A 144,179-nucleotide genomic window follows, 5' to 3' on the forward strand; every position below is an offset into this window, starting at 1 on the left:
GGGAAATGAGTAGGTGGGGTTTGAATAATGGTTTGATTTTGTGGGTTTTTAATACTCTTCCATTCTGTCTGTGGTGCCCTTGATGTATGGGAGGAGTACTGTTTTTTCAAAATATTCTTCTTTTTCTTGTTGATTCCCTTTTTTAAGTGGAGACAGATTTTTCTATTGATTTTTGAATGATTGTAGTTGGGTAGCCATTGGATTTGAGAATGTTAGTCACTGTCTTTATTTCTTCTTCTCTCCTTTTTTCATTGGTGAGATGAAGAGATCTGAAGATTAAGCTGTTTATAACTGAGGAGGATTGAGCCGGGTGGTGATGTGATTGGAAATGTACCTGTTAGTGTGGGTGGGCTTTCTGTATACTGAATAGTTCAAACTTCCATCGGTTTGTCTCATCAATAGAACGTCTAAAAAGGGTAAAATGACTTCACTGAGCTTGGTGAAACCGAACACAACACTACATAGTATTTTCACTGTAATACAGAAAAGTAATTATATCAGATACGGTAATAGAATAATCATAACAAAGCCTGATTGTAAAATATTCTTATAAATTTACCATAGCTTGAGGGATACATATTGGTTTGAAATAAAATTAAGTTATACTACTTCAATGTTCAATGGCTCTTTCAATGCTTTTCCGCCATTGCTAGGTAACCATTGAGTTTCATTGCATCAACTTGCAATCTTGAAATGTTTCAAAGCTACATGACTTGTCAAATGATTTTTCTTCCTGGATTTATGAGGACAGTAGGGACACTGCAATGAAGGCTCCTTGCCGCATTCATGCTTCTGATGAGCATACAAACTGCTCTTGTAGTTATAAACTCTTCCACACTTTTCGCACTTGAAAATAGCCTTTGAGCTGTGCTGTAGCTCTTCGAATACATCCTCCAAAAAACCTAGAATACAGAGAATATAGTATTGTAGGGGAAATAACAAGATATGTGTAACTCAGTATAAGGTAACAAGAAATACTAACATGATCAATAAAAAAATAGGTTGATGGATGGAACATAAAAAAATGGTTTTCAAAACCACTACTAAACGGTGTTTTACTGATAAATGGTCTTTCAATTTGTATTAACTATATAGCTCACATTATACAGAAGTGGAGTGGGGACGACTCACTCCTTGAATTTTGTTTCGTGGTTTCAAAAATATTAAAAGAAGAAATTTCATGATTTTAGTAAATCAGAAATACTGTCAATACACTGTGGGACCGTCTCTATAAAAGATTTTTCAAGACGTTATTAGTCAAGCTCACTATGGTTGCTCTAAAGCAGCGCTACAAGAACCCTTTTGATTTGTAAAAGTTGAACAAATTTAGAAAGTTACATCGAAGTTTTGAGAACAACTGCTAGAATAGTTATGATTTTTTTCTCTATAGTTAATGGTTTGGCAACCAAAGCCTCTTTGAAATAAAGAATGTTTTTCAGAATAGAAACAAATGATGTACACATAGCATAATACAGTATAGTCCTATAAAAGTGAATACCACGGTGAGTTTTGTAATGAATTTACATGTCTAATGAGGGGTAGGACTATGCAAATCTATGAAAATCTGTGGATTTTCTTAAAAATAATAAATATTTGGAATGACTACCTACTTTTTACATATGGTGATCGGTAATCCAATAGTTATTATACCAGTATAGTATTACAAGTTCATTTTATTATTTAACCACAGCTTTGAAATATATACAAAAGAGTGTAAAAATCATGAATTGTTTCTTCATTGTTTCAATGCATGTTGATTCAATTCAATAGTCTGGCTCATTATTGCTACTCACTTAGTTTCATTGTAAATTTAGAACTAGTTGAAGTTACTAATTGTAATTGGAAGAGTAGGTATGTTTCAAAGCTACATGTCGCCTCAAATTATTTTTCTTTGTAGATTTGTAAGGACAGTGTGGACACTGCAGCGAAGGTGCTTTGCCGCATTCATGTTTCAAATGAGCGTACAAGTTGCACTTATGACGATACAATTTTCCACACTTTAGACACTCGAAATTCATCGGGTTTTGGCCTTCGAAGACATTATCTTCAAATAAACCTAGAAGCAGAAAATTCATTTCTGAAGATAAATTTTGGTGCAGATTCATACCAAATACTCAAACTCAATATTATAGATTACGCATATTTAGGCTATTTGGAAAAGAAATGAAAATTAATTTAAAAAAAATACCCTACTAACTTGTCAATTATTCCTTTTATTGAACAATTCAATTATCGAGGGTTAGGGTAGAGGGAGGGGGATCAGCACAAAACCGTTCATCTCCAGAGTTTAATAGAATAATACATTGGCCAATATAAGGTAATGTTACATCAGCAAATTATCATTGAAATTTCGAATCGAAAAATGTTTACAATGCACAGATAATTCTAAATTTTATTTTAAATAAAAACAAATTATTCATTTAACAATAAATCACAACTTTCAAAATATTTTATTAATTATTGAAGTTCCTGGAAAGTTTGAGCCTGTGAAATAGCACACAATCACTCACTAAGAAAGCACAGCAGCTGAATATGGGCAAGACGAGTCGTCAGAAATTAACTTAGGCTATGTCACTTAGGGCCGTTTGCACAGTGACAGATTCAACTAAATTTTATTTTCAACTGGATTAAATTCGTATCAAGTATCATTTCGTTATAATGTGGTTCATTCTGAGTTTAAGACAACAGCTGATTAAGTTCAGTTCAAGCTTTGACTGTGCAAAAAACGGCCCTTAGAACCGTTTGCACAGTCACAGTTTAAACTATAAATTTCATTTTAAACTGGAATAAATCCGTATCAAGTCTCGTTTGTTATGTGTCTCATTTTGAGTTTAAGCCACCAGCTGATTTAATTTCGTTTTAGCTTTGACTGTGCAAACGACCCTAATAATTGATAAAATATTACAACTTCTTCTGAATTTCAATCTCACACTTAAAATCATATAATATAGCTAGATAAGAGTACAATCGTACACTTGGATGATACGTATTGGTTCATCATGTATTGTACACTTTGCATGAACCTTATGCTTTTCATGTAATTTTTTCAAATTTAGAATGGCATTCTCAAGTTGGTGTGTCTCAAAGCGATATGGGCTTTCAAATTACTCTTCTTCTTAGTTCTGTGAGGGCAGTGAGGACACTGCATTAAAGGATTTTTGCCACATTCGTATTTATGATGTGCATAGAGGGTGCACTTGTGGCGATAGATTTTTCCACATTTTTGGCACCTGAAATTCTCAGGTGGTTTGCTGGATTTATCTTCAAGGAACATTTCTTGTCCAAAGTTGTATCCTAGAAACGACAGATATAAAATTTAGAAAATGTAGATTGTCTAAAAAAAAAATTATTTATTATTACTTCATCATTGGATATTAAGATAGAATTTCAATCTCACACTTAAAACCATATAACTAGATAAAAGTTCACTCGAACACTTGGAGAATACGTATTGTTTCATCCTGTCTTGTACACTTTGCAAGAACCTCTTAATATGCTTTTCATGTAATTTTTTCAAATTTAGAATGGCATTCTCAAGTTGGTGTGTCTCAAAGCGATATGGGCTTTCAAGTTGCTCTTCTTCTTAGTTTTGTGAGGGCAGTGAGGACACTCAAATGTAATATATATATATATATATATATATATATATATATATATATATATATATATATATATATATATATATATATATATATATATATATATATATATATATATATATATATATATATATATATATATATATATATATATATATATATATATATATATATATATATATATATATATATATATATATATATATATATATATATATATATATATATATATATATATATATATATATATATATATATATATATATATATATATATATATATATATATATATATATATATATATATATATATATATATATATATATATATATATATATATATATATATATATATATATATATATATATATATATATATATATATATATATATATATATATATATATATATATATATATATATATATATATATATATATATATATATATATATATATATATATATATATATATATATATATATATATATATATATATATATATATATATATATATATATATATATATATATATATATATATATATATATATATATATATATATATATATATATATATATATATATATATATATATATATATATATATATATATATATATATATATATATATATATATATATATATATATATATATATATATATATATATATATATATATATATATATATATATATATATATATATATATATATATATATATATATATATATATATATATATATATATATATATATATATATATATATATATATATATATATATATATATATATATATATATATATATATATATATATATATATATATATATATATATATATATATATATATATATATATATATATATATATATATATATATATATATATATATATATATATATATATATATATATATATATATATATATATATATATATATATATATATATATATATATATATATATATATATATATATATATATATATATATATATATATATATATATATATATATATATATATATATATATATATATATATATATATATATATATATATATATATATATATATATATATATATATATATATATATATATATATATATATATATATATATATATATATATATATATATATATATATATATATATATATATATATATATATATATATATATATATATATATATATATATATATATATATATATATATATATATATATATATATATATATATATATATATATATATATATATATATATATATATATATATATATATATATATATATATATATATATATATATATATATATATATATATATATATATATATATATATATATATATATATATATATATATATATATATATATATATATATATATATATATATATATATATATATATATATATATATATATATATATATATATATATATATATATATATATATATATATATATATATATATATATATATATATATATATATATATATATATATATATATATATATATATATATATATATATATATTTGACAACCTGCAACTTTATGGAGTCTGGCCTATACCTATAAACAAGGGCTGTTTTTCTGAGCACATCACCCAGAACTATCCCAGCTCATAAATAACAAGTTCAGTAGGAAGATGATGGATTATGTTGAGAATTTGCATAGATGAAGGATATTATTTATATTAAATATTATTTATATTATTTATATTATTATTTATATTAAAAAAAATTTGCCAACCTTTTATGGAAACATTTTTACTTCATATTCATGACCATTGAAGTGAAAGTATATTATATTAACATGAATTAGTCGGCTATTGAAATCTTTTCGTTCCACTGAAAGACTCTGTATTTCAAATTCATACAAAATGACCGTTCAAACAAGGCACACCACGGACAGAGGTGCATAGAGGAGGCAACAAAGGATAATGAAACAGTAGAAAATATAGAAGATGGATGCACTAGATGAATATTGATAACAGAAGAGGGAGAATAGAGCACTGTAGCAAAGGAATACAATGAACTATCTAATGAAACAGGAAAATCGAATTACATCAGATTGATATCAAATGGAGTATGTTTTATTGTCATTAACAATTACATGTATTGACAACGAATATAAGTTCAAAAAATAGATATTGGTCAATAATACTGACAGTTGAACAAAATTACAATACGAAAATGCACAGCTTGGTAAATTGAAAACTGTATGCATGCTCGAAAAGTTCTTAAATAATTTTCAAGTGGCCACGTATAAATAAAATTTTTAACTCTTCACATAGAAATCATACATTCCACTGCACTCCTTGTAAATCGTACCTAATTTAACCATGTTCAAATGACTTCACTGAGCTTGGTGAAACCGAACACAATAACACTACATAGTATTTTCACTGTAATACAGAAAAGTAATTATATCAGATACGGTAATAGAATAATCATAACAAAGCCTGATTGTTAAATATTCTTATGAATTTACCATAGCTTGAGGGATACATATTGGTTTGAAATAAAATTAAGTTATACTACTTCAATGTTCAATGGCTCTTTTAATGCTTTTCCCCCATTGCTAGGTAACCATTGAGTTTCATTGCATCAACTTGCAATCTTGAAATGTTTCAAAGCTACATGACTTGTCAAATGATTTTTCTTCCTGGATTTATGAGGACAGTAGGGACACTGCAATGAAGGCTCCTTGCCGCATTCATGCTTCTGATGAGCATACAAACTGCTCTTGTAGTTATAAACTCTTCCACACTTTTCGCACTTGAAAATAGCCTTTGAGCTGTGCTGTAGCTCTTCGAATACATCCTCCAAAAAACCTAGAATACAGAGAATATAGTATTGTAGGGGAAATAACAAGATATGTGTAACTCAGTATAAGGTAACAAGAAATACTAACATGATCAATAAAAAAATAGGTTGATGGATGGAACATAAAAAAAATGGTTTTCAAAACCACTACTAAATGGTGTTTTACTGATAAATGGTCTTTCAATTTGTATTAACTATATAGCTCACATTATACAGAAGTGGAGTGGGGACGACTCACTCCTTAAATTTTGTTTCGTGGTTTCAAAAATATTAAAAGAAGAAATTTCATGATTTTAGTAAATCAGAAATACTGTCAATACACTGTGGGACCGTCTCTATAAACGATTTTTCAAGACGTTATTAGTCAAGCTCACTATGGTTGCTCTAAAGCAGCGCTACAAGAACCGTTTTGATTTGTAAAAGTTGAACAAATTTAGAAAGTTACATTGAAGTTTTGAGAACAACTGCTAGAATAGTTATGATTGTTTTCTCTAGTTAATGGTTTGGCAACCAAAGCCTCTTTGAAATAAAGAATGTTTTTCAGAATAGAAAGAAATGATGTACACATAGCATAATACAGTATAGTCCTATAAAAGTGAATACCACGGTGAGTTTTGTAATGAATTTACATGTCTAATGAGGGGTAGGACTATGCAAATCAATGAAAATCTGTCGATTTTCATAAAAATAATATATATTTGGAATGACTACTTTTTACATATGATGATCGGTAATCCAATAGTTATTATACCAGTATAGTATTACAAGTTCATTTTATTGTTCAATCACAGCTTTGAAATATATACGAGTGTAAAAATCATGAATTGTTTCTTCATTGTTTCAATGCATGTTAATTCAATTTAATACTCTGGCTCATTATTGCTACTCAATTAGTTTCATTGTAAATTTAGAACTAGTTGAAGTTACTAATTGTAATTGGAAGAGTAGGTATGTTTCAAAGCTACATGTCGCCTCAAATTATTTTTCTTTGTAGATTTGTAAGGACAGTGTGGACACTGCAGCGAAGGTGCTTTGCCGCATTCATGTTTCAAATGAGCGTACAAGTTGCACTTATGACGATACAATTTTCCACATTTTAGACACTCGAAATTCATCGGGTTTTGGCCTTCGAAGACATTATCTTCAAAAAAACCTAGAAGCAGAAAATTCATTTCTGAAGATAAATTTTGGTGCAGATTCATACCAAATACTCAAACTCAATTATAGATTACGCATATTTAGGCTATTTGGAAAAAAATGAAAATTAATTACAAAATACCCTACTAACTTGTCAATTATTCATTTTATTGAACAATTCAATTATCGAGGGTTAGGGTAGAGGGTGTGGGATCAGCACAAAACCGTTCATCTCCAGAGTTTAATAGAATAATACATTGGCCAATATGAGGTAATGTTACATCAGCAAATTATCATTGAAATTTCGAATCGAAAAATGTTTACAATGCACAGATAATTCTAAATAAAAACAAATTATTAATTTAACAATAAATCACAACTTTCAAAATATTTTATTAATTATTGAAGTTCCTGGAAAGTTTGAGCCTGTGAAATAGCACACAATCACTCACTAAGAAAGCACAGCAGCTGAATATGGGCAAGACGAGTCGTCAGAAATTAACTTAGGCTATATGTCACTTAGGGCCGTTTGCACAGTGACAGATTCAACTAAATTTTATTTTAAACTGGATTAAATTCGTATCAAGTATCATTTCGTTATAATGTGGTTCATTCTGAGTTTAAGACAACAGCTGATTAAGTTCAGTTTAAGCTTTGACTGTGCAAACGGCCCTTAGTACCGTTTGCACAGTCACAGTCACTAAATTTTATTTTAAACTGGAATAAATCCGTATCAAGTCTCGTTTGTTATGTGTCTCATTTTGAGTTTAAGCCACCAGCTGATTTAATTTCATTTAGCTTTGACTGTGCAAACGACCCTAATAATGGATAAAATATTACAATTTCTTCTGAATTTCAATCTAACACTTAAAACCATATAATATAACTATAGATAAGAGTACAATCGTACACTTGGATGATACGTATTGGTTCATCATGTATTGTACACTTTGCATGAACCTTATGCTTTTCATGTAAATGTTTCAAATTTAGACTGGAATTCTCAAGTTGGTGTGTCTCAAAGCGATATGGGCTTTCAAATTACTCTTCTTCTTAGTTCTGTGAGGGCAGTGAGGACACTGCATTAAAGGATTTTTGCCACATTCGTATTTATGATGTGCATAGAGGGTGCACTTGTGGCGATAGATTTTTCCACATTTTTGGCACCTGAAATGCTCAGGTGGTTTGCTGGATTTATCTTCAAGGAACATTTCTTGTCCAAAGTTGTATCCTAGAAACGACAGATATAAAATTTAGAAAATGTAGATTGTCTAAATAAATAATTATTTATTATTACTTCATCATTGGATATTAAGATAGAATTTCAATCTCACACTTAAAACCATATAACTAGATAAAAGTTCACTCGAACACTTGGAGAATACGTATTGTTTCATCCTGTCTTGTACACTTTGCAAGAACCTTAATATGATTTTCATGTAATTTTTTCAAATTTAGAATGGCATTCTCAAGTTGGTGTGTCTCAAAGCGATATGGGCTTTCAAGTTGCTCTTCTTCTTAGTTTTGTGAGGGCAGTGAGGACACTGCATTAAAGGATTTTTGCCACATTCGTATTTATGATGTGCATAGAGGTTGCACTTGTGGCGATAAATTTTTCCACATTTTTGGCACCTGAAATTCTCAGGTGGTTTGCTGGATTTATCTTCAGGGAACATTTCTTGTCCGAAGTAGTATCCTAAAAACGACAGATATAGAAAAATTAGAAAATGTAGATTGTTTACATTTTTAACACTGTACTGTAACGAGATGAGAAAAGTTCAAAGTTTATTAACGTAATTAGAATGTTACTTTTTCCACAAGGTGAAAAGGAAAGAAAACACAAAAATTTCATTATTTTTATTTATTTAGGCTATTTATAATTTTTACAAAGTAGCACTGATTGGGAGAGAAAAATTAAGGATATTCCTTGTACCATTTTTCTCCCAAATTTATATAATATTTTAAAAGTCCGACATAGGGTTATGGTTTCACTTTTCTAAAATTTAGTCCATTCTCGCTAAAAAAAAAAAAAAACAACGAAAACTAAGAATTATTTTAAATTTTGATGTTTAAAATCTATCTGAAGAAGCCTAGAATGGAATAGAATAGAATGACTGCCTTCATTTTAAACCTGGGAGGGCGAAGCCTAGCATAGAATAGAACTTCAAAAATTCAGGTGAAAACTTCAAACTTGTCAAACTGGACAAGCACATTATGCCCTCTGTCCTACGATTGTCTTGTGTGTTCAGTCTCAACTGTTAGCTGTTCTCATTTTACAAAATTTCCCATGAATTTGTACCGAATTTCAATGAAATGAATGTAAGAATTTCAATGAGACAGGCTTCAATAGAAATTTGTGAGAAATTAAAATACCGGTACAAATGAAAAGTGTACAGTGGACGTGGGTTAAGGATGAGAAGATGATAAATAACCTATTCAATTATGTCTAAAGAAGGAAAGCGGATGAATTTATTATAAGAGAATATGTACAGAATAAATTTATTCTATTACAGAGAATAATGGCAACTATTAGAGTGATATTTACTACTTTCTACATTTGAAAGTCTCCATGATCGATAAAAATGTTATTATTCTCCAAGTGGCTTGATAATCTTCAAGCAAATTCAAGATGACAAAAATTGATCTAGAAAATGAAAATATTCTCTATTATAACCATTAAACTCTAAATCGGTGGTGTGAGATAAGAAATTCAAGTGAAAGGTTTGTGTTCTGTGAGCTCCGTGTTCAACAGCAGACTACGGAAGTTTCAAGTGTAGTGAGATATTATTACTGTGTACATATAACGGAGCCTTACTAGACACTGTGTTTCATGAGTCTATATACTGTTTATATATAACAAAACTTTTTATAAATTTTTCGATTCGAATAGAATAGTTAATAAGTAGGGGCAGAGCGGAGGAAGTTAAAGACTTGGACTTTGAACGTCCTACCTAGCCAGGATAATTCATTCAGTCAGCAACTGTCTTTATAGTCAGAAATAAATTTTTATCTTTTGATATCTATTGCCGAAAAATTCTTCTCTACTGTGTCTTATCTGAGAATGATGCAGATTCGTAGTTAAAATATCTTTCTGTTTAAGGGTGCGTACAGATTTACGCGCCGCGAACATGAGCAATTCACTTTTAATCAGCTGACTATATCTGTATTTTTACAGAAACGGTAAGTAGTCCAGTCACTATATACATTGGTGAATGCAATTTATATTGTAGTTCTGATTTTTGAATATATTATTTGAGTACATAGGAGGAGTGCAGAACCAATTTCTTCATGCAAAATTTCCTTGTGCTAGATACAGAGTGGCCCAAAAACGTCGTATTTTCAGCTCATTTTCCAGTTTTCAGCTATTTTTGCCAAATATCGTAATCGGACAGAAAAATTTGCTCTCGCTTTGTTTCTAGATTATAAAATTCTGAATAGAACGAGATCATTCGGAGCTCTCTATCTCCAATAAGTACAGAGTTATGATTTTTCAAAAATGAGTGAAATTTGAAGAAAAAATCAATTTTGATGAATTTTTGTTTTTGATCAACAATATCTTCCGATTATTATCATTTAGATGTATAATTCAAAATACGTCTGAGCGTATTTTTGTGCTTTACAATCTAAGATCAGGTAGAGCGCTCTATCTTATGTAGATTTCCAGGTACACCTAACAACAATGCTCCTTGTATTGTGGAAAACACCTAATTTTCAGCTTCAACCATAATCACCAACTACATTGTCCTCACATTGATATTTCGCACAATGACATAAGTCCATGAGATCATGTTCTATGAGAATCACCCGTTAGATTCCCTTCATTTCAGTATTTCCTAGTGGAGAGGCGCGCTTAAGGACACCTCAAGGATCAAAATTTTCAACACTTATAACTTTTGACACAATGCTCAGATTCCATCGTACTACACTTCATTCTTCTCGGCTCGTCAAGGCAATCCAAAATCATGCATCACAAGTCAAATTCGGTCGAAAAATTGAAAATTTATTGTTGAGTGTACTCAAACCTATATTCCAATATACAAAAAAATGGCCAATTTCTATATTCAAAGCTATGTATCTCGGTAACCTCTCATTATAAAAATCATTAATTGATCTTGAAATGTACAATAGAATTTTCTCTTTCATCTGCTGTAAATGATTCATGCAAAAATATGTTTGTAAATTGAGATTTGATTGTTGAAAAAAATCCGGAAATTGTAGATATTTTTCTCATATTAACGGTATTGGCAGTTGTATGATAGGGAAAAGTGATTTAAGATGGATTTTAGGCAACTGAGCTCGTAGAGGATGAATTTTTCTACAATATAGAATCAATTGTGAGTTTCTATGATGTATCAGACTCGTTTTAGAAACTCTTGATCAACAGTGAAATCACGAAAAAATGTAAACACTGAAATCGCCATTTTTAAAATCTTGTATTGAAACCGAAAATATTATTTATTGGAGTGTGTAGAGGGGGAACGATTTTCACATCCTCACTAGATTTGGAAATTTTATCAGAAGTATTTCACAAAACATGTAGCTTTGAATGTGAAAATTGGCCATTTTCTGTATATTGGAATATGGGCTTAAGTACACTCACAATAAATTTTCCATTTTTCGACCGAATTTGACTTATAATGCATGTTTTTGGACCGCCTTGACGAGCCGAGAAGAATGAAGTGTTTGGCAGCTATGTGAGCCTTCAAGTTGCCCTTGAATGTAGTCCTATGAGGACAGTGTGGGCACTGCAGTGAAGGTGTTTTACCGCATCCATGCTTCTGATGAGCATAGAGGTTGCACTTGTGGCGGTAAATTTTTCCACATTTTTGACACGTGAAATTCTCAAGTGGTCTGCTGGATTTGTTTTCAAGGAACCTTTCTTCATGTCTGAAGTTGAATCCTAAAAAGAACAGACAGATACTTTAGTTTGTTTACCACAACTACTGTAATGAGATGAAAAATATTTATAGCTCACTCAACCTAATCTAAATGTTAATTTTTCCAAAAATAAGAGAGAACAAGAAATAATGGAATATCGCTAAACATGTGTACGGTATATGATATTAATTTGGGCCATGACATAATATATTTTCACATAGAAGAACACAAAGAATTCATTTTAATTTCAAGAACATTTTATAATGTTTGTCTAAAACAGTGTACCATTCTATTACATATGCTCTCAACTCTCTTGCCTTTTGTTTGTACACACACTGTTTATAATGTCAGCTATTACTGTTTTAAAAGATTTATAATAGAAGAAAAAATAATTTTCATTAATATACCGTCTCCTACACGGTTCTGACTATAGGAACACTCAAATTTTCCTGTCAAAACTAAAAATACAGTACAATGTATTTTTTCACAAAACCTATTTATCAACTTGAATGCTATGACTTATTGTCATAAATTGAAACTAAATAAAATGATACAGTGTTGCAATTATTGAACAAATGCTCTATTGCACAATAGTTACTATCGAAGAATTGTTTGTCCGAACGATAATCGGAAAATGAATTAATAAAATCATATTTAGACCTATTTGTAATTTATATATTTTAATCTTAAACCATTTAGTATGGAATGAGCGCTGCTACCCGGAGATTGTCCGTTGGTTTTGTCCGTTTGGGTAGCTTACCGGCCTCTCCGGCAAACAGAATTATTAGATTCTTGCACCGGAAGATAATTTTTCATAGTGGCTCGCAATTCTCAACGAATTCCTCTTCAGCTGTCTTCTCTGCTGTCGACATTTGAAGTCACAGAAAACTTCAGGGTGCGGTTATGGCCTTGGATTAGAATGGAGTTTTGTGCAATAACAGATCAGAGTGTTGTGAGATAATATGAGTCTTCAAATTGCTTCTCTGCTTAGTTTTGTGATGACAGTGTGGACACTGCAGCGAAGGTGCTTTGCCGCATTCATGTTTCAAATGAGCGTACAAGTTGCACTTGTAACGGTACTTTTTTCCACACTTTGGACATTTGAAATTCATCGGGCTTTGGTCTTTGAAGACAACATTATTTCCGAAAAAACCTGGAAGTAGAGAATTCATATCTGAAGATAGTTTGTCACAAATCTATTATCCATGTAAAATATTGAAATTAAATGTGAATTTAGATATACCACTTTTATTCATTTATTTATTAGGTTAGCATAAACAATATAATCCGAAAAGAAAAAACAGGCTATTGCCCAAAACTTCTTTAATTTCCCAATAATTTAGTTTCAAATTTTCCAAATATTATACATATGTTATGTCCATTTCAATTTCTACTACACCAATTCATCAATCTGAAATTATAAATTAGAATAAAACAAACAATTTTAAATTTGGATAGATTGATAGTAAAACTTTCGTAAAATATGAAACAAACTTTAAATTCAAAAAAAAAGAATAAAACCACTTAAATTTTGAGTATTTTAAAATTTTTATGTCTTAAATATATGAAATAAAATACGTTCTCTATAACAAACATCATGTATTGAACTCAATTATAAACTATACTTTTCATTATAGTTCCTACAAATCCATGTCAAATATAATTCAGTTCAAACCTAGACGAAGATAATCCAATTTCAAAGGTAGTTTGCTCTAAATTGATGTTAGAAATGGTAAAATTCAATATATAACTTAGTGAACAATATTTTTGAAATGTTTTCTCAATTCCTGTGGAATATTCAAATGGCTTCCCTCCTTAATTTGCGTCTTTTCACACTTACATGGGTAATTTTTGTTGAATCTCTACCAATCCTATTGTTGATTCATAGATGCTGACTTATTCATTTTTCTGCAGATCGAATATCAACAAAATCAATTATGATCGTATATAATTGATGTTACATGATGAGAATTTAATTATATTAGCAAAGTTTCAGATCTCCAGCAACATCGTCAATGATACCATTGGCAATGATAGCACAGCGGAACGACAGATATTCAGAACTTGGGAATTGGACAAGTTGAATTTCACAGGAATCTTTATAAAATTAGACATATCATAAATAGATTGTTATTCAAGCTTATAATTTATTATATAGGGAGAGTGATGGAAGTACAAAACTGTCAAATCTTCCAAATTTTAATACGATATTGTCTAAAATAGCTATAACTTAATTCAATAAAAATGAAGATGAACGAATTCCAAAATAGAATCAAGTTACAACAAATTATTACTGAAATTTTAAATGCAAAAATTTTCTCCTCGAAATACACTGCTCTGATCATTTTATCATACAATATTTTTCAAAGAATCTAATAAAACTATAAATTGAGACAATTTGAAAAAGAATGACGCATGATTTGCATAACAACTTGCTATTTCTAGTTATAGATGAAATTTTTATAACGTGTAATCACTGTAAGAGAATATCGTAACAGATCAACAGTTGAATAATCCTATTATAACAGTCCAGAGTGTTTTGAAATCATGTGAGACTTCAAATTGCTTCTCTGCTTAGTTCTGTGAGGACAGTGCGGACACTGTAGCGAAGGCGCTTTGCCGCACTCGTTCTTGAAGTGAAAGATCATGCCGCTTTTGTAACGATACTTCTTGCCACACTTTGGACAGATGTGACTCGGATTGTTGGTTGTATCAGGAAAATATATTGCATCTTTAATGAACTCTGAAGGACAAACAATTGAAAAGTTTAGAAACACAAAAAAATATAAACCAATACAGACGAGGAAGGAAATACAGATGAACAAGGAACCTTGTACAAACGAGCTAAATAGTTAAATTGAAGCGTTCATCTAACTGAATGCATATAAGCACGGAATAAGCATACAGTAGTGTTTCTTTCCTCTGTGATATAAGCATTTCATTTTGATTTCATAACCTACTTGAAACATGGTGAACATAATTACTAAAAATGTGATATATTTTTTTTATCAAATATCTGAACAAAGCAGAAGGGCTAGAACACTAGTCATTCAGTAACGTTGACAAATTGATTTTTGAGAAACTGTCGAAAGCCACTAACACAGAACAGAATTATTATAGAGGAACATTCAAACCATGAACAAATGTATGGGTACCTCTAAAATTTGAAGAGAATAATGAAGATAAAAAATACAAAGAATTGATTATTATTATTTATTTATTTTATTATAATTTTTACAAGAACTTAATTATTATAAATGAAGAACTTATCAGAGTAATGTATAATATTATATTCTATTATATGTTTGAGAAAAAAATAAAGTATTTCTTTCACAACTTATGACTTATAGTTTACAGTAAATTGAAAATCTACTCACTTTTTGTTTTGCAAGATGGGATGAATCTCACTTATGATGAGGAGCTTCGTCAGCCTCATTTCGGAAACCAGCATTGACAAAACATTTATAATTCTTTTCAAGGACAGTTTTTTCATAGGAAGGACAACTGTATAAGAAAATGACAAGAATCTTCAAATAGATTATTATCAGTTTATTCTTTTGATAGTGCTAGAACTAGTACCGTACATAGAATCCTAGTTGGATTTCATAGCAACCAAAATTAAATTTTAGTTTTTTACAATAAAAATATGGGATCTTCGAGCTTGAAAAATTTACTGACAAGTAGGCTACATACATCTTCCCAACTACTTTGAGATGAGCTAAATCGTTCATAAGCGGTCTTGCCAAAACAAATTATGTGCCACAGAAGGAGAGAGTGACCCCATTATAAAAATGAAATGAAATTAAATGAAAAATGATGTGAAATTAAATTTTTAATTCTATCATTGAAAATGCACAAAGACTACATGATACAAAATACTGGGAAATTTACTCAAACACTCACAACTATTTTTTCAGAATTGATTCAGAGTAGTTTACTAGGAGTACTAGCTCTATTTATGAAAACAAAACATAATAATTTGGATCGAGACTACAAAATAAAATTAAACTTACCTTACTGTAAACTAATCTACTGTGAAATTCTACAATCATTTCCTAATTATTTATCTTACATATTTTTTATAATCAGTTCTTGCAATGTGATAGGCTATCGTTTAATGAGTAATCTATCTACCATTATAGAACTCTTAAAGTTGCTCTTCGAGAAATTTCAAGTTGAGAATGAAAATAATTCTCTGGCAAATAAATTGAAACTTTTCTTTACTGTAGACAGGGTTGGTCATTCTGAGGTAGAGTCTTCTATACCACTCAACCTCAAATCTTCGACATTTCGATACTGGAGTCTGTTTGATTAGTTACAATTTGAACATATCGAAGTGCCTGGTAGCAATGTGAGCCTTCAAGTTGCTCTTGACCTTTGTCCTGTGAGGACAATGAGGACACTGCAGTGAAGGCTCCTTTCCACACTCGTTCTTCAGATGAGAGGTCAAGTTGTACTTGTAACGATACTTTTTGCCACATTTTGGACAAGTGAATTGCCCATTTCTGTCACCAATTTCGGCAGAAGTAATTATATCCTCCAAGAATCCTGTAGAAAAAGATTTATCATAATTATTCAACACTTTTTACCATCATCATAATTACTCTTTCCTCAATTTATAAATGAATTAACAGAGTAACCTTAATAAATGCATAACAATCAATTAGTAAATGCTGGATAATACTGAGAAATAAGTCTAATAAATTCATTGGAAGTTAATTTAATTCAGATCTGAATGTATATTTATAAATGTAATTTATCTGTACCTACATTACAATATAAATTTAAACTATAGAATACTTTGAAATTGCTTAGTGTCTGGTAGTGTGAATTATCCTTGGGAGTTTCATTGCCTTATTAACTTTCTATAATTATACTCAAACTTTTAAAAAATATAATTCATAATTGAAACATAGTTGTGAGCCTAAATTGCTAGAAGGGTAGGTCTACAGTAACTACATACCCATATTTATATACTTATATAATATTATATAGTTATCATATTTACATAACCTCTAGTCTGTGTATTCCAAATTAAGGCTTAAAGCAGTTTTGGGCGAACGCCTGTTGTTTTTACCAGCATTGTATCAGATCTATTGTCTATGAATAAATAAAATGAAATAAATAAATTATGGTTATATAGTTACTGTAGGTAGGGGTCCAACCAAAGAAAAAAGATAACATGAGAATACATCCTATTGTATACAGAGCGTTTATGTAAAAATGTGCATTGTTTGTTCAAGCCGATAGTTCACGTTGTTCTTTTTCGTGAAGCCATGTGGCGCTAGTAGTCTATCATATAATACCAAGGTACCTGGAATACAAGGTACCTGTATTCTAGGTACATTGATATATACAGGATAAATATTATAAGTATAGCGAGAACACAATCAATTTTTTATCCAAGAATCATTGTCAATAAACTCATTACAATATCAATGGCAAGCATAACAGTAGTCAATTAAAACGAAAACATCAGCAAAACATATAATTTTGGACTCAAACTAAACAGGTTATTTTATATTTGGATGATGATTAGAGAGGGAATTCTGGGTTAAGGATTAGTGTTTGAATGAATCACTGAAACAAACTTCAACAAATGTTTATTCATTTTATTCAACTAATCATCTAATTCGGAATTCTAGGAGCTCTAGCGATAAAAACCTATCTATTATTAGAAAGAGTAGAAGCATACTCTGAATATATAGGGACATTTTTCAACATTCTCCTCTTATTCTAATTTTGCTATGGGGTGGCAAGGGAAAGTTTCCAATTATAATTGCTAGGAACTTTTATACTGAACTATGAAACTCTATAGTAGAAATATTGTTTGAATGTAATAGTGTAAATGACTCATTATTCGCATAGAAAAAATGAACTAGACACGAAATTAATATAAATACTTACATCTATTAAAATAATCTGTGGGTCAAGTCTAGATGATCATTTTTTAATTAATCATTAAAGTTCAGAAACATGCCACTAGAACTAATGTGATGGATTTTAAAATTTGTAACAAAATTCTTTATCTGACACAAATAGATAAGAGCCGTCGATAAGCAGGCCTAAGCTTACGATTTCTCATCTAATCAAAATACTTAAATGAATCTTTTCAAACAAATTTTTTATTCACCAGTACAATAAAAACTATTTACAATAATAAGGCCTATAAACATTAATTAAAATTTAATAGAATCAAATATAGAATTCACTTCAAATGCCATTAAATTATTCAATATTTTACATACTTTTCAGCATTGTTTAGCATTTCCAAATTATTCTATTCAATTAATAAGATTATTGTAGTGTCTGGTAGCAATGTGAGCCTTCAAGTTGCTCTTGACTTTGGTTCTATGAGGACAGTGGGGACACTGCAGTGAAGGCTCCTTGCCACATTCATTCTTCAGATGAGACTGTAGGTTACCCTTGTAGCGATACGTTTTGCCACAATTTTGACACTTGAAATCCTCAGATGGCGTGTTATATTTGTCATCGAACAATACAGCATTTTTCAAAAAATCTAAAAGAGAAAATATTGTACTTGAGGTAATTTATATAACAAAACGCCAATACATTTTAGAATATAATTATAAACCTGTTCCGCACATATATTGGAATACAAAGATACATTTTCCATAATATGATTCTACTCATTTCCACTGGTTGGATTTTGATAAAATCTTAATAAAAACCGATGTTGATAGTTGATTACATTACTGTGCAACATAGCTATTCCGACATACTTCTACACAGTAATATTGATTGACTTACAAAGTAATGATGAGGAAATTGTATGCAAGATAGAGTAATAGGGATGAATAAAAGTCATGATATCAATGAGAGTAAATTTATTCAATTTATACTGGAAACTACTTACATCAACTCAAGTCTGATGGAGAAAAATTTTCCAAGAGAAAATAGCATGCATGGAACCAGGAGACCAGGAAAAATTTTGCGACAGAAAGACATACGGTACCGTACGACTGCATTTTGGATTGAAAATGTTATACAGACACACGAATTCATATACAGAAAAATTATAAATTAATAAAAACAATATAAAAATCTTGTAGTACCCTTTATTTTTTAAAACTTTAAAATAGTTAAACTAGTTTCGATCTTAACTTAGGTCATTTTCAAGTTGAAAATCATGTTTTAATCAAGTAGAAAAATTATGTTTTTTAGATACCAGGTACCTACTCAATTTATCGCAGTTCTCTATTTTGACAGGTTTGTCTGTTTTTCTGAAAACTGGTTACTGTAGCCTAATGAAAAATCCTTCAATAAATACATTAAATTGTAGCGAAACTCATGAATCAGTTTGTTGTTTAAACTGTTTCTAGCAATGGATTATGGATACAATGTCGATTGAAGCATATCTTCCTATGATATGAAAGCTACAATAATATAATGTATTTCAATGACAGTACTTCTAAATAATGAAATCTTTTGATGATTATAATACTAGCAGGCTGCTCAATATTTAATATTTATTCTACAATAATTATTATTTCATATAGTTGTATCTTAGAAAGGAAAAAATAAATTGCTCTGTTATTTTTCAACGCGGATCGAGTGCGGAGCGTGCGTGGATCGATTGCGGAGCGAGTGCGGAGAGATTGCGGAGCGAGTGCGGAGAGATTGCGGAGCGAGTGCGGAGAGATTGCGGAGCGATTGCGGAGCGATTGCGGAGAGATTTCGGAGCGATTGCGGAGCGTGTAGGAGGCGCGTGTATCTGTACGCACGTTAAGACTACTAGTATAATGAGAAACGCGAAGATGACATCAGAAAATGACCACCGATTGCCTCTCTTAGTTCATTTGCGCCCGGATTAAACAGTGAACATTTCATCTGCGTTTTCCATTCGGAATACCTATATATGCTGATCAGGGAAAATGTTATCAGAATACGGAATTGATGGCAATCTTGTTGTGCTTGAGAGCGATATGTGATCTCAAGTTGCCCATCTGCTTGGTCTTGTGAGGACAGTGTGGACATTGCAGCGAAGGCTCTTTGCCACACTCGTTCTTGAAATGGAAGAGCATGCCGTGTTTAAACCTGTACTGCTTGCCACACTTAGGACAGCTGTGCTTCTTGCGTTCAACCCAGTAAGTAGAAGGAGGCATCTTGTACGGTTCTGCAAAACCAAATAGAAATAGAGTTAGTTCTATGAAAATGCTGAATAAAAATATACCACGATTGAACGAGCGTTAACGAGTTCTCACTTTTGACTTACTCAAGGCCGAAGTCGTCCGTCTGTTCGTATGTTCGTCAATAACTCAAGAAATCATTGATTAAACAGCTTCAAATTGTCAACACATATTCTTCTAACCTTTTTACAGATAAAGTTCGATGGACAACAAAATCTATCCACTCCTTCGTCCTTTTTCAGACAAGAAAAGGATAAACTCTCAATACAGAATAACTATGTATTTTGTGTGTTATTATTATTATTAAACAAAAATCCAAATTAAGTATTGTAATTCACCCCAAAGACTTCTGCTACTGCAAATATTGACAACAGGGTAAACAGCTAGATGGAAATTCGATAAGCGCTACTATATTCAAAAATTATTTGTCAGCCGGGAATCGAACCCAGTACCTCCTGATTGCCGGTCAGTAATGCTTACCCTTACACCAAACTGACAATCTCTGGACAAAAGCACTCATTCTATAACATATTTTTATGAAATTCACTTACACCGGCGTGTGCCGCTCCACATTTTCGACTTTGTAGATCGGCATAGTCCGGACACGGCTTACCTAAAATGGTCGGCGTGAAGATCAATCCAGTCGGTTATTTGATCCGTCCAGCCAGGCTCAGCCAAGCAGCCGAGACAATAGAACAATGGAGTGGCGGTCTTATTGGCGTTCATCAGCAGTTTTCTTTCTCACGATTATTTTGATTTTTGTGTTACCTATAATCAATAATAACTCCAGTCACTAGTAAAAAGTTTCCAGAAACGTGGTGTTCTACCATATTAATGACTTTTCATGATAATTTTTAATTATTTAAAAACATTGTTCACATTCTGAGCCTTCAGGCTAAACTTGGGGTCACTGAGAACGAATCTGCAATCAGAACTTCTCTATCACGAAAAATAACAGAAAAAATCCAGCTGTTGATCTTCCGGCAACCGTTAACAGTCATCCTGCAATGCGGCCGAAACACTTCCAAGCCAGACACCCATCTCAAATGACAACAACGCCAAGCTGTGAGAAACCATCCTGCACTGCGGCGCTAGGTTTCATAGATCTAAAGCTTGCTGCTTCTACTGATGAGCCTGTTCTTTAGACCTAGCGCCGCAGTGCAGGATGGTTTCTCACAGCTTGGCGTTGTTGTCATTTGAGATGGGTGTCTGGCTTGGAAGTGTTTCGGCCGCATTGCAGGATAATGAGATCAACAGCTGGGTTTTTTCGTTATTTTTCGTGATAGAGAATTCTGACTGCAGATTCGTTCTCAGCGACCCCAAGTTTAGCCTGAAGGCTCATCATGTCAAAAATGTTTTTAAATAATTAAAAATCAAGATGAAAAGTCATTAATATGGTAGTAAACCACGTTTCTGGAAACGTTTTACTGGTGACTGGAGTTTTTATTGACACACAAAAATCAAAATAATCGTGAGAAAGAAAACTGCTGATGAACGCGAATAAGACCGCCACTCCATTGTTCTATTGTCTCGGCTGCTTGGCTGAGCCTGGCTGGACGGATCAAATAACCATGTGCATGTCGCTGGCCCGGCCACATTCGAATTTCACCATACAAACTATGCCAAGATTTACTACCTATTTTCTACTATTTTCTACCTCCAATAACCGATTTTCTACCTCAAAGATAGCAGAGATATTGAATAAACTAAAGTGCCGGGCCAGGGACATGTTAGCCCGGCCATCTCTGAATTTCACCAAACAAACTATGCCAAGATTTACTACCTATTTTCTACTATTTTCTACCTCCAATAACAGATTTTCTACCTCAAGGATAACAGAGATATGAGCAAAAATATAGAAAGGTCAATGACCTCTCAGCCCGGCCATCTTTGAATTTGACCAAACCAAATATGCCAAGATTTACTACCTATTTTCTACTATTTTCTACCTCAAACCAAACTGAAATCTAACCATTCATAACTGAGATATTGGCGAAAATATGTGTAGGTCACGTGCATGTCGCTGGCCCGGCCACATTCGAATTTAACCAAACAAACTATGCCAAGATTTACTACCTATTTTCTACTATTTTCTACCTCCAATAACCGATTTTCTACATCAACCCAAACGGAGTTATAGGGGATTGTAAGTTTTCACCCACCCCCCTCGCCAATCACCACACACGAAAACTCGTTTCTAGTCTTGCCATGATAGAATTTCTGAAAAACTAAATGAGCCAATATGTAGTACACAAGCTCTGCTATCATATTCCACAAAGAACGGAATCGATAGCTCATCACTAGACAAAGTTATTGAGTGTTTAAAGATTACCCCCCCCCCACCACGTAACAGCATGTCTCTGGCCCGGCCACATTCGAATTTAAACAAACCAACTATGCCAAGATTTTCTACCTATTTTCTACTATTTTCTACCTCCAATAAAAGATTTTCTACCTCAACCCAAAGGGAATTATAGAGGATTGTAAGTTTTCACCCACCCCCCTCGCCTATCACCACACACGAAAAAACGTTTCTAGCCTTGTCATGATTGAATTTCTGAAAAACTAAATGAGCCAATATGTAGTACACAAGCTCTGCTATCATATTCCACAAAGAACGGAATCGATAGCTCATCACTAGACAAAGTTATTGAGTGTTTAAAGATTACCCCCCCCCCTCATCAAAGCATGTCTCTGGCCCGGCCACATTCGAATTTAAACAAACCAACTATGCCAAGATTTTCTACCTATTTTCTACTATTTTCTACCTCCAATAAAAGATTATCTACCTCAGCCCAAAGGGAATTATAGGGGATTGTAAGTTTTCACCCACCCCCCTCGCCAATCACCACACACGAAAACACGTTTCTAGTAATATTTTCAAACTGTCCAAAAATCCACTGTTTCTTACTCAGCCGCCAATTTGTTACTCACACTACTATCTCAACCAAGGAATCTCAGACAGTTTCAAAATTATTTGTAGATTAATTTCGTACCCTGGAACAGTGCCTTGAATATTGGTAGGGAAACTTGGATAATTGGTAGTGGTTGATTTTAAAAATAAGCATGTATTGAACTATGTTTTGAATTGTTTCTGATGAAATACCATATAACAAATAATAATGTTGGGAAATAAACATAAAACATCTTATTACATAAAAAATGCATTGCAAGACGTACCTTTATTTCATCAATAACTATAATTGAACATATGATACACTAATTAATATTGAACTACCTTTATGCAATCAAAACTAATCGTTCACATTTTGCAAACAGAAAGAATAGAAAAAACATCTTTATTTGCAATGGAGGAAAATCGCAAACTATGTGAACATATAAGATACACAAATTAATATTTGATTACCTTTATACAATCGAAACTAATCGTTCACATTTTGCAAACAGAAAGATAAGAAAAATCATCCTAATTTGCAATGGATGAAAATTGCAAACTATTCGTTCATAAGATGCACAAATTAATATTTAAAATACCTTCATACAATCGAAACTAATCGTTCACATTTTGCAAACAGAAAGAATAGAAAAATCATCCTAATTTGCAATGGATGAAAATTGCAAACTATTCGTGCATAAGATGCACAAATTAATATTTAAAATACCTTCATACAATCGAAAATAATCGTTCACATTTTGCAAACTGAAAGAATAGAAAAAACATCCTTATTTGCAATGGATGAAAATCGCAAACTATATGAACATATGATACACTAATTAATATTGAACTACCTTTATGCAATCAAAACTAATCGTTCACATTTTGCAAACTGAAAGAATAGAGAAATCATCCTAATTTGCAATTGATGTAAATTGCAAACTATATGAACATATGATACACAAATTAATATTGAACTACCTTTATGCAATCAAAACTAATCGTTCACATTTTGCAAACTGAAAGAATACTAGAGAAATCATCCTAATTTGCAATTGATGGTAATCGCAAACTATATGAACATATGATACACAAATTAATATTTGAACTACTCTTATGCAATCAAAACTAATCGTTCACATTTTGAAAACAGAAAGAATACTAGAGAAATCATCCTAATTTGCAATTGATGGAAATCGTAAACTATTTGAACATAATGGTACACAAATTAATATCTGAACTACCTTTATACAATCGAAACTAATCGACACACATTTGAGAGAAGTGGAGAATAGGATTAGAGTTTCCAGGAATATGGTTGAATATGGTTCGGCTAGGTATAGAAGAGATTGTTTGCGAGGGTGCATTTAATTTATTGTCTGCGAAGTTTTTCAACGTCAGTGATTCATTGTTGAAGTTTTGAGAAAATATCCTCTGTTTGTAAACCTTTTTAAATAGAAGAAGGTATGTTTCGACAAACGTCTGCAGAGCTTTGTCTGTGCATGGAGAGACAATAATCATCACCTATAGACGGCGACATCATCTTTATTGTCGGATTGATTGTCGGATTTCCGACATTGTCGGAAATGATAACAAGTTCTGCATAAAAAGAGCGTTCAATATCATATCTCCTATCCTGATTCCCCCCTCCCAAAATATCGCAAATATCATAAATAAATGAGGTGAACAAAAGTGGAGACATGAGACAGCCCTGCTGCCTTAATCCGATTTCAATACTTATGTCTTCAGTTTGACGCTCCTCCTTGCACCATATCGATGATTTTGCATTTGGACCGTATAGCGCTCTTATTAAATTAACAAATTCACTTGAAACTCCTATCTCGGCCAGTCTATAAAAGAGTGCTTCTCTCTATACTGAATCGAACGCAGCCTTATAATCGACGAAGAAACAGTATAATCTTTTACACATGGATAGAGAATGTTTAATTACGTTGAAAAAAATATAAATGTTATCAATTATTGCGGAGTATCCTTTTCGAAAACCTGCTCGATTCTCACTAATGACTTCTCGACCATAAATCCACTTCTCCAATCTTGTCAACAAGATACTTACAAATATTTATTACTGTAAATTGCATTTGTAAATGAAATCGCTCTGTAGTTCTAAGGATTATTGGGATCATTTTTCTTATTGAACATTGCATTCACTCTAAAACAACTATAGAAATGTGATGCACTTAACTTTTGTGGGTGATTCTCCAAGATATTTCCTATCTATCTCTACTATCACTAATACTGAACATTGAAAACTGTGCTTGTATAAAATTCATTCTTGTTTTGAAATTTAATTGAATAGTAGTGATATATCAGTATTTGAAGAATATCTTGTGTTATGCGAATGGGACATTTCCTGGAAATTCTTGTAAATATGGAGAGAGAGAGAGTTGTTCATATTGCATCATTAATTACTGAAGAATGGCAGAATAGTTTATATTTTCTTTTACTTTCCTTGCCCTATTGCCATAGGTAAGGGAAGTATTGCTTTCCGAGAAAATTAAGGTACCCCAATTTCTAAATTTCTATACGTTTCAAGGTCCCCTGAGTCCAAAAAAGTGGGTTTTGGGTATTGGTCTGTATGTGTGTGTGTATTAGTGTATGACCTCCTCTTCCTAGAACTATGATTTCCACCTCTCAAATATTTGAATTCTGTGTTCTTCTGGTGAAAACGTGAATTATCTCGTTTTTACTTTCCTTGCCCTACTACCATAGGTAAGGAAAGTATTGCTTTCCAAAAAAATCTGGTGTGGTACACTCACACAACTTTCCTTGCACATATTTGAAACTACGATCAAACTTCTGTATATGTGTATATATAATTATTGTTTTCAGAGTACTTTATCCTTAGAGTAAATTGTGAAATACGATTATTTTTTTAGTCGTAATTTTTTTAAAGTTGTCAAAACAGCTGTTCTACAGATGAAATATCTCGACTATGTGTTATTTTTATGAACTGCGCTACCTACCTACCTCATGCACGAGAAGGAGGTTACTAAGTCCATTTCTCAAGGATGGGGTGGACCCCCCATTAGTTTCCCAGAGAGGAGAATCATGCCAGTTGATAGAGCTGATAAAAAGCTATCCATTTGATAAATTTGAAGAAAATCGTTACAGCCGTTTTCGAGAAAACCGTGAAAAACATGGTTTTTTAGTGATTATCCGCCATTTTTCTCAAAAATATTACGGAGCTCCTGCAATTTTCCCAGAAATGAGACTCATGTCAGTTGATAGGGCTTATAAATAGCTATCCATGGTATAAATTTGAAGGAAATCGTTAGAGCCGTTTTCGAGAAAACCGTGAAAAACATGGTTTTTTAGTAATTATCCGCCATTTTTCTCGAGAATATTACGCAGCTCCTGCAATTTTCCCAGAAATGAGACTTATGTCAGTTGATAGGGCTCATGAATAGCCCTATCCATGGTATAAATTTAAAGAAAATCGTTAGAGCCGTTTTTGAGAAAATCGTGAAAAACATGGTTTTTTAGTAATTATCCGCCATTTTTTCCGCCATCTTGAATTGAATTTTATTGAATTTCTTATTGTCGGGTCCTCATGGTATAAGGACCTTAAGTTTAAAATTTCAAGTCAATCGGTTAATTAGGAATGGAGTTATCGTGTTCACAGACATACACACATACACACACACACACACAGACCAACACCCAAAAATCATGATTTTGGACTCAGGGGACCTTGAAACGTATAGAAAACTTGAAATTGGGGTACCTTAATTTTTTTTGGAAAGCAATACTTTCCTTACCTATGGTAGTAGGGCAAGGAAAGTAAAAAATTAAGGTACCCCAATTTCAAGTTTTCTATACGTTTCAAGGTCCCCTGAGTCCAAAAACATGATTTTTGGGTATTGGTCTGTGTGTGTGTATGTGTGTATGTGTATGTGTGTGTGTGTGTGTGTGTGTGTGTGTGTGTGTGTATGTGTGTGTGTGTGTGTGTATGTCTGTGAACACGATAACTCCATTCCTAATTAACCGATCGACTTGAAATTTTAAACTTAAGGTCCTATACCATGAGGACCCGACAATAAGAAATTCAATAAAATTCAATTCAAGATGGCGGAAAAATGGCGGATAATTACTAAAAAACCATGTTTTTCACGTTTTTCTCGAAAATGGCTCTAACGATTTTCTTCAAATTTATATCATGGATAGCTATTTATAAGCCCTATCAGCTAGCATAAGTCTCATTTCTGGGAAAATTTCAGGAGCTCCGTAATATTCTTGAGAAAAATGGCGGAAAATGACTAAAAAACCATGTTTTTCACGGTTTTCTCGAAAACGGCTCCAACGATTTTCTTCAAATTTATACCATGGATAGCCATTTTCAAGCCCTATCAACTGGCATAAGTTTCATTTCTGGGAAAATTTCAGGAGCTCCGTAAAATTCTTGAGAAAAATGGCGGATAATGACTAAAAATCCATGTTTTTCACCGTTTTCTCGAAAACTGCTCTAACGATTTACTTCAAATTCATACCATGGATAGATAGGTATTCATAAGCACTATCAACTGGCATGAGTCTCATTTCTGGGAAAATTCCATGAGCTCCGTAATATTCTTGAGAAAAATGGCGGATAATGACCAAAAACCAGGTTTTTCACGGTTTTCTCGAAAACGGCTCTAACGATTTTCTTCAAATTCAAGCCATGGGTAGCTATTCATAAGTCCTATCAAATGACATGAGTTTTTTCCTTGGAAAATTGCAGGAGCTCCGTAATATTCTTGAGAAAAATGGCGGATAATTACTAAAAAACCATGTTTTCACGATTTTTTAAAAATAAATTGACCGATTTTTTTCAAATTCATACTCTGTATAGTTATTTATCAGCTCTATTAACTGGCATGAGTCTCCTTTCTGGGAAACTAATGGGGGGTCCACCCCATCCTTGAGAAATGGACTTTGTAACCTCCTTCTCGTGCATGAGGTAGGTAGGTAGAGCAGTTCATGAAAAGAACACATAGTCGAGATATTTCATCTGTAGAACAGCTGTTTTTAAGACTTTAAAAAAATGACGACTAAAAAAATCATTGATTTCACAATTTACACAAAGGAAAAAGTACTCTGAAAACAATTATATATACACATATACAAAAATCTGATCGTAGTTTCGAATATGAGAAAGGAAAGTTGTGTGAGTGTACCACACCAGATTTTTTGAATTTCAAATAGCCATAAAAATTTATCAATTGAATTTATCAATTGGAACTCATCTGTTCTATATTCAGGTTGACCTCCTCTGCCTAGAACTCTCATATTCGAGGATCTTAAAGCATTTCTCTGTGTTCTGCTGACAAAAATACATTTTTCTAGTGGAACTTGGAAGAGCATTTTTTCAAATCCATTTATTTCGACTATTTCAATGGAACTATCGTTATTAATCTCCAGGAACTGTAGAACTATCGATTCTGCATCCAGAACTGTCAATTTTGGATGTACTTCTAGGAAATGCTCTTCCAAGTTCACACTGGCGAGAAGCACAGCTTTATTTTCTGAAGCGTTTACTCCTCTTGAATAGAAGCACTCCCAGCTGGTCATTGAGATTGGAGACTCAATGAGACACTAATTGTGATTAAGACACTTAAGTGATAAAAGTGATTGAGACACTAATTCCCTTTGGGCTGAGGTAGATAATCTTTTATTGGAGGTAGAAAATAGTAGAAAATAGGTAGAAAATCTTGGCATAGTTGGTTTGTTTAAATTCGAATGTGGCCGGGCCAGAGACATGCTGTTATGAGGGGGTGGGGGTAATCTTTAAACACTCAATTACTTTGTCTAGTGATGAGCTATCGATTCCGTTCTTTGTGGAATATGATAGCAGAGCTTGTGTACTACATATTGGCTCATTTAGTTTTTCAGAGATTCAATCATGACAAGGCTAGAAACGTTTTTTCGTGTGTGGTGATAGGCGAGGGGGGTGGGTGAAAACTTACAATCCTCTATAATTCCCTTTGGGTTGAGGTAGAAAATCTTTTATTGGAGGTAGAAAATAGTAGAAAATAGGTAGAAAATCTTGGCATAGTTTGTTTGGTTAAATTCGAATGTGGCCGGGCCAGCGACATGCACGTGACCTACACATATTTTCGCCAATATCTCCGTTATCTCTGTTATCCTTGAGGTAGAAAATCTGTTATTGGAGGTAGAAAATAGTAGAAAATAGGTAGTAAATCTTGGCATAGTTTGTTTGGTGAAATTCAGAGATGGCCGGGCTAACATGTCCCTGGCCCGGCACTTTAGTTTATTCAATATCTCTGCTATCTTTGAGGTAGAAAATCGGTTATTGGAGGTAGAAAATAGTAGAAAATAGGTAGTAAATCTTGGCATAGTTTGTTTGGTGAAATTCGAATGTGGCCGGGCCAGCGACATGCACGTCAAATAACCGACTGGATTGATCTTTCGTCTGTCCGCTAGGCGGAACTACGCCGACCATTGCTGGGTGGAACATGTTACTGCGGCCGCTCGCATTCCCATCAACGGTGCTATTATTTGCTGTCTCAGCGCCTAGTCCGAGTCAGACAAGCATTCAGCCTGCACTGCGGAGCTAGGTTAAGAGCTTTATGTTGCTGTAGTATGCTCTATTCCCCAATAATATTATTTGTTTGATACTGGTGCTCATCATATTCTGATTATTCAATTCAACACCCAGATAACTCATTGGCATTTCGGCAAGCTTGATCAACTTCTTCGGTAATCATAGAGAAAGGATAGCGTAAGTAGATATCTCATGGTATGGAGCGTTTGTCGCAACTTTTACTGTTAACTCAAGCCGATTACTGTCGATTATAGTCGATTTCTACTGTTTTGGCCGGGTGAGAGTGTATGAACGGACAATATGAGAGACTACCAGCGTCACACAGCTTCACGGGAAAGGACTATCGGCTTGAGATAACAGTAAAAGTTGCTACAAAAACGCCCTATACCATGGGATATCTACTTATGCTATTGTTTATCTATGCCATAATGCTCTAGTACTTTCCATAACTCACCCCTTATTATACTATCGAAGGCTTGTTTGAAATCGTTGAATAAAATGTGTAGGTCAAGGTCATGCTCATAGAACTTTACATACAAATTACAACATTATTTGAATACATCAAATTGAAGAGAATTAAATGCTCTACTACCCAACGTTCAGTAGGCTACTCATTTTTACGATGCTTTGTTGTTGAGTAATAAGCCCTCAAAATTCAAAAAGTTGGAAGAAAAACTGTCGTTTCAAACATTTTACACTTTTCAAAGTGAATATCTCGAAAACTAAAAAAGATAACACAAAACTTGTAGGAAATTTATCTATCTTCATTTTTGTTCAGTCAGTCATGTCGCTGAAATGCATTGTTTCCAAAGTACATGGCGTGTAAGCCGGAAATGGAAAAACGAAACTTTCAAACAACGCTCATCCCTTAAGCAAAAGGGGTAGGGATGAGGACTTTTGATATGTTCACCTTCTAAGTAGTCCAAACAAAGCTGCGAAGTCAAATATTGTGTCCCAAACATTCCCTCTAAATTTCAATGTCAATTGATTGTTGTTGAACTGAAGATTTTACACTCAACACTACAATGACTGCAAGTAGGGAGATGCGTAAAATAATGGAATAATACATGAAATTGAAAGAATACGATGCTCCATAAGCTCAAGATTAGCACAGTTTTTTCAATCAATCTTTGAAAAGTTATAAGGCCAAAAAGATGAAAAAATCGGAGCCGGAAGGGTTTTCTTCAAAATGTGACACATTCGAGAGCTCATATCTAGAATACTATGAGAGATATGGTAAAATGTTATAGATGAAACTTGTAGGCTAATTTATAAGCTTTAATTTTGTATTTTAATAAAATTTTTGAAAGACGCATATTGTTCGAGATATTTGCAAAAATCCAAATCATGGTACTTTCAATTCACCCCCTTCCCCTTAGAACAGGGGGTGGTAGGAGTGAGGACTTTTGATATGTTAACCCCCTTACTATCCCTAAAAGAGCTGCGGGGTCAAAAATTGTGTTCCAAACTTTTCCCTCTATACCTTTTTTTGAGCATTGCCTGGACTATTTCTTGATGACAAGAATGTGTACTTTCATTTAGTAAAACTCATACAAAAGAGAAAGCCGGGTTGTAGGTCTTCTTATAATACACAACTAAAAGTTTTTATTTATCGATGAAAATTAATCAAAAACTAATGCATTATTCATAAAGCAACTAATGAAATCGGTAGGAAATCCATACTAGAATCATTTATTTATTATTTCATACTGTTTTTCAAGAGATTAGTTTAAGTCGAATCTGAATAATCCTGTAAATTGTGGTTAATTTGTCAGGTAGAAGACTAAAGCTGCGTTTACACCAAAGTTATTAACAAAATGTTAATAACTTAATCCTTATAGATTCTATAAGATTGAATTTAACTAACTTATCATATACACACGACTATCATATGTGTTTGTCTGTCAAGTTACGTTCAATCTAATATAATTTATAAGGATTACGTTAACTTTTTGTTAATAACTTTGGTGTAAACGCGGCTTAACTAACTAAAAATAACTAACAATAATCATACAGGCTAAAGTACCTGTCCGTTTGTGTGTTCTACAATAACTTTAGAAAGAATTGAAAGATTCAATTAGCGCTTCAAATTTTGAACTTATATTCTTCGAACCTTTTTACAGGTAGCCTAAAGTTCAATGGAAAACAAAATTGACTCACTGCTTCGTCCTTTTTCAGGATATGAAAATAACATTGACCATTTATGCATGATAAAAAATGTGTTGTGATTTATCATTTAGTCAGCTGCAATTAATTGCATGCTATTCCTATAATACATTCAGTTGAAAAAGCTGATGCTATTTGGGAGTCATCACACAGACTGCCCTTTATGGGCCGACATGATTTCAGATGGATAATACACAACATATTTAATTCATAAGTTCTATATTAACTCGCTTCCGTTAACGTCTGACTGCCTGTAACATACGCGTAATCTATATATATATAAAAGCGAAATGGCACTGACTGACTGACTGACTGACTCACTCACTCACTCACTCGCAGAGCTAAAAATCTACCGGACCAAAAACGTTCAAATTTGGTAGGTATGTTCAGTTGGCCCTTTAGAGGCGCACTAAGAAATCTTTTGGCAATATTTTAACTCTAAGGGTGGTTTTTAAGGGTTTAAAGTTCGTCTTTTAGCATGTATATTCTTCTTATTCTCTTAATTATAATTGAAAAATGTCCATACCATATGTTAATATAGAACTATAATCTAGAGAGAGTACCTCTTCGAAACAGTTGTTAACTGGCAACTAAATTAATAATTTTGTCAGGTTGGCATTAAGTTGAGTTGACTTTGTTAGGTTGGCACCAAGTTGAAGATTCAAATGCATTTATCGCGGAAAAATTGATTGGGCACTGCTACTTCAATCCTGGGAATATTATATTACTAGCCGTCAGGCTCGCTTCGCTCGCCATATCCGTTTAGCCAGACGTTTAGTCTGGACCCCCGACTGGATTGTCCTAACATATGATAAAAATGCTCAAATGAAAAATGCTGATCTCATTCTTAGACGATCCAGTCGGGGGTCCAGGGGGCGGAGCCCCCTTGCTAGACGGATATGGCGAGCGAAGCGAGCCTGACGGCTAGTATATATTACTTGTAAAATAAATATTCAGCTGTTCCCATAATAACTCTCACCAACTCTGTATAATTACATGATGTGGATTTCAGAGATGAATACAACAGTTCACGTGCGAGTTCTTCAACCCAGGAGGTCACTAGTTAATTGTAAAATAAATTACCTTTTCATCAAAACAGAAAGTTGTTTTTATTGGAGTATGTTACAGTAACTTGAAACAATCAATACTGAATAATGAGATCCTTAAAGTAATAAATGTTTTTATCACAATGTTTGATAAGTTTCACACAAAAATTAGCTCACAACACTAGACTAGTTATAGGAACTGTCGGGGAGTATAAATCTGTAAGAATTGCGGTAAAAATGTTTATAGGCTACTTTGAAACGACATCAATTATAATCCTTCATACTCTAATCATAGAAAACAAAAGTAAGATCGAATAAGTCGAAAAGTATGATTTTTTATCATTAATTTTCTTTAAATATTTAGGCTACTTACGAGTAGGCCTACACCAATACCAGGGAAATAATATTATTCGAACAACATTTCTTGTATACATCGACATCAAGAGCATTAGAAAACGACTTTCAGGAAAAAAATTGCATAAAGTCACTTACGGAAAACAAGTCACAAAATCAGCAATATTTTTAGAAGATCTCTAGAAAATTAATAGGAATGCGTGTGTTACCAAAATTTCTTTCTTCAAATAATAATTTGTTGAAGTTAGATAAGTTACTTCGTTAACGTAATTTGTGAATTATTGTCTTATCATTTCTATTTCGCAAGTGCTGGGTGGCAATGTGTGATCTCAGGTTTCCCATCTGTTTTGTTTTGTGAGGACAGTGAGGACATTGCAATGAGGCTGCTTTGCCACATTCGTTTCTCAGGTGAAATCGCATGGTGCCGGGGTATCGATATACTTTGGGGCACTGCGGACACTTGTACACAGGCTGCATCTCCACGTCCGTCAATCCTGAAAGAAAAACAGAGAAAAAGGATAAACCACAACCAATAAAACTGTAATACACCAACATGCAAAATATGAAGTAACGAACAAAACATGTTGTGAACCCATAGAGCACGTAGGGCCTATTAGAAAATTTTAATCATCTTGAAAATTGTATTAAAAATCATTCTACATGTCCATAATACTAAGGATGAATTTATTTTCAAATTGATTACTATGGATGAATCTTGTTGTATAGTACCATTAATTATTGTTGACTGAATGTCGAATTATACGAGTAGGTACCTCGTACCATTTTGATACACTTTTGCCCGGTTCCACCAAGCTTGGTCAAGACATTCGAGCATATCCAAGTCGGGTAGGCTACACTTTACGCAGTGGCGTAGCCAGAAAAAAATTCCGGGGGGGGGGATCATAACATTGGAGCAAAAAGCACTTTGCACTTTGCTTCTTGGGCAAACTTTGAGGGTGACACCGGGGGGCGTGGGGGTATGGAATACGCCCTAAGAAAGGGGGGTCCGAGGGTCCTCCCCCGGAAAATTTTGAAAATATCCCTCCAATTTGGTGCGATTTTATGCAATTTCCACTTGAAAACAAACATTACATTCAAGTTTTTTTGTGATCAGTAGGCCACTTATTACGATTTTCCCTTTAAATGTCATAGGCCTATTGATTTTTGATCAAATAACAAATGGAATGGAATGGAGTAGAAGTTTATTTGTCATTCAATTGTTTGAAAAAAATATTGATTTTGTAGAAGCCTTTTATAAAATATTATAGGGATGAGCCCTTTCTGTCTACGGTAGAAACTAAGCCCGTTCATCATAACTGTGAGATTTTCGTGGGTATTCTCTAAAAGAAGCTGCTGGAGCTTTGTTTAAAGATATGCATGAAACTGAACTAAACTATAATCAACTAGAGCAATATAAGCTATTTTAAATTTCTTTATAATAACAATAGAAGGTGAAAGTTATGTAACTTTGAAGTGCTATCTGTAGTTCTTCTATCCCCTGCTATCTGGCCCTACGTACTAGACCAGTGGTGAAAAAATAATAATTATTATTCCTATTGCAGTGGAAAAATATTTCTCGACTTATTTAGTACAATATAACGAAAATATTGTATTGGATGCTAATTTTTGTGGCTGATTCATCCCCACATCCCCCCCCCTGGATACGCCACTGGTGCACTGCAATTATCAATAGTATTGCCACGGAAACCATTAGTTCCAGTACACTCGCTCTAAACTGTACCTGATTTGACCATGATCAAATTCCTTGATCGAGCTTGGTGAAACCGGGAAATTATCAATTCAAAGTGTAAGTTTAATATTGTTTGTAATAATAGTAGGTACACTTATTTGAATTTGTGTAACTGTGAATCGATCATTAGTTATAATAAAAATTGTTATACTAGGCCTAAGGGAGTTAACTCCCTTGAAATCTATACTATAGAAAGAAAAATGATAAAATAAGGAAAGAACTTACTGGCTCATACACGTACGGGATAGGAAAATTAAGTTTGACGCATCATCACGTCTGAACTACTGGACTGATCAACTTGAAATTTTGCATTTATAGATTCTTAAATTAACCGAGGATGTATTTTCAATTCTTCAAGATTTCATTACGTCAAGTTTTCAGTTTGTCAAGTTTGGAAATAGACCCTTGCGGAGCACGGTTATCTGCTAGTCTATAATGAATGGATGAGTAATTGATCTTGGTATAAAAAGTGGATAACATGAGTGTAGTCTACATAAATAGTTAAAAGTAGATGAAGTAGAAGTAATTGAATAATAGAAAATAAGAATACCTTTTCAATAGTTGCTGAATTTTTTTTCTGAAGTTGCCAAGTTACTTCTGATTGGTCCAATTTCACAAAAGAATCCTCTGAAGTTGGTCGTACTTCTCATATTACATTGAATGTTGGAAAATGAAATTAACATTATAATTATTTACCGCAATTAACTTTTATAAAAGTGCTTGAGATTCAAAATATAGAGTGGAAGGATTACTCAATGTCTTCTGTTATGAAAATATTTCAAATTTTGTAATCAAGTTCTTCACCCCAAAGAAGTAAAGAAGGGAGAAAGAAGAGATAAGAGGAGAGCAGAAGAAGAAGGAAGCAGGAATCAGAAGAAGAGGCATAAGAAGGAAATGAAAAGAAGGGACAAGAGGAGGAGAGAAGTGGAAACTGATAAAGAAGAGAGAAAAAGCAAGGGAAAAAAGGGACAATAATCAGAAGAAGAATGGATCTTGTAGAAGGAGTATAAACAATAGAATTGATTTGATTTGAAGTGTAAGAAGGAAAGGAGAAGAAACTGAAGCGAAAAAAAATGAAAATGAGAAATCCTCATACGGCTATTACTCATGCCATACATGTATTAGAAAATGTTTTAATAATAATAATACTGAGGGTAATACCAACATAAGATCTTAGACTTGTGCGTGGGTAATGAGTGAGAGGGATGGTGATGAGAGATGACGTCTAATTTTTAGGTAGTCGGGACCGACGGCTTATAGCCTCCTCCAAAAGACAGGGTGGCCTAATCTATGTGATTGTTTACGTGAAAACTGTACTAGTAGAAAATTCATTTGTGATCAATTCCAATAATTATCAAAAATAGACTGAGCACTAAAAAATCAAGGGAAATTCAATGCATTCAGAAATTTCAGGTGTTTTTTCGTAGAATCTGCGAAATAGAATCTATGTAGCATAAATTCTATGGAAAACTTATAGAAACTCCTAGTGCATTTATTTGCCTGATGAGCAGAAGAGAGTTCAATCAACTGACATTACAGAATATCAATGCAATGAAAAAATTATTGCGTTTTGAAATGCTCTTGGATGGTTTGAAATTTATTTATTAGGTTGGTAGTATAAATAACAGTTGATGGCATTGAAACTCAAGAATAACTCAAACTTCTGTTCCTCTACCTCAATTTATTTGATTAAAGGTGCAAAAAAAACATTTTTAACAAATAAGACACAAAGACATTCATGAGGATTCCAACTCAATAGTAGAATTAGTAGAATTATGAATACTATAGCTACCATTCCATCAGTTAATTTTATTAAAATATTGCACTAATAATATAGAAATACATAGAAGTATAGGCCCAATACGGTGGGCCTAATAGTGATTCTGGAAAGTGAAATTATTTGATAACAATCAGTCTGAATGGAATTAATATTTTTGGATAATATTGGTACATTATCCAACTAATCTGTGAAATATGTATATTATTACGAAAAGTGAAAGCAGCACAGCAATAGAACAAAAGTCTTTCACCACATTTATTATAATAGAATAAAACATGTATGATGCAATTATTTTATTATAAAAGTTACTTGATAATAGTTTCCAATAACTATAGTTCTCATAACTACGGTAATGAATACGAGAAATAACACTATAATCCTGTACAACTAAAGAAACATCTCATTATGGGGAAACAAAGAGCAATCTTTTATTCTCATAAGCATGTGTCAATGATTTTCTGAATTGAAATTTATTAGAGTAATTAGAATTTTTATTATTTGTAGATGAAACTGCGGTTATACTCCTAGCTCATGGGAGAATGTTTCATATTAACATAGCCGGACAACACACGTCATATCAACAATAGAAGATTTACATTGATTAAATCTAGTTAGACGTAATTATAACAATATAATTGATTATTGAATTATTTGTAGCACAGATAATTATAAAAGACACTATTACAAGGCATTCTAAATTGGACTTTCTCTTCAACCTGTTATGAAAATTTATATGTAATACATATAACTATTATAGAAACACAATTACAAAACCATTCTTAATTGATAGACTTCCACTTTACCCCTTAAGCAGGTTTTATTTGGTAATATAAATAAAGGCTAGAGATATTTTCATGAATGTACATAAAACACGTTGGTGAGTATTAATCTTTTCCTGAATAAAGGTTTTGTGTATATACGCTTTCATCTTCAACCAATCCTTATTATGAAACATTTGAGAATATTATGAAGCATCTATCAGCTCCTCACACTCCTGCCTCTTAGCGGCCTGTTTTTAGGCAATATGTTTTTTGAAGAACACTTACGTGCGCGGATTTTATTTTGCTCCACACTCCAAGGAACAAGAGTTCTCTTTTTACCTGCATTTGACTTTGAATTATTGGGAGCAATGAAGGAAGGTCTCGGAACCTTCATTGGTGTATCATTTCCATGTGTTTTAGAGGCTGTGGATCTTCAACAAACTCATCTTCACTATTATCGTCAACATTTTCCATGGGTGACAAATTCTCTTCCATTATTTCATTGATGTTTTTGCCCTTAAACTTAGCTGCTGACCCCTCCTCCATCATCAGCAGCAGCTTGCAAATGTTTGCTGATGGTTAGACATCATCTGGTGATTCTCCTCGATTAACTCTATCTGTGTGCCCCATGAAGGTGGCCAGCTGTTCGATGCCTCCCTCATTCAAGTTGCAGATTTGGGTAATTGTAGCCAAATGCTTTCTCAGTAGAGTTGCTGTGAGAGCTATCGAATTTTTCACACCACTCAGCTTCACGTATTTCTCCAGTACTTTGTACCCCGCAATTGGAGTATTGCATTTTGGTCTACCAAACAGATAAGGATACAAGTAATCACTAAAAATATTATATCCAACTTGTAATAATATTGAAAGATGCTCTTGTTCATCATTACAGAATAAAACAGGTTATCCCCTACCCCTTTTCCCTCTAATAAAGATGCGTTTGAATTTTTACATACGATTTTTTCCTGATGGCGTTACATATTGAAATTCTTCATAATTCGTTTGTATGTCTGCAGAAATATAAGTATTTGTATCTCTAATCTATTATTTTATAATTTCGGAAAATTCTATTTTAAATAAATAGATTTCTATAATTCTATTTTATGCATAAAAATAAGTAGCCCTGAATTCATACATTTTTAAAAAGTATTGACAGATACTCTTTAGAGCTCCCCGGGCCGTCTCCTAATCAACAACAGTACTCGACAACAAACTCCAGTAATTTGAATACTTAAGAATGGACGTTTTTTCAGTGAGCACTTCATTAGCAGCAGAATTACTTACACTCTTTTATGAGGGAATGTTTGAATATTTTTAGGTCGCTTGCCAGCGGAGTAATTGTCACCTAGCTTATTCCTCTTCTTGGAATTCAAATCGTTCGCTGCTTGCCAACTTGAATCAGATTGCCAATTTGAGATAATCAAGTGTATCATAGTTTCTAAGTCCACCTCGGCTTCAGCCGACGGTAGCGACCCAAAACTATATTTTCTTTTCAAACACAGGTTATTGCTATTGTGCAGCAATCTTTCAAACTTTTAGGGATGTTGATTGCGTATGTGGGCGCTTGGGAAGTTTCGTTGCTTTCATTATATTTTGCAACAGACTTTGCTGCTTCAACAAGCAAATCTAATATTGGGGCTTTAGATCAACAAACTTAGTTTTGATGGTGTATCATTCCCATGTGTTATCAGTGGCTGTGGATCTTCCACAAACTCATGTTCACTACTATCGTCAACTCTCGCTTCCCTCTCCATGGGTGAAACATTTTCTGCCCTTAAACTTATAAGCTGCTGACCCCTACTCCATCATTAGCAGCAGCTTGCAAATATTTTATGTTTTCATTTTTTTAAATTCAATTAACAACATTTTTCTGAAAGTCACATTTTATAGAATGCTTTACCTTGTGTGTTTTCAGATAACACGCTCCAAAACTACAAACAATATTCGCGTTTAGCAACTAATGAACTTCATCCGCACGCATATGATTGAAGACTTGAGATTTCAATTCTACCATCTATTATATACTCTTACAAAGTAGATTTTGTGATCATGCTTGACTTGATTTTTTTGATTTGGTATTTTTTGAACAGATTTTTTTATGCCGCCATAAATGTTTTCGAATATAAAACCCTAAACAATGTTCGCACGGCAAATAGGTGTCTCTTGACCCAGGAAACGCCCCTTTCTTCACTGGTTTAATTCCCTCCTCATACAAGTTCCGTTGAAAGTTCCCTTTTTTTCTTATACTGGAAATCAGATCTTTCCGCTCCTGACTATTCGCAGGTTTCGACATGAATTTTTGAACATCCAATTCGAGAGCATGCATTCTTTGCAAGTGTCGAGCAAAATTTCCAACCGAGGATTCACAATAGCAGAAAAAATTCTTTTCTCTAACTCTTTTAGTCGAAGAAGATTTTTGTTTAGCAATGTTTGAAGGAAGAGAATCACTATTTTCCAACTGAATGTCGTCATCGAATCCACCCGAACATCCGGATTCGCTGAGATAATCTGGATTTCGTCCGTGTTGTCTGAGAACCCCCCGAGTAGGGTATGCTCATCGGACTTGATGATCGAGATTCGGTTTTCGGATAATCGGAATAATCGTGTCAGTAGTCTCCATTTTTGGTGATTCAAAAAACATTCCTGTAACAGTTACACACAATAGTTTCAGTTTTTGATCATAATTACAACTGAAGAAGAGCTTCTTAGTTCAAATTTCAGAAGTATGAAGTGGAATTGATGATGGAGATGATGATGACATGTTCTAAGCACTCAGCAAGCTCTCAAGTCCCAATATTTGCTTGTTAAAGCAGCAAAGTATGTTAAGAAATAAAATAAAATTGGATGAATTTCCCAAGCGTCAACATACGGTAAGCGATAAAAATATATAAAAGTTCAAAAATATTTTACCCTATAGCAATCACCTGTGTTTTGAAAGGATATGATTATTGTTGTGGATCAATACTGTCTGCTGAAGCCTAGGGGGACTTGAAAACTTTATTACATTTACTGACAATTGACAATATTATTGGCAATTCAACATCCCAATCCTATATAGCCCAGGAAAATTGGACTTTTGCCTCCAAAAAAGAAGGTAATACTGGTAATCGTCTTAATCAATTTTGGGCATCCCAAAAAGTCTATTGGGCTCTCAATCATTCAATTAATAAGGTAACTATGAATAACAGGACAACAGCCATCGCTTCCGTGTCTTTTTGCTTTCTCTGATGGTGACGCAAAATTTTATGCTTTTCACCATAGATAATCTTATTCTACAAATAATCATACCATTTTCATGCATTATCATAGCGGAATCGTGATAAAATTCATTTAGTATGTTGATACTCCTCCGTAGCTATCAATCTTCTATTCTAATCTACTCCTCCGTAGCTATCTAAAATAAAATTCAAGCGCAGTGTTGCCGCGCTTTGTGACATTTTTTTCTCACTGACGATTACGCAATCATTCATAAACTTGAAGTTTCGGGAGGCAAGAGATTGATAGATCGAAAGAAGATTGAAGAAACTTAAAGCTAAAGATTTCATCAAAAACATAGAATCATTGTATACTTATGTATTATAACGGATTGAAACTTTATGCGTTTTATATATGAGACATCAAGATAATTATTTGAAAAAAACGTTGAATAGAACATCTTAAAATTTGAGTTGTTTACTACCAAGCCAGTTAGAATCTGAAAGCTCTTGAAACAATGGAATTTACACCTTGAGCCTATCACCACCGATATTATTTTCTCCAGGTGGAAACTAAGAATGAATAATGAATAACAATAATTGGTCAAAGTTTCAATTTTTGCCACATCTAAATTTTTTGGATTAAAGTTTGTGGAAAGTGAATGATTTTTATTTGTGATAATATGAATTTGCAGCCTAATAATAATAATTTACTATATTCCCCAAAACAAAATTGAAACCCTCAAGTTTTTTGACAACTTGTAAAGTCACCCTTTTAAATAAAGTTTGCAAATTTAAAAAAATGTATGAATAAATCTGAAGCATCCCACTTTTGTTAAATGCATCACATCATGCATGATGTGAGTCTTAACATACAGTGGGTCCCAATTATTATCTATTAGTACATTTCCTGTTAAAAAGGGCTATATTTTTCCTGCAGTCCGAGAAACGTCCTTATAGCTTTTAATATTGCTATAGTACACAGCGATTTAGTACAGACCTGGTAATAGTATATTTTTTGTGCGGTTCCTTGAGATGCTCTATATCAAGGTTGCAACTGTATTCAATAATCATAAAAAAGATGATGTGGCAGAGCTATGCCTTTATTCACAAACATACAATAAAGTACTGGGAACGATATCGCTTTGTTAAATGTTAATTTTTGAATTAACTGCAGAGGGTGATGTTGACATGAGCTCTAGGTTTGTGCGTGATGGGGAGGAGATGGGGAGAGGACGATGATGAGAGATTCACTTCAATGCACTCAAAAACCAATCAATTTCTTATACTCACTCTGAAAGCATTTGATTGTATAATCCCGAATTTACACAAATTTCTAGAAGAAAATGTTAACCAACAAAATGGAGATTTTTACATTCTCAAGGGAATTTGCAGGCTCTTCCCAATAACAAAAATCTTAGTTGAACGTGCCGCAGCCTTCAATAAACTGTTCCCTCATGTGTTGTGGGTTCGGATCCCATCAACTGCATAAATGTTCATGTGATCATTCAATATTATTACCCACAATGCAAAAATGGAAGCAAAAAACTTATGTGGGAAAATCCAGAAAAATATATATAAAATACTCGTAATACCTAATAGACAATGAGAGGGTGATATATTGATTTAAAATAGTGATTTTTTATTGATTTGAACTCCTGTATATTTCAGATTAGTAAAATGAGACATTAATCAGGAATATATTCGACAAATTATTAGGCCTACTCAAATTTTTAATGAATGGATAATTCAAGTGGATGATGTACTCATGTACTGAATTTATCACATAGAGTCTATTGCAACATAAATATTATTTGTCATTTGGTATTAATAAAAATGACATTCAACAATAATTCTTGAACTTGATGTACACGAATACAGAAAATGATAAATTTATGAAAAACATCATCAATTTATTATAATTTTAACAGATCTAAGTGTTTGGCAGCTATGTGGGCCCTCAAGTTGCCCTTTACTTTGGTCTTATGGGGACAGTATGGACACTGATGTGTAGGCTCCTTTCCGCACTCATTTTTCAAGTGATTCTTCAAGGTACATTTGTGACGATAGATTCTCCCACATCTGGGGCACTTGAAATTTTCCTGCTGTTCGTTGTATTTGTCGAGATCCAGGAATCCTGGGGAAAAGACACATAATAACATAATACATTTTTATCTCTAGGTTTCTTCTCAACGGATAATCAACCCAATTGTTAAGACTTTTTCCCAGTTCCATCGAGATTGGTCGAGACAATTGAACACGCCGGGTACGCTTTTCAAGTGTGCACTGTAATAATTATTGATGATAACTATTGCCATAAATTCCAGTGCACTCGCTGTAAACGGTAACTGATTTGAACATGTTTAAGTGCCTTGACCAAGCTTGGTGAAACCAGGCATTCAAGTATTAGTACATTTGCATAGTTAAGGCTCTTAGAAGTATTTTAATATAGCGAAATGATCCAATGCGATGATGTGTGTGTGCGATAATATAATTATATGGAATACAAATTTCATTTAAAAGTATTGTAGAATGTAGACCACTTTCAATAATTATTCCAATATGGCGAAATGTTTCAATGCCATGTGTGACCTCATGTTGCTTTTCTGTTTGGTTCTATGAGGACAGTGTGGACACTGCTGTGAAGGTTCCTTTCCGCACTCATTTTTCAAGTGATAAATCAAGGTGCGCTTGTGGCGATAGTTTCTCTCACATTTGAGACACTTGAAATTCCCCATTTCGTTGAATTCGTTATACTCCACATATCCTGAGAATAGGAAATATCATATCAATTTCATGCATTTTACAATTGCTCAGTGAAATAGTGAGATAAATATATTCATATTGGTATTAAGAGAAAGAAAACATGTTATTTCATGAAACGCATAAATAATGTTCCAATATCAAGTGAATAGCTTGCATATGAAAAGGGTACAAATATTCTAATGTTGGTACAAAAAACCTAAAAGATATGGCAACAAACCAAACAGGTGAAGTGAAAAGTTGGGCAAAATTATACATTAATGTAACACTAAATCGAATCGGAATAAAAGAAACAAATGAAAAAGAGGGGAAAAACGCATCATAAGGGAAAAAGACAAGTAGGTAGGCCTATAGTCCAGTCAACGAAAGATTATAGAAGGAAAAGTTTGAAACACAATTTTTGGCCCCGCAGCTCATCTAAGGATAATAGCTAGGTAAACATATCAAAAGTCCTCACTCCTACCCCCTGTGCTAAGGGGGTGGGGGTGGTTTGAAAGTACCATATTTTGTTTTGTTTTTTTTGCACATATCTCGAACAATATGCGTCTTTCGAAAATTTTATTAAATTACAAAATTTAATCTTTTAAATTAACCTACAAGTTTCATTTGTAACATTTTTCCATATCTCTCATAGGTTTCTAGATATGAGCTCTCGAAGGTGTCACATTTTTAAGAAAACCCTTCCAACTCCGATTTTTTCATCTTCTTGGCCTTATAACTTTTCAAAGATTGTTTGAACGAATCCGTGCTAATCATGAGCTCATAGAGCATCATATTCTCTTCAATTCCATGTATTATTTCATCATTTTACGCATCTCCCTACGATTGTTGCAGCCGTCATAGTGTTGAGTGTAAAATCTTCAGTTTAAAAACAATACATCAATTGACAAAGAAATTTGGAGGGAATGTTTGGAACACAATTTTTGACTACTCAGCTTTGTTTGGACTACTTAGAAGGTAAGCATATCAAAAGTCCTCATCCCTACACCTTGTGCTTAAGGGATGAGGGTGGTTTGAAAGTTGCGTTTTTTCATTTCTGACTTACACGCATTTATCTTGAGATTAATGCATTTCAGCGACATGACTAGTTGAACAAAAATGAAGCTAGATAAATTTCCTACAAGTTTTGTTCAGTAGAGTTTTGTGATATCTCCTTTAGTTTTCGAGATATTCGCTTTTAAAAGTGTGAAATGTTTGAAAAGACAGTTTTTCTTCCAACATTTTGCACTTTCAGGGCTTATTTACTCAACAACAATGCATCGAGAAAATAAGTACTGAACGTTGGAACTTAGGCTTAATAGCCTAGTAATTTGTTATATATTTTGTGCCATTCATGAACTCATAAGGTGCGTACAGATATACGCGCCGTGAACATGAGCAATTCACTTTTAGTCAGCTATAAAAAGCTTGGCATCATCTGATTAAAAGTGAATTGCTCATGTTCGTGGCGCTTAAATCTGTACGCACCTATAGGGTAAGGATGATATACTTCTTAAGTTGAAAATGATTTAGAATCAAAAATAATTGACAAATCGAGAATAGATTTATTTTTTACTTAAATGAAGCATATAAAATAATTATGTAAATTTACTTAAATGATAATAATCATAATAATAGTCAAGTACCGGTACAGTAGTCTATCTATAATGTTCAAGTGAATCACAACACAACACAGAATTTCTCATTGAATGAGGATGAAATTTCATCCAACTCTTCTATGATATCTTCAATGATTCTCAACTTGCTGTTCTCAATTCCTTCTCTAATAACAAACAATTTATCATCAAGAACAAAGTTGGATTTGAATTTAGATTTCAAATCATCCATAATATGTTGCTTTATTATTTTTAAGGAGTCCATATTTTTACTGCACAGATTTAATAAACACATGAATAACATTAACATGTTTAGAACAGCATTGACACTAAGACCATGAGTTGGAATTTTACTAAAGATTGAAAAACTTGAATTGATTGACATTGGAGATGCTATCCTTGTCTATTATTCAACACAGTTATTTTATTAAACTAGAGCTAGACTATCATGAAAATATATAAACATTGAAATGATTATTTGAATTTCAGTTTTCCATCATGGAATGAGATAAAAAATTGTTTTATGATCTGATCAAAAACTTTTGAAACAATATTTTGCATCCTATTTAACTATAATGTAACGAATCAAAGTGTTTCAAAGCAATGTGCGACTTCAAGTTACTCTTCTGTTTTGTCCTATGAGGACAGTGCGGACACTGCAGCGAAGGTTCCTTGCCACACTCATTCTTCAGATGAAACTTCAAGTTACCCTTGTAGCGATATTCTTTACCACAATTTTGGCACTTGAAATTCTCTGAAGGTTTGCTGTATTTCTCATCAAACAACACAACATTCTCCAAAAACCCTAAAAAAGAAAAAATGTGTTTCAGGTATTGCACAAAAAATCGGAAATATTCATTAGAATATAAACGCATATGTTATCTAATGTGAGTAAGATAAAAGTAGCTTCTAAAGTAGTTTCTTTTCATTGCTTGAATACATTTATATCAAGGGTAAACATTGGCAACAGACAGAATGATTGACACTATAGACAAAAAACTTCAAGACAACTTATTCCATTTTTGAGCTAAATAGTTATTAGCTATCATGAATACCGTGAATGAATGGTATTAGTTTTAATACTCTGAACAAGACAATAAAGTTTGTTTATCTTGAAACAGAATTTTAGAACAGGAATTTTTATTTTTAATCAGGCCTAATCCAATAAACAGTTATAGGAGTATGAAATAACGCATTTCATTCAAATAGTTCTCTTAATATTTTATACAAACGTTTCTGATGTGTCAACGTGTTGTATACTCCATCACTATAGCTTTAATTTTATCAGATCTAAGTGTTTTGAAGCAATGTGTTTCTTCAGGTTGCTCCTCTGTTTGGTTCTGTGGTGACAGTGTGGACATTGCAACGAAGGAGCTTTTCCGCACTCATGTCTCAGATGGAACACCATGCCTTGCTTATAACGATACATTTTGCCACATTGTGGACATGAGTGGAATCCAGGATCGATGAGAGATGTGCCAACTTCTTGAAATCCTAGAAAACATTGGAAATATGCTTTTTACAGAGAGTTTCAACAAGGAAACGAATACTTATGTAATTTGTAAATTGAGGAGGAAATAAATTAATTTATTCAATAATATGATTCTATGTAGTTATCATTATAAAGAAAGATATATTAAAAGTAGGAAAAGGAAAGTGGGAAACTGTGAGTTGAGACAATAGTGAATATTTTTTGAATACCATTTCTGGTTCGCAAATGAATATCACGCATATTACATTTCCAAGTGTATAATTTAGATGAAAATACTACACGGATAATTAATTCATCAAGAATTATACAGCAGGCTACTGTTATATAAGCTACTTTTAGTAAATTATGTTCGTACTTTGACGATATAAAAGTATGTGCATTGCTGATAAGGACTGGAACACAACTAAATTAAATGTAACAATTCTATATCATTTACTACAAAGTACCTAAGTCATAGACATCTGCTACTTAATGATAACTAGACCAGGTTCCTCCATTTCACTTGTAGAAATTCAGAGGTGAAACAAGTTAATTCCGGAAATAATAAAGAAGAAATTAAATTTTTAGGTCTATATCTTGAAAACACATTTAGTTTGTCCGTTCACATACAAAAAATATGTAAAAAATAAGGCTCAGGAATTTTCGCGCTGAGATGACTAGCAAAAATTTCCAACTTTAAAAGCAGTGTACTTTGCAATGATCCATTCCCACATTTCATATGGGATTGAAATATATGAAGGAACAAGCATCTCAAACTTGAATAAAATACTCCTATTACAAAAAGAAGCAATAAGAATAATTCTAAATCTTAATAGAGAGCATTATGCAAGCCATTTTTCAGTGAATTGAAGTTCATGATGGTGTACAGCCTCTACATTTATAGGACAAAATTATATTTAAAAACTAAATATAAACAAATCTAAATTCCCACGGCAAGTAGGTAGGCTACATAATTACAACACAAGAAATAAAAATACTCCAAATTTCACTCCAAAAGTGTTTTTTAAAATGCAAGTTTAATTTTAACAGTGGAGAAGTATGGATATGCAAAAGAGTGAATAAAAATAATTTTACAATAAAAACAAATAAGAAAAAATATAAACAAAGCAGTCTACCGTAGGCTACATGGGGATAAAATTTATTGGTTGTCTCCCAGGTTGCAAAGGGAATGAACGTGATAGTTTAAAATTCAAGGAATATTGTTGAGAGGATATATTTAATAGAGTTAGTATGCTACAGTATAAGCGAGTTTACTGTGAAAAATGAATTTTAAATAGTCACTTTCTCTCTTTAGCTTCAAGTTACTTTTAGTTTTGACGTATTCATGTATGTTTTGAAAATGAATTAATGATTGATTGATTGATTAGCCAGCTTGCTGGGTACGGAATCCCACCAGAGGTGAATTTAATTACAAAATCAAATGTTTCATTGAAACCTTTTCAAAATAATTCAGAAGCTGATTCGTGTTGTGTTGGGTTGAAGGTAAATAAGCAATGAGTTTTCCATTGTCATCGTGACGACATTTATAACATATAGGCCTATAGTTTACATTTATAACATATAAGCCTATAGTTATTACAGTGATTTCTTTACATCTGTATCTTTTTCAAAAAAAATCATGACATTATGTTTGAGTTCTGTAGGCTTCTATTTTTTGACCATAATACTGTTGCACTACATTAAATGTCATACATTGAATTCTGAATACATTGGGCGTAATAGTTGAAAATTTACTATTGCAAATTAACGGAATGAGGCATCAATAGCAGGGCTGAAAACTTAATTTATTTGAAAAATAATAATAGGCCTGATATTCATTGAAATTTTCAAAACACATATTTTGGAGCACTGATTACTGTGTAAGAAAAGAACCCTTTAAACCTACTTAAACTAATTGAGCGTAACTGGGAACACGATAAAGACCCATAAACTAATTATTGTTCTGTTATAAGGGTGGACATATTGATATAATAGAGAACATAAAACTAGAATCAACATCTTATAAAAATATAATAATATAGACTGACCTCCAAGCAGGCTATGATATTGTGTGAATAACCTAATATAAAACATTTATAGATAGATAGATAGATATAGATATAGATATAATAGTGCTTTTTTTTAAAAAGCAATATTTTACAAGAAGTATTACTCAAAATATTGCATACACATACGGCTTGGTCTGAGACCGTCAGCCGGAAATTCGGAATGACTAAAATAAATGTACACACATTCTTCAAATCAAAATAAAATAAATAAATGAGTCTCTTTGAATAAAAGAGAAGCATTCTAAAATTTTATATTGTAGCATTACAGTTTATACTGGAAATTTCTAGATTTTTGATAGTCTTTGGTTGAGTATTCACCGAGTATTATCAAGTATTCACATTCACTGTAAGTAATAAAATTCAAGTATTCACTTATTCAAATGAAAATTTCTACCAAAATGATTTATTCGTTAAAAAGAACAAAATAATAACAATAAAATATAAAACCAGATACCTCTATGCATGTAAAACTATTTCTATTCCGATCCAATTTCTTTCTTTATATTTTAAAATAAAAAATAGTCTAAATAATACAAATGATAAAATTTCTTGATAATAAAATAAAACAACTTGAGTAACAAAAAGGCGGAACTAAAGAGTACCTAATGACTAAATTATAAAATATACAACCTACTAAGGCCCTAACTAAATATGCATGAGAAGGAAATATCCATGTTACGCTATTTAAATTCTTAAATTTAAAAAAATTTAAAAACATTACATATAATAATGTTATTATTATTATTATTGTTTTCCCGGGAAACACTGTTGGTGGTAGTATTACTCAAATGAGCATCTAGCGCGAAAAAACGTTAACTGGACAATTATATTTAATAAATAATCAATATTTTAGAGTTGGCTGTCGATGTGCAATGCCCGATCGAAATTACTGAACTCCGATGGGTTGCAGTACTCCGTGAAAATTTACTTCAGATTTGGAGTAATTTGCGGCTCAGAGAAATGGAGGGAGATCAGCCAATTGCAGTGATGGATAGAGTCATAGGTGGAAGCGCAGTTGACAATTTGACCATTTGAGTCAGTCGAGTCTGTGATTGCAGAGCGGAAACTTCCAAGTTTAACATGAGCCTCACTGGGAATTAGAGAACGCTGGCCAGTACACAACGACAACATAGCAGCCGTTGCATCCCTGCCGGTGTATGCCTTCTCTGCTGCGCATGTCTATCCCAAGTCTGAAGTTAATTTGTACGGAGTATAATTCTGTGATGAAAAATAAACCATCATTAAGTTTGTACTCCGGAAAATGTAGACCGAGTCAGAACAGCACTTGTTACTAGCCTAGACGATCGACTCGACGACATGGTCTCAGGACTAGACGACACTGATTCGGTCTACATTTTCAGGAGTACGGACTGAACCAGGTGGTTTCTTTTTCATCACCGAACTAGTACTCCTAAACGCTGCAACCCATCGGAGTACAGTATTTCGATCGGGCATTGCACATCGACGCCCAACTCTAAAATATTGACGGAGAAGCGATGCACTGTGACTACAGATTCATTGTTTCTAAAATACTGCTCGACAGCGAACACACGATGCTGCACGTTCCAACGCTCATATCAACTGAAATTGCATAGTATGGGCCGTCTACCTACATTCGTTCCAGGGCAATACCCCCTCCCGACGCCGAGTACTAGCGGTTCGAAAAACATGTGTTTCCTCTGCACCACTACTGCTACATATGTTGCATTGAAGGCACCAATGTATATAGTGACTGAACTATTTTCTGTGTCTCATGATATTATGTGATCGGGGGTTGAAAAAGATATGACCCTCGTATTAACACAAATGGCACGAACAAAAAACACAAAATAAACATATAAATAATGAAATTTCATTATTAACTTAATCAAGAATTTAATAAAAAATAGACAAAGAATATGAATATTTTTGAAATAAATCAATAATTTCTTCAATAATATCCAGCACTGTGTTATATCATATAATGGAGTAGATTACTAGCCAAATTTAGCCAAATATTCATCCGCATTTTTTGTTTGAATCAGTAGAAGAAAGATAATCAAGCAGTTTCTCATTGTGTTTTTTAAGAATGTGTGTTTTCAAGTTGAACTTTAGTTTAGTGATGTGAGGACAGTAGGGACACTGCTGCGATGCCACTTTACCACATATGTACCTCAAATGATGCAGCAAAGAATTCTTGTTGCTAAACACATTGTCACATTTCGGACAAATATATTCGGCTGCAGGGACAGACTTCACATAATTCTCGTTCATTATTCCACAATTGTGTGAGCCTGTGGAAAACAAACAATCATGTTTCATTCCAGAACCAAAACCAGATAGACTAATCATAAATCATTATTCATGTGAAATTATTATTATAAATTATGGTTATTATTGATAATAGTTTCTTCGGATTTTTTACTGTTACGTATCTTTGGAGATTGAATGGCAATTAGTTGTTTTGGAGATCTAAGTTAGTGATTATATGTGAATTTTTATTGTTAGAGATGTTTTGGATTAATGTGAGTGTTTTGAAAAATGTAACTTAATGTTAAAAGCAGAGAAAAGCGAGTGGAAAGTGCAAGATGGTTGCGTTATGCATTGCATGCATTATTGCATGCCGCAGCTGACAGCTGATTTCAAACCTACTTTACAGTGTTGTCAAGTTGTTGGATGTCATTTAGAAGATGTGGTGCAGTGGTCTCATCTATATGCATTCATTCGTGCTTGAATGTACAATTTTAACAACAATTGTCATGACAATGTATAATTCGCAATAGCAACAAACAATAATTTCATCACAAAGTAAAATGAATTCTACGTGTTCTTAGCTGACTCATATTATGTTTAGAAAGAAAAAGAAATATTTCCGTGTTCGAGGTATAGTACACGGTACAGAGAATTGCAACTGTTTGAACTATACCTTCAAAATAAGTGTGTGTACCTTCTTTCAACTGCTTACATTATCTTTATTCGAGATTTAAATTTAGATCAGAAGAAAAATGTGATTATCTTTTTGAAAGCCTGCCTGCTTAATTCATTCGACTTCTATTTGTCTGAGCAGAATCAGGATACTATTAGGCCTTATATGTGAGTGTCCACTCATTGACATGGCGAACACTCACATAATAAGTAGCAATAGTACCGGCATTATCATTCTGCTCCGTGGGACAGAGATTCATGGAAGAGTATTTTTCAACGATTACTTCAATAGTTTAATAAACAAATACTAATTTTTAAGCTATAAGATCCGAAATATGTAGCTATAAATGAGTATTCGAAACAAATGAGTAGTTAAAAAATCCAAACTTGATTTTAAGCTGAAAAATCCGGGCTCATATTTGTCATGCAGCATTCCGATCATACAGGAGGACGACTTGCTGCTGTATGAAAGCGAAATAGACAAAGAACTTGAATGCGGCAAGCATTGCCTGCCCGTCATTATGTCCTGTATTACCACGATCCCTACCAGTAAGGATAGAATGTAATTAAATTCTATACTCTCTGATCCCTACACCCCACCATCGAACTTTCAGATGTGGGTCGGATCGGAACGCAGCATGTCAAGAATGCCCCGGCCTTTAGGAAACATTTTCCCCCTCATATCTGTGTTCTACAATCAGATTAACACAGGTAGAATTGAATCTTTATTTGAATTGATACTTGCTTAAAGGCGGCAATTATAGGTACCTAGGCAATTATAGGTGCCTATAATCTGAAAATCCAATTTTGATAAATAAGTTTAATTTTAATTGAGTACTTGTGTATGGAAGCGATGTGTCTCTTGATGTTGGCCATTCGTTTCGCTCTATGGGGACAGTGTGGACACTGAAACGAAGGTTCTTTTCCACACTCATTCTTCAGATGGAAGTCCATACCTTGCTTGTAACGATATTTCTTATCACATTGTGGGCTGACATGGCTTTCAGGCTCACTGAAAGGTGTGTCAACCCCTTGCAATCCTGGAAAACACAATTATCACAATTCATTTATACAGAGATCGAGTAGCCTATAGAAATTGTATACTATATTATAGCATAGGATCAGACAGAGAAACTTTCTTTTATGAAAGGACAATGAAAACTCAAGTGTAGGTAGGCCTACTACAAATATTGTCCCAATTATTTTTCTACTTGAGGATAATTTATCCCATTTTTGTTTCACTCAGTATTCAAAATTAAATGAAAAGAATCTTTTGAGCCAATTTTGGCGTTTTTTCCACTCTTTGCAGCATAGTGATAGAAACCTCAGCAATGACATTGCAAATATTGTCTTGTGGTGAGCTGTTCTGTATGTGGGCGATTAGAAACTAAGGACTCAAAGGACCCCTTAAAATAAATATTGAATGGAGGTAGGTTGAACGGATAGTGTGCTGACTCAATGAGATTGCCTTTGAAAGATTGAATGTTGTTAAGATAAATTCATTGAGTCATGACTCATGAGCTGTGCTTGTGGCTGTTAAATAAAACTCACTGAAATATCAGTGAAAATAAATATCACTGAAAACCTTAAAATGATCCTGGATCTCAAAATTATACGGTAATATAATACAATTAATATTTTCTTACACGTGTAAGAAAACAATTAATGACATAACATGTGTAAATGAATTAATAACGTACCATTCCTGGCGCATATGGCGAACTTCATATGATTCATCAAGCTACTTCTGTGAGCAAGCTACAATTTGGACAAATATATTCGGGTCGGAGGACGGACTTGAAATCATTTTGGTCCATTATTCCATAGAAATTGTCATTGCCTGTACAAAAAAAAACATTTCTTTTATTTCAAAACGAAATCAAAAGATGATGATTTCTCCTGATTGTTCACAGTTGTCTTTTTGAAGATTAATTGAAAAATTTCGTTTTGAAGATTTAATGTACTCTTCAATGTTTCTTTCCATTGCGAACTGCTTGTTCATCATCATTTTTGAATACTTAAATTACGACATAGCAGTCTTATTCTTATAAATAAAAGCTATTAGCTTTTACTTACGTTTTTGGTGCGCTTTCGGACACTAGACCCTTTCTCAACACTCAGTGTTCTCAATCTCATTCAGTGTTGAGAAAGGGCCTAGTGTTGTCCTAGAGCGCTCCACAAACGTAAGTAGGAGCTAATAGTTTTCATTTATAAAAACCAGATTGCCATGTCGTAATTTAAGTATTCAAAAGTGATTTAACCTACGGTAAGTTGGTGCTTTAAAAGATCTAATGTAAGTTTGACGTTTGGTCTTCTTGAAAGAAACTCTTAAACTCTTACTAGTTCTATCATTGCAAGAATATCAGTTTCTATACCATATACTGTAAATATATGCTTCAATCTTACTTAGCAATAATGTATGTTCAGACCTGAATTGCATCAGTTGACTAATTCCAAGTTCTAGGTATTGTACTCCTTTGGGTTTAACAATTTTGAGAAAAGAATTGTAGGCTATTCTATTCAATTGATTATTTTTATTTATAAACTGGGAATTGAAGTTTTCATATAGGCATATGATAAAATAAGCAGAATGGATGTAGGAAGCCCTTTCTTGGCTGTGACATGTGATATTATTAAGAAAATTGCAACTATGTTTAATTAATGAACACTGCATGCTTGTATTGTTCTAATGCAGTGAACAAGCTCCTTCAGTGAGATTCACTCCAAACTGTAAGCAGTCTTCACAAATAGACGACTATTGTATTGTTATTTAAATGGCATCAATGATTTCCTAATGCTGACAGCTTACAGTGAATCTCAATATTGATAGACTGCCAAAACAAGAACTACTATGAATCCTGCTATAATTCATTTAAATAACTATTTCATTTCTCATAATAATAAAGCATCAAGAAATTATTAGAATGAATAAATGAGCATTGTGATAGCATTAGAATGATTAGGATAGCACAGCGTTGACAAAGAATGTTCGATTTTATTAAAAGATATTTATACAATATTGACAAAGAAAATTATTGATATTATTAAAAAAATGTATACGAGTAAAACAAAAAGAAAACATAAACACTCTAATACTAAGAGTTTTTGTATAAAATATTCGATTTATTTGAAATAAACTTCACTACACTTATAGGAAATTTACCATTCAAGATTTGGATGCAGTTTTTCAACCAAATAATAATAATTATCGACAAGGCAATACCGCACTGGGATGATGCCATTGATGTGATACTGGATAAATAAAATTATTTTAAAAAATCAATTTTGGTCAACATTTTCTATAAATTTTGGCAATAATGCTTTCAACAATTAGGTTGATACCATAATAGAATAATTGAATTCAAATAAGAATAAAGGTTTTTCTATGGTGATTTTCAAGCAGTACCTAGGTAAATGGAATGACTGGAATCGAGGAGAGTATAGCCATCCTTGGTTGTATATAGCCTAATATATACCATCCTTGGACTGAAATAGGCTTGGATGGAAAATATATTTTTCAAAATTAACTTAAATCGTCACCACATTTTTATATGTTGCTTTTCAAACGCTTTTTCCAAATATACGACAATGAAACACCTGAATTAGGCATAAGCTTGGATGAAAAAATACAATTCCAAATTACTTTGAGACTCAATTTTCCCATCAAGATTTTTTCAATCGATAGTGGATATAATAATCTAGTTGGAAGTTCAATCTAATCTTAAGTTTGATTGAATAATGATTAAGCCTGTAGGAACGGAGTACCTCAAGTATACTTGAAAGCAAAAAGATTGAGAATCTAACAAGAGTCCCAATTTTTCTCATGATTCTACAATGTCTACTCGGATCAAAATGAAATGCTCGAACTATGCTTGGAGACCGTGTGACTCTTCAAATCGGATATTCGCTTTGTCCGGTAGTCGCACAGTTTGCACTTGAATTTCGGTTCGAGACCGCAGAAGTTTTTCACGTGATAGTCGCGAGAGTATCTGTGCTTGTAGGTGGTGCCACATCTGGGACAGGGGTAGCGTTGCTCATGGTCCTCTGCTATTGAAATCAACTCGTTTAGGGTATTTGTATCTGGAAAATGATGCAATTAGAAGGTTAGTATCCAAAGTTACCATCGTTGAAACATTATAATTTGTAATTGATATAATGCGAATCTGTTATTAAAGTATATATGATATTCATTTTTACAAGTCTATAGTAATTAAGTAGCCAGTGGATTCTTCTATAAATCTATAGATTGAACAGTTAATTCAAGTTTCATTTCTCTCTCATTTCATTTCAGCTATTCATCTCTCCATTCCTAATCCTAACTCCTCTTAAATTAATCCTAACTTCGCCCTTAATAAAGGCGATCAATCAATAAATCATTGGCCCATTCAAAAATCATCATAAATAAATATATATTTTTTACTGTATTATCAGTATTCATCCCCTCATCATCGAAATAATTATAGGCCTATAATAATGATTAATTATAATGATAGAAAGTGGAACATGCATATATTTCACCGTCTCAACTATATACTGAAGTCTTATTGGTGATAAGGGAAAAGTAGTGGGTATGTTTCTGTTTGAAAAATAAAACCAACCACCCCATCAGCATCATTTATAGTCATTTTAATTTCATTCCAAAACTCCAAAGCTCAAAACTAATATTGCATTTTTACAAGTAGGCTATATTTGGAATTCTACGCAACAACAATAATTTAAATATTTACTTTCACAAAAAAACTAAATAAGATTGAGATTTGATCCACCATGCTTGAAAACGACATGGTTCTTGAGATCAGACGACCACTTGGATTTATAATTGCACAACTTGCAGCAATACTTGGGCTCTTTGCCACAATAATTTTTCACGTGATAATCGCGCGAGTATTTGTGTTTGTAAGTAGTGCCGCATTTTGGACATGGAAAACGTCCGTCTTGAGTTACAACGTCTCCTCGAGTGAAACCTACAAACAGAACAGTTTTTTGTAAATACAATTACAGATCATTTACCTAAATAAGATTGGGATAGAACAACAATATTTTGTTGAATTTATGCTATGTGGAAATTGTAAAAAAGATTGATGGATTTCAAGAAAAGTATTCGATAAGAAATCTGAAAGAACTCGTAGCAAGGAGCAAGGACTAGAATCTGTTAGTCTTAGTTGTAAAAGAAATTGGGAAATATAGCTTATATATTAATCAATGCACACACCAATAAAAATATTTTCAACTGATTAAATTTGAAAGAAACATCTAGAAATATCTAGAATCCATCAAAAGTCCATTACTGTGTAGTTATAAATTATTATAATCTATCAAAATAATATTCTATGATAGATCCTGGAAAGTCCCTATCACACTTCATTATTTTTATTACTGGGGAATACATTTTCTAACTAAGGAGTCAAGATCAAACGGGATATCATATTTATAAACTCTAGCTTGAAAGAATAAAGTCCAGAAACTTGAAGATCGATATTATTGTTATTTTGGAAAGAACTATTTTGAAGGATTCTCCAGCACAGGAACAGCCCACATCTCATTCTATAAACTAACCTAAGACCCATCGAGAAATCCAAAAGCTTTAAAATCTAGCAGATTCAAATAAAATGGATGGAAATGAGTATTATTGATGGCTGAGAAAATTATTCAACTCAGAAACTCATTGAAAAAATACTTAGAATTCTTGGAAGATGTGATTTACAAGAATTAGTATATCCTACAATTCAGAAGATAAATCAGTAATTGGTATCTATATTGAAAATGAGTGTTTCTACTGTGAGAACTCCACAAGGAATAATTCAACTGAACAATATAAAATAGGAATAAAAAAATCTAAACTTTTTCAACAGCCAAATAATTATGTCCCATCAATTTTAACTTTCCCGTATATAAGAGTAATTTCTACAATGAGAAAAATTACAATTTATAGCAAGGTACCTAGAATACAATATTTCAAGTACATTGATTTATAGCACATGCTCAAACTTCAAGGAATATACCCCATATAGGGCACATGATACTGTGAAGAAACTGTCAATAAATAAGACTGTGTATCGTGATTTTCAAACTAAATTTATTGTGACAGACTAAGATGTATTTGAAATAAAAACAAAAAAATAAGGAGATAAATTTTTAATGACAACTGCCAAAGTGGTACTTTGTCAGTACTAAATCATCATTGAAGACTTAATCCTATTTCGGACAATGTGTAACTTTATCTGAATTTGGAAATAGTACAAGGTTACCTTATTTTTCCTCTCCCTATCAATTCGATGATGTACTTATTGTAAGAATGAAAAAATGAGTGAATAGTATTTATGATGTCATAACATGTCATGATGAAAATTGATAACATAAACGACATTTATCAAAAACAAAATATAAGACTACAGAGTACAGCAGATGTTTGCAATAAACCTGAGTTATCATTCTCTAAACAATTTTCTTAAATTTTACTGAACAATATTAAACAACTGCAGAATATTTCCTTTCTCTTACATCCTTTTAATTTCAAAATGTATCTTCTTATAAGTAAACTACAGCAATTCTTTTTTATTTATAAAGTTTTCATTCTTTTAAATATAAATCAATACTTACTGGTAGAACAGATACATTGAGATTAATTTATTTTCCAAGTGCAGTAAAAGTTTATTTTCAAGGTCAAGGTACAAGTTTTATGAAAAATAGGAGTAGTTTCAGTAGTATATTAATTACCGTATAAAATTTCGAAATTAATGTTCTCTTAAGGTCCATATGCATCATCTTTGTTAAACGGTAATTAACTATTATAAGTGGGCATGGTCGCATTTATTGGAATGTATTTTATACCGGGTTTAAATCAATAGTTGATCTATCTCCGTTTAAAAGCGACATGATACATAGATGAAGTCATATTTTTCTCATTATCATATTTGTCTTCTCCATCTTGTTTTCTTTATTTCAAAAGGTCTCAATAATTGGTCTAATTATTTGCTAACTGTCCCAAATGCCTGAGAGCGTAGTGTGTCTTGAGGTGAGAAATGACCCAGCATTTGTAGGGACACTGACGACAATGGAACTTGGGCTCTTTGCCGCACTGGGTGTTCATGTGCTTGTTTCGGTCGTACTTGTTCTTGTACGTTCTATTGCATTTCACACACTGATATCTGATTCCATCGGATCCAGAAAATGAAATGTCTCCTTCACCTGCAATCATTTACAACTTATCATCATCATAATATTCACAATTATAATCATTCCTTGAAAATTTGAGACAATATTTTAACCATTTGAATGGAAGGATTCCTCCTAGACACCTAGAGGCTCTCAATATTATAAACCTGAGGAGAAAAGAGATGTGGGAAGAGATTGGTACTAGTACAGGTTATTTACTGATCATAATATATCTACTTGACAATTTATTTGGAGAATCATATAACCATGACCTCCCATAAGATATCCTTATATGAGTGTGTATTCATATAAAATTTGCATATTCCATATATTTTATTCTAATTTTATGATGTACAGAATGTTTCTAAAATAGACAGAAAAACTTTGTGAATAGTTTAAAATAAAATTTGGGGAATGGTGTTTATTTAAAGACAGTAAGTTGTAAATTTTATTTGATTTATTGAGAATTTCAATTATTTCGAATAAAGAGAGCCATTGTTGGATGGACCTTGCACAAAAAAGTAGACGGTAAAAATTAAAGGAGTGCAGTAGCAATAAATAAATAACTGTCCTAATAAATATAAATAATAAATAATGACATTATTATAGTAAAAGCCTGCCTTCTGAGTGTGCAAGATTGCTGCTAGCTAGGAGTAACAAATTTGAAGCAATTTATTCTACTAATTCTCCAATAATAAAGCAGGGTTAATAATAAGGAAACCCTATTACTAATGATTGAGTTTTCTCATCTAATGAAATGAACTCAGGAATAATTCCAGAAAACACAATAAATGATTGCAAATTCATTATTTAAAGGAAGGAATTTGTCACTTCACAAAATATTACATTCAACCAAAATTTATTTTTAAAATAATTAATTGAATGGTAGAATAAATTTCACTTATATCACAAAAACGAAAAATGTCATTTTTTCAACCCTAAAATAAAGAAGAATCGAGAAATTCTAATGCAAATTTAACCCGCTCTACGTCCACTAAAAGAATTAGAAGAAAAAATCGAATACTTTTATCTGGACCTCTGGGTGTGTTAGTTGTAAATTGATGCTCTTTAAAATAGCTACTGTGGAAAGACTTTCTAATCATTCTGTAGCTATAAGTAGGCTATAATACGTTCATCGGTCTATTTATTAATACATAATCAGATTTCATTTCAGCATGCTATGGAGTACAATTACATATAAGTACTACTTCTATAAATAGGGTGATTCACTCCAAAACGGTCATTATGAAGCCCATTCAACCAATGCTGACAGTCTTAATTGAATCCACGCCGACTCAAAAAAATTATTTAGGGGATGGTTGATTTTAGGGGTTATGGAATACCCCTCCGAGGAAAGGGGGCCTGGAGATCCCCCCCACAGGAAATTCTAAATATCTCCATTGCAGCAACCTGCATACTTGAAAAATTTCACACTGAAATTATCTTACATCTTCATACTACTTTTAATATTAAAGTTTGTTAGTTGATATGAAGCCATTTGTAACTTGTTCATCCCATCCATTCCTTACACTCAGGGATGTCATTTTCTCTAAATTCAAGCATATGCTAGTTGCTGGAAGTTGGAATTATCTCTTCTCATGTCCTCGGATACCTAAACCTTGGCGGCTTAAGAATTTTAACGAAGTAAAAATGGCCATAAGAATTTAAAAGAAGTAAAAATTGCCATAAGAATTTCAACAAAGTGGAAATGGCCATAAGACATGTACGTGCCTTACTCATTTTGGTAGTTATTTGGCCATTCAACTGACCCACTGCATTGGGACTGGAGAAGGAGTTTAGAGATGAAGTACCTTCGTTGCGAGTTTCTGAATTTTCATTGGCTTTAAACTTTTCAAGCGCTTTTTTCCAGTGACAAAATTCAACATGATAAATGTATCCTCCTTTTACTTACTAAAAATTAAAAATTAATAAGCTTAGCCTCAGTTAAGTATAAATAATGGATATTGATTGTGAGGACTGAGCCCCTACTTCGAAAACTATTGCGGTTAGGGGGGAGGGGCTGAAGCCACGCCAGCCATAATTAATTGGGGGCCTATGATCTCTCACTATAAAAGAGGTTGAGATTTTTCGGATTTTGAGAAGATTTTCATCTATCATTATTATTCATTTTCACAGTACTTGGATGCATATTAATTAAATGCATTTTAAAATGGGTTTTATTCCAGCTCTTATAGGAGCAGAATGAGCACTGTAACTTTGGTAACTTTCCACATCGATTATTCATATGTGTATTTCTATCTGCTTTGTGTTTATAAGTTTTGGAGCACTTGAAACAAGGGTATCGAACTTCTCCATCCAAAGAAACAGTGACGTCGTTTTTATCTGAAAAATAAAGGATAATAATCATTATCGAAGTCAAGAGAATAGAATTTTTGGATTTTATTCCTAATAAATTTTAAAAATGGAAAACATTGTTTATTTGACAGAGTTCGATCTTCAATTCCAAACCTATTGGATAACTCAATAATCAGTACCTTAAATGGATGTTGGAGAAACTATAGGTTGGAGATTTCATGAGGAAAGAGAACAAGCGTAAAACAGAAACATAATCAATCATCAACGCCATACTGGAATTAAAAGCAGACAAGAAAGACATTTTTATTGGATCATCTTCATTGGACTCAAATATTGAAGCTGCTATTGAATACCTGTATAATTGTGTACCCCTATAATTTATTGTGAAGTACCTTTATAATTTTAACAAATAGAACGTGCAAGGTGAGCATCACGAGAAAGAGGAAGAGAAGCAAGGTTTTTCATAGAAAGCATACGTCTTTATTGTAAAATTACCAAAGAAGTGTATTAAAATTAAGTAGAAAATATTTTTTCAAGAGTTACTCACTACGTTTTGAATGAATTAACTAGAATAAATGAATCACCCTGAAAAGGAAACTAAAACGTGTATACCGTACTTGTTAATTCATTCAAAATAATATTCAATTTGATATAAAATAAATTTCTGCTCATACATTATCTGGAGAAAAAAGGTAATACACATACATATTCAAAGAATACTGGGATACAACAATCGTTATAATACAATATTCATCAATCTTCAATTTAGAGTAAAGTGTTAAGTGAATTAATAATATTGATTATTGGGCTGAAGCTCCCCAATCTCTAATCATCATCATCTGTCTTCATCACCCAAGAATTAGCCTAGAATTCATGTGGACATCATTCTCAGCAAACATAGATTATGAAAATGTCAGGTACTTTACAATACCAGTATATAGAGATCCTTTGTGATTTCTATATAATTTTTCAATTTGTATAAATTCATCACTTTAAATTTGTACTTATAACTTTCGATGTTTAGTGAACACATGGAGTTTGATAGCGGGGGCATTCCAGCTCCGGTAAGCACAATAATTGCACTGGTACTGGGGTTCGTTGCCCGAGCACTGCTTTCTCAAATGTGCCGCTCTGTACGATTTCCATTTGAAGGTTTTGTGGCACTTGAAGCACGGATACCGAACTTGGTTGTCGACAATGATCGAGTCAGCTTCGCCTGCAAAGTTTATTGGTTTAGTAAGAGGTGGTAATAGTTATTTGTGTAACTAGTGCGCAAAGTGACAGTTTGCTGCACTGAAAGAAACGTTTACGCACGAGCCGTAGGCGAGGGCGGAATGGTTTCTTGAGTGCAGCAGAGGATCTTTGCGCACGTATTTCACATTGAATTTTTCCTACAGTTACTATTGAATATGAAAAGTGGTTGATTATGGGTAAAATGATGGCTGAAATCCATCAAATGTTTGTCTGTATAATTTTGTTATTAATAACAACTTTAATTTATTTCAAACTTGATAATCCATTAGAAAATTAATAATTGATAACTTATTCGAATTAAAAATTAAATTAATCCAATTAATTTGAAAATTTGTATAATTTTGAGTAAATCTTAATTTCTAAATAATTTTTCAACCAATCAATTTATGTACCGTATGAAAAAAATATTTGAAATAATGAATAATTAATAATATTATTCAAAATGTATAAATTTATGAGTTCTTATTTTTATTTATTTGAAAATCAGAAAAAATATAGATAGAAAAAATTCGCATTCAAAATACACGCCAACAATGTCAACAGCTGATTGGGATGACGGCAAGATAATACGCAAAGTAATACTTTGCGCACTAGTGCAGGAAGTGATTCTTTGCGTTCTGTAATCAGTGCAGGAATGGTCACTTTTGAAGGTAACTGTAGGAAAAGTAACTTTTTGTGGCACTCAAAGCACGGACAAAGTACATAAATAGTACAATACTTATTAACAACAACAATGGCTTCTTTTTGATGAAAGATCATTAGTTTCAAGTAAAAGGGGAAGAGGAAACTCTTCAAAGTAGACTGGAACAGAAACAAATATGGAGAGGGTTGAGAAATAAACTTTGAGGACCTTGTAGAGATTTCGAGGAATTGAGAAAGTATTTTCGTTGAAGCTTTTATTTATTCAAAGATCTTCACAAGATAAGATAATTTCTAATTTCTCCATAGTTGATACATTTTCTACTTGAAATGAGTAGACACCATTCAACTGTAAAAAATATAATAGCTCATTATTACAATATGAAAATTGTATATCAACGTACCTACAGCGGCATGATAATTTTCCAAAATGAACATGACTAAATTACGAAACAGTAAAAAATATAATAACTCATCATTACAATATAAAAATTGTGTATTAAAGTACCTAGAGCGGCATGATAATTTTCCAAAATGAACATGATTAAATTACAAAAAGCCTACATTAATATTTTTCAACACATGACACATCTTGTAAAAATAATCATTCTATTATAATACTGTCACCCATTAATCAAGAATTAATCAATATCTTTGAATAGACTGCTATTCGTTGAAGAAGTAATTCATGTTTGGAAAATTAGGGTCTTTGACATTAGTTTGTATTTGTGAACTTCATTCGTTAAAAAAACGTTATTCATGTCTGGAAAATAAATATCTTTGAGATTAGATTGATGAGTGTTTTGTGTATTTGTGAAGTTTGAGATTCGTCATATTCCAACATCTATAATTACAGGAATCGCATTGAATCATCGGTTCTTTGCCACACAGCTTGCTCATATGCGTATACCTGTCTCTCTTGTTTTTATAGGTTCTATTGCACTTGAAACAAGGATAACGCACTTGACCATCCAAGAAAATAGGACCATCCTCTTCTCCCCCTGAAATATTGAGAGGATAGCGTTATTTCTGAATGCTACTTGGAAATTTATGATCACTGAATGGTATTATTATTTAGCGTATGGCAGATACACAACACATATGAGGCTCATAAGATACACAATATATATCACCAATTTCTTTGAGATGTTGTTGAGAGTTTGGTCAGGAGAAGATATGTTTGTCTGACCGCCAACTGAATGGTATTGCATCATAATAATGAGTTATTGTTTCTATTTGCTGAAGGATTATGTACACAGTGAGTTAGTGGAACACAAATAGTACAAATAGGCTACCATATACACAATCAGGATAAACTTTAAAAAATCTTGTTTTTACACCAACAAATAAACAAGAATAAGTATGTCGTGATCATGATATTTTTAGCAATTGAGACCAATTTTATATTATCTGAAAATAAGACTACATCTATTACACCTGAGAGGAGAAGTTTAACAATATTTCAGTTTCAAGTGTGAAATGGATTTATTCTATGGGGGAATTAGTGCATGTTTAAGTGCACAGTGCTGTTTGATGTGAAAGCGGCGCTTAGCCTTGTATTGGCAATAGGGGCACTTGTAGGAAGGCTCGACTCCGCACTCATTACGCAGGTGGTTGTCGCGCGAATATTTCCACTGATACGTTTTGCCACACTTGGGGCAAGGGAAGCGCAGTTTGTCGCCCACTAGGACTGGCAGTTGCTCGGCTGACAGAGTGTCGTCTTCTTTCATTCCAAAGTCTGCAATTTAAGCTCACATTGAAACTAGAAATGTACAATGGAAGAGAGTAGCAAAGGACAGATTTAGATGGAAGATCAACCAATCAAACGATTGAGCTGAAAGAAGAAGAAAACAAGAAGATGTCAAGAGTTTCACTACAGTATTTTCCCTTAGATGCTTAGATGGAACGCATCTCTGTGTTCATGGATTTTTTTGTTTCTGATGATGCTCACATGAGCTTTCTGCTTCGGTAATGAAGAGTGGCTTAGTGAATTGATGACACGTCCATGTCATCGGTGGGAATCGAACCCACCAACAAGGCGGTGCTAGCAGACCGAATTTATTACACTCATTTTCCACTAGACCAACCCGGCCGGCTGGGTTGTTATCACAGATTATAACAAAATATGAATTGGTTTATTCCAATATCTGCAAGATAATCTTACATTGGAACAAGAATGTTGACTTAATTGCTACCTTATAATAAGAAACTGGAGGTATTTTTCGTGAAAACTTTTTTTCGTGGAGGCCTTTCTCGTGTTTGGTGAATCAAGAGATTCATGTGACTAGTGTCTGTAGCTTCTTATGTCTACCTTCTACTTCCAAAATTTCTATGAAACAGGCTCCATTTGATAAATTCAAATTTCTAAGAATATTATTATATTTTATAACGTTATTTTTTAATGAATAACGATTTGCCTCGGCTTGGCTGCAATCGGTAAAGCATGAGAGTTAAATTATATAAGTCTGGTCGTGGTTTTCTAGAAAACAATTTCGATAAAATCCCTATAGGCTCGCTCAGGAGCTCCTGCAATTCATTATTCTTGGACAATTTATAGAAATCTTTGGAATGTATTGTTTCCAAAGAATTTAATTAACAATGCAATATACTGTTGTGTAAACCAGCTTATTCTATTACTGATAAAATTGGATGGTAACTCCCTTAATAATTTAATACTGATAATTAATAAATAGATATGAGATTTGTCTTGCGAGGTATTAGGGAATAAAATAAATGGTACACCATAAAAAATTTGATACATATATTGTACGAATAAATATTAAAGTCAGATCAATATGGAAATATATAGAGCAACAAAACATACACAACAAATACAAGAATAAATACTGTATATCAAAATAAAATATCACAGACTGGTACACTATTCTTTAGCTCTTTAGCACGAAACATTACCATGTGCTTTTTTAAATTCATTGATAATATGCATTCATTTGTATGCAGCTTAGGTATCGACTTGCTGTTGCTTGTCGATTTAGGCAATCTCACTTTGTATCTTATTCCAAAAATCATAGAAAAATAAATTGATAAATCAAAGATTATAATATATTAATTTCTGTAGTTTTCAGTATATTTCTTAATAATATATATATATATATATATATATATATATATATATTATATATATATATATATATATATCTTAGGGCATAAGGTTCGGCCTCTGATGGAAATAGATAAATCAATTTATCCAGTGAACAAGAGCTACATTATATCATTACAAATTATTAAATAGAATCAATGATTGAATGAGCGTTCGTATTACAAAATTAAAATTTAATATTCCTTTAATTTGTGTACCTTTGGATATGTAAATTGACTTATTCTTATTTAATAAAATATTTCTTATACCTTCTTAAGACTTGCACAAGTTTTATATTAATTTTTAATATTTATAACCTTTCTGACGAGCTAGCTTTTATATTTGTTTCACTCGAAGCACTGAGGGCGCCCTACTTTATATATTTCGACTATTTCATGTGCTGAATTTTTATAAGCTGTTGGCGACGATCCGAATTTCCTGGTAGTCCTAGATTTTTGGTGGCCGAAGTCGTCTTCTCCAAGGGATTAGATAAATATTTAAATGACTTTCGCTTTAATGCAGCATCACTAAGTCTTATACAAAATTAATAAATGGATTTAAACTTTAAGTCTTTAAAAAGTACAATGTAATAAAGGGTTTTGAGCTCTACAAAATTTTAGTATCCTTCCATAGTGGTGTCTCCCAGGCAAGTGGGCAGGTTCTACTTTTATTTCTACAATTTTCATTTCTGACTTGCAAATTTACATAAATTTAAATAATTCGTTACTACGCCATTTAAAGGTTCAAATAGTCCATGCCAATCTACCAAATTATTACCTACATCATATATATGATATTTTTATATGTCCTCAGGCCATATCCAATACATAAACTGAATAGTAAAAATTTACAAAATCTTATCATTTATAGAAATATTTATAAATACATTTGAATCGGCTCTCTATTGCCGCCCATCGATTACTACAATTTGATTGGTTCATGCAAATTCACTATGGTATACATGCGCCTATGAACCTCCTACTTCCTTAATACTCTAATTTATTTTTATTTGGTAGTTTAAGTACATTTATTACATATAGTATATTTTTATAAGGTTTATAAGTTGTTTCTCCCTCTACAACAATTAGCCATGTGCTTTTTTAAAGTCCTCTAGTTGCATACCATTTGGTTACAATGAATTTCTGCCAAGGTGTCTGGCTAGATTCTACGTTATGCGACTTGATCGATCATTAGGTCGCCGATCAGTAGGTATTTTAAGCCTAACCTCAAATTTTCCAATACTTTATATAATATAATATAAGTAGCAAATAACTTTCTATTTCTATTCGGCTGTTCTAATTTTAGCCATGATACCTGATATTATCTAATCTTTTAATAATCGTTATTGCATTTGGCGATACTAGACTAGTATCCTTCAGACCTATAAAATTCTTCCAAATAGGGATTTTGCTTGCCCATCATATTTTAATATGTTACAATTTAAATCGTAATTCATTATTTTCAAAGGATATTCTACAGTTCAATTCTAACTGAAATTCAAAACACATTACCGGTAAATTGAAACAATAACTCCAGCATTACTAATGTCATTACTCAAAACACAAATAATCAAACTTGAATCACAAATAAAATATCTAACTCAAAACTCAAAAATAATCTCAACTAAAAAATTGTTACTTTAACATCACTTTACTTGAATTAGTATGGAGTATGAAGTCATAGTATTAGTATGAAGTCAATTAGTCTTTACTTACAGTTCAACAATTTAGTCCAAAAAATAATTCAATTTACGAGCTTTTGCACACTCTAGATTCAACACTGTTAGTGGCTTGATCAAATCAAGAGTTGGAAAAAATAAATGGGTTGATAATAGGGTGAATAAAAAAATCTATTTTACACACTAATTTGTGTTATCAATGTTATCTGATTAGAATTTTCACATAGCACAAACATCCCTGAACATTTAGAAAAATTTATTACATAGCAAAAGAGTGTCATCATATACTTGACAGACATAAACTTGATATCATATACAGTACTTGTCATGACGTACTTGAAATACCATAAACTGAAAAAATTGTTTCTCCCAGTAGAAAGATAATATCTGTCAGATTTGTAAAAGCGAACATCAGTGTTTAAACCAAACAAATATGATTTGAATTATTTTTTTCATTTCAATGAATAAATTTTATTTACCACAGAGAAGAAGAAGGAGCAGCAGCAATTTATATATAGATTGCTCTCGCAAATAGTGATTAAAAATGTCAGGATCTAATGAAAGTAGAAGAGGAGTTTTATGAAATAATCAATTTATTCAAGAAATATCAATATGGTTATGTTTAAGAGCCACATGTCTTTTAAGATTGGTGAGTAAAGAGCATTTGTAAGTACAGAGTAGACAATGAAATCTGGGTTCTTTGCCGCACTGGTGCTTCATGTGATGATTCCTGTTGTACTTATTGTTGTATGTCTTCCCGCATCTGGGGCATGGGTATCGCATTTCATCTCCCAAGAACATTATCTGTGATGTATCACCTGCAATCAATCAGTTATTGTCAACGATATAAATTACGAGTTCATACCTTACTTAATGAATGCTAGCATTTTATCTTGAAAGTCAAAGCTTCTTTTAATTCATCAAGAACACAAGTTACAGTGACAATTTAAGTAATGTGTAAAGCACTTTTTATCAGTATGATGCTTGATGTAGTTATCATTACCTACAATGAATAAGTTATTGATAAGAGATTAAAAAGCGAATTCATACCTTCCTTAACAAATGCATGCTAACAAAGTCGAAGTTTCTTCTCAATCATCCACAACATTCAGGAACTGAAATGTAAAAAACTATTTTCTCCTCAAACCAGTATCATGTAGAATTGAAGATTATTATTAATACAATGAGTCACCTATAATGGATCAAATTGTGATAGTCATGTAAATGAAAAGGAAGCTGTTTCTATTTTCTTAAAAAATATCATGAATAACTTCTACCAGTATATTTTGATTTGTATTCTTATTTGTATTTAAGAATTATTGAATATAAAAATGTAAAATTAGTAAATGAGAAATATAAATGACAGAAATTATTGGTAATGTCGATATCAGAAACTGCTAATGACTACATTGTTAGGCTACTTAACTTGAAAAACTAGATTATTTTTATTATTTATTATGATAAAAAATACCACACCCATACCCATTCTTCTCTACAGGGCTACTGAAATATTATTCAAAATTATCAATTACGCTCTCTATTTTATTAATCAAAACTAGCTCCAACTCATTAGAGCAATTTTCGAGTGTATATTTTGAAAATGACTCTCCAATGTATTGAAACTAGTTGCTATTCAATAAAAAAAAGGGATAGCCTACTTGATAACTTTTATTTTGTTTCAAAAACTAATACCTTCTAAATTCTAGACCACTACCACTACAATATTACACCATAACCATTGAATATAATAAGATACATAATCGAAACTGGCAAACTATCTGTTACCTCTTTATCCTTTTCTCATAGAGCATGGCAGAATTCTTTTACGCACATATATGAGCCTAGCAAGCTATATGACTTGAAGCTCAACTTATGTGGGACTGTCTATCTCTGAGTTGAGAGCGCAGCCGCATGTGTTTGACATTGCGTTCCTGGCATAGCCACAGTCACTCTCAAGACTGCATACCCACTAAACTACCTAGTATTCCCCAAAACTAACAGTAGATATTATGTATAATATCTATTTTATCACTGCTATAGTGAGGTCCACGTTATGATGACAGTATTTGATCAACTTTGGTTTTGCTATCCTTGTCAATCATTAGACAAAGCCGGTGGTACTATCCTTTTCTAGGTCCACAACGATGCCAATTATGTTTTTGACAGTGTAGAAATATAATTTATTAATGCAGAGAATCGGCATTCCTATTCTTCTATCTTTATCCACTGCCATTATAACGTGGACCTCACTATAAGAAAGAGTAAGACTAGCATACTAACAGACTCACAGAGAGAAATACAATGAGCTTTCTCGGTGTGAAATTCGGTGTTCCTTTCTTCTTTTGCTTTTTGTGGGAATCTATCATAGATTGTAGAACCTAAATTAATAATATTCTATTAATCACTGTCCAAATGCTGTGCTCATTCAAGGAATTATTTGGAAAGTCAGTTTTGAATATTCATTCTAGTGCTATGACTTTGAGAAATTCAATCAGTAATATAATCTCTTTTCTGAATAGGGCTACTTTTTATAGAAATAGGAAGAAAATTAAAAATCAATATTTATAGTTCTAGTTCATAAAATCATATGAATACACTAACATATATGATCAAAATAAGAAATAAATCTAAGAAATAAATAATAAGAATAAATCTTCCAGCAGTATTTATTTATTTACTTCATATTATCACTTGAAAATTGCATCAATGTCCGAAACATGTAGTGATTAAATAATTCATAAAGGGTACTGAGATTTTTATTTTTATTTATATTTCGGTAATATAATGTATGTTTCTTAGGTTTAACTACTAAACCTAATAGACTACGTCTGACGCTACTGTATCACACCAGCTCACATGGATCGAGTGAGAAACTTAGAGATGAGGGAGAGAATAGGGAAAAGTGATAAGACTGTAGAGCAGATTGAGAGGAGGTCTTCTACGATTGGAACATACTCCAAGAATGACTGAAGGTGGCCCAAGGGAAAAGTGAATTGGAATCCACCACCAAGAAGAAGAAGAAGAAGAAGAAGAAGAAAGAAGAGAAGAAGAAAGAAGAGAGAAGAAGAAGAAGAAGAAGAAAGAAGAAGAAGAAGAAGAAGAAGAAGAGAGAAGAAGAAGAAGAAAGAAGAAAGAAGAAGAAGAAGAAGAAGAAGAAGAGAAGAAGAAGAAGAAGAAGAGAAGAGAGAAGAAGAAGAAGAAGAAGAAGAAGAAGAAGAAGAAGAGAGAAGAAGAAGAAGAGAAGAAGAAGAAGAAGAAGAAGAAGAAGAAGAAGAATAAGAAGAAGAAGAAGAGAAGAAGAAGAAAGAAGAAGAAGAAGAAGAAGAGAAGAGAGAAGAAGAAGAAGAAGAGAGAAGAAGAAGAAGAAGAAGAAGAGAAAGAAGAAGAAGAAGAAGAATAAGAAGAAGAAGAAAGAAGAAGAAAGAAGAAGAAGAAGAAGAAAAGAAGAAGAAGAAGAAGAAAGAGAAGAAGAAGAAGAAGAAGAAGAAGAAGAAGAAGAAGAAGAAGAAGAAGAAGAAGAAGAAGAAGAAGAAGAAGAAGAAGAAGAAGAAGAGAAGAAGAAGAAAGAGAAGAAGAAGAAAAAGAAGAAGAAGAAGAAGAAGAAGAAGAAGAAGAAGAAGAAGAAGAAGAAGAAGAAGAAGAAGAAGAAGAAGAAGAAGAAGAAGAAGAAGAAGAGAAGAAGAGAAGAAGAAGAAGAAGAAGAAGAAGAAGAAATTTAATAAACAAGTGTATATAGTGGGTGAAAAAAAGAATGAAAATCTTGAGGATGAAGAATGGATTAACGGAAGGAGATGGTAGATGAGAAGAATAAATCAACAACACACACATAACGCATAGGAAAAATATTTTATCATGAAAATACATTGACGGGATACATAATCACATCCGAAATTAAAATTTTTCGAATTTTTAATGAATAATCCACGGACATTGTTAGAAAAAGATCGAGTTAAGGTAATTCAAATTAATTATAGAAGTATAAGCACTTCAAACTATCAAAAATTCATTACTTTGAATATGAAAATATTCAATTATTATAAAATCGGCAAAAATGATCAAATAACGAAATAATGATTATAACTAATTTAAAGGGTAGACTACATCTAAGATATTTTTCAGATCAAATTGATAACATTTTCTCGGTATTTAAAATATTTAATACAGGCAGCACATACTTTGGACACATTTCACACCAGATTGATAACATTTCCAAAACAATTTCAAATTAAATTTTGCTAGTTGCATTTATTGTTTATTGAAAACATAATACTCATATTTGTTATTTTATTTAGATTAATTCAATCTATCTTCCATCTATCTATATACAGAGTGATTCATAATTATGGTAAAATATTTTAATACGTGATAGTAGAGGTAAAAATAAGAAAAAAAGTTCATATAAACATATATCCATAAACGCTTCATTAGCGAGCTATACAGGGTGAAAGATTTCGCCCGGAATTCAGTTCCTCTGGTGAAATACACCAATGCTGAATTGTTTGAGGACTAGTTTTTGGAAAACTTATGCTGGATTCATATGGGAAAATAACTGAAAAATTGAATTAAACTAGTCAGGAAGCTGTAGTGTGAGTAGTTTTTGAGAAAAAAGTTGAAATATGCAAAAAATCTAAGTAGAAAAACACAGACTTCTACGTTTGATGCCCAATAACTTTCTTTAATGACCAGTAAACAAATAATTTTTTGCAATAAAAATTGTAGAGAATTTTATTCTGAAAAGAATTATGTAAGCTGTGTAAACTAAATTCAAATAAAAGTTGAATAAAATGTATTCTTATGTAGTACATTACACCATAAAAATTTGCTGTTCTATGAGGAGAGAACTAATAACTCATAAGTTGTAGCTGATTGCAAATAAAATTTCCGGTTTTCTTATAAAAAGTTTTTTCTTACATGAAAGTAGAATATCTAAATGACATTAAACTTATACCAAAGACTAGTAGATTATGCCATTAAGCCTGGGAGGAAGCTCGAACAGAAGTAGATGATCTCCTATGATTCCTGCCCAAATGTTTACTGAAAACTGATGTACGTATACATATTAAACATATTATGTACGGGATAGGAAAATTATGTTTCACACATCATCACGTCTGAACTACTGGACTGATTAACTTGAAATTTTGCATATAGATTCTTAGTTAACCGATGATGGTTATAGGCCTATTTTCAATTCTTCACGATTTCATACGTCAAGTTTTCAGTTTGTCAAGTTTCAAAATAGACCCCTACAGAATATTCATATTGAGAATGTTAATACTGTATTAAGAATATTCAGAATGTTCCTATTTAGAAGTATTTTTTCAATTCAAAAATGATTTTTGTGTGTTTTGTATTGTGAATTGAGTGTGTAATTGAATAATTTTGAAGTGACACATAACCTAGCTACATTTGGACAGTTGTTATAAATTAGGATTGGAACCGTTTTGGGCGTAAGCCAGTGGTACTTTTCTGTAAGTTGTATAATTCTGAATGATTAAATAAATGAATAAATTAGAGCATGATCAAATGTTTGTTGACTTGTGCTTGAAAGTCATGTGTGTTCGTAGATGTGTGATGACCCAACACTTATAAGGGCACTGTGGACAATGGAATTTCGGTTCTTTCCCACACTGGTGCTTCATATGATGGTTGCGATTGTACTTGTTGTTGTAAGTTCTCTTGCATTTCAAGCACTCATATCTCAGCTGATCTCCTTGTAGGAAGTCTCCTTCTTCACCTAGAATAATCAATGAATGAGTAAACATTTGAAAGTTTCCTGCACTATTTTACAAACAAATTTATAACTTATAACCGATTTACGAGTTCTCGAGGAGTATGAAAAAATATGCACGGATAAGGTTTTATTCATAGTTTCATGAGTATCTAATATTAAAGCATTAAGTTTATCATGTCATGGGAAGAGAGAGAATATTTGATCCATTATAAAAAGAAATGTGTATTATTTTGAGAGAGTAAAACTTCACAGTATCTAGAACAACGTACATGCCTCTACCGTGGGTATACAGAGCTAGACTCTTATAATAATGAATATGAAGTGGGAAATCTACCTTCACAGACTTGAACCTTGAAAATTGGTAATAATCAGTTCGGTATACAAATGAATACAAGTAAATAATATAATTCTACTTAGTATTTGTCCTTACATAGAGAGAAGACATTGAAAACTATCAATTCTCAAAATCTCTCTATTCAATAGGGTAGGCTACTATTATGACATAAAATATTCAAGTTATCATTATTTTCTGATTTTGTTGTATTGATTCCTCTGACAGTTTTTATTTCATTCATTTCTTTATCTGACGTTTGAACAACACTTTGTTCTTTTTGGCAATAGATTGATTGATAGAGTAAAACTGATTAACTGAAAATTAGCTGATTCGATGACGATTATGATCATATTAATCGAATCGAATTTGATTTTTTTTATGAGTTTACGTTTTTAATATTTGTGTTCACTCTTTATTCTCGAGAGTTTAAGACAGGTTTCATAATGAAAAAATTGTATTTGATGAACTATTGGATTGAGCTCAATCAGATATTCAAACTCCATGAGATGTATTGTTACTTTGCAAAATAAAAAACAGATATTCCAAGACAACATCAATTTTATCTACTATATAATTTTACAAGAGCCGACTGTAACTTTCAAATACGGTAATGTTTTCTTATTGTAACAAATAAAAATTATCAGATTTTCTTAATAAACATCCAATTATAATTACCCTAATTATAAAGTATTGTATTTTTACAATAAACTAATCAGTTCATATTTTAGTAATACTCATAGGTTACTCAGTACACTGCTTTCAAAAACTATACAAAGACTATTAGATATCTAATTATATTGTATTATATACTTAATATCATAGAATTGGAAAAAAGTATTGTAATTCTAGCAATTATTGACTTCAAAGCATTACTTGATAGAAACCACTACTTAATAGAAATTTAATAAGACCTAGTTGATACATGTACTTTGTGAATGTATTAAGAATGTTCTAGATAAGTCTGAATTTCATTGAAACCAGTTGACTTATGCCTGTTGGCTAGGTGACATTTGACATGCGAGATAATCCAACTGCTGTAGGAGCAAAAAGGACAGTGATATTTGGGATCCTTGCCGCACTGGTGTTTACTGTGATAGTTCCTGAACACCTTACTCTTATAAGACTTGGTGCATTTGGGGCACTTGTATCTTATATCGTTTCCTTCAATTACGACACCCTGGTCATCACCTACAAACATAAGAAAAGTATTAAATAGTGTTGAATTGAGTGTAAAATAAGATGGTTATAAAGTACAAAATTATCAGAAGGATATCTAAATATTCAAATATTCCTTATTAAATAAGTCCCTCCCATAACCAGAATTATTCTATAAATATTCATAAACACACTAACTTCCTTGATTGAAAACTTGACATTTTTCCCCTGAGTCTGATTACGAGAATAATATAGCCTATGGTTAGGTAGCCTGTACTCGTTCAATTAAAAAAATATTCTCTATAATTAGATTGTACTCTCCCATAAACAGGTGTATTTCATTAATATATTGATGTTCTGTAACTGAAGTTCTGTAATTTACATTACTTTTTAAGAGGTGCTGCGAATTCAACAATATTACTAGAATGCAGCAAATTATTTCATTAATTAATATAATTATGTAATACCCAGATTCAATAATATTTATGGTAAAAGATGTAATCCCCTACTTATTAAACAGACTTCCTCCAAATATTCGTGACTACTCTAAGAAGGATGTAATCTTGTATCTCAATAATAACAGCACAATCAATTTATAAAACTAATAATATTACAAACGTACACATAATTTGAGAAACGTCAAGTTAAAAAAATGACAGCATATGCTTACATCATTAGAATTTTTCAATTTTTGCTGGCTTAAGTTCTAAAATTTTCCTTTTATTGTCACTGCCGCCTGCCTCAACAATAAAAATGTATTATAACTTGTGTAAAACAATTTTTTTCCTTTTCCTTTTTATTTCATTCATTTCTAATAAATTTTCGTTATTTTCCCTTTTTTTATTAATTCTCTATCAAAGTCTGATGTATATTTTTCTTATTTCCTTTTGCAATTTGTATTTGTTTTCTTTCATCTTATACTTAAAATTTTTGGAGTGTAATATTTATTTTGTCCAAGTTTACTTTTGTGACTCATTTCTTTTTGTAACTGTGCACCCGCTGAAAAACCTTCAGGTTTGGCAGGACCCTAAATTGTTTGTATTGCAAATAAAAGTTTTGATTTGATTTGAATTGAAGCTTCACAATGAGATACTATCACATACCAATTTTAGCACATTAGATGCTGGCTTTATGATTCAGAGGTTCTGGCACAAATCCAGTTCCCGGCCAGATTTATTTCCCGGGCCACTCCCGTGATTCGGATGGACATGTTTTTTGTCGGTACCGGCTGTCAACAACAGTCGTTGGGTCATGTCAGAGGCCCTGAAATTAATCTGAGGCCTGGAAAGTCTGACACCAGACCTGAGCCAACGAGGTCACTCGATATTATTATTAGACTACTTTGTCACATTAAAAAACTGAACAATTTCCTCTTTCGATTTTATGACAATTTCATTTTTAATACTGTAATCAAGTGTATACTTGAACAAAATGGTTCAAGTGAATACTGTACACTGTACCTAAATTTTGAAGGTAGTGAAATTACCAGTAAACGTATAGATAGATATGTTAACTTCTCAAGCATAAATTTAAAAGGTGTATAACAACAACAGACATTCGATGACCTTCAAGAATATCAATTTATTCTTCAAACATTTTATACCTGAAATTATGCATCTTAATAATATAATCCACAATATATTACAATGATTGTGGGAGCAACTACGTTCCCAACTCAAAACTGGGTTTTATAACTATCGCCACAATATTATGATTTCTCATCACAACATAAAAATGATGATATATTACATTTTTCCATATAGAACAAAGATCACCTTTATAGGTAGGCCTACTGTACGTGAAAATCAATGGACAATCGAGATTACTTGGAAATATCAGTTTGATCTAAAATAGCTGTCTAAGATTTTATATACATTCTAAAGTTCATTCATTCATTCTACGATGAATTCAAAAGAAATATTCAGAATGCATTGTAAAAAATTATTGGGAAATTGAAAAGATTCACAAAATACTAGACCCTATGTACAAAATCGTATACATCTTGAGGAATGTTGAGAATGAACTCTACGAAAAACTCACAAATTCCCTACTATTCCAATGCTTTTGTCACTTCACATCCCTTCAATTTTTATGACGGAGCAGACCCGCATGTTTCATAATCATATGGTACTTCAAGTTACTGCTAGTCCAGCATCGATAAGCACAATAGGGACACTGGCATTTAGGCTCGAGACCACACTGATGCTTGATATGGTAGTTCCTGGAGCGTTCATTCTTGTAGGTGCGGCTGCATTTCATGCACTCATACCTCTTGCTTCCATCAGCTGCATAAATTGGCTCTGAAAAATTAATATTATGAGTAAAAAACGAATTTGGGAATGTCTGAGATTTTTGAAAAGATGAGGTTGGTGAAAATGTTTTAATAAGGTGGAATGACAAGCGAAGATGAATTGGAGAATTGATTTGAATTGAGGAAATTGGAATAAGGGCACATGTTCAAAGTTATCAATTATAATGAAAGAGGTTGAACGATGAAACATTATATAAGAACAAAAACTATGATTAGAAAATGACTGAAATTGAGAAGATCATCTACTGACGAGAATGCATGAGAGAGAATATCTTACTATGGGTACTTGGGTAGATATGCCTGTGCTCCTGAAGTTTGAATTACAACTGAGGTTGAATTAGTTGAAGGAAAAAGTCATGCTGAATAACATATATTTCTCACTGAATTGGAGATGAATGTCAGATGCAATAATGGTATGACAAATGTAAGAAATGGAGGAGAATATTATTAAATTTTTCAACAAGATTTGAAAATAGTATCTCCATTTAATCTTTTACAATCTCCTAATGGCAAATTTTACAGTTCTAGTAATATTTTATTTTAGTGCTTTTCAGACTCTATTAGTCTTCATTAATATTATACGCGATTTTTCGAGGCTTTGTAGTGGAGAGATTTTGTTATACTCGTAGATTTCGGAAGTAAATGACATCATTCTCAGCAATAATGATGGAGCACAATAGAGAGTGATGATTCAGAAAATATTCAGTTCTGAAAGTTTCACACCGATTCAAAAAAACAAAAATGTATTACTGTATGACTGTATTCAATCACAAATCATAGAATTAGTATACTTGAATGGTGAAGTTGAATACTTGAATGGTTAACTTAACCCAATACTAGGAAAAACTTAGAACATTAAAATACTGCACTGTAATGTACAAAGAAATAATGAAGGTCAATAAATAGTCGTTTCATTCTAGTATTATCGGTAGCTCCTACGCATTAGCTACCCAGCAGCACATATGTACTTGTTCATACACGGTACCACCGGTAATTGAAGAGAAAGTAAAAATATTTTGTTTTCTCAACATTCAGTTCTTGTAATTAGAATGTCTATTGAGGACATGGCATTTCAAATCAGATTTCCATTTGGATTTGTAGTCGCACAGGGGGCATTTGAACTTGGGCTCCAGACCACAGTGGTTTTTCAAATGATGGTTGCGGAAGTATTTGCTCTTATACGTATTGTTGCATTTGGGACAGCGATATCTTCCTTCTTTGTCGTCATCAAGCAACCCTGCAAAATAATTTCAATTTTTATGCTTAAAGTCCTATTCCGGAAATAAACACAAACTATATATAGAAATCCAATTTTCAATACAAAAGTATTTTGGACTATCCATAAATACTATACATGATAATTTCAAGATACTACTGATACTAATATGAAATAAGTAGGCTACTTTGCTGAATGATATAAAGTTGTTGAAAATCAATTACCTATTTGGCTCGAAAATGGTAGAATTAAAAGCTGGGCCAATAACAAAATTGATTCAAAATTATAACAATCAACATTATATACAGGCTTTATTGAATAATAGCATAGAAAAAACTGTGAGAATAACATAATAAAACCTCTTACCTACAGTATTTTGCAGTATTTTGTCGATAAACATACAACGTAGCCTTATCAAATGAAAATATAATACGGTTCAGTATTTTGTCGTATTCTACACAATAATTTCGTGTGGAAATTAGGGCAATTTTGTGTTGCTATTTGATTATGAAAATGTCTACATTCTGATAACAGGGTTGAATTTAATAATGAAATAAATTGGCTTGAACAAAAATATTTATATTTTCATATCTTTCATATTTGAATAATAATGTCACTACTTTACATTCATTATTCTTAGCACTTTATATAAAACAACAACTCATTAAAATAAATTCAGTAGAGAATTCTACTTTTGTCAACAACAAAATCTTCAAAGAAATAAACAAATATTTTCAACTTTCCAACAGCACAAATTCTACTTGAATTATTTTTGCACTCGTCACTTCAATCATGAATTGTTCGATTTGTTTGATTTCATTATCGTAGGTGCCAGCTTCTCATAAACATATCGATATTTTATTTTGAACTATCATTAACGAATGATGAGGTTACACTAATTGTAATTCCGAATGTGTGTGTTTTCGAAAAACATGGTTCAAAAGAGGTCCCTTTCGCTTTGACTTGTATGGACAATAAGAGCAGAAGAACTGAGGCTCCACTCCGCACTCATATTTGTGATGAACATACAAATTGCATCTTTGTTTGTACGACTTGCCGCACCGTTCACAACGAAATTTTCTATTTTCCTCCCTCCCACTTGTGTCAACTTCTCCAAATTCTCCCTGATGAGAATCAGTTTTGCTGGAATTGGCTGCAATGAAAAATGACGATTTTGTAAGTGATAATATTCAATACTGTAGTTAATTATGATATTGTATGGAGATACTTTGATACATTTGATCAAGTATTTAATTGCAATGGAGTATAGATTATTGACTACAATGTATCTATTATGATGGGCACAATAATTATTACAACAAGTTATCGATTTCGTGTGACTCTTCAATTTGGCAACTCAGCAATTGATTCTCGCAACAAGTCAAGAAATGTGAGTGGCTTCAGACTTCGACAATAGTGACTCTTAAGAATTCGAAAATATTTATACTTCAAAAATCAGCAATTGACTCTTCAGCCACTACTAAAAAATAAGTCTTGGTATTATTATAAGTCAATAATATTCGGCTGGTTAGAGCCATGACAGAGACTCTTTACTCAGCCCTATATTCTATCATAGCAATAGAAAGAATCAGCATACTATCACAAAAAATATCCATTCACAAAGGAACCCTTCAACCAGAACGGCTGCATGGTATGAATTTGTGTGTAGTTTACTGAATTGTAGCCTATATGATAGAGTCTAGAGAAGTAAATAATATATGATTCTGTAGTTGAATTAGAAGATTACACACAATGTAACATCAGCATGTAGAAGGCTTTTAGTTCAAAACTCAAGTTATTTTACTCAGAGTAATGAACTGCTAGGACAATGAACTAAAAATATTGGTAGAGCTTTCAAACAATAAAAAATTCTTGGTTTCATAAATAATGTAGTTTATATTGTTTCACTAAATTACAATAATGTATTTAAATAATGTATAAAAGCTTACATTAAATTGAATGATGCTGAAATTATAACGATAATTAAAATTCGGAATGTCTGAGAAAAATATGTTGGACAAGACTCCCCTTCCGTTTCGTCCTGTAAGAACAATGTGGACAAAGAAACTTCGGTTCCACTCCACACTCGTGCTTCTGATGAACTGTCAAGTTATACTTTTTACTGTACGATTTTCCACACCGTTCACAGGGAAACCTGCCACTTTTTTTATTGGAAACGAAGTCATTCTGTTCAAGTTCTTCTCCCAACAAAATGTTTCGGTTAAAATAAGCTGGAATCAAAAGATAGATAATACATTATTTAAAGATTATTATTGATTATTTTTGGCTAAGTCAGTAAAATTTAGCAATAGAGCATTTGAATGTGACTTGAAAAATATGGACTCCAAATTATAAGATATATTTTATGACTTAAAATATTGGATAAAACGGTACTTGTTATTAGTGAGTGATTGTCACAACATGTGAAACATAACAAGGGAAAATAAAAATACCATAGAGGCGAATACGAGATATGACACTTTTATTGGTGATAGGAGAAGATAATCACAAATCAAGACCTAAAATAAATGAAATTTCATTGATTTTTCATCAAACCCATTTTTTTATTATTGAAGCTAATTAAGTGCTCAGTTGTTGAGATATCGATTGAAAGAATAGTTGGTGAACAGATTCGAGTGCTTGTTTGCCATATGCGTTTTTAAGTCGCTTTTTCGCTTGGACCTGTGAGGACACTCAGGACATGCAAATTGCGGCTCCACTCCACATTCGTATTTCTGATGAGACGACAAATGATGCTTCCGACCGTACGACTTTCCACATCTTCCACACGAAAACCTGACAGCTTCCTCAATGACCTTGGCCACGTCACACTGGTCGATTTCCTCTCTTATAACGTCATAGTCTCTGTCAAAATCAGCTGTAATTGAAAGAAGATTTGTTGGCTAAATTTGGTTTTCCAATTTCAAAGCGTGTGTAAGATGTATTGTAACTTATATTAACACTAACAAAGAAGAATATGATAGAAAAATGATGACATATTGGAAATTTATTTGACTATTACAAATGTATACCAGTATATAAATAGAGGCCTATGTTACTTCTATATGGTCACAAAGAACAATGTAAATTTTTTGTAATAAAATAAGAAATTGATTTTATAAATGAAAATACTATAATTTAATATAAACGGCACTATTCAAGAATTCGGATTTTTTAGAATTTATATATTAGAATAAAATATTTTCGAGTCATATATTCCCACAAATCGTTAGAACACATATGGAAATTTTGTTTTTATGAAGAAAAATTGTAACTGTATGAATAATAGGCCTACTCCAGTAAGGTGGCTACCATCACTTTTGCACACATTGCTCAAGTCTCACACTGAAAATCTCACTAACACGCAGTAATTCCCCTGGTGTTATTGCATGAATTTCTTGTGTTATCCGCATTTTTAAGTCCTGTATTGTTGCTGAACGAATTTCAAAAACGTTTGACTTGAGGCATTTCCATAACAAGAAATCACCCGAGCTTAGATAGAGTGATCGAAGAGGTCACTGAATATGTGGCCGCTGAGGACACAAAAAATATTTTTTAAGAGGTCAATTATTGATACTCTGACCGTATGGATAGTTGCTCCATCTTGAAAATAATTGTTCTCATTCTCATGAAATTGTTGAAGGTCAGGAATTAGGAAGTTAGTTGTTCTGCATCTTGACATAGCGAGCTGATATTAATGTAACTACATGGCCGTTGTCATCGTTAGAAAAATATTGACCAATTATTCTATTCGGAGACATTGTACACCAGACAGTCACTTTGGACGAATGCAGTGACCTTTCATGAAGTTTTTGAACAACCAAATACAATAAATTTTGTCTACTATTCGGAGACATTGTACACCAGACAGTCACTTTGGACGAATGCAGTGACCTTTCATGAAGTTTTTGAACAACCCAATACCGAAAATTTTGTCTATTTACGTGTTGGTGAGAATTTCAGTCAGAGGCTTGAACAATGTGTGCAAAATGATGATCTCCACCATTGAAGAATAATTATAAAAACGTTACAATTTTTAAGAATGAAAAGGAAATTTCCATTTGTGTTCTTAGAATTTGTTGGATTATACTAGTAGTTCTGTGAACAGTGGACCTCACGCAGTTTTCTCATCCACCACAAGTATTTGGTGTCACCTGTTCTAGTTGCAGCGGTACCAGTCTCAGTTGGTCTCTCACTCTGTGGCAACGACTTCATAACTCATTCACTGTTTTAATGAGTAGAAACCTCTCATTGCACAATAAGCATGGACTCCAATCTATTGTCATTTGAAATTGCTCGGAAAGAATCTTTCAAGTTCTTTGCTAAAACAAATTCATAGATTCATTTACTTTTATAATAATTTTTGTTGGATGTTGATAAAGAGGCTCAATTTCGTATCACTATCGAGTAGCTCAAACATGATTGTGGTGAGATTACATTATAGATGGGTACAGTAGTGACTATAGGTTAAAATCTTTTGGAATCTAAAATGGAGCATGCTTATAAATTGGGCTATTGAAAATAGCATGTAGGCAAAGACTACAGACATTCTTAATAACTTGGACATTCTTGTAGGAATCAGGAGCCATATAGAATAATAAACTATGTAAAAGTCTGTAAGATTCCAAATTATTTTTTATTTTGTAATAAATTCGTTAATTTAATATTGTAGTGTCTTGTCCCCATATGTAACTTGAGGTGACTATTCCTTTTAGCTTTGTAAGGACAGAAGGAGCAGTGAAATTTCGGTTCCACTCCACAATAGTTTTTCATGTGCCTCCGCATTTCAGCTTTCACTTTGTAGGGTTTTCCGCACTTTTCACATGGGTACTTTATCTCCCCTCCAATCATAATGCAGTATTGTCCAGCAGCAACTGTAAAATCGTTCATTTATTTTTAAAAATAAGTCATAAATTGAAATGATATATTAAGAATGTTATAGTTAATTACAATTTTATGTCATTTAAAATGTTGAACTTGCTACTTCCACTTCATTTACTGTATTATTTACAGTCTATCTACTTACTGTCTTCATAATATACCTATTCACTTTAAACTTTACTAAATTGAATTAGCGGGCCACATAAAAATTCCTACAACATATTATACTAGTAGTCTATTTAATGAGCTATAATTGATACATAATTTGCTTTCTTCTCCTGAAATAATATTCCGGTTATATTTAAGAGAGAAAGAAAATGTTTTGGTCTACTTTAAATCCAGTAATTTTTCTGTGTGTGTGAGTGAAATGCATGAAAAGACATATTCCAATTAATAGAATTTTCAAATTTATTCGAGAACATCAAATTAATGCTAGGCCTACTCTTAATAATTCATGAATTTGAGGAGTAGAGGAAAATAAAAAAACTGAAAACAGCTTCATACCATAGAAGAAACATGCTATAGGTTCATTGATATTTTAGAATGAGTTGAAAATCCAATGAGTAGTAACAGATTTATTGGTCAGCAAGATTCAATTTTTGCTTATTAATAATATCAAAGGAGATCCATAGCCTAGGTGTCAAAATTAAAAAATGCTTACCATATAAACTATGAAGTATAAACTGATGGATTAAATTGTACCTTTCAAAGCATATCGACTGAATTGCCACACCAATTCACAGAAAACGGATTTGAAAAAAAAATATTTGATTATATATTTGAAAGAAATCCTCATCATATAAAAATGTAAATTTCATTGAGTCTTACTCATGATTATTACAATTTTCAAACTATAGTTTCATAATTACATCCATTTTCAGCCATCAGTTGAAGTCAATAAGCGTATTATTAGACTTTTCAAAATTGATGAAAATAATTACAAAATATAAGAGGAAAGACATGATTTCTATTTTCCAAAAAGCAACATGAGGAAGTAATTCACATGAGATGAGAAAATCTTGACATGATAATCATTCACAATATTATTATATAATTTTGAGGAAGACACCACAGGTTACAACCCATCACGTTTTTTATTATAATTTAAAAAACAATAATGAGATGAAACGAATTCAAATGAATTTCTGATTTAATGAGTTGATCGATCCTGGGGGAAGAGTAAAATTCAAGTGTTTGACAGCCACATGAGCTTTGAGGTCGCCCTTTCGCCGTGATCTATAAGGACAGTGGGGACAAGCGAATCTCGGTTCCAATCCACAATCATTCTTCATATGGCTCTTCATATCGCCTTTCAGTTTGTAGGTTTTGCCGCATTTTTCACATGGATACCTCATCTCCTCTCCAGTCACCATGGAGAATTGTTCATCAAAAACTGTAAAACAAGCATTTATTCATATCAATTACAAGAACTTTATATTTAATTTCGTTTGTATATATTGAAAGAATTTTATTCTAAAAACCTATCACCCAAAAAATATCACATTCTTGTGTTCATTACAGAGAAGCATAACAACTGAATTATACATTAACATATCAACTAAATAGAGTAGCCCATATCAACTAAATCATCACACCAAGTTGCAGAAGACAAAAGAAGTTGAATTAGAATTTGGAATTATGCAAGAAAGAAATACACTGCATCTAAAATGTTAAATTTTATTAGCAATAGATACAGTGGTGACAAAAACAATATTGTTCATCCGTCTGGCTAAACATCATATTATGACTATTATCAATACCAGAAAAATAATGATTTTATCCATCATGAATTAATGAGTGTAAATCTGTTGTAGTTTCGACACTGTGTTCAGCAGAAAATATTTGAAAAGACTCAAATTATGATTGAGATAATGGCCCATATGAATAAAACCAGAGCAAATGCTCATGAGCAAGAGCATGGAGCATAAGGTTTTGCTCATGAGCAAAAGGTAGAAGCAAAAGCATTTCGTCATTTTTATATGAATAAGCTTTACCTTATACTCTTACCTTATGCTCCTGAACTCTGGAGCAAATGCTCACGTATTTTAAAGATTTTTCATCAGCTGATTCGCTTTTGTCGCCTTACTTTGTTTTTATAGCTAACGGAAGCGCTAAATATGCAAGTAGGGTGCACCGCTTGTGTTTGCGTCGTCTGCTCTGTTTTCTATTTATGAATAGAGTTTTAGGTTAGTTGAGTTTAGAATTTTGATGTAATAGCGTGAAAAAATGTCATCTCTATAATAATCTTCAGCATATTCTTATAATATCAATAGCTTCTTATAATCGTCTACACTCTCATCTTCTTAAATGCCTATTTCCTATTTTGTGATGGCTATCTTTATAACAGGTATCTTTTGTATTTATTCTTTTGTAGGGATAATGGTGATATATATCATGGTTGAATCTAAAAAAAGTTTTATAGTTCTCAACTATTGGTTGTGATCGTATCTGATATAGTTTCCTCTTCCTCATACGGATTAGTTGAACCATTTTACTATGAGCAAAAGGTGATAAGCTGCTCTAGACTAGACTCACCTTTTCCTGAAGCATTTGCTTCAAAAGTTGAGCAAATGCTCTAGTTTAATCATATAATTTTGAGCAAAAGCTTTTACTTTTGAGCAAATGCTCAAACTATTTTTTTGATGAGCATGAGCAAAAGGTTTTGCTCACGTTTATTCATAGAAAATGAAGCAAATGCTCCATATTTTAGAAGTATAAGTAAATGCTCAACTTTATTCATATGGCCCATTTATGTGGAATGCATTCCACTTCATAGGAGGAGCTTCATCAACAAATACTCAATATTCCTACTGAATCGAAAGACCAGATATTGTACAACCACATCTTCAAATATTGTTATGACAAAGTGTTTCGTTATGGAAAATAGCATCAATCCTATTGAAAAGAATTTTCATTGTTGAAAATAATGGACAAAGTTGAAAGTGAAGAAATCATTACTCAAATTTCAAGTGAGGTAAGAATAATTCAAGCATAGATTGATTTATAGATAAATGCATATCGAACTTGAAATAGTGACACTAATCTTATTACATTTTTTACGAAATTTAACTTTTCAGTATAGGAACATCAAAATTTTATATAGGCTGAGCTGGAACATGCTGGAAGACATGCAATAGAAATTATTAACTTGATGATAAGACAAAATTGGTTCAAGTGGAGCAAGCATTTTTCGAATTAATAAAACAATTGGAGAATTTTAAATTGAAATGTTTGGAAGCTACATGTGATTTGGGGTCACTACTTCGCCACGACATATGACAGTGGGGGCAAGCAAAACTTGCCTGTGATCTATGACAGTGGGGGCAAGAGAATCTTGCCTGTGATCTATGACAGTGGGGGCAAGCGAATTTTGCCTGTGATCTATGACAGTGGAATCTTGCCTGTGATCTATGACAGTGGGGGCAAGCGAATTTTGCCTGTGATCTATGACAGTGGAATCTTGCCTGTGATCTATGACAGTGGGGGCAAGCGAATCTTGCCTGTGATCTATGACAGTGGGGGGAAGCGAATCTTGCCTGTGATCTATGACAGTGGGGGCAAGCGAATCTTGGCCGTGATCTATGACAGTGGGGGCAAGCGAATCTTGCCTGTGATCTATGACAGTGGGGGCAAGCGAATCTTGCCGTGATCTATGACAGTGGGGGCAAGTGAATCTTGGCCATGATCTATGACAGTGGGGGCAAGTGAATCTTGGCCGTGATCTATGACAGTGGGGGCAAGCAAATCTTGCCCGTGATCTATGACAGTGGGGGCAAGCGAATCTTGATTCCAATCCACAATTTTTCAAGTGTTTCTGTTTGTAGGTTTTGCCACATTTTTCACATGGATACCTGATCTCCCTTCCATTTATTACCATCATGTGGAATTCTTCAGCACTATCTGTGGAATCGTTAATTTGCTCATTTATTATTATAAATATATGAATTATAAAATGAAATAAATGTAATAATTTTTCATAACTTGTATCAAAACTCAAAGATATGAGAGGTATATTTCTGTTAGAAGTAGTTGAAGAATTTTTGGCAAAATTGGAAATTTTCAGTTTTCATGTGTGTGTAATATATAATATATACTACATAACTAAATGGAAATAAAAAATAAAGTCTACAAATAAAGCCCATAGGTTACATGATAAAATATCAAATTTATTTATAATCTTATAACAAATTGAATATTGATAGTGGTAGGCTATAATTTAGTCATTTTGCCTGGTAAAAATTCACGTCTCAACCATAGGTTGGAAAGAATCAGTAGGATCATGAGGGAAAGGAGAAATTTGAATGTCTGACTGCAATATGTAATTTGAGGTGACTTTTCCGTTTTGCTCTGTAAGTACAGTTAGGACAAGAGAATCTCGGTTCCATGCCACATTCTACTCTCAAGTGCCTCATCATGACTCTCTTCTCTTTGTAGGTTTTGCCGCACCTTTCACATGGATAACGAATCTCCTCTCCAATCAGCATCAAGTCTTGCTCTTGCTCATCAACAACTGTGAAATAATTTATTCACACACATAAATTACTGGTACTTTGTATTACATTCCAAGAAAAATTCAAAATTGGGAATCAATAAAAGATATAAACTAATAAAATCTAGTTATGATAATGTATTTTTTGTACTACTGATTAATAATACATCAAATTCGCCAAAACAGAAAACAATAAAAAATAAATTATTTGGAAGATTCTAGAAGAAATAAACGGTACATTGAATAACGATTTTTATTCAGTATTGTCAAAAACAATGGTTCTATTCATGTGATCATATTATGTATTATTAGGTGCCGATTATTATTGACAAGAATATACTATATTATAACAAAATACTAATAATTGATGAATTAATTTCAAAAATAAATCATCATTATTTCCATAGAAGATACTAATGACTTACAACTAATAGTTCAAATATGATTTTTTTCAAATTAAATTGAAATACACTCGAGTTCAGTATTGCATATAATTGACTTTCTCAACAAAATTATAATAGTTTCATTAGCGTATGTAGGATGTCATTCCAAGGACAGATAATGCTTCGTGGATGGCATGAGTTTACTCAAAATAGGATGATATATTTATGATATTCCATTGTAGTAGAAGTGCTGATTTGTATTAATAAGCTAACTGAACTCAGCGAAGGGTGAAATTCAAATGTCTCACAGCTACATGTGATTTGAGGTCAGCCTTCCGTCTCGTTCTGTAAGCGCAGTGGGGACACGGGAACCTCGGCTCCAATCCACACTCTTTCATGTGCCGCCTCATCTCCGATCTATTTTTGTAGGTTTTGTCACACCGTTCACAGGGGTACCTTATCTCCTGTCCAATCACTACGAAGTCTTGTCCATCAGTAACTGTAAAATCATTTCTGTTCATTATTTCATTTTGTCATTTCATTTATGTCATGCATAAAATAATAATGATACAGGTCCCACACAAACCTAGTCAACATAAACACAAACACATGGACATAATCATATACATATTCACATGACATTAGGTTCCAATATTACAGTAGGTAGTTGGATGTGTAAAGTAAGAATATAATAGTAGTTGATAATTAATTTACAAGTTCACCAATGTCATAGAAACTATCTCTGTCAGCGAGAAATTCAATTTCCTCCCAAATGGGTTTCCAGAACTTCACTTGAAAGGGCACACATCTTCTTGAACATGTGTTGTGGACTAGATTTAAAGATAGAAGTACACTTTTAATTTAATTTTCAAGTATGTTTTAATAGAAATTAATATACACTGCATATTATCTTTCAATCATAAGCTAAAAAGCTAGGTTATGAGGGTAAGGAGAAATCAGAGTGTTTGATTGCCACATGTACTTTGAGGTGGCTTTTCCGCTTAGCTCTGTAATCACAGTAAGAACAAATAAATGTCGGTTCCATTCCACATTCTACTTTCAAGTGCCTCTTCAAGTCACCTTTATATTTGTAGGTTTTGCCACATCTTCCACATGGATACCGAATCTCCTCTCCAATCAGCATCAAGTCTTCGTCTTGCTCATTAAAAACTGTAAAATAATTTATAAATCATACAAAAAATTACAGAAACTTCTGAGGAAAGTAAAAAATTGAGTAGAAGTATATCAAGGTTACGGAGCATAGTCATCAAAATGAAATAATAAACTGACAGGATCTAGTTTTTCTTAGTAAATAAATAACTACTGAATGAGTACGGTACCATACACCAAACTGGCAAAAACAGAAAACAAACGAAAATGAGTGATTTGGAAGTTTTATAGAAGGAATACACTGCATTAAATTGAAGTTTTTTATTGTGAATACTGTCGAAAACAATGGCTTTATTCTTGTGGCCAAAAGACAAGTAAATGTATCTATTAAGAGGTACCCATCAACTTATATTTTCATAAAATATATCAATAATGGAAAAATAAGAGTAGCAATGCACCATATTTGCATTTCCCAAATTGAATCTAATATTAAATTCAAGTCCAAGTATTATGGAATGATTATTTTCAACAAAATTATAATTATTGTTGTCTTCCACAATGTATAATTGTGTCCGTAATATGCGCATTTGAAAATAGGTCTACATAACGAAAATCAGAGTAGATAAACATTCAATTATTTTTGCTGAGAAACAACAGATCTCGTAACCCCATTGAACACGAACATTTATGTCTAGATGGATTAGTTGTTGGAACGAGAAGAGAAAATAATATGAGAGTGTCTGACACCCATGTGTGTTTTGAGGTGACCCTTCCGTTTCGATCTGTAGTTGCAGTGGGGACAACAGAATTTCGGCTCCACTCCACATTCATCTCTTATGTGTCTTTGCAAATTGCTTTTCATATTGTACGTTCTGCCGCATCTATTGCACGGGTACCTGATCTCTTCTGCAGTCATTAAGAAGCCTTGTCCATCAACATCTGTAAAACAGTTTATTAAATCATTCACTCATACAGAAAATCACAGGAGCTCTTGTCCATCAACGTATTAACATGATAGTTTGTTCAAATGAGTGAAGATTATGATTTCTTGATCTATTTCAAATCACGAACTTTAACATGTCGATATGGAAGAATTGTGTGAAAGAAAGTATATTTGAAAAAATCTTATAAGAAGTACACAGCGTTTTGAATATATATATTTTTTGTTAAAATACTACAGTTCATCCATCTCTCTACGCCAAGAAGGGTATTATTATTATTGGAAATGTCACTGTTGAATACCAATAGACAAACAAGAGAGAAAGCATTATTTATATTATTGAGAACTGAGTTTTTATTTTGTATCATTGACTGAGCACTATAAACACTAATTTTCTATATTTATTTATTATTATTGGAATTTTCAAGGTTGAACCAATGAACAAACAAAAGAAACGAGATAACTCTGTATTTTCAAAAATAAACAGGAAATAAACTCAAAGATAGGAAGACAGCTTGAAATTTTCTCAACTATAAGTAATCCAAGTAAAGACCCAATTTTCTGAGTTGACATACTGTACCATGAAGGGAAGATGAAATTTAAGTTTGAATCTCATACGTATAATATTTCAAGATAGGCTACACTGGATGTATTAAAAAAAGCATACGATAAAAAAGCATATGATAAAAAAACATGGAATGAAAACAAAAGCATTCGAATTTTTATGGTTCATACTTTATACTGTACCAATAAACAAATAATAGAAATGCATCATTTCTCGTATCTTTCTAGTTAGAACATAAAAAGTAAATCAATCTGGTAGACTAAATTGGCATAAATAGAATAGGAGAAAACCGCATAGAGCCCTAATTTGCTAGAACTAGTCTCAGTTGTTAGAGTATGACGTGATAATATTCGAGTGTTTGATGCCTATATGGATTTTAAGGTCGCTCCTCCGCTTTGATCTGTGAGGGCAGTGAGGGCACGAGAATTTCGGTTCTACCCCACATTCATCCCGCAAGTGCCTTTGTAAATTGCTTTTCAAATTGTAGGTTTTGCCGCATCTGTTGCATGGGTACCTGATCTCCTCTCCAGTCACCATCAAGTCTTCTCCATCAAAATCTGTGAAATAGGTTTATTCACTTGTAGAACAAATTTTAGAACATGTCAAAAGCTTCTTAAACATCAAATAGAACAGAAAGAATTTTATTCACCATACTAGAAGAGTTTCTACATTGTGAAATGGAATGAAAGTCATACAGTAAAACCCCGATTATCCAGCTTATCGGTCAATTCGACCATGCATCAGGATCGATAAGCAGAGGGCTAGTCACCTAGTCAGTCCAAGGCGCCATCTCCTCATAGGCTAGTCTAACAAATTCAGTCTATCAAATTTTAATAATTTTTTTTTAATTTTCCGGTTAAAAATTCCGTTCAGTTTGACATTTGTGTATAATTGAATAGAGTATGATAATATTATTATCAGTGCAAAAATGTTTTTATGTGAATAAACAAGTACATCCGATAATCGGACCTTTATAATACTATTTTGGCTGAAGCCTCGACCCCTTAGGGGACGGATTAACGAGGTTATACCGTACAGTAAATGAGCTAATGAGTTGTAGTTTCCTTACCTGAGTATAGCTACTGAATTAATACATGCGAGTTGATGGAAAATAGAAAATAAATCAATAAATAAATAAGACGACGGGTTTTTATCCAATCCAAATAACTGGAACTCTTACATTATTTATTACATTTTATTGTAATTTTTGTTTTTACATATTATTGTCATTTTTGTTTCTATTTCTTTCTTAACTCTGTATATTTTATATTGTAGCCCTATTTATTTTCTGCTAGCGACGTGGTTGAGTGGACATTACTGTCCAAACTTCGCCACGTCTTCAAATAAAATAGTTATTCTATTCTATTCAAACTATGATCTTCCAAATGATTGTCGGTGTAGAAGCAGTGAAATAGTGTGAAAATAAGAAAACTCAGAAATATTCTTAGAAGAAATACACAGCATTTTGAAAATGTAGTATTTATTGCAGTTTGTACTTTTTTATTATTGCAATTGTCAAGGTTGAATACAGATACATTAGTACGGAAGAAACATTTAATTATCGAGAGTAATAGCCTATTGTAGTCCTGTGATAATTATGTGTATTTTCAAAAACATAATAAAATAACAGAGTATACAAAAATGTTATTATTATTGCTGAGTTATTGAGTTCTCGCAGAACACGAACATTTTTGTTTGGAAAAATTGATTGTTGGATCATGGGAGAAAAATGTTGGAGTGTCTGACGCCTATATGTGCTTTGAGGTCGCTTTTGCGCTTCGATCTGTGGTTGCAAAGATGGCAAGAGAACCTGGGCGCCACTCCACACTCATCTCTCAAGTGCCTTTGTAAATCTCTTTTCAATTTGTAAGTTTTGCCACATCTGTTGCACGGGTGCCTCATTCTTTCACCGGTCACTTGTCCATTATTATCTGTAAAATAGTTTTTCTGTTCTTTTAGTTATACAGAAACGATTCTAAGAATCAATCAAGGATATATTATTCCCATCTAAAACAGTAATTGAAAGAAAGTTATTGCCTACAATAGGTTAACTAATGGATAGTAGTTCATTGCGGTACCTTAGCACAGCTACTAAATTAGTACAATACATGAATTTACAAAAAAATCAACCAGAATGAGTGAATATATAATGATTGCTAAATCAATATCAATCCGAACTGAAAACTCATGTGGTACAGAAGTGGATAATTTTTTTAAAAATAAGTGTATTTGGATATAACTTTTAAATAAATATACAAGCTTTGAAAATACGATTTTTATTGACTAATGTAAGTACAGCCTCATTTATATCCTTCGAATAAATACATAAAATCTATAAAAATCCTATTTTTACTGACCAATATAACTACAGTTTCATATATCTGATCACCCCAATAATTTTATCAGCCTATTACAATTTCATGCCGATCAAAAAAAAACGATAAGCAAGGCATAATTTGTATCTTCGAAGCAGTAAAATGAGGCAGAAATAAACTATTCTCTCGAAAATGATCATCTATAAGAGATCCAAATAGACCCCCAATTTTCCAAGTTGACCACATCATGAAGCAAATGCGAGGAATCTAGAATATAATGTATTCCAGATTCCTGGCAGAAAACGTGAAATACAAGTGCCTGATTCACTTAATAACTTACGGGTGTTCCATGATAAATAATAAATTACTGAATATATGAACATTCAATTATTATTGCTTGCAACTACAGCTCTAACCATCGCTGCTTACTTGGTGTTAAGCATAAGAATATTTTCCGAATTTTCGTGGTTAATACAAATGAAAAATACGAGAAAACATAATTTCGTATCTTCTAAATAGATGCTGATGCCAAGTGGCCTGGTGTCAAAATTTTCAGGTCGACCTGATCAATTTGTTGTCGCCTCTGACAACATGACAATGACATGACTTGCCTCTGTCTTGACGAAAGCTTTAAGCAGTTGGCACCGACAAATTTTAAAATGTGTCCATCCGAAAGACGGGATGTTCATTCAATCATCTAAAATAATATGAAGGTAAAAAAAAAATTATTAATCCAATGAATTTGAAGAGTAAAATAACTTGAGATGTACTGATTCGTGATAGTAATCAAGATAAAATGGATATTCACATAAGGCTATAATTGCTTACATCAGTTACAATCTTTAGACAAAATTAGCTGTTTAGGGGAGAATAAAATTCGAGTGCTTGATTCCTATATGTGTTTTAAGGTCACTTTTTCGCTTGGATCTGTGGCTGCAGTAAGGGCAAGAAAACTTCGGTTCCACTCCACATTCACTCCTCAGGTGCCTGAGCAAAGTGCTCCTCAGAGTGTAAGTTTTGCCGCAGCGCTCACACGGGTACCTCAATCCCTCTCCAGTCGGTCCATCAATAACTGTAAAATAATTCATTCATTTATTATATCAATAACACCATTACAAAACAGAAAATTGAATATAACTGATACATTCGTTCAATTTAGTTGATGATCTAATTCGATATTCCTTCTCCTATTGAAATTAATTTGTGTAGAATCACAGACTATACTCTATGTAACTTTCGGCTTAGTGTAACACGTATGAGTTAAGTAAAGCAATGTAAGTTATTCAAGTGGGGACAGTTACATCAATTTTAGTACAGTATAGTACCATATAAGGATGGTAATATTCAGATAAATGAATTAGTAAATAACTATTTAAACTTTACTTTGGGTTAATGGAACTGGTGTTTCAAAACACTATCTGAGATTACATGCATTTTCTAGCTGTTCCAATATAATACTCAAGTTAAACAAACTAATCGCGGCTGATAATAAACTTCTAACATAAATCAAATATGACTGTCTAAATCAAATTGACTACACTATCATAATTATGAGAAAACAATTACAATAAAATAATAAATCACAATCATAATAATAGGTACTACATGAATAATTAAAAAATATTACTTACCAAGCCATCACCAAAAAAGGAAAAATGATAATATGAATCATGATTAATATTCTGAATAAAAAACCGTTTCGGGTATTATTCATGGTTGGTAAGTCTGAGCTTATACGTGTTTCAAGCAATCCAGCAATTATTTTCAATATCGGAGAGCACCAAGTTATACTCTCCAGTCTACAGATGGAAATTACTGAGATATTGCAATTCAAATGGTAATGAATTAATAATTATTATTAAACGAAAATCCAAATTAAATGCTGTAATTCACCCTGAAGACTTCTGCTACTGCAAATATTGATAACAGGGTGAACAGCTACACAATAATAGCGCTCATCGAATTTCCATCTAGCTGTTTACCCTGTTGTCAATATTTGCAGTAGCAGAAGTCTTCGGGGTGAATTACAGCATTTAATTTGGATTTTCGTTTAATAATAATTATTATAATCTTCACATTTGTTACTGAAAAATCGAGTCATATGCAAACAGCATCATCAAAACATTGGGAATAACTGAACATACAACGTTTTCACGAAAATCATTATTTCTTTTTTTATAATTTATTACAGGCATTCTTAAATATGCATAAAAGATCAACAACTTATTGACATTATTGACAACCGTCAAACATAATTAATTCATCACAATTCAAAATAATAAACGGATGCAAACTCCAATTTTACACTACAAACTATGTGGAACTATTTTATGTAGTTGTTTATTTGTTGGGTGAAGATGATAAAAAGGTGATAAATTCCATAGAGTGAGTAAATAATTTAAAATAAAATCTTGTAAAATAATCATCACAATTCAGTGTAAAGAACTTTTATTGAAAACTCAAATCATATAATAGGAATCGACTAATCAAAAACCAAATTGGGGTGTCTGATGAAAATATGGGTTTTGAGGGTTCTTTTTCTCTTAGATTTGTAGTTGCAGTGAGGACATGGAAACTTGGGCTCCACTCCACACTCGTTCTTCATGTGCTTTCTCATGTCATTCTTGAATCGGTAAGTTCTGTCGCACTTCTCACATGGATATCTCACTTCTCCTCCAATCAGTATGTAGTCAACTGCAGTGGAGAATCATAGTTCACAATTATTAACATTTAATCAAATAAATCTACCATTTTAATAATCTACAATAATAGTATAGTATAGTATAGTATAGTATAGTATAGTATAGTATAGTATAGTATAGTATAGTATAGTATAGTATAGTATAGTATAGTATAGTATAGTATAGTATAGTATAGTATAGTATAGTATAGTATAGTATAGTATAGTTGATCAACATTGAATAGAAATTCAACACTAGATAACACAGCATACGGAAAAACTTATCTGAAAATGTAATAGTTGAAATCAATATTACTGAATCTTGACGCTGGAACATTCGTGGGTTCGAATCCCACCAAGCGCATGGATTTTTGATCATGTTATCTTGTCATATGGGGTCTCATATGAACACAAATGCAGGCAAAATCCAGCAAGGGAACAATCTAAATAGTATCTAAATATCTCGCTACAAAAAATATAAGGAAAAGAATTCTTGATCAATTTCTAAAATGAATCAATAAATACAGAAAGGCCTGTATTAATACTGTAAGTATTTCAAGAGTAAATATGACAACAAATCTCAATAATATACATAGTATGTATAACTGTAAGAGCTCCAATCCATTAATAGAGACTAGTTTGAACTTGATTTTTTTATGAGGAAAAGAGCCAATGTATTAGAATTACATGCTAATTAGAAAAACCATTTTTATCATCAACCCAGTGGTTTGAATCCGAGCTCGGGATTTAGCTAAGTCCTAGACTTTAAACAGCTGGAGTCAGAAAATTGGCTTTCCAAAACGGGGCGTAGTCGCAGCTTTTATAACAGTAGTCGTAGTTTTTATTTTCTCATTTCTATAATTGGAAACGTTTTTCCATGACAAAATTAGGCTAGACATTTCTAAATCATTCAAAATAGCAGAAACTTTACACTATTTTCTCTTTATTTTATTTTGTGTTCAATTTTCTAGTTTTTCGAAATTTAATTCAAACGTGACTATGACAATGACTGCGACTACGCCCCATTTTGGAAAGCCAATTTTCTGACTCCAGCTGTTTAAAGTCTAGAACTTAGCTAAATCCCGAGCTCGGAAACCGGCCCTAAGAGAAATGCCAAACCGTCGACTTGAATCTTAGATCTCACTTCGCTCGGTCAATCAATCCTCGAAGAAACATGCAGCTATGTTAAGTAACAAACTTGGAATTATAAACGCTCAAAATTGTTGAATTTAGTGGCAAAACCGGCCCTAAATGTTTGAATGTTTAAATGTTTATATGTTGCGCATTTACGGCGAAACGCGGTAGTAGATTTTCATGAAATTTGACAGGTATGTTCCTTTTTTAATTGCGCGTCGACGTATATACAAGGTTTTTGGAAATTTTGCATTTCAAGGATAATATAAATGGAAAAAGGAGCCTCCTTCATACGTCAATATTAGAGTAAAAATCAGACTATGTAATTATTCATCATAAATAAGCTGACAAGAGTGATTACACAGATGTGTGGAGAAGCCAGTCTATTGCTGTATTTCCATAAGATCTATAGGTCCAATCAGGTACTTGTGGATGAGAATACTGCGTGAGGTCTACTGTTCACAGAACTACTACTATGAATAGAGGCTAATCAAATTCAATATCACATCATAGAGTATTGTAATATAATACTAGTAGTTCTGTGAACAGTAGACTTCACGCAGTATTCTCATCCACAAGTACCTGATTGAAACTATAGACCATACAGCAATGGACTGGAAATACAGCAATAGACTGGCTTCTCCACACATCTGTATAATCACTTGTCAGCTGATTTATAATGAATAATTTATTCTATAGTCTGATTTTTACGGTAATACTGGCGTATGAAGGAGGCTCCTTTTTCCTTTTATATTATCCTTGAAATGCAAAATTACCAAAAACCTAGTATATACGGTCGACGCGCAATTTAAAAAGGAACATACCTGTCAAATTTCATGAAAATCTATTACCGCGTTTCGCCGTAAATGCGCAACATATAAACATTCAAACATTTAGGGTCGGTTTCCGAAACTTTACACTATTTTCTCTTTATTTCATTTTGTTTTCAATTTTCTAGTTTTTCGAAATTTAATTCAAACGTGACTATGACAATGACTGCGACTACGCCCCGTTGTGGAAAGCCAATTTTCTGACTCCAGCTGTTTAAAGTCTAGAACTTAGCTAAATCCCGAGCTCGGAAACCGGCCCTAAGAGAAATGCCAAACCGTCGACTTGAATCTTAGACCTCACTTCGCTCGGTCAATTACCAGCCACATTCACAATATTTTCTAATATTGTGGTAATCAATTACAAAAATTACATCTCAAAAATATGTTTATACTACAATTTATTATTAGAAACATAATTTTACAGCTCAGTGTTATTATCTTCCTATATTACAGCATTTTTTCAAATAATTATTATTATTTACAAGAAAACGTTATTTACTCTGGCACTTAGTAGCACAGTATACTAATACATTACTTTTACAGTGGGGTAATTATAAGATTTATTTGTACACACCGACTGATACATGCTCTAGCTTGGATAATACTCTTGTTTTAATACAGTTTACAAGTTCACATTGACTCCAATATTCGAAAATATCTACACCTTTCAAGTCATTTGAAAGCGCAAAAAATCGATTCACTACCAGGACAAAAATATTTGTTTCGTACTCCATTAATTGATTATACATCAGCTATTCAATTATTATTTCGGTATTAACTGAACTAAGAGTCATCTAGATTATTCATATAGTTACAATACTAACAATTTGTTCTATAGAGAATAAAAGTCTATGAAAGATATAATTCCTTAGGAGATGAACATTGAACATTCTATATAGGAGAAAGAAGCTTGGAAGGAGTTTGTATTCAAGTTTTATTTCAAGAAAGAGTTTACTCATTTTTGTATCCTATTGGATGAAAGAAGTTCTGAAGGGCAAGAAAAATTTACGAAAAAATTTCTAAAAAAATATTGCCAGCAATAGACTGGCTTCTCCACACATCTGTATAATCACTTGTCAGCTGATTTATAATGAATAATTCTATAGTCTGATTTTTACGGTAATATTGGCGTATGAAGGAGGCTCCTTTTTCCTTTTATATTATCCTTGAAATGCAAAATTACCAAAAACCTTGTATATACGTCGACGCGCAATTTAAAAAGGAACATACCTGTTAAATTTCATGAAAATCTATTACCGCGTTTCGCCGTAAATGCGCAACATATAAACATTCAAACATTTAGGGCCGGTTTCCGAAACTTTACACTATTTTCTCTTTATTTTATTTTGTTTTCAATTTACTAGTTTTTCGAAATTTAATTCAAACGTGACTATGACAATTACTGCGACTACGCCCCGTTTTGGAAAGCCAATTTTCTGACTCCAGCTGTTTAAAGTCTAGAACTTACCTAAATCGCGAGCTCGGAAACCGGCCCTAAGAGAAATGCCAAACCGTCGACTTGAATCTAAAGGTGCGTACAGATATACGCGCCGCTAACATGAAGAATTCACTTTTAATCAGCTGACTATATCTGTATTTTCACAGAAACGGAAAGATACAGATATAAAAAGCTTGGCATCAGCTGATTAAAAGTGAATTGCTCATGTTCGCGGCGCGTATATCTGTACGCACCTTAAGACCTCACTTCGCTCGGTCAATTACCAGCCACATTCACAATATTTTCTAATATTGTGGGAATCAATTACAAAAATTACATCTCAAAAATATTTTTATACTACAATTTATTATTAGAAACATAATTTTACAGCTCAGTGTTATTATCTTCCTATATTACAGCATTTTTTAAAATAATTATTATTATTTACAAGAAAACGTTATTCACTCTGGTACTTAGTAGCACAGTATACTAATACATTACTTTTACAGTGGGGTAATTATAAGATTTATTTGTACACACCGACTGATACATGCTCTAGCTTGGATAATACTTGTTTTAATACAGTTTACAAGTTCACGTTGACTCCAATATTCTACACCTTTCAAGTCACTTGAAAGCGCAAAAAATCTATTCACTACCAGGACAAAAATATTTGTTTCGTACTCCATTAATTGATTATACATCAGCTATTCAATTATTATTTCGGTATTTACTGAACCAAGAGTCATCTAGATTATTGATATAGTTGCAATACTAACAATTTGTTCTATAGAGAATAAAAGTCTATGAAAGATATAATCCCTTGGGAGATGAACATTGAGCATTCTATATAGGAGAAAGAAGCTTGGAAGGAGTTTGTATTCAAGTTTTATTTCAAGAAAGAGTTTACACATTTTTGTATCCTATTGGATGAAAGAAGTTCTGAAGGGCAAGAAAAATTTACGAAAAAATTTCTCATTCTTCTTAAACAAACCCTATGTTGAAGATAATACTCATAATGTCATATCTGTATGTTTCATGTAAATATGAGGTTATATTCTCCTCTGATCCTAAGTAGGAGAAAATTACTTCAGAAGACCATAGTCTTGTGTTTAAGGGCAATATGTGTCTTGAGGTCTGCTTTCCTCTTGGATTTGTGATCGCAAAAGCGACAGGCAAACCGAGCTGCAACCCCACACTCGTTTTTCATGTGATTTCTCATGTTGCTTCTCAAACTGTACGTTTTTCCACATTTTTCACACGGATATCTGATCTCTCCTCCAATAACAACGCAATCTCTCCCACTATCTGTAAGAAAGTACATAACAATCAAACATCCTATAAAATATGTGTAAATCATAAATTGATGAGAAATAATTTTGAAAACAAAACAACAATTTACAACATCCAATCACAACCTATTTAAATAAAAATAAGTCAGAGAGGCAGATATTATTTAGTCTACACAACATATTATCATGAAATGGTGTTTTTAATGATGATGATTTTAATGATTTATTGTTGTCAAAGTATTTTTCCCATTCATTTTGAAGGAGAGTTTCTCATTCCTTGGAATGTGTTGTGGAAGTCGAAATATGGGTGAGCTCTCATAGAGAGCTGCCAAGTGTTCCAAGTTTTCCACGTTCTTTCTATTACCAAAAATTGTGGAAGATTTTTTTTCACATTGAAACATTCTTGCTGGTTTTCTCTGTTGAAGATAAGTTCAAGAAGAACAAGATACTATGAGACAGTGAGCTAATGTATATGTAGCTTCTTCATCTTCGATTAATAACACGATAAGCATCACTCTCTCAATAATTCAATATTAATATTAGCATCAGTCTCCAAGAACGAAGAACTCTGAACACCTGCCCCCCCTTTGTGTACACACACCCTAACTACACTACCGACATACTTTTGTATGGGAATGTTATGGGAGTGGATCTAACTGAAAACATAATTAAAATCGTAGGAAATTACTTTTATTGGAACCAAAACTAAGACTTCAATCTAGAACTAAGTTTAGAGAATGAGCCAAATTGATATTTATATACATAAATATTTGTAAATATGAAAATTCTATTATTGCATTCATTAATTATAAAAATCGTCTTATACACTAATTTCTTTGAAAAATAGTGGAAAATAGTTTAGAAAAATGAATTAATTTTGGGTTTTCCAGATAACAATGCATTGCATCATTGAAAATGCGAGAAAATGTAATTAAATAAAGACTGTAAAACCTGTAATATGGTAGATATAATATAAAAATGATTCAAATTTATGTATTCTATACAGATTCAATTTTACCAATTGTAACGTAAGATACGACAGATGAGCCACAAGTGCACTCTTATTGGCATAACCAGGCCTTATGTCTGATAAGGAGATGTCTTTTCAAGTTTGCATTGAGAAACGAACGATAGGAGCATAAGTGGCAGGCGAATTTCTGCTCGGTACCGCAAAAATTAACCATATGATAATTTCTGTTCTTTTTACTATTATAAGTTTTATTACACTTGTAGCAAGGAAATCTGTTCTCGTTGTTCGAAGATGTATCAAAGTGACCTCCTGAAAAACGGATATAGATTAGTACGTTTATTTTCAAATCCACAATATAGAAATGAAAATAATCAATAAATTTTATTTTAAAAATGCATTTCATTCAGAAAACTGTGAGATAGTGTAAACAAGTGGAATAGTGTACACTCTACTAAGAAGGAAATCGACAGAGAGTGGAGGTTTTTTCTTTCTTTTTTTAAGCATTAGATGGAATAATTAAACAAAAATTTCCTCGAAATAACATTATTTGGTTGTGATGGAAAAAAGAAGCAATATCATTTTCGTGAACTCACTTCTACCATAGCTGTACTAGCTGAAGTGAAAAGCAATCATGAAAATAAATTTTTCATTCTATTAAGAGAAATCAGGAAGTTATAATATGATAGATAAACGGGAATAGTATAATAACATACAAAAATTCGTTATTTCTATAATAGATTTTTTAATGGGCTTATACTGTAATTATGAAAAGAACAATACATACAAAACATGACATTCTAATCACTATGAAGTATGAATTTGACCATATAGAAGTAGAATCCCACCAAATGTTACATTTATTAGTCTGGAATTGAACTAAGATATTATTATTATTATCATTATTGATACACGTGAACAACCTGTAATGGTGAATGAGATGAACATTACATTTCAATTTCAATTTATTTATTCACACACACATTCAGTTTAATACAAATGACAAAAAATACATATGCAAACAACAAAAATCAGAATAAAACAAAGTAAAAAGAATAGTGGTGAAATAAAAAGGTGGATGTTGGAAATTGTACCACTATTACGTAAAAATAATTCTACACGACATGTTTAAACCATTTTATAGACTACTATTTTACCGTATACACTATATTATACACGTATACGATATTCAATATTTTATATCATTTTAGTTTGATATAGTGATACATTTCCAAAACATATTTAAAAAAAAAAAACAAGTTTACTGTAATAACAGTCTCATTATTTTCTCAGAGTATTATAATGCTCATGTAACTAAAAAAATGAAAAAATATATTCATTTATTTGAAAATTCACATATTTGAGGGCACCAGGAATGAATCCCATTATTGCCCTCATAACACACATTGAGTATACAATTTGAAAAACAATACATTAAAATGAAAATGAAATAACTTAACCAAAATACTATTGAGTTCTAGAAAAAACTGAAAACTCACCACAAAGTATATAAAAACATTATCTGCCTAAAGTTGATAAATTTCCTGATTTCAATAATAAATTTTTATGAATAGGTTATTGGCCTACTTAATGACTTTTTGGAGGTGCTTGCTAAACATGTGGCTTTTCAGGTCATTCGACAAAAATGATCGATAAGGACAATACAGGCAACCAAACTTCTTTTCAGTGCCGCACATGTTCTTCATGTGATAGTTCCTGTTCTTCTTGCTGTTGTAGGTCTTGTGGCACTTGAAGCACGAATACCTTATTTCTCCGGACGGTTTTCCTCCTGTAAAACAATAATCAAATCGTCAATTATTAAGTAGATATTGGAGTTCAAATAAAAAATTTAAACAAACATCAGAATAAATTGAAGCAATAAGAGATTTCAAGTAATTCAAATTAATCTGTAGGTAATCACGGCTAGTACACAAGGTATGAAATGTCAACTTATCAACATATTTATGCTCAAGGATAGTATATAGTATTCTTGACTTATGCTAGCCAATTGAACCATAGGTATAAAAAGGTTTCATATTTATCAGAACACTCAGAAATATCAACATCTTTTACATACAAAAATGCAGATAGTTAAGCCTACATTAAAAGAATGGTCACTTTTATTTCAAGATCTCAACATGATATGATTGAACGGGACTACATGCAGCTCTTATTGTAATACCATAAAGAAAATACTACAATAAAATACTTGTATTGAAATAATAATACTTGTATTTTATGTCTAGTGATACTGGTTACGTCTAATGAGCGATTTTGGGGGAAGCAGTCCAGTGAGCGATCCATTGTTTAGAAAAACAATAAGGATAGGCAGAAGATATAAATGGGAGGCCTTGGGAGAACAGCTTTCAGCTTCGAACAGTTTAAATTCATGTTTATACACATGAAAATCTACAATTCAAACCATCTGAATTTCTTCAAGTGAATTAATAACACAAATGCGAATAAATAAATATAAAGTGATTGCATAAACTGATTGTATAGCGTGCGATTGGATGAGATGATCAATGACGTCCAAGTCCTCCCATTCATAGCGTGTGTTATCGTAAACAATGGATCGCTCACTGGACTACCTTACCCATGATCGCTCATTGCCTCATTGGACGACACCGTGATGGTTATCATAAACATTAAATCGATTGACTTGGGAAAACTCTCAAAAGGCAACAATGAGAAAGTCACAATTTCAAATAATTTGGCAACACCGATGTTTGGACGGTTGAAACTTGTAATTTCATGTTTCTACTTATTTCATTCAGATCCGATTGCACTTAAATTACGTTGACCTAATTTTGCCGCAATTTAGTAACATCATCATACTGTCGTTATTTTATAATGGTTCATTTGCATAAAAGACTGTTACATTTTAATCAAGATTAAACGCCACGATAACAATTCAATGAAGCCTTTCTTCTCAAAAAATCTTCTCTGATTGGTTCTCGTGGTATTTCCTAACCTTAATCATAATTAAAATTTAACAGGCGTTTGTGCCAGTCTCTTAATCACGGTTGAATTTAATAAACGTACTTGCCGACGGGAAGACCATGTTGAATTCTATTTCGAATTCTATTGAAGTGATAAGCTTCTCTACTGTATAAACTATAAACTGAAATGGAATATTCCAAAAAATTAAGTCATAATACTATTACCGTTTCAGCATTTTGGCATGGTAACTAAAATTATGTTATTATGATCTTCCTAGTTATATGAATTCTAGACTCGATTATAATTCAACGATAATGCGTATTATATCAATTCACATATCAGACTGACTGGATATAAATTAGAGTATTTTTCAACTCCATAAATGCATTTGCATTCATCTGAATCTAAACTTGATCCATAAGAAACATGAAATAAGGTTCATCATATAATTTGATAAGTGATTATGTTAACAGGTAATCAAGTGAGACAACAGTTTTCTACAGAAATTAAATAAATCCAACAGTACATTTGATTCATACAGCTTCACTAGAGATGTAATGAAGACAATTTATTTCACAAGTGGTCCTACAATGATTGTCAGTCTGAGGATGAGGGTTCGACTCCCTTTTTGCTCGCATTTTCTCACAATCTTCACGTCACGAACAGATCTATTATTCTCCAACTTCAGACTAGTTGAAGTTTTATATATTCAGTCGAAATTATTAAATATAGGCCTAGTCTCGAATAAGTCTTGGATGGAAATGAGAAATTGATCTACGAAGGAGGGAGCAAAGAAAAATCGAGTCCCTTGTGTCTCAAAATGCGATGGCGCTTCAGCGTTGCTCTCCGTTTCGCTTTGTAAGGACAGAGGAGACAGAGAAATTGCGGCTCCTTGCCACACACACGTGTCAAGTGCTCTCTCAAGCTTTTACGGCAGGAATAGACCTTTCCACACCTACAGCATTGGAGGTCAGTGTTCATGGTCGCTGTAGAATCGTTCTCATGTTCCACATTGTTCACTGAAATTACTGAAAATAAAAAAATATATTTAATCATTGATAATTACTGTAAAATACTCTTATTCATTTCATGAAAATAATTACATATTCTTGATGAGAGTTAGGCCTACCTACTAGAATTGGGTGAGCCTATTTGAATTGTCCAATCGAATTTCACTCATGAAAAATTTTAGAACAATTTTTTTACGAATTAGTCTAACGTTTAAAAATAACTCCAGACTGAAATAAGATTGAAAAAAAAAATCCCAGTACTAGTATTACTAAATAGTATAGTTCATCTATCTTATTAGATTTGAAAAAAATAAGTAGAAATTAAAAATCAAAGTACATTTTTTATTTTCATTTTATATTCCACGACATGTTTCGACTTATACAATAAGTAATGTTCTCCAAGTGAGTGAGAGAAATGAATGGAAAAAATTGAAAGATCTACTATAATTACTAGAAACATTTCAGCTAATTTTTGTTATAATTTTATCAACTTTATATATATCAAGCTGAAACCTGAAAACTCAGGTTCTGACATCAGATCTCAGCAAAGTCATATGATATTATTGTTGCAGATCAAAAAAACAAATGAACAATTTGTTCACTCCAATACCGACATGCAGTCAATTAAAAAATGATCAACGATTACGAAAAAAGTAATGAAACTAGGTAAATGGGCAACATAGTGGAATAGGTTGCAAAAACGTTCTCATTGAAAGTTCGAAATGAATACTCCAATGGTTCGGAACATACCTTAAAATACAGGTCCACTCATCCCTCGTCGTGTCATTCTCCCATTTGCCACGTAAAAGACTGGAGCCTATGATTCATTATATACCCCACAGTAAGAAACATACACAATGACCATAGTGATTGTTATTACTCTGAATTATCACTCGGATCACAAACTTCTATACCAATATTCATTACTATGAAGAATCATTGAATATTTTAATATTGACTTCATAATAAGCCATGGATTATTATGGAAAATTAGGAGAAATGAATTTATAGATTAATACTACGTACATAAACTTATTTTCTTGAAAACACTCGGATCACTAACAAAGATCAATCCACGGATCTAAGATCAATGGAAAATTGAATCCTTTTAATCCAAGAACATTAGATGGATGTGAACTACCATGTAAAAATTTGATTGCAATTGGTCGGTTTAGTTATTAGCAGAGCTTAGTGGGAATGACATCCACCAATAGAGTGAGGAGTGAGGAGAGAGCGGTTCTTGAGCAGCTTGCTTGTTTCTGATTGGTCGATTGGTTTGCACTCACACTAATAATATCAAAATGGAGACTCTGTCTATTTGATTATCTCCAACCACCAATGAAGGAAGACAAGGGTGTCTGCTGAACAGCTTGCTTGTTCCTGATTGGTCGATTTTTCAACTGACACTGAACACATCAAAATGGAGAATCATTCTACAAATAGTTAGCATCAAAGACTAGTTGAATTGTATGTATGTAGTTAACTAAATTCACTCTCGACTCTCTTCTGATCGGGCAATTTTTAGAAGGGCCTAATTATATGTATCGGAATTCATTCGTTTACATACTCTCTCCTGATTGGTCGACAGTTTGTGAAGTGACTAATTCTTAACTATTCCAGTATGTAGCAGCACCATTTCTGGGTAATGAGTTGAAATAGAAGGGTTGTCTATTCACTCTTCTTGAATTTTTCAATACATTTGGAAGAATGAGAAAAACTTGTACTTCATTGTTGCCTATCATACGCAAATATGGATTAAAGTGTGATTTAATAATATTTTCAAGCCTATTTTTTTAATGATAACTATCAAAATAGCATGGCCCTTATTCAAAATTTCGTTAGAATCTTGTGAAATTTTGGAAGAGGTTAGATGGTATCATCAATAAAAATATTCATCATCAAAACTTGATTTTTATTCATTTATAGATTATACTAATAAACATTATTAATTACATAACACTAATTCAAAATAGGTAACTTACTCAACAAAACAATTATTGGAAAGAGATTTTAATAACTGTTTTCTCATAACTTGGCAGATATAATTGATATCTACGGATGATACATTATTTTCAAATATATTGTATTACAATTAATATTATTGGAAAATCGTAGATCTACTTTATAATTTTATTGGAATCTTGAGGAATGATTTTTATACGCGTATATCATAGATCAAACTATAATAAACTAATGGTATTTATTCTGAATCGGATGGACATAGAGGAGTAGTGAGAAGTGGTGATGCCGTGTTGTTACCGCATAAGCATAAATTGCCGACAATGCCGACAGTTTGACGTGAATCTGACTGAATATATTTATACTCCGTACAAAATTACTTCTGACTTGGAGGAATCTGAGAAACGGAGAGAAATGGAGGGAGATAAGCCAATTACAGTGATGGATAGAGTCATAGGTAGAGGCGCAGTTGCCAATTTGTCAATTAGACTCAGTCGACTCGATGCTTTCAGATGGGAAACTTCGTAAGTTTAACATGAGCGCTTGAATACTCTCTAGAAAAATTAGAGAACGCTGGCCGGTTCAGAACGGCAGCATCACCGCAGTTTTATCCCTACCGCTGTATGCCTTCTCTGCTGCGCATGTCAAAAGTAATTTTGTACGGAGTACGGAGTATAGTGACAATATTATGATTCAGTGTTCACTATTGTAACTTCGAAAGATATAAATGACTGTAGAACAGTGAACAGTTGATGTATCTATTGCAACCGGGTCACGCATCATCCCACTAGTTTCATTCTGATTTAATTGTAAATTTTCCTTGATTTCAATATAACTTATCTGTTTTATTTGTTACTGTCTATTGTATTTGTTGTGCCTGTGTAATATATTGTATGTTCAATAAATGTGAATTGTGACATGGCTATATGTATCTTCTATGTTCACCTGGACCAATAAAAACTTGAAACACACCAACTTCAGTATGCCGCCTTTCCACACCAATTTTGAAGTTATGACATTCAGAGTTCACTGTAGACGATTTAACATGGAATGATAGATTTATTTTTACACGTTAAAAGCATTACTCGAGGATTGTGAGCAAAGTTGAGGCAATAAGAGTGCGCTTCCACTCAACCCACAATCCTAACACTGCAGATAGCTAGGTTATTTCCGATATTGTTGCCGATGTTTCATAGCAATGTGTAAGCGCAAATTTCGATGTCGGGTGGCCCGATGCGTACAGAAGGGACAGGAGAACTGCGGCTCCTCCCCGCAAGCCATCATGTGTTCTTTTTTTGCTGACGGGCGCTTAAATCGCTTGCCGCACTTATCACAGCTCAGGCGCATCGCTGCAGCGTCCACTTCATAGCCCACAAAGAAATTGGCTTCTTGCACTACTATAACAAACACAAAAGTTATCAAGAGTTCGTTCAATCTATTACAGTATCAACATAATTTTGATACTATTATCAACATTGTTTTTCATAATATTCATAATCATTTTATGATCAAGTGTTTTTGTCTCTGTTAAATAAAAACGATTAAAAAATTCACCATAAAATAATTACAAATAAAACAATATAAAACTTTTAGTACACTTTTAATTTTCAAGTTATGGACTTTTTAACTTGAAAATGACCTATGGTCGAAACTAGTCGTTAAAATATTTGAAAGTTTTCAATGAAAGGGTATTAAAAGTTTTATATTGTTTTTTTAATCAAGTAGCCACATAAGCGAAGTGATTTTTTAATAATTACAAATTATGAAATCATTATTATCTATTATGTCACTACCGACAAAAGAAACGAATATGCGCAATTGAGTATTATGACTTTTCTGCCATTCTATTATAGCCTAGATGAAAAAATGTGATATTGATGAAATGTGGTCAGGAAACATGATTCCTTGTTGGAAAAGATGGAGATTTTTAACCACTATAAAAGATCTAATTTTCAGATAGATAAAATAATAGAAAATGTATACTTCCTGAATGCCAGTGGTGCCCACCGGGGGGAGGGGTTTGGACGCAGACTTCGTCCAGAAATTCTTGAGGAGGGGTGCTCAAAATTAGATCTTGATTTGGGGGGAACTCTGTGTATGCTTATTATAAAATGTGATATTTTTAATGGAATAAGCTAATTACTTATCATCAATGAGTTGACGCAATAGAAATCTGTAAACGAAAAAGTCTGGGAAATTGAAAATCGACTCCAGATATCCAAGTAATTGAACTGTCACGATCTAAAAGAAGTACAGTAGTGATAGCTTGGAGCAGTGGCGGATCTAGAATTTTATTTTGGGGGGGGCCGAAGAAGGAAACCGGTTGTTCCAAGGAGGGGGGGGGAACCAGCGCCGACGCCTCTAGGGGAAACCGCTAAGTCACTGTATGTGCGTCCTCTATAGTGCGCGTTTGTTTCAATGAAACCAGATAAACGGAGCGGGCAGGCAATGTAAATGTAACTAAGATATTATACAAAGTATTAAAACGTTAACGGATATCATACAATTGAAGACGTAGTAGTGGAATTAGGTCATTCTTGCCAATGAATATACTTTACCAGCTTCAAACTAATTATATTTGTATAAAATTTACATTCTTACAAAAAAAAAATTAGGCGTTTTGGGGGGGGGGCTTGAGCCCGAAAGCCCCCCCCCCCGTAGATCCGCCACTGGCTTGGAGGAAGGGAACGATGATTTCTCTGCTAAAAGAAATCCTCTACATAATTAGGAAACATATATTCATGATTATAATATAACTTACTGGTCGTAGTAACAATATTCCTCGAATTTATTAGCTAGTGTAAACGACCTACAACTGGTTGCACAAAAGCTATTTGAATTGTAATCGTGATCAAATGACACGACAATCAATCAGAGAAGCTTCTTTTCATAACAGTCTCTGATTGGTTCTTGAGGAGTTCAATCATGATGAAAATACAGGCTTTTGTACAACCGGGCCATGATAGTGTTTCTCAATTATTATAAGTTGTGGTTAATGATAGACCTATTGTTCCCTCCGGAACATATTAATTCATTTCAAAATACAATTTTAGAATGAGTTTATTTTGCTAATGCGAAGCCTTTTTGTGAGATGGGACTTTCAAGTTATGATTAATTGTTAAGGCGAAATCTTCTCGAATAAATGAGACGATTTGGATAGAGTTCAACACTCAAAATTTAGTTGAGCTCTTATCCAATGGAAATTCATCAATGGGTTTGTGTAAAATTGAAATTCACATTGAATTTCCAGTTATGTATTTTGTATGTATAGCGATAAAACGTCAACCCAGCTCGAGGCTATGTTTACGCAGATGATGTATAGTTATACTGCGTTTCCGATGGGCCCTGTAACCACAGAATTGACAGGAAAACATGGGATTTTCACTGCAATGCTCAGCATGCACCAGTGCGGTCTCCTCACTCTTGAAAGACTTTTCACATCTTGTACACTGATAAACGTTTCTTCTGGAACGCAAATTTGACTGTCGTAGAATGGTCTCATTTGCAACACCTGTAACAATGCAATTTATAATGCATTTCAAATAATGAATTCTCGAGCATTGAATAGTGAGGGGATATAGTTGTTATAAAGGACAGTCAGATAATAATAGGCTATTTGGAATATGAAATAAATGAGCATAATATAGGCCTACTATTAATATATTAGACTTGTGATTTTTGGTTGTGTCAAGAGGGCTGTTATGGGAAGTATTTCTTCCTGGTGCCCTCATATTGTAATGTAAATAAATAAAAAAAGTTGAATTTTTGGATTTATTAAATAGTGAGGTAGTTGATATGATAGTTAGTAAAAATTGCATATATATGAATAATATTTGAAATTATATCAAATACTTCAGAGTATTCTTAGACATTGGATAAAAAAACAAGAATTGCTGGGCAACCAATTATTGTGAATTCATGATGTTCAATATGAGAATATTGACATATTGAATATCAACTTAAGATGCTAAATTCCTATATTGATAGACAAAGGGTGATAGGCAATTGATGATTCATTACTGAATAATGAAGTTTTCCATAAGTGAAATATATTCTCATTCGATTAAATTATTCCAATAGGTAAAACGATTCTCTCAAAGATTTCCTCTTATCGAAAATTCCTTCTTAATTAATTGGGATGATAATCATTCTCTGTTAATTATTATCAATTATATATTTCAGGAAAAAACTATTTCTCGATTATTCAATGGTTGTGACAACTTGAATAAAGTAGTCAGAATTGATTCTTGATTCACCATGATCAATCCCTATGAACCCAGCGTGTATCACAGTGATATTGGTCTAAAACCAAAACTATAAAATTTATTTTTCAATATTAATTTTCTAATATCAATTTGAATGAATTCTATTCTCTGTGAGAGTTGTACTTATTGTGAAAATTGGACATACATAGTTTTATTCAATACGGATAAAAATTATTCATCATAGCTAATATCACCATACATCTAGAATCAAATACTACAATGAAATTTGTGTAAGGACCGGTTTCCGAGCTCGGGATTTAGCTCTAGAAGAATTTAAGTTCTAGAATTTAAACAGCTGGAGTTAGAAAATTAGCTTTTCGAAACAGGGCACTACGCCCGTAGTCAGAGTCACAGCCATGTTTAAATTCAATTTCGAAAAACTAGAGAATTGAACACAGAATAAAATAAAAAGAAAATAGTGTAAAGTTTTAGCTATATTATTTGAATTATTTAAGAATGTTCAATTTCGTCAAGGAAAAACGTTTCAAATTATAGAAATGAGAAAATGAAGATTGTCATGAAAACTGCGACTTTAGGCCCCCTTTCGGAAAGCCATTTTCTGACTTCAGTTGTTTAAAGAAAATAACTTAGCTAAATCCTGAGCTCGGAAACTGGCCCTTAATCTATGAAACATTAGAATAATGAATTTGAATACTCTCTCAATTTATAAACTAAAGAATGAATCAGTATTTTTGTGACAGTTATCAAGTCATGTCATTCAATATTATTATTTGTGAGTGAATCAATGTAAAAATAAACATATGAATATAGTTATCTATTATAGTATCACCTCACAACACTCAAGTAAAAAAATTGAAGAGAAATTGGGAAATTAATGGAATTCAGTGAAAAAGGAACGTAAATGCATCATGAGAAAAGTGTTTTATTTCTGTCAACATGAGTAAATAGTACAAAAGTATAATAGTGAATGGCCAAAAATGGTATAATAGAGCAAGTCTTTCTCGGTGGAATGATAACTTAGAATATTGAAAATGAACTTAAAATGTTGGCTTGTTATTAAATCATCATTATTCTATCCAGGTCTTGGCCCAGATATTCATTGGGGTGTCTCAACACAAGGTGCCTGCGCAGATTTTGAAACCACTTGACCTTGTAGGGACAAAATCGACACTGGAATTTGCAAGCCTGGCCGCAATCGCGTCTCATGTGAGTGTTCCTGTCCGCGCGGTTCTTGTACGATTTGTGACACTTTGGACAGATATGGCGTTGCTGTGTTGATGTCATCAACTCACCTGCTAATCAGTCAAAAGGTCAAACAATAGTCCTCAGTAGCGGAACAAGCAAATAAAACTAGTGAGGAAGTTTTAAACAGGAAAATATAATGAATGGAAGGTCAACTGACTTACGAAGGAAGAGAAAGGAGAAAAGAAGTAACGTAATGTTACGTTACATTTCAGAATTTTCGAGAGGATTGCTCACCATTATTTCAAACTAAATGATTCAGTTATTCCACATTCAGTTATAATGATCGATTCATGTTGATAGTGTATCTCTATTCGTCTAATGTATTATGCCTTATAAAATATACTATATATATATATATATATATATATATATATATATATCATTACATGGCATTCGTTGTACAATAATTGAACACTATCAATAAAGATTGGTTGTCCAAAATAGGTGCAAAATTGAGTGCAACGAGGCTGACACACGTGACATATATTAGTTTGATTGTATAGTAAGAGATGGTGTGGTATTTCTCCATTGTTGAAAGGAAAAGACGTTGATGTTGTCAATACCACTATATTTGTTCAAAATTAATTCACATTACATGCTCTGCAATGTAAATTAATTTTGAACAAATATAGTCCAATAGCATATATATGCTCTGCAATGTAAATTAATTTTGAACAAATACAGTCTAGTGGTATTGACAACATCAACATCTTTTCTTTCAATGACATATTGGAATGGCATTTGATTTCAATGACATCAAATACATTATTTGATCATCCACTCGTGTGACAGGAAACTGCGTCAAGAGGGATATGCGACATTTGCAGACGTCAATCAGTTGAAGTGTGAATCACAGGCTTAACGTTACGTAACGTATCATCAGAAGTCAGTGTAAAATATTTCCTGTTTTATCAAAGGCAAGCAAGCAACAAACATTTGAAGTGCACGGCTTAGCTAGAATTTTCATAACCTCCGAATGCAGCAGATGTTAGTTTTTTCACGTGAATGAATGAAGTTGTCTTTGCATGTGTGGTTATAGTCTGCTATAATTAGCAATAAGACGCAACTAGCAACTTTGCTTTGAACATTTTCGTCAATTCGATTGAATTCAATTCGAGTGAAATCTCAATTCAATTTGTTCATCTTCTAAAAATATTTTTCAATTAAGAAGATATCAAGTAGGCATTTGGCGACTTGGGCAGCTGCGTTTTGGCAAGCTTTCATGTCGCGAGCAACACAACTGATATCCAACTCATATTTTGCTCTAATGTGCGAATCAATGAAAATCACATTCAGAAGCATAATTGCTAGTTGCGACTTGTTGGTTGCTTGTTGCGTTAGTTTGTGAGCATACTATGACCACACATACAAAGACAACTTTTTTCACACATGTAAAAAAATAGCTGCTGCATTCACAGGTGAGAAAAATTCTCATGTAGCCGTGCACTAAAATTGCTTGTTGCTTGCTGCTTATATGCAGAGAGTATAGAATGAAACATTTTATTTTCTCTGCTCATATGTGGGAGCTACCTAATGCTTGTTTAACACGAGTACGGTTCCTTACAATTCGGTTCGTTGCCCAAAACGGATGAGACTTCCATCAGGACCTCCTATATACTACCCATTGATATATATAGTTAGATGACTAAGCTATACCTTCAAGCGTTTGGAAGCATGATGCCTCCTTCATTTCTCGTCGCCATTGAATATCGGGCAAGAAGTCAGGCGCCCAGACAGACTTATATGGGAAAACATCGACTTTCATTGCGTTATATCTTTCGACATACTTGATGGATTTCAATATAATTTTTTTTCAACTTTTCGTCATTTCCATTACCATATGATACAATGATTTGTTCATTGAACATTATTTTTTACTCGACCAAACATCTAATTTAGTGAACCTACCTCACTACAGATTTTGATCCATTCTATTAGCAAATGAATCTCATTTTTACAATATTTTCCTATTACCATGTATTTAGGATATGGAAAATAAAACATTTATTATAGGACGCTAATATTACCGTATATTTTATTAGATGGCAAATAATAATAAATCAACTGTTATCACAATATTTCGTGAAACTGTTTCCATTCGTTTTGTAACTTAAGTATAGGTACTAACTATACTCTATACTCCTATATTTAATATAAGATAATAAATAACTACATATTATAAAAACGGGAAAAATAAAACAAAAATTATAGATTGCTAATATTACCGTATATTCTATTAGATGGCAAATAATAATAAATTAACCATTATCACAATATTTCGTGAAACTGTTTCTCATTCGTTTTGCAACTTAAGTATAGGTACCTAACTATACTCCTATATTTAATATAAGATAATAAATAACTACATATTATAAGAACGGGAAAAATAAAACAATAGCAATGATGAAGAATTTATAGACAATTTTAGCAAATATAATTTTTATAATACAAATTTAGCATACAATATTTTCATAGTTCACAAAATATTACAATAAGACAAATTAATGGAATGGAATATGGATACCTATATTGGATCTATGGAAATAAAATATTTATTATAATATTACCGAAACTTATATTTTATAACTTGGCAAATAATGATAATGAATCAACCTAAGCCTGCATGAAACATGACCGATGAAAATATAAAAATACTTATGTATGAAAAGAAATATTTTTATCTGGTGCATGCAGATTCGTACATCCATAAGCACTGCATGAAACTACCATACTTTGAATATTTTTTATTGCTTCAATAAAAAAATATTATCACTTGAAAAATGCTCTTTTTCTACACAGCGAATACAAATACCCGACTTCTTGCCCGAAATTTCTGGTAGCTACACTAGCGCAGTGGCATCATAGCGGATATCGCTCTTCTTAATCTTATTCTATAATATATTATATCAATGATACTACCGGACCTGAGCCTAGAAAAAAAAATGGCCGCCGTATGTGGTGGTCTTATAGAAATTCCTACTGAGGCAAAATCACTAATCAGCTGTTAGAGAGCGTCTCAGTTTGTCGAAATCTCAGTTTGTCTAGTTCCCGTTTAAAATATTAATGCCGGCCACCACATACGGCGGCCATTTTTTTTTTGTAGGCGCTGGTCCGGTATATAGGACGTCCTGCTTCCATACATACAAGTTTCTTATTAGGATTGTATTTTCTTCTCAAACACATAGGCCTACAGTGTTCAACTTTCATAAACTTTGAGGAAATCTCAAAAACAGATTGCGCTCCAGAAATCCTTCGATCCATATCAACTTCTGACAACTACGGTACTCATTGAAAATACTCATAAGTCCAGCTGCACAAAAGCCGATTAAATTTTAATCGTGATTATAAAGGGTTTCTCGAAAAGAAGGCTTTTCTGATTGGTTCTCGTGAAATTAACCACGATTAAAATTTAACCGGCATTGGTGCAACCGGCAAAAAATTAACTGAAATGATAAAAAAACAGCTAGAGTGAATTGATCATAAATGATTTCATAAGGAAGATTTCGAAAGAGATGATCTCGCTATCAGGTTGATAGAGGAACCGAAACGAGCTTGTGTAAAACACATAGGTCCGTATACAGATGCTTGTTTAAACGGAGAAATGTCGTCAGCTGTTCGTTTAAACCCTGCATGGAACACATTATGATAAATGCAACCATATCTACTACAAGTAGGCCTAAACGTGGTTCAGCGTTGAACCAAAGAGTAAAGAAACTGTTTAATTGGTACGGTACCTATTTAATATTGTGCTGCTGCTGCTGCTGCTACTAGCTAGGCGTAATACTGATTACGTTATTGTACTACCTATTTGATACCAGATCCTATTCATTTGTCTCTGATTAAACGTAGATTTTGCATAGAAATCCCATAATTTGTTTGCTGTTCTCTGACAACGAAATCAAACCTGATAGAACTTATTCGTGTCGAGGGGGTGTTCGGTTTCTTTTCGGTACTGTCTCACACTTGTCGGAATTAACAAAAAACCAACAGAAAACGAAACAAACCGTATCGAACTGTATTTATAAGTGTGGAAAAAGCCTGACAGTATAAAATACACGTTCTGTTCATTCTTTAAACACAATATTGTTAGTATATTGAGATTGAATTCATAGGATTCAACCATTAAAAATTGCATGAAAAAATATAATGATTTAAAAATAAGTTTCACAGTTTAAACAATGCAATTTATTTATTCATGAAATACAAAAATTTAGTACAATCTTGATCTATACCATAAAAATAAGCCCAGAATAAAAATTATTAGCAATACAATGAAATGATAAGAGAGCACATTGTTCTCATGAAGCCTAGGCCTAGAATGTAGAGTGATGTCTAAAATTATGGATTGTATTCCCAATTGAATTGGGAAATTTGAAATCATTATAAATTTGAATTCCCAATTCAATTTATAATGAATAAAATATAATATTCCTAATATGAGTAAAATAATAATGGCATAGTTTGGGTTATACCTACTATAACAACAACATACTTTAATATTAAAATTAAATGATGCATAATAATTATATTGATAACGCATTTTTGGCCACAAAACATGAATAAGAAGCCAAAAATAGATATGGAAAATAGAATAATATTGAATTACGTATATACGCTTATTTCCTTTCGAAATTAAAGAATAATCATTGAGAAATGGAAGACAATAGGGAATAATCATGAATAATTGAACAGTTGGATTTAAATCTATAAATTAATTTCAATAATTTCATGTTCATTATTAATTAAGAATATTATAACATAAGAATAATATTGAACATTCAAGATTCAAATTCATGAAGAATAAATTAACTACGATAATTTGATGTTTATTATTAGCGTTTATAACTTAAAAAAATATTGTTCCTTTGGTAGGAATCACAAAAGTATGATTCAATTTAAACTTGATATGAAAAAAATGGTAATTTATTGTTTATTGTTGTACTCAAGAACTGACAGGTCTTATAACTCCCAAAACTAATATCAAGGGCGGTCTCAACAGTGAAAGCTCAAACTAATTTGAATCAGATGCTGGCGGTGGTTCAATTTCACAATGAGTGAACGAAACCTAGCATTGATACAGTCTAATCTTAGATTCCGTTTAAACTGGCACTTTGTAAACGGCCCTAAGTGACAATGAAAAACATGAACAATTACAGTGGAAGAGAAAGTTTAGTCTAAAAATTTACAACTAAAAATTATGCACTTGAACAATAAAATCAACTAAGTTCCTGCACTTACAAACGTAACAAAATGATAATTTTCATTATGTATTTTTATCAATCAATCAATCAATTCATTTATTTCACAAACAAACATAATACAGAATAAAAAAGAAAGATATAAAAAAATGTGAAATAAAAGTGGACACCCCTAGGCATAAGCCCGATTGGGGTGTACTACTCCTAATAAAACAACTAAAAATACTCAGAGGCTGCTCCGCTCTATAAATAAACTTGGCATAATAAATTATAACTTAAAAGAAAATACATTTTTTTCTGCTACGGTAGCCCATCACATGAAAACAAGGATGAAGTAATTACATTATGAAAAATAAAAGGCATACAGAGATAAAACCAAAAAATAGAAAATTTACAATGCAAAATGCATACTCTAAGAAAGGATGTGTTAATTAGATTATTATTCAGGATTTAATAACAATAAATAATGGAATTTCTTATTTAAGAATATCATCTTACAATTTTCAGAAATGATTCACAGTCATTAACACTGAGCAGGTAGTTTTTCAAACATTTCAGAAATGAATGTGAAAGTTCCTGGCAATTTAAATATTGCGACACTAGATTGAACAATCTAGGACCATTAAAATAATATGAATGTTGGATTTTTATTGGGCTATCCTATAGTTTTTTTAATAAAATAACAAGTACCCATTCAATATGTTCAAGATGATGATTCATTTTGATACTTGAGAATGGAGTAGTAAGCCGGCTATCATGAAATAATAAAAGGAAGGTCCTAAATGAGAAAAATTTCAAATGTGAAAAAATCTCTAATTTACCAATCGAACGTGGTCAATATGTCATGGAACATGGTACATGTACATGGTACATTCACTTTATAGTCAACTTTACAAATCAATGGATATAATATTAGTTAACAATAATAATGAATAGATTAATTAACCAATAAATACTTCTCGTGAAAAAGACTCACTTTTGAATGCCATCATTTCAAGAGGAAACTATGCAATGCAATATTATTTTTAACTTCAACAAACGTCTGAGGGAAGCTGTCCTATACCAAACATCGTATAATGTAAAACAAAAAAAATCAATCTCCAACAACTCTTGATATCATATATATATATAATTATAAAATGTATGAAAATATCGATTTTAGTTAGTGATTATCATTATTTTATTTTTAGTAAAATAAATTCGACTTAAATACAGGAATGTATTTATTTATTTGAATATAACAAAAGTGCAATAGTATACCTCTAGCTGTAAGCTATTTGAGGGATTTATAAAAATAATCCTTTACATACAATAAAACAATCAATAACAATAGTTCTATTTTTTAATCGACTTGATTATATTTTTTTGTAACTGATTGCTCTGTTTTGTTTATTGCACCATAGCTTAACTTAACTTATAAAATAGAAAAAGACTTTGCTCGGTAAGCGACAATCACTTTGGGATATTACCTAATGTTATTCACTCTGACACAAATATTTATTAAATCATACATAATATATCTTCATTGTAAATTTGGAATTTGGAAATTTTTAACTCAACAAAACATAATAAATAGTTAATTTGATTTCATACACAATAGGAAACTGTTTTTATAATATTATGTTGTTTTAATCCTGGTTGTACCAATACATATAAAACTTTCAGCAATTTATATTGTCTTTGAAGAATTATTTCAAATGCACTAATGGAAAACAGCACTAATCTAGGGAACGATTTCTCGTCAAATTCAATTAGTTTAATCTCTCACAGCGATATTTTCACGTAGTTCGTAGCTTCCAAATTATGCAAGCGTTCACCTCTCAATCTGAGAACAGCCAACAATTCGATTCTCTGCTGAGATTTCTTGTCAAATCGCATGAAGTTTATTACTTCTTGCTCTCCCGAATGAAGTCTCTCCAGATGTCGCGGTAAGTTCGTCGCTACACCTTTTCTACAAAATGGACAGTATAGTAACTTTCTCACACAAATATTCCTTTTCTTCCGTACTTCCAAATTATGAAGAAGTGTACCTCTGCTTCTAAACAATTTCAACAGTTCAATTCGCTTTGGAGATTTCTTGTCACACTCTTTCATCAACTCTTTCACCTCTCTTTCATCAGGGTGCACTTTTCCCAGGTGACGAGGCAAATCTTTGGTTGGCTTTATACAAAATGGACAGTAGTTCAAGTTTTTCAGTGATTTTGATTGGTTCACAGAGCTGCTATTACGCAGTGCACGTTTATTCTTTATAGCTTCCAAGAAATGCAGCTTCTCACCTCTATTTTTTAGCAATCTCAATAATTGAACTCGCTCCTGAGAATGCTTTTCGTATTTCAAATACTGCTGCACTTCCTTCTCACCAGAGTGTAATCTCGACAAATGACGCGGCAAATCGAAAACCGGAGTTTTACAAAACGGACAGTAAAACTTCCTATTGTTCCTAGCAGCTATTTTCCCTATCGTATCGACCCTGGTAGTGTTGGGTTTGACTGATGATTTGTGCAATGGATTAGCCATGCTACTGGAGGAGGCTTCTGGTTGAATGCTTATGGTTGTCAAACCAGGGGATGAAAGTTTTTGTTCCAAAATGTTTTTACCAGCACTCTCTGACTGTCGTTTGTGTTGGATAATACCAGAGGTTGATGGTTTTTGTTCCAATGTTGTTTTCTTCACTCTCTCCAAATCAATACTATTGCATAATTCTCCAGAGCTTCTCCTCCTTCCTACCTGATAAGACCTGGTGTTGCAGGGTTCTCTTGAATTTTGCGATGATTGAGACCCTCCAGATACACCTGCTTCCCCTTGCTGATTAAGACTTGGAAGTGTTTGATTTTGAACAGCATTATCAGATATATCTTTCTCTGATTCTACATTTCTAAATAATCTTCTCATCTGATCAGTCTTAGCATTTATATTCTCTCTTGGATGATTTGGCAAAGGATAAGATAATCTCACGATGCTCACTGATGGATCAAGATGAGGTAGACTAATGGAGAGAGAATTTCTAGTATTGTTTTTGCCAGAATTTCCTATCAAACTAAGATTTTTACCAAGTTTTGAATTTTCAGCGTGTCCATCTCTCACCTGTTTAATCTCAGGATTGATAGATTCTTGAGATGGAGTTTGCGATGAGCAAGATGTTATACTCACTGATGGTTTCAGTTGAGGAAGTTTAGATGAAGGACATTTTTTAGCTTCATCACCTACGCTCCCTTTCAAAGTACTCACAGGTGATTCCAGTTGAGAAACCTTGATGGATGGAATTTCATGAGAGTCATTATTACCTGAATTCCCTTTTAAACAGGTACTTTTCCAAGATTCTGGTTTTGTAGTGGATCCACTTTTCACCTGATCACATTCAGGATTGTCGGGCTTTTCCCTAGATGGATTTTCGAATGAGCAAGGTTTTATAATGATACTCACAGCCGGTTTGATATGAGAAAGACTAGAAGGAGCATTTTGAGTAACTGATGATGGTCTTATTTGAGATGAACTAGAAAAAGTAACATTTCGTGGTACTGATGTTTCTGTATGATCGTTACTGGTAGATGGAGGATTTTGAGTAACTGATGGTTTTATGAGAGTACAAATAGAAGATGAAGAATTTCGAATAACTTTACCATGATTCCCCTTAGAACTAGTTTTTTCGCAATTTTTTGGGTTTTCAGAAGATTTCTTCCCTACTTGATCACTTCCAGCCTTTTTGGGTTCATTAGATGAAGTTTTCGATGGGAAAGAAGATTTAATAATACTCACCGATGGTTCTAGATGAGGAACAGTTGAAGATAGAGAATTATCAGTGATCTTATCCTTCAAACTAATTATTGTTTCACATGTTTTTGAGTTTTCAACATATCCCTTCTCTATCTGATTACTCTGAGCATTGCTTTTTTCATGTGGTATAATTTGTAATGAATGTGATGATCTATTATTTTCAGGCACTACTGGATGAACAAGAGCTTGTGGATTTTTGATAGCTTTGTTAACGAATTTTTCCTTCAAATTAGTTTTACTGCAAGCTTTCGGTTTTTCAAAATTACTCTTTTGCACCTCAACATTGCTAGTTTTTTCAGATGGGAGCCTATTTTTTATTGAAAAAGGAGCCCCAACATTTCCAGATGTTCCTGGTTGCATATTATCAACCGATTGTGGAGTTTGGATACCCTTATCACCAATTTTCCCTTCAAACAAACTTTGCCACAAACTTCCCGATTTCTACCAGATCTCTTCTCTACCTGATTTTTCTCAGCATTTCTAGTTTCATGAGATGAAGTTTGAAATGAACAAGGAGGTTCAATTTTTTCAGATGTTTGTGGTTGAGTTATATCGGAAGATATTGGAGTTTTATCAGCAGTGCCAGATACCCCTGAAATCGAATCGGAATTTCCACTCAATTCTAGAAGGAAATCGTGAGAATATGTCGAACTAGTGAAATTATCATCAAATATTATTTCTTGTTTCACAAAAATATTTTCAAATTCTTCCTGATTAATTCTTTCAGCCGGAGGTGGTGGCTTTTCATCTTCAACTTCTTGCTTGATTCGAATTTCCTCGAAGGCCTTCGGTTGAGTAGACGAGTGAAATTGAGGAGTACGGTCTGCTTGGCATGGTTCCTGTGCTAATTGATTTGGTTCAACAGTTTGGAGTCCTTTTGAACGAGAATCTGTGAAAAAATGATTATTTTTCTTAGTTTATAGATGGAAATGAATGAGAGATTGCAATTTCTTGAAAATGCAAATGATAATTATTATTAAACGAAAATCTAAATTCATTGGGTGGTTGATAGCATTTGAATTTTAGATCAATCATTATTACTATTTGTGATAAAATTAGTTCATTATTTGTTAATTAACTGTGTAATGGAGTCTGTTATGTGAGTAATGTCATGGAATAAAACTTGATTTGATTTGAATAATTTTTTGTCAATTTTTTTGTCACTTTAGATTCAATGTGGTTCATGAACTCAAAGTTTAGCTATTGATGACAATTCATGAAATATCATTGATAGTCGTTTTCCAACTCAATTTCTGCAATTAATTAGTGAATCTTTAAAAAATAATGAGATGGCGTTGGTATTAAATAAAAGTACCTGAGTGAATACTTATGATGAGTGTATTGAATTTATGGTAGCCTGTTCTAGAATTAAAGATTTAAACTGCTTGAACTAAATTAACATTTTGATGAATGAACCAGAAAAAGTGAATATGATCACAACACGAAAATGAATCAATAAGATGAATTGCCATTGTTTGTATGATTCCAGCCAGCAAACTCGACTATGCTCACTCTCATAGCAAATCTGTGAAATCAGTGAGAACATGCAGGATAAGCATACATTGAAATACAATGAAATCAATTCGAATTTTATATCAATAAAAACCACAATTATACCAAACTAAGGGTCAACTATTAGAAAGAAGCAACATAAATTATTATTTTGAGACTATATAATATTAGAAAGGGTAGGGAAAACTATGTAACCAAATTATCATGGAATAAAAATAAAAAATCGAAATACCCTTTTTTAAAATTGTTTACTCACCTTATGTTTCAACATTTATGTCATTATCAAGTGAGTGAACTTGATAATGACATAATGTTAAAATATTTTATGAGTAAAAAATTAAAAAAAAAGGTATTTAGATTTTTTATTTTCATTTCATGATATTTTAAACGATACATTAATGCATTTAAATGATACATTCAATGAAACTATACATTTAATAAAAATTGAACGTGCATTTGATGAACCGATACATTTAAATGATATTTTATTTCATGAATTTTCATGATACATTAACTTTCCAAACACAACCCACATCAATGACAATAGAATGGCTGATTATCAATCGTTAATATACAAATATTTACAACACCCAACATTTTTTCCCAAACTCTAAAGCTAGGCTTGAAATCCATTCCATTACATAATATGATTTATTGTAAGAAGCAAGAAAATTTACAAGAGTGGGGCTCAATTGAAAAGGAGAACAGAATCTATGTATGCCCACCTACAATAATAATAAAAAAAAACAGATTAACACTAGAAATAGAAGTCAGGTTCGAACAAAAAAGACGACGCATTTTTCTATTCATTAAGTATAAAATAATCAAATGTCAAATATCAGTATTTATTTGAAATAGTATAATGCTAAGATACGATACATTACAATAATATTATTATATTTCTATGGAATTTTGAGTTGGGATTCACATTTATATGAATACCTCTATTGCAACCTACTGTTGAAGCAATTTGTGTATGCTAATAAAGTGTTTTGAATGAAAACGAGTTGATATTTTTGAAAAAAACTGAAGAAATTATTGACTAAATAAATGAATGAAAACACTGGTTTCACTTGTTGTCGGAGCCAGTAGTTTTAAAAATAGCAAGTCGTTTTCATTTAATATGGATATTCACCACAACATCATCTTTGCAACAATACAGAAAGTTAATAAACTGTTAATCAAAACATCTTTGAACGTCAAGAAATAAAAAAATCTAAGTACCTTTAAAAAAAAATGTCTTGATAACACATTAAGGGCCGGTTTCCGAGCTCGGGATTTAGCTAAGTCCTAGACTTTAAACAGCTGGAGTCAGAAAATTGGCTTTCCAAAACGGGGCGTAGTCGCAGCTTTTATAACAGTAGTCGTAGTTTTTATTTTCTCATTTCTATAATTGGAAACGTTTTTCCTTGACGAAATTGGACATTCCTAAATAATTCAAAATAGCTCAAACTTTACACTATTTTCTCAATTTATTTTGTGTTCAATTTTCTAGTTTTTCGAGCTTTAATTCAAACGTGACTATGACAATGACTGCGACTACGCCCCGTTTTGGAAAAACAATTTTCTGACTCCATCTGTTTAAAGTCTAGGACTTGGCTGAATCCCGAGCTCGGAATCCGGCCCTAAGAGTAGAGAGTAGACCTAACAAAAAAAGGTAATCTTAAACATGCTCATTATATACATGCTTTGAATATCAATATATTTATCCGATTATTAATCATTATGAGTAGAATTAAAATATTTTATTGATTGATTATTTAGATATCACAATAATTGGATAAGTATTCATGCATTTTGAAAGATTGAAATGTTCATATTCTCTTGTTGTGTTTGAGATAAATGTGTATTCTGAGATTGGGAGCCCTCTTGGATCGATGCGGACACAGGGGACATTGGAACCTGGGATCTTGTCCGCACTCATTCTTCGCATGGTTGTCTCTGGTGTGTTTCCATCTGTACACTCTTCCACATTTGTGACAAGGATACCTGGAATCACTATCTCCCTCGCCTTCAACGTCAACATCCCCTAGAAAATATAAAAACCTGTCAGCAAATTTTTTGCAAAATTATGATTCCACTAGAGCTCTAACAATGCTTGTTTGTGGAAAAATTTGAAGGATTGATGATAATGACAAGAGATGAATTGGTTTCATTCATCTCTTGTCATTATCATCATCCCTTCCAATTTTTTTTAAGTTTAGGTCATTGGGTGGGTTTTGAGCTTTCGAGTCACTTGGAATTCATATTGTAGCAATAAATGAAAGCTGGATCATGTAGTCAGCACATTTCCAAAAAAAGTGTTATCATTCCCTGTTTATCACAATTATTCAAGTATATTCGTATGGCTTTTTGTTGGTGGAGAGTCCCTCATGGAAAGGTCTATAGCCTTCACACTATTTAACAAATGGAAGCTGTTTTACATAAGAAATAGGCAAAGAGAACGCACATTTTTTCAAAATATGAATAATTCACATTAAATTGAAGAGAATATTGTAAATAATGGATCCACTCCACTACAAAAAAATGGAGTCAATTATTGTTCAGGATTGTAATGTTTTCAATCCTAACGATGGTTGAATTAAGAACAGATTTTTTACCAACATTTAAATCTTCTTTATATGTATATTTTTCTCTTTATCAATATAGGTTTCATCCAGTTTCTAATGATTAATGAGAACTCCTCAATTGACTCACATTAATCATTAGAAATAGGATGAAACCTATAATAAATATTGATAAAAAGAAAAATCTGGTGTGGCGCACTCACACAACTTTCCTTGCCGTTATGAAAATTGATCACCTGACGCTAGTGTTCCCGCGCATCTCAAGTCTACTACTCTAAGATTTGAGCCAGCTGGTGACAGGACTATAACGCTGGTGACACACGAGGTCTGCTATCTCTTCATAGTGAATTATTTAATAGAATCAACAGTTGCCAACAGTTTGCAATTGAATAATCACATTTTCTCGAATTTCGAGCTTATTTCCATTTTTAGGTGAAAATGTTACTGAACATTAATTGTAGAGATTTTCATGTTCAATCCTTTCCAATTGAATTTTTTTGTTTAAATTGTATCTGAAAACTTTATCTGAAGTTTTTACAGATATGAGACTTGTGCCAGTTGATAGAGCTTATCAATTAAGGTATAAATTTGATCAAAATCATTGGAGCCGTTTTTGAGAAAATCGAGAGAACCCCTGTTTTTGACAACATTATCGCCATTTTAGCCGCCATCTTGAATTGCGATTGATTGAAATTGTTGGTGTCGGATACTTATAGTGTAAGAACCTTAAGTTCAAAATTTCAAGTCATTCCGTTGATTGGGAGACGAGATATCGTGTACACAGACGCACATACACACACACACACACACACACACACACACACACACAGACTCAGGGGACCTTGAAACGTATAGAAATTTAGAAAGTGGGGTACCTTAATTTTTTTCGGAAAGCAATACTTACCTCACCTATGGTAATAGGGCAAGGAAAGTAAAAATATTCATACAAAAATGATTGAAATGTTGGTAAAAACAAATAAGAAGTCCACATTCTCAATTGCAAGTAGAAGAACAGATTTATACGGATAGGAAGCAGTATCTCAGTGCAGTATTCCGCAAGGATAGTGTATAGCTATATAGCAAGGATAGTGTATACTATATACTATTCTTGCAGTATTAGAATATTTTCTCCGGCGAATCGGGCGTAAGATTTAAAACCATACAATTAATAATAAAAATCAATTGTCAATGGACAATGGAATACAAACCAGATTGATACAAACTTTGTTTCATTGCTGCTTACAATTTCGAGTGAATGACGTCTTCCTGAACTTGATATGTAACACTTGGTACTCCTTCATAATAAAATCTACAAGTTATCTTCCAACTCATAGAGATTGATTGATTCTTTCTCCTGAGACTTTAAAACATTTATAACATGGTAATCCAAAGTCATTTTTACCCATAGTTATCTTGTGTTCCACTAATTTGGTTGGCATTATTGAAAAAATGTCAACTCACTTCCACAGCAATTAACAATAATCATTGTATGTTCTATATAATCAGAAATTGTTTTAGACATGCATACATAATTACAAATTCAGGTGAGCTACTACAGTATTTAATATTCAAAAATTCGATTTAAGTGAACGATGGATGTAAAATAAAACAACAATCCTGACAACATCATAATTTATCAGCTCAAGTTAAACAGCATACACTTGATTAAACGAAATAGAAATGAAAAAGACAGTGTTTGAAAGTCATGAACATTAAATTGACAGTTCAATACATTGTTCACTGGTAGAAGCTTGACTAACATTGATAATATTTCACTCCATCTTTTCTTTTTACTCAACGTATTATCAAATTGAATTGTTTGATATTTATAATACTAAAGACTGAAATATTTCTGTTACAAATAAATGAAATATTCAGTGATCCAGTGATCCTGTTTTAAAAAATATGCATAATATTACAAAATTATTATAGACTATAGATTGGAGTGTCAATGGCACTAAATAGTATTCATCATGAAACATAACTAGACTAGTAAGCATTATCAAAGGCACATTAATTGACTAAATATTACTTTAAAGGTTAGATTATTTATTATAAGTATCATATTATTAATTATAAGTATCATTTATATTATAAAATATATATTTCAGAAACCTGATCAAACGAACATCAGATCCTCAAAACGATTTGTAAGTAATAATAAAAATAAATGTGATGTATTTTTTTTCATTTTTAGCCTTTGGATTATAAAAGAATAATGAATTGATTGATGGTCATTGGTGAAAATAATACCAAGGCACTAAATACACAGCCTTAATCAATTTATTCTAATAAGTCCAAAATAGATAACCATTCACAAGAATACAGAAAATTATCCAGTATTTCTTGAACTTCATTCGCCTTGAAATTTGACATTAATTTAACAACTTAAAATGGTATAAAATGAAAATTATAGACTAGTCACTTTTTTGGTCGATTTAAATAATATAAATAGGTAGCCAATATAGTTTATTGTATCGATTTCTTGCTATTATTCTCACATAGTTCAAAAATAAATTATTCTCAAATACTGCTAATGTATTGTTTTGGAAATTATAATATCTACTTTCAATTTTTTCAATCAAACGTTGTGAAGAACAAAAATTAAACAGGAACAAAATCTCAAAGTCAACAGAAGAAAAGCAATTTAAGTATGGTAACGATTTATGTTCAAGAATTAAATAAAATATGGTAAATCCAGCTTTTATGGCTATTTTCATCAAAATGAAAAATATAACACTTGGAATAGAAAAAATATATAAATCAGTTTTTATAATGGCAAATCACAAAATTAATTCTTGGAAAAAATGCTAATGATAGTCTGGTGAAAAATTATTCCAATACAATAATAATTTATACTGAATTCCTGGTGTGATGTTTCATGCATACAAATCACTATAATATTATACAGCTAAAATACATATTATTAAGGCACAAGAAGCTATATTTTATATACATTATAACTTATTCATTTTTGGCATTATTTGTAGAAAATTCAGGCTTATTTAGTCTACTATCCAAGTGAAATGTGATCATTTATTTCCATGAATTGCCACCCACAATTCAACACATGACAAATAATAAAAGCCAACTACATTCAGAAGACTTTCAAGTCTAACAAGAAATATCATTTCTTAAAACAGATTTGGTGAATATTTCTAAATTAATAAATTATTCTATATTGATCCGCTTTAGTAGCTTATAATCATAAGACACTTATAGGTGATTTGGCACAGTTTATAATATATTCCAACTAATCTATCATATCCAAAGTAAATAAATATAGGATAAAAATTCAAATATTCAATTAATACTTCCTTAAGCTTAGTGTAATGCGAAATGTGAGCTACAACTATTGTTACTGCGAATTGAATTCAATGCCCATTTCACAACTTAATTAAAGTAATAATAATTACAATTTAACAAATAATTAGCTTTGGTTTTAAATCTTTGATCAAACATAACCTTGAATGTAACACATTTAATGTATAATTATTACTTCTAAAGAAGAAATAAAAGGATGGTGGTCTTGACTTATTTCTATAAATTGAATTTACTAAAACCTTCAGCACCTAATATTTCAAACAACTCAATCCTTATAAAAGTCAACTGTGCTTGCTTTTCAAGCCAACAAATTCTGTCAGCTTGTCTTGTACACTACAAGTCTGATTGAACTTATAGTATAACACAGACATGCAAGAGAAATCTGGAAAAGTTTGCTCTTTATTTCAATTCAGCTTTTTATTCACAAAGGATATGTTAAATCATTCAGTCCATACATCGTTTATTTGTGTACCTATCTTAGCATATTGTTTTTGGTAACTTGCTTTCAAATGATATCAGTGCGTAATTTGGACGTTACTATCGGAGTAGATGAGAACGCCAATCGGTAACTTAGGCACTCTTGAGTGTCTAACAAGAGTTAACTAACAAAATAACAAAATTTACATAATTTTTGAACTAGTTGAATATGAATTTCTTCTGGTAATACTTATTCAATCTTTGATTCAACACAATATAACTAACTCAAACAGTTACTAAATATACTGAAATCAATTGTTCTCACCTGGTATTATCTATTATAGCCCAGTCAATATAGACATAAAAAAGGGGGTGTGCATGCAATTTATATTGTAGTTCTGATTTTTTAATATATTATTTGGGTACATAAGAGAAGTCCAGAACCAATTTCTTCATGCAAAATTTCCTTGTGCTAGATACAGGTTGGCCCAAAAACCTCGTATTTTCGGCTCATTTTCCAGTTTTCAGCTATTTGTGCCAAATATTGTAATCGGACAGAAAAATGCTCTCGCCTTTTCTTTAGATTATAAAATTCTGAATAAAATGAGATCATTCGAAACTCTCTAACTTCAATGAGTACTGAGTTATGATTTTTCAAAAATGAGTGAAATTTGAAGGAAAAATCAATTTTGATGAATTTTAGTTTTTGATCAACAATATCTTCCGATTGTTAACATTTAGATGTATAATTCAAAATCCCTCTGGGTGTATTTTTGTGCTCTACAATCTGAGATCAGGGAGAGTGCTCTATCTCAAATATATTTACAGATACACCTGACAACAATGCTCCTTGTATTGTGAAAACACCTAATTTTCAGCTTCTACCATCATCACCAACTTCATTGTCCTCACATTAATATTTCGCACAATGACATAAGTTCATGAGATCATGCTATTTGAATCACCCGTTGGATGCACTTCATTTCAGTATTTCCTAGTGGAGAGGCGCGCCTTAAGGACACCTCAAGGATCAAAATTTCAAACACTTACAACTTTTGACACAATACTCAGATTTCATCGTACTTCACTTCATTCTTCTCGGCTCGTCAAGGCGGTCCAAAATGCATCCATGCATCATAAGTCAAATTCGATCGAAAAATGAAATCTTTTTGTTGAGTGTACTTAAGCCCATATTCCAATAAACAAAAAATGGCCAATTTCTTTATTCAAAGCTGCATATCTTGTGAAATACTTCTGATAAAATTTCCAAATCTAGTGAGGATGTGAAAATTGTCCCCCTCTACCCACTCCAATAAATGATACTTTTGATTCAAATACAGTTCGAAGGTTACAGAAGATTTTAAAAATGGCTGTAAATGGCTAAAAAACTGGAAAATGAGCCGAAAATACGAGGTTTTTGGGCCATTCTGTATCTAGCACAAGGAAATTTTGCATGAAGAAATTGGTTCTGGACTTCTCTTATGTACCCAAATAATATATTAAAAAATCAGAACTACAATATAAATTGCATGCACCAATGTATATAGTTAGTGACTGGACTATTACATTATTTGGTTAAATTTTATGAGATAAGTTAAAAATATATTATGACGTTTAATCCAACAAAACCTTCCAAACCGGCTACACACAAAAACAATATTAAATCATAATATCAAATACGGAACTCCTAAATGAACCAAAATAATAGATGAATATAACATTTATCAAGTAATTCTTATTATATTGAATTAAAAAACGATATTGATATCAAGTTCATTGTTGAATGTTTTCCAAACGTCGCAAAACACGTTCCATTGAAAAATAGGCATTCGTAGATTGATATGATAAATATCTGAACAAGACCCAATAAAATATTATTTGGAAAATCATGAGTACCTACTGAAGAAGATAGCATGAAAAAACAATGATTAACTTATAGAAAATAGTAGTCAGGAGAAAGTTTTAAATCATAACTTATGATTAGGATCAAATAAGTAAAATTAATAAGATAACTGAGTTTTGATACCGTAAGGATTCAGAAGATCATACACAGTAACAAATAAGAGTGAATCATAATAATTTAAGATTTCATGATCATAGAAATACTTGTCAAAAGCGAAAATAAAACACCGGAATAGCACAGGAAAAATAAAACAAACATAATTGGAAATGCAAATCAAAGGGTTACAATTTGAAGAACATAAAAGTTCGAAAAACGAGCACAGAAACTAATAGAAATCATAATTTTGGTGAAGGTCGAAGAAACACATATTTGAAACAAAAGTTACGATTCCAAAAGATCTTTACCTACTTGTAAAGATTATAGACTTGAAACCCTTTCAAGGTTTGAGGGTCATAATACAAATACAAAAGAGAAAGAATATTGGAACACTAGAATATTGTCTAGAAATATCATGAATTTATTGAAAAGTTACATACACCTGTGGTGTAATCTTCAGTGTAAAAATTCAAACTTTTTGATATTTTTAAACAATATTCTAGTGTTTCAATAAGGATACATATCATTACATCTCACCAAGAACTGTAACAGAAGTAAGAATATCAATGAAAATTTAAAAAAGCAGTAGGAATAAACAAAAAAAATAATAATAAATTTATGGTGATGATAAAACAATATCAGAAGAAAGAATATCAATGAAAATAAAAAAAACAGTAGGAATAAACTCAAGAAAATAATAATAGATATATATGTTGATAATAAAATGAAGGTCCTCAGGAGGATCAGTGATGAATCGAGAGAATCCTGGTAGATGGTCAAAGATTGTGCGGATCAAGAGAAGAGGGCGACATCGCGGTGCCTGGTTTTGAGGTGACGCAGAACGTCGCCCTTGTGCTTGCTGCGATACGTGCAGTAGGGACACATCTGACTGGGCTGTTTGCCGCACTCGACCCGAATGTGACGCATAAGGTTGTTCTTGTAGGTGTAGATGCGGTGACAGGTGGGACACGCATGCGCACCAGGCAGCTGCGAGGGACACAGCCTGCGTTCCAGCGAGTCCTCGGCAGCTGACAGCAGCATTCTCTTGTCGAAGCGGCTCGAGCCCACGCGCAGTGCGTACTCTATCAATTCTGAAAAGTAGGTCATTGGTTAGAAAATTAAATAAAAGGAGTGAGGGGACATTTCACATAACTACGTGAAGGGTGCAGAATTAGTTAGTAAAGCTAGGGGTGGTGAGAAAAAAGACAAAAATTGAAATGAAAATTGGAAGTGGGTGGAGATTTTAAATAACAACGGGAAAAGTGCAGAATTAGTTGGGTGTACTCAGAAATGTGGAATGAAAATTACAAGTTCTCTGTGGATCACAAAACAATAAATTAATTACAATTTTAAAACCTCAAGAATACTTGAGATCAAGTAAAACATTTTTTATAATGAATGAAAAATAATAGTATCAGGCATAACCTTGGATTATACAATGATCATACAATTAATAATTAGCACAAGTACGACAATAATTATTTTGTCTCCTGGTTTCAAATAGAATTATTAGAAAATAACGAAAATTACAATAATTGTGGTAGGAGTTTAATCTTGTTTGAGCATTAATTTATCAGATAAATTATTCCAAATTCTGGTTCATACATTTTCTGGACTTGGAATTAACTGGGATTCAAAACATGGAATCTGCATACCTTTTCAGACTGTTCATTTTAAAATTAAGGTTTGAAGCAGTTTTGCATTGCCTGTTGTTTTTACCTGGATTTTATCTTTTGCTTATTAATGAATAGATAATTAGATAAATAAGTATCACAGAGAGCAATGTGGTAAAGAAACATATTAAGTTATCAATCTTCCACAAATATTATTAAGAGTCTAATATGTTCAACCAGTATGAAGATACATGATAAGAAACTTATAAATTAATAGAGCATTAAATGTGTATAAATTAGTAACAGAAATACTACCGTATTTATAAATAGTATAAAAAGGAATAAAATGACACACATTGTTAAATGTATGTATAATACTGGAGTGTAGACTCAAGACATAATATTATAGTTTTCGCACCACTTGGATGTAATGAGCTGGTTTTCGTGCGTCATATGGAGGCCGAAAGTGATTGTTTTCTGACCAGGCCGGTAAAATTTTTACGGCCCTAGGGCTGTAAAATAACCTTGAAGTCAGCTGATTCTGATTTGATGTGAACGTGTTTACAAAACAGTTTATGAAACGGAATCGGTTTATGCTTCTAGAATTGAATAAAGTATTTTGCAATAAGATACTATCATTTTATTTGGATGAATGAAATACAAATGAGATATTATAAACTATTCAAATTCAATTTTCAGAGTATAATAGAATCTAACCTCAACATCCTAGTACTGCGTTTATCACAAAACATGGTGGATAAACGGAATCATTTTATGCTTCTAGAATTGAATAAAGTATTCTGCAATAATATACTATCATTTTATTTGGATGGATGAAATACAGATGAGATATATATTATAAACTATTCAAATTCGATTTTCAGAGTAGGATAGAACTTCTAACCTAAACTTCCGTTGACATTCAGATTGGCCAAATTTCAAGTGTGCTAAAACAGCTGATCAAAACATTTATAATAATTATCATCTAATTGTCATTTGAAAGGATAAAAAAGTATAAACTCAACCTCCCATATAATTGAGCATAATCTTTTAGGTTTTTTAGACAAATCAGAATAAAAAATAAAAATACTTGGGCAATCTCCTGATATTCAGATTTGCTAGAGCTATGAGCTTCCACTTCTGCTTTCGGAAGTGCTTACTGAACAATTATTCTCATATTATATATTGTTCATTTTTCTGTGTGGCGAAAAATAGCGGGCAAAAATGTTTTTCCGGCTCTCAATCTTTTCTAGTCCTCGGCCTACGGCCTCGGACTTGAAAACCGATTTCAAGCCGGAAAAGTCTCATTTTCGGCCCTAGGTGCGAAATATACTATTTGGTGATTGGAATAGCCTCTGCTTCCAACAATACACGAATTTAGGTGATTCACCAGATGCACCTTATGTTTGAACTTTCTGTCGCATCTATGGCAGGAAAACGTGGGCATTTGACCACACTCGTACTTCAGGTGTCTCACCAGAGTTTTCTTGTACTTGTATCTTCGACTGCAACGCACGCACGCAAATGCGCCATCAGACATCTTGCGCTCAAACAAAATCGACCAATCTGAAACATTCAAATCTCCTCTATTACTATCATCATCAGGGTTTTCATATTCCGGATTATTCAGGGTAAAAATATGAATTATTCCAATCGGCAATTCAATTAGAATTATTCTCGATTTATCTCCGACAAATCTAATTTCAGTTTGATAGTGCACAAGATTGGGACTATGTTCAAGAAAAAATCATGACAAAGCTGAATTTCAATTGGATATCAAAATTAGAATTTTTATTTTTCTAGAATAGTTGAGTTTTTTCGAGTGGAGTATTTAGTATACTAAAAATAGAATAACTTGATTCATTAACTACAAAATATCGAATTTTCAACTAAAAGTATCTCGTCTGTTTGAAATAGTCTAGTTATTGATCAAATAGTCACTAATTCAGAGATATTGTTTGAGCTATGTTCTAAACTATAGTACACAGAGTTCCATACAGAAAACTGAACAATTTTGTTCAACAATACTATTAATTAATTGTGATTTATTAAAAACATCAGTACTGTACCTTACATCAATTCAGTATTTGAATTCTATGGGAATCCATTTCTGAAACTATCAGTTTCAAAGTGGGAAGTGTTTATGCTCACTCAATGTACCTATCTGTATTCGCCGACTATGTATATAGTTTAAATTGAAAATAACTGCTAAATTCAACCTTAATACTAACTCAACTATTGTAATGACAACATGGATAGAAATAAAACAACTTTGATGGAAAGTTAACATTTCTGTGTTTCAACTCTATTTGGGACGTTCAGGTTGTAAGATGGATATGCAATTTTTTATTTCAACAAAATTTATTATCAAAATTTAAAATCAGTCAAATTTCATTCTGAAATGGCGTCAATTTATAATAATAAAAAAACATTCTTTTTAATGTATCCTAACAAAAACTCTCTCATCTCTATTAAATCACATTCAATTACAACTATCGTTAATGACGAGAAACGTAAACTATCAGTGATGTGGAACATTTGAATAAATTTTCAACAGAGCACAAGAATCACCATTCTCATCACTAGAATTATAATATGTTTTATAGTTCAATAAACCTAGTTATGGATAGTTTATACAATCTTTATCACATTTTTATTTATTTTCTGCCCAATGGATCCTTGAGTAGGCCTATAAGGTCCTTATTATTATATTATTAGCCTTTCTAGTAGGACTAAAAACACCTTTCATTTTTGCATGACATTTCTATATTATCTAAAATAAATAATCAATTGAAGGTATTATCCTGAATAAAATACGGTTTCCCATACACGATACACTAATAACTAATAACAATAGTTTTGGTTCAGAGGTACGGTAACTTATATGTTTCTAATGAATCAAAAGGTTGAGCAAAAGATTATAGCACGATCAAATTATACCATCAATTTTGTACAAAGAAGCTGATGAGAGAATCACATGGAAATAAATTTTCAACTCCAAGCAAAAGCATATTACTTACTCGAAAGTTACTCTTATTAAATTTCTATTCTGCTAGCATTTTGTAACCAAAAAAATTATGTTTCAGCCATATAGTAAAGCTGCGTTTACACCAAAGTTATTATTTTACGTCCTTTTAGATTGAACGGAACTTGACAAGCACATATGTTCATCACGTGTATGATACGTTATGTTCAATCTAATAGAATCTATAAGGACGGAGAAATAAAATTTTTGTTTATAACTTTCGTGTAAACGCAGCTTAAAGCATTTATATGAAATACTAAGTCATAATTTATTATTATTGACTGATCTAGTTGGAATTACTGGCAAAATTTCCAAAATACACAACACAAAAATCAAAACGTCATTGTAGTGGCATATAGTCGCTTGAATATGAAATTACATGGAAGAATGAATAGAATAATTATAGTACCTAACAAGTAGGAACATGTGAGTAGTATTCGGTACCACTTGGTGAGTGAAGATAGAGTACCTAAGTGAAGATTTATACTATACATCTGATCTATGATTAGTATAATCAAGTCACAAATTAACAAATCACATCTCTTTGATCAAATGCTATAAAGCACATTTTTCTTGGACACCATGTCCAGATTGAACCAATTTGATATTCCATGTTCATTTAGACAAAATTTTTCCATTCGACAACTAGAGCATTATTTTCGAGTATGACCACTTGATTATAAAAAATACGTAAGTAGGGTAGTAATAAGTAGCAAGTTAGATTGGTAAGTAATAAAGTTGAAATATTAGCTTAGATATAATAAATGGGAAAGTAATTATTTTCTTGGATAATAACTTAAATTAATAAGGAAGTATAAGAATAAGAGAAAGTAGTGACAAGTATCAAGTAACAATAAATTAATAGTAGTAAATAGAAAAGTAGAAGTAGTAAGCTGAAGTAAGCTCGTTAAGTAATTAAGAACAATTATCAACCAGAAAATAACCTGTGGTGATTGGAATTTTAGTTCGAATTTGTGTCATTCATTCAAATATAAGCTACCAAAATATAGAAAAAAGGAATAGAAATAATAATAATATAGAACAAAATTTATCAGCCTCAGAAAAACCTGTGAATTCAATTATAGTTTGAAATCGAGTCATTTATCAACACCAACTATCAAATTTGAAAACGTGGAATAGAAAATTATAGATCGGTGGATGTTGAAGACGTGAATAATTTCCCATCATTGAATTAATGAATAATTTAATTTTGCCATGGAGACTTGACAGCAGCGTGCTTCTTTGATATGTGGCTGTTCAGGTTGAATCGTCTGTTGCTGAAGTAGGGGCAAGTCGGGCACTGAAATCTTCTACAAGCAGACTTATGCATGTAAGTCGTGTATTCATCTACAAACATTCTCCGCATTTCTCGCATTTCGTACAAGATTGCCTCTCGACAGGAATAACACCAATTGTGAAAATATCTGATTTTCCATCTCCGTTTGATCGGCTCTCTGAAATTCATCAGGATAAGATTGAGAATGAATTAAGTTTCTGAAAATTTATCAGAATGAGATTGAAAAAGAATAAATAACGGATGAAATTCTGTACTAGTTACAGTATCACTGTAAAGTAGATGCCTACGGAAGAAAGATAGTTATTCATTAGTTAAACATTTAGTTATTCATTAGTTATTGTTATACGGTATTTCTTGTTAATCGGAATAGGCTACTTCTATTTCTTGATTATGGAAAAAAATGAGATACTCTCATCACGTAGTTATAGTTCTACATTCACAGGTATTATAAAATTAATCAGAATAATTATCATAATTACAGTAATTCTGTTTCGATATACAATGTGTTTGGAATATATTCTATCAAGATGATTGCACTCTAATAAATATTTTATTTATTTATTAGGTTAGCAAAAAAATACAAGAATCGGAAAAGAAAAAACAGGCTATTGCCCAAAACTTCTTCAATTTCCTAATTTAGTTTTAAATTGTCCAAATATTATAGGTTATGTCCATTCAAATTTCTACACCAAATCACAATCTAAAATATAAATTAGAATAAAACAAACAATTTTAAATTTGGATGGATTAATAATAAAAGTTTCTTAAAAACATGAAACAAACTATAAATTCACAAAATAGATAATAAAAATAATATTGCCTTCAGTACAAAGATTAAAATTCAACCATCATTATTTGGCGTGTTAAGAGTGAGAGGGCCGGTTGAGCTCTTTAAATTTCACTTCTTGGCAGAAAAAAGTTCAAAATGCTGCCATGCTATTCCATTTTATGTCTGAGCATAGTATAGACTAACAACACAGCAACCATTATGCCAATAGATTTTTATCAGCAATCATTATTCAAATGAAAAAAAAACGAAACATTGGTACCTATATGAGTAGATAATGATTTCAATGAATTAATAGATTTACACAGTAGGTTAATTCATTTATAATTCATTAAACAAATGAACAGAAAATTTTAGATTACAGAAAAAGTTCAATTACATAAAAATTAGCCTACCCCTTTTTTCTTGAAAAAAAATATTTTGCATGATTCTTATTTTATGGAAAATAAGATTATGAAAAAAAATATAAAATAATTATGAAAAATCAGCAACAGGCCTGAATTTATTGTGAAAAAATGACAATTTCATTATAACAATGATATAATATTATTTGATATTTGCTTAATGTACAGCATTGTCCCAGGAATCACGAGAACACCTCTATTTCAAATTATGAACTGAATTAGATCACTGGCAGATCACGTGGATCTCACGTCGGATAGAACCGTTATCTAATCAAGAAATAGACGTTTCAGGGGTTGATAGAATTGGCTAACTCTGAATTCGATGACTACATGTTGAACTGCCGTATGAATCAAAACTGCTCTGATCATATGGTATTGATTCATATGATCAATATACAACGATTCATATGGCAGTTTAACATGAAGTCAGCGAATTCAGAGTTGGCCAATTCTATCAACCCGTTTTAGGCAATTAATGCTCGATGTCTTACTGCTTTCGAAATTATTCACTTGAGAATGATGTCCGTGTGCCTTGAGATAATGTGACTTTTCAGATGAGACTTTTGTTTTGCTCTATAAGGACACTGTTTGCAATGAAACTTAGGTGTTATGCCACATTCAAACTTCAAATGATACTGCAGATTCCTGGCGTATTTATAGCTACGGTTGCATCTTTGGCAGCAAAAACTTTCCATTCTGACGCCATTAGCTTGACGTTGCAACATCATTGATCCAGTTTCCGCATGCGTGATTTTTGATGATGTGGAGTCATAGTACGGTTCCAGATGGTCCACAAAGTCTACAACACATTTTATGCATTAGTTTGTGATTTTGTCTAGGATGGTTTAAAGCGAAATAAAAAAATGAAGAACGATTCAACAAACTATAACTATTTCTGCAATGTTTTAACAAATCTACAAGAACAAAATAATATGTTCAATTAATTGGAGAAATTCATAAACTCAACTGTAATTAGATGGACTGTAAAATTTATCATATTCAATGAATTAATAGTATGATAATGAATCAAGCATGAATAGTTGTTAATACTCGAGATGTGGTGATTGCAATTCAGAACTAATAAAGTATGGATCCTCAACACTACTTCAATTATCACAGAAATGCAACTTTCTACAAACCATCTCAATTAAAGAGCCAGCTTGCATTGTCAAGCAAACACAATCGTTCTCACTTCTTAAATCATTTATCCATCCCTGTATTGGACCAGGGCATTTACTCTCCTCTTCGTCTACTCTTTTTATTACTATTTGGTTGATAGCAGAGAAAACGTTTATACTGCTGTATTCTGTGGAAGATAGAGTTAAAAATACCTAACTCCCAATACTGCCATTAGATAACATATACGTCAAGTAATATTACACAAATCTGTCAACAGATTCCTGATTGTATAACAGCTTGTAGTATAACTCTGTCAGTAAATGACAGCATAAGCTGGGTAATATCTGTAACTCCACCTTCTCTCACCTAATTGGTTAACAGTCCACAATCGTATCTCAATTCTAATGATTAGCAATGAATACCGAGTGATGAAGAATATTGTCGATCAACTTTTTGGTTAATATTTATTTATTCCTAAAATTTGAATGATGACTTTGGAAAAAGAAGATGAATGAGGACAATCAGAAAAAGTAGTAGAAAAAAAAACAAATTAAGTCATGTAGAATGGTTACATTTGTTTAGCTGATAGTGAAGTAACAATTTCAAATAATAAAATATAAATAAAACTTCCGCCAACTGTATAATGCATTTTTTATTCCACATATTTTCTACAAACACAAATTAAACCAATTTCAACTTCTTTTTTATGAACATAATCATAGTTTTCATACTTTTAAATACTATCTATAATATAATACAGGAAAGAATTGACTTATACACGTACAGGATAGGGAATTCACGGATGACGTCTTAACTACTAAGCTGGATTAACTTGAAATTTTGCAAATAGATTATTAATTTACTGAGAATGGTTATAGACCTATTTTAAATTCTCGATTACTCCACTACGTCGGGTTTTCAGTTTGTCAAGTTGTTAATTCAACCCTTGCGCAGCATGGGTTGCCTGCTAGTTTTTGAATAAATACAGTTCCTATTACATCAGCTCTTATTTGTCTATTATTATGCTAATTCTATGCTCTATGTACCAGACTCCGAATATAGCTTGCTGTGTTGTATAATCATATGCTTTTTCAGGTTATTTTTCAATTTGGCTCTGTAGGGACAGTAAGTGCATTGAAATTTCGGTTCCACTCCACACTCAAACTTTAGATGACTTTTCAGGTTCCAACTATACTTGTAAGTTCTGTTACATTTCTCACAGCGAAAAGGATGCACTTCATCGAATGATTTTCTATTCATCAGTTCTGTCGCTTGTATTCTGTTTTTGTCTCTGAACAACTTTCCAAATGCATGGTAAGACGACTGCTGAGGGTCCAAGAAAGCTAAAACACATTTTCATAATTAGATAATTTAGATAAATTCAGAATGATTGGAAATAATAACATTGTCGTTAGCTTGACTAGCAACCATATACATACATTCATGGAAAAATTCAAATATTAAATTTACGATTTGGGCAGACATTAAGTTTTTATTATTCACCAAGCACCATTTTTAACAAATTGAAAATTTTTTTCGCTATCAGATGGAAGAATTACTGAAAGAAATGGAGGGAAACTGCTGATGTTGAATAACTTGTTGAGGAGAACAAATACATCATCTTGAAGAAAAGAGTTATTATTTGACGGTCTTCAGCACCCGAGTAGATGTAAATTAAGGTGGAGCAGTCAAAAAATTATTGTTGCGGTCAAACATTATCCCTAGAGAAAGCCGCTCAACGTTCACACTCAAGTGCAGCAAACAAAGTGAGCAAGTGCATGTGTTAAATATCTCACCAAAACCAATAAAACAGTTGAATAAACTATAAGCAATACAAAGGTGTTGAACTACTGGTCAAGGATAAAAATTAGATGATAAAAATTCTATTTTGATAGTACATATAAAAAAATCATCCTTTTATTGTACATTACTTCCATTATAATAAAGTGCATGATTATTCGAGTTTGTTAAGTCTTAGAACAGATTAATAGAGATCTAGAAACGGCAGAGTAAATTATCAGTAATGCTCTATTTTTTCAAGAAGGCTACTATTGCATGAATATAATATTTTGAGATAGTTATCAGAAAATTATCTTACTGGTTTTTTTCAGATCTCACTATTTCATACTAGATTTTGGTGTCTTATTACCATATGTCTTGTAAGATTATACTTCAATTTGGCTTTGTGGGAACAGTAAGGGCATTGTAATTGTGGTTCTCGTCCGCATTCATACTTGAGGTGAGCTTTTAAGTTCCGATAGTATTTGTAAGTTCTGAAACATTTTCCACAGCGGAATTTTCCATTCAACTCCTCTTGTAAACCTTCACTGATCCTTCCTGCTCCTTGGGATTGCTCATCGTCTTCAAGTATTTCGTAAGACATTTGCAGAGGGTCCGAAACTGCTAGAACAAATGAAATTAAGATTTCTAATAAGGTAAGACTTAACTAATGAGGTTAACAAAAGTAATTAACTGCAGACAGCTCACTACAGTTTTACTACAATTATTAAATAAATAGCGTAAAATAAAGAGTAGTAACAGTGGTCAACTAACTGTACTCTATTTACTATAGTCAATTTACTATAAAGGAATACTTACTTCAACTTACAGAGCCAAGGTTAACATTTTTTAACCTTAGATTTTTAAAATCTAACATTTTTTCTTTCAATGTAATCAGTAATAGGGCTGAATTTATCAATTATTGTCAATTGATATGGAATTGAAAAAAATGAAATTCAAATGAATTTAATCTAATTCCATTTGTAAAAAAAAATCCTACAAATAAAATTAATCCATTTTCGACCATCAGATCAGATATTCACCACTATCAGTGACCGATGTATTCACGAAGAATACCTTTTCATCACTGTTGAAGGGAATTTCTAAAATTCATTTTAAATTAAAAACGGGAAGGGGTTTGACTCAGCGCGCTGATAAGGCATCGCTTAGATAAGTTAAGAATCATGCGCCTGCTACTCCCGTTGGAAGGGTGACCGCTTGAGCCAACTCCTCTGAGAATGATTCATGAGTTGTAGAATTGCTTCCCTGTGGTTCAGAAGCCACCTAAAACTATAGGTCCATTTATCTCACATTATCATCCGCCACATTACCCACGCACAAGCCTAGAGCTCATGTGGACATCACCCTCAATAACAAAAAAATATTTATTGGTTGAGTGAGACGGATAGTAAAAGACTATGTTCTGAAAAATTCATTCAATAAGTTAAAATAATACAAAAAACATTTTATTTTCAAGTATTTTTCTCAATAATAATTAACACAAAATAAAGAAAACAAATACATAATATAGAAATTAGAATTTATGCTGCGGTATTATAATAATAGTAAAAATACTGTAGTAGCTGTATAATATAATGAGAGAATACACTGCAGCACATAAGATAAATGATGATAATGATAATAATAGGCCAGTTGAAGTATTAAAAGAACTAGAAACTCTAGGAAACATTTGTAAACAGAGAATATTTTAAACAATTATTTTTTTACTTAATTTTTTCTCATTCAGAAGACACACATACAGACTTGAAAATCATTTATGAGAATTGAAGTATCTCATTTACTGAAGGTTTACTATTGTAGCCTTTCAAATCTTTATTCAGGAAATAACTTTTAGGTGATAAGTTTTCAAAAACGATATATTTTTTCTATTGAATTTTGTTATAAGGTAGGTGAACATCCAATAGCTTGCCGTGCTTTATTGCCATATGCTTTCTAAGGGAAGTCTTTAATTTGGTTTTGTGGGGACAGTGAGAGCATTGAAATTTTGGTTCTCGTCCGCATTCATACTTGAGATGGGTACATAAATTCCGATAGTATTTGTATGTTCTGAAGCATTTTTCACAGCGAAATTTTCCATTCAACTCCTTGTGCAAACCTTCACTGATCAATCCTGCTCCTTGGGATTGCTCGTCGTCTT

General features: G+C 32.2%; 10 protein-coding genes and 2 long non-coding RNA genes across 17 annotated transcripts; all 12 read right to left on the reverse strand.

Annotated features, from left to right (window-relative positions):
• Positions 1-425: 425 nt before the first annotated feature.
• Positions 426-2,083, reverse strand: LOC111045290 (longitudinals lacking protein, isoforms A/B/D/L). The gene is made up of 2 exons (XM_022330665.2): positions 1,794-2,083; positions 426-902 (listed from the first exon to the last, which is right to left on the reverse strand). Exons 1-2 carry the CDS (start codon positions 1,801-1,803, stop codon positions 676-678), a joined length of 237 nt encoding a protein of 78 aa, XP_022186357.1. The 5' UTR covers positions 1,804-2,083; the 3' UTR covers positions 426-675.
• LOC120351636 (zinc finger protein 425-like) lies at positions 1,830-13,558 on the reverse strand. Its single transcript, XM_039429528.1, has 7 exons — positions 13,426-13,558; positions 12,235-12,468; positions 8,614-8,799; positions 7,438-7,584; positions 6,251-6,439; positions 3,109-3,294; positions 1,830-2,056 (listed from the first exon to the last, which is right to left on the reverse strand). The coding sequence occupies exons 1-7, from the start codon at positions 13,556-13,558 to the stop codon at positions 1,830-1,832; spliced, it is 1,302 nt and encodes a 433-aa protein (XP_039285462.1).
• A 24,932-nt stretch (positions 13,559-38,490) lies between these two features.
• LOC111045268 (zinc finger protein 814-like) lies at positions 38,491-46,871 on the reverse strand. The gene is made up of 4 exons (XM_039429529.1): positions 46,814-46,871; positions 46,086-46,268; positions 43,698-43,872; positions 38,491-38,713 (listed from the first exon to the last, which is right to left on the reverse strand). The coding sequence occupies exons 1-4, from the start codon at positions 46,869-46,871 to the stop codon at positions 38,491-38,493; spliced, it is 639 nt and encodes a 212-aa protein (XP_039285463.1).
• On the reverse strand, positions 45,301-54,014 carry LOC111045270 (longitudinals lacking protein, isoforms A/B/D/L). Of its 3 annotated transcripts, none has more exons than XM_039428682.1 (3): positions 53,608-54,014; positions 52,746-52,947; positions 45,301-46,957 (listed from the first exon to the last, which is right to left on the reverse strand). In XM_039428682.1, the coding sequence occupies exons 1-3, from the start codon at positions 53,642-53,644 to the stop codon at positions 46,879-46,881; spliced, it is 318 nt and encodes a 105-aa protein (XP_039284616.1). In that variant the 5' UTR covers positions 53,645-54,014; the 3' UTR covers positions 45,301-46,878. The 3 variants fall into 3 exon arrangements, with proteins under 3 accessions (XP_039284616.1, XP_039284615.1, XP_039284617.1); XM_039428681.1 differs by lacking the exon at positions 45,301-46,957 and adding an exon at positions 49,822-51,276; XM_039428683.1 differs by lacking the exons at positions 45,301-46,957; positions 52,746-52,947 and adding an exon at positions 49,822-51,276.
• A 1,740-nt stretch (positions 54,015-55,754) lies between these two features.
• On the reverse strand, positions 55,755-64,171 carry LOC120348765 (zinc finger protein 425-like). The gene is made up of 5 exons (XM_039429531.1): positions 64,126-64,171; positions 62,460-62,594; positions 58,958-59,095; positions 56,674-56,871; positions 55,755-55,987 (listed from the first exon to the last, which is right to left on the reverse strand). The coding sequence occupies exons 1-5, from the start codon at positions 64,169-64,171 to the stop codon at positions 55,755-55,757; spliced, it is 750 nt and encodes a 249-aa protein (XP_039285465.1).
• On the reverse strand, positions 63,390-65,704 carry LOC120351414 (longitudinals lacking protein, isoforms A/B/D/L-like). The gene has a single exon (XM_039428690.1). The coding sequence runs from the start codon at positions 64,999-65,001 to the stop codon at positions 64,762-64,764; it is 240 nt and encodes a 79-aa protein (XP_039284624.1). The 5' UTR covers positions 65,002-65,704; the 3' UTR covers positions 63,390-64,761.
• A 6,177-nt stretch (positions 65,705-71,881) lies between these two features.
• On the reverse strand, positions 71,882-85,541 carry LOC120351416. Its single transcript, XR_005571383.1, has 3 exons — positions 80,749-85,541; positions 76,376-79,952; positions 71,882-75,305 (listed from the first exon to the last, which is right to left on the reverse strand). It is a non-coding gene; the product is annotated as an uncharacterized LOC120351416 (long non-coding RNA).
• An 892-nt stretch (positions 85,542-86,433) lies between these two features.
• Positions 86,434-92,299, reverse strand: LOC120351411. Its single transcript, XM_039428675.1, has 2 exons — positions 89,633-92,299; positions 86,434-89,051 (listed from the first exon to the last, which is right to left on the reverse strand). The coding sequence occupies exon 2, from the start codon at positions 87,558-87,560 to the stop codon at positions 86,919-86,921; it is 642 nt and encodes a 213-aa protein (XP_039284609.1). The 5' UTR covers positions 87,561-89,051; positions 89,633-92,299; the 3' UTR covers positions 86,434-86,918.
• LOC111045271 (longitudinals lacking protein, isoforms N/O/W/X/Y) lies at positions 88,831-90,578 on the reverse strand. The gene is made up of 3 exons (XM_039429532.1): positions 90,431-90,578; positions 89,633-89,722; positions 88,831-89,051 (listed from the first exon to the last, which is right to left on the reverse strand). The coding sequence occupies exons 1-3, from the start codon at positions 90,576-90,578 to the stop codon at positions 88,831-88,833; spliced, it is 459 nt and encodes a 152-aa protein (XP_039285466.1).
• Positions 92,300-92,751: 452 nt separating the features above from the next.
• Positions 92,752-94,922, reverse strand: LOC120351420. The gene is made up of 2 exons (XR_005571387.1): positions 94,311-94,922; positions 92,752-93,098 (listed from the first exon to the last, which is right to left on the reverse strand). It is a non-coding gene; the product is annotated as an uncharacterized LOC120351420 (long non-coding RNA).
• Positions 94,923-125,191: 30,269 nt separating this feature from the next.
• On the reverse strand, positions 125,192-130,459 carry LOC111045289 (longitudinals lacking protein, isoforms A/B/D/L-like). 3 transcript variants are annotated; one of them, XR_005571379.1, is made up of 2 exons: positions 127,501-130,459; positions 125,192-125,719 (listed from the first exon to the last, which is right to left on the reverse strand). XR_005571379.1 is itself a non-coding variant. In XM_022330664.2 (2 exons), the coding sequence occupies exons 1-2, from the start codon at positions 127,488-127,490 to the stop codon at positions 125,505-125,507; spliced, it is 225 nt and encodes a 74-aa protein (XP_022186356.1). In that variant the 5' UTR covers positions 127,491-127,505; the 3' UTR covers positions 125,192-125,504. The 3 variants fall into 3 exon arrangements, 2 of the variants coding, with proteins under 2 accessions (XP_022186356.1, XP_022186355.1); XM_022330664.2 differs by having other exon boundaries at positions 127,481-127,505; XM_022330663.2 differs by having other exon boundaries at positions 127,466-127,505.
• A 730-nt stretch (positions 130,460-131,189) lies between these two features.
• On the reverse strand, positions 131,190-137,789 carry LOC111045273 (longitudinals lacking protein, isoforms A/B/D/L-like). 2 transcript variants are annotated; one of them, XM_039428688.1, is made up of 2 exons: positions 135,010-137,789; positions 131,190-133,088 (listed from the first exon to the last, which is right to left on the reverse strand). In XM_039428688.1, the coding sequence occupies exon 2, from the start codon at positions 133,036-133,038 to the stop codon at positions 132,790-132,792; it is 249 nt and encodes an 82-aa protein (XP_039284622.1). In that variant the 5' UTR covers positions 133,039-133,088; positions 135,010-137,789; the 3' UTR covers positions 131,190-132,789. The 2 variants fall into 2 exon arrangements, with proteins under 2 accessions (XP_039284622.1, XP_039284623.1); XM_039428689.1 differs by having other exon boundaries at positions 135,088-135,196.
• Positions 137,790-144,179: the final 6,390 nt, after the last annotated feature.

The sequence above is a fragment of the Nilaparvata lugens genome, chromosome 5 (assembly GCF_014356525.2).
Source record: "Nilaparvata lugens isolate BPH chromosome 5, ASM1435652v1, whole genome shotgun sequence".
Classification (NCBI taxonomy): domain Eukaryota; kingdom Metazoa; phylum Arthropoda; class Insecta; order Hemiptera; family Delphacidae; genus Nilaparvata; species Nilaparvata lugens.

Excerpts from the sequence above, each read along its gene's own strand:
- LOC111045273 (XM_039428688.1), bottom strand. The coding sequence starts at position 133,038 with ATGCTGCTGTCAGCTGCCGAGGACTCGCTGGAACGCAGGCTGTGTCCC.
- LOC120351411 (XM_039428675.1), bottom strand. The coding sequence starts at position 87,560 with ATGATGGTAATAAATGGAAGGGAGATCAGGTATCCATGTGAAAAATGT.
- LOC111045271 (XM_039429532.1), bottom strand. The coding sequence starts at position 90,578 with ATGACTGCAGAAGAGATCAGGTACCCGTGCAATAGATGCGGCAGAACG. Across the intron at positions 89,723-90,430 it reads CTACAGATCGAAACGGAAGG|TTTTTAATGAGCAAGACGAA; the intron begins GTCACCTCAAAA and ends ATTATTTTACAG. Across the intron at positions 89,052-89,632 it reads CAAAACCTACAAATATAAAG|TTACTGATGGACAAGACTTC; the intron begins GTGACTTGAAGA and ends ATGATTTTACAG.
- LOC120351414 (XM_039428690.1), bottom strand. The coding sequence starts at position 65,001 with ATGAAAGAAGACGACACTCTGTCAGCCGAGCAACTGCCAGTCCTAGTG.
- LOC120348765 (XM_039429531.1), bottom strand. The coding sequence starts at position 64,171 with ATGAGCAAGCTGTGTGGCAAAGAACCGATGATTCAATGCGATTCCT. Across the intron at positions 59,096-62,459 it reads CAACGAACCCCAGTACCAGT|GTGAAGGAGACATTTCATTT; the intron begins GCAATTATTGTG and ends AAATGATTGCAG. Across the intron at positions 56,872-58,957 it reads AGAGCCCAAGTTCCATTGTC|GTTTCACTCGAGGAGACGTT; the intron begins GTCAGTGTCCCT and ends TTCTGTTTGTAG.
- LOC111045270 (XM_039428682.1), bottom strand. The coding sequence starts at position 53,644 with ATGAATCATATGAAGTTCGCCATATGCGCCAGGAATG. Across the intron at positions 52,948-53,607 it reads CGCCATATGCGCCAGGAATG|GATTGCAAGGGGTTGACACA; the intron begins GTACGTTATTAA and ends TGTGTTTTCCAG. Across the intron at positions 46,958-52,745 it reads CACATCGCTTCCATACACAA|GATTTCAAGAAGTTGGCACA; the intron begins GTACTCAATTAA and ends AATGTTTTCTAG.
- LOC111045289 (XM_022330663.2), bottom strand. The coding sequence starts at position 127,490 with ATGAAACAAAGTTTGTATCAATCTG. Across the intron at positions 125,720-127,465 it reads ACAAAGTTTGTATCAATCTG|GGGATGTTGACGTTGAAGGC; the intron begins GTTTGTATTCCA and ends TATATTTTCTAG.
- LOC111045268 (XM_039429529.1), bottom strand. The coding sequence starts at position 46,871 with ATGGTGTTCCATCTGAGACATGAGTGCGGAAAAGCTCCTTCGTTGCAA. Across the intron at positions 43,873-46,085 it reads TCATAGGACAAAACAGAAGA|GATATGTGGAGTATAACGAA; the intron begins GTAACTTGAAGT and ends TCCTATTCTCAG. Across the intron at positions 38,714-43,697 it reads AAACAGAAAAGCAACATGAG|ACCAAAATGCAATACTCCAA; the intron begins GTCACACATGGC and ends TCTGTTTGGTAG.
- LOC120351636 (XM_039429528.1), bottom strand. The coding sequence starts at position 13,558 with ATGAATTTCAAATGTCCAAAGTGTGGAAAAAAGTACCGTTACAAGTGC. Across the intron at positions 8,800-12,234 it reads CAAACACTTCATTCTTCTCG|GATACAACTTTGGACAAGAA; the intron begins GCTCGTCAAGGC and ends TGTCGTTTCTAG. Across the intron at positions 3,295-6,250 it reads GAAGAAAAATCATTTGACAA|GATACAACTTTGGACAAGAA; the intron begins GTCATGTAGCTT and ends TGTCGTTTCTAG.